The sequence below is a fragment of the Trachemys scripta genome, chromosome 2 (genome assembly GCF_013100865.1).
Source record: "Trachemys scripta elegans isolate TJP31775 chromosome 2, CAS_Tse_1.0, whole genome shotgun sequence".
NCBI classification, from domain to species: domain Eukaryota; kingdom Metazoa; phylum Chordata; order Testudines; family Emydidae; genus Trachemys; species Trachemys scripta.
The window spans coordinates 56,074,103-56,216,005 of NC_048299.1; the positions used below are offsets into that span (position 1 = coordinate 56,074,103).

Consider the following 141,903-nt stretch of genomic DNA (forward strand, 5'->3'; position numbering starts at 1 on the left):
CTCAGCACACACATGCTCAGTACATGTGCACAGAAGCAGTAGATTCACAGCCCCCCAGGGTCACGTAATCGCTCCTCCTTCACCTGGAGAACTCCCTTGCAAAACTCCCCTGTTAACCGCTCCTGTTCGCTAGCTCTGACTCTTTTTTCCTCCCATCCTCCCTATTGCAATCACTACTGCCCACCCAGCTCCTCCCCATCAGCCTTCCTCTCTGATCTTAACACCTGATGGCCTCTCTCCTCCTCCTCACAGTGTCCCATATTCAGTGTTGGTGACTTCAGCTTCCAGATTGATGACCCATCCAACCCTTAGCTGCACATTTCCTTGCTATCACCACTTTGTTCACCCTGCAGCCCTGGTTCAAATCGCCCATTCACTTGACTTGGTCTTCACCAAGTGCTTCGCTCTCTGATGTCTGTTGCGGAGCTCTCCCTCTCTGACCAAACACCTGATCTCTTTCAGTATCAATCATCTTCCCACCCCACACACACACACCATGCAACTCAGCCTTTCTGTGACTTTCATGTTGATGATTTCTCATCTGGTCCCAGTGCTCTCCTCCCTGCCCTCTCTTTCTTTGCTTATATTAATATGGTTGTTGACTCTTTCCATGCTTCATAAGAATGGCCATACTGGGTCAGACCAAAGGTCCATCTAGCCCAGTATCCTGTCTTCCGACAGTGGCCAATGCCAGGTGCCCCAGAGGGAAAGAACAGAACAGGTAATCATCAAGTGATCCATCCCCTGTTACCCATTCCCAGCTTCTGGCAAACAGAGGCTAGGGACACCATCCCTGCCCATCCTGGCTAATAGCCATTGATGGACCTATTCTCCATGAATTTATCTAGTTCTTTTTTGAACCCTGTTATGGTCTTGGCCTTCACAACATCCTCTGGCAAAGAGTTCCACTGTGCATTCTATGAAGAAATGCTTCTTTTTGTTTGTTTTACTTCGGTCTCCTCCATCCTTGACTCTTTTGCCCCTTTCTCCTACCACAAGGTCCACTCAGCTCATCCCCAGCATCTACTCCATCTCACCCTGCACTTGTGCTGTGGAGCACCTCTGGTGGAAATCCCATGACCAAGCTGACTTCCTTCATTACAGATTTGTCCTCTCTTCCTTCAGTTCTGCCATGTTCCTAGTCATATAACTCTACTTTTCCAACTTAACCACTTCCCATGTCTTCATTCCTAGCCACCTTTTCAACAACTTTTGACTCACTCCTCAAACCCTCCCTATGTCCTGTCACTTTGCTTTCCACATAGGACCTCACTGATTTCTTCTGCGAGCAAACTGATGTGACCTCCCTCCTACAACTCCCTCTTCCTTCTCCCTGTCACAGATGAAGACGTTTCTCAGCTACTCTGACCCCTTCACTTGCTCCAGTGACTCCACCCCATCTCCTGATCTCCCTCATCCCATCCCTTACTCTTCTCCTTAACCTTCCATTCTTCTCTGGCTCTTTCCCCTTCTGGCTGTGAAGCCTTCGTTCACCCCTTAGCCTTTTGTGCATATGCATTATGATCCAGTCCTTAGTTACACAATCACATACTGGTTTTTTTCCATGAGACCCCTACCTGATGCAATGCACAGGATTGACTTGCTCTGCGAATGGTTGTGTAGTGAAGGAGGCTGTGGTCTGTAGGACCTCTGGTTCATTTGTTGTCTAAGTTGGAGGGTGTGTGGTGTATGAGATATAGGATATGCAAGAAGAGAAAGGAAGGTCTCAAGGTACAGGCAGATGAATACTGCTCTGTAGAACTGGGTGGTTTCCCTGTCTCTTCCCTAGATTCCTGTGTGGTTAAGCAAGCCACTTATAACAAACCTTTTCACAGGTGATCATTAATTGTGTGTTCCTCATTTTCTGGGTGCCTGATTTGAGATAATGGGCTCTCATTTGATGAGCACTGTAACTGAATTCCATGGGAGCTGTGCTTTGAACATACATTATATAATGTTCAAGTACTCCAAAAATTAGGTCCTAGACATCTTAAATTGGGTGCCCCAAATTAGTGGATACTTCAAACTTAACCTCGCTATGCTTCAGATCCCCATCTGTAAAATGGGGATAATAATACCCCTTCAAGGTGTGTTGGGGAAATCAATGCTTGTGGAGCACCACTATAAGCGATAAGCACCATAGAAAAGCCCATGAAGAAATGAATAAGCAGGGTTTAATTAGTATGCAGTAAATGAGGCAGGGCACACACTGAATAACAAAGAGAAAACAAAATATTGAATAGCTGCTCGTTAATTGAGCACCATGCATCCTGAGCACTGAACGAGGTATGAGTTTTGTGAGGGGAAAAATAGTATGTGATCATGCAGTTAAGGACTGTACCATAATGCAGAGGCACATGGGGGCGAATTATGGTTGACTGCACCACTTTAATTCTGGCATTACCTAGCTTTTGAGTGTGTTGCAATCCTAATCATGTTCTTTAAGCATAGTTTTGTGTGTATAAATACATCAGATTCTACTTATTAACAACCTCCCACTTCTCAGCATAATGTTGCTGTTACCCAAGAGTTGCCAATAAGCAAAAGGCAGGTTTGCAGAACTGCAGCTGGGGAAGGAAGTGCTGGGACATGCCTTCCTTGGCTGCAGCCCTGCAAACCTATCTGTGGCTGGTGCTCAGTTCATCCAGCCATTCTTTCCTTGGCTGCAACCCCACAAACCTGCCTGCAGGACTGCAGCCAGGGAAGGAAGGACTGGGGCATGCTGAGTATGGGTCCTGGTGCCTGTGCAGGGTTTAGCCAGGACTGCACAGGGAGAGGTACTGTTCAGCTCTGCAGGCCCCTGGCACCCCAGTTCACGGTAGAAAGCCCAGGCATCCGGGCGGCAGCCTCTCCCACCTAGACACTCCTGCCCCACCTGCAGTCTACCATTCTAGCTCACAGCACCAGTACTCCGGCAGGGGATCCTCCATTAGGCAGGTCCCTGGCCACAGGCTGGTTTGCAGGGCTGCAGCCAGGGACTTTCTTCCAAAAAATGTTGTCAGTCAGTAGCATGTCTGTTGCCAATAGCCAACTCCCCATTAACATTAAAGTCAATGGGATGGGATTGGTGCCCAGAAAAATGTTGCTATTCAGCAAAAGTTGTTAATATTGGAATTGCTATTAAGAGGCATCTACTGTGTGTGTGTGTGTGTGTGTGTGTGTATTGTGACGTTGCACTCTATATGATTTTATGAAAATACGCTAATGAGTTTGAATATAATGTAACTGGAATGCAAAAGGTCTCTTGTAAGGTATCATTACAAAGCTTATAATCTACTGAATGTGTTCATCCTATTTGTATAAATGTATCACTTGTATCTGAAACTAGAAATATGAAATATAACTCTGAGGGCCTATTGTAATTATGCAAAGTGTGGGCCATTAATGGTGGTTTGGAATCTTGATGGCTCCCATCAACCAGGACAATTGACTGCAAATGACTGTTTTAATTGTAAGTCTTCCTGTATATGTATGTGCTGGCAAGTGGGTAATGAAGTCTTACAGTGACATGTGATCATGTCACCTGAACTGGAATCTATCTTTTACCTGGTGCTTTTCCATTGAGAAGGAGGGGATGAGAACCCAGAGAAGGACAAAGGAGTCCTGCCTTATGCAAAAGATATATAAGTGGGTGCCATCATGAGAAATCCCCTAGCTGCCACCTGAGCTGGAACAAGGGCTGTACCAGGGGAAAGGATTTTCTTTCATAGACTGGATCCTAGGAAGGCATCCAGTCTATGAAAGAAAATTATTGATACATCTCTGAGGGTGAGATTTTATCTGTATTCAGTTTTATTATTGTATTCGACTTAGATTTGCGTGTTTTATTTTATTTTACTTGGTAATTCACTTTTGTTCTGTCTGCTGTTACTTGGAACCACTTAAATCCTAGTTTCTGTATCTAATAAAATCACTTTTTACTTATTAATTAACCCAGAGTATATATTAATACCTTGGGGGGACAAACAGCTGTGCATATCTCTCTATCAGTGTTATAGAGGGTGAATAATTTATGAGTTTACCCTTTATAAGCTTTATACGGGGTAAAACTGATTTATTTGGGGTTTAGACCCTATTGGGAGTTGGGCATCTGAGTGTTAAAGACAGGAACACTTCTTAAGTTGCTGTCAGTTAAGTCTGCAGCTTTGGGGCATGTGGTTCATATCCTGGGTCTGTGTTGGAGCCGACAGGTGTGTCTGGCTCAGCAAGACAGAGTGCTGGAGTCCCGAACTGGCAGGGAAAGCAGGGGCAGAAGTACTCTTGGCACATCAGTTGGCAGTTCCCAAGGGGGTTTCTATGATCCAATCCATCACATATATATAAAAATCTATAGTGTGAATGTGGATGTATATATAAATTGCCCACTCATTGGTGGGTCTTCCTCAGCAGCTCTTGCTGATCTAATCCCCACCACACGATAATAGCATTTGCTGCAGTCATGTTGTCGACTCAGCTTCGTTATCTCTGTGACCAAAACCTTGTAATATAATCTGAGCAGAGGAAAAGTACGGTGCTACAAATCATTAGCATAATCCGATCAGAGACCTTCAAGTACATTAGACATGGAATCAGACTGAAAGGTACCCTGTAACTTGAGGTCTCTGGAGCATGACTTACCAGTCTTTAGGCTTCCGCAGTGCTCCCTGGTGGCACCGCTTTGGCAATAAGGCACTGTATCCGTACATTTGACTGAGTGCTCGAGCTTCTTCCTCTATCCCTACTGAGCTGCCTCTCAGGTCAGAGCTTTGGTTTTGTTCTCTTGGGACTATTCCCCCCGGGAATGTTCTCAATTACAGCCACCCTTAGCTTAAATAAAGCATTTGGAGGCAGGAAACAGAGAAAATCAAGTATTTCAAGTAGAAGTTAAGCAGCGTAAACATGGCTATGCAAAGCCAAGCTAGCCAAAATAAATCCTGTCATTAAAAGCTATTAATTAAACAGGATTAAAAATCTTGACTCTCACTCTGTGACTGAGTCAGAACCTCAGCTGGTGTAAATTGGTGTCACCTCACTGAGGTCAGTAGAACGACACTGATTTACACCAATTGAGAATCTGGCTTTTAGGCTATGTTTACACGTGAAGAGGGGTGTGTGATTCCTATCTTAAGTAGACATACTTGTGTTATCTCCTTGAGCCAGCATGCCTCAAATAACAGTGTAGCTGCGGTGGCATGGGCCGCATCGCTGCCCTGACTACAAACTCACTGAGGTCCCATATGTACAGAGTCTGGGGGGTAGCCTGTGCCACCACTCATTGCCACCTGTGCTACCACAGCTACCCTACTATTTTTAGCAAACTAGCTGGATGAGAGCTAGCGTAAATATGTCTGCCTGAGCTGGGAATCACACCCCCAGCTCCAAGTGTAGACCTAGCCATAGTCATTTAACAATGGCTGGGACAAAGTGCTGTGGGGGTAGGAGAAGGAACTGGATGGTCCTGTGATCTTTTCATCTCTAATTTCTGTTTTTCTTCTGATAGGAGATATTGATCCTGTAGCTTTACAATGTGACAAACTTTAATCATGATCAGGATAACATAAAACTCTAAAGGAGGACACTCGCTCAGTCATCATAAGCTTTTACTCATGAGGGAATTCTGCACCAAAAAAATAAATTCTGCACACAGTATTGTAAAATTCTGCATATTTTACTTGTCAATAAGTAAATGTGGAGGCTCCAGCATGGCAGCGGGAAGCACAGGCCACTGGCTTCATGGAGGTGGGAGATCACCCTGCAGCTCCCCTTTCCCGCCCCCAGAACAGGGACTTGGCAATGAGGCTGCACCCAATCCTGACACAGTGCAAGGGCTGGACCTGCCCCCCAAAACACCCTGGGGCCCTGCCCCTCTGCGCCAGGTGCACCAGGTGTGGGCAGAGAGGCTCAGCCCAGCAGGATCCAAGTGTAAAGGGGCTTAGTGTGGGGGGGATCCAGGTTTGGGGTAAGAGGGTTCTGTGTGGGTCAGTTTGGGTGTGGGCAGCTCAGTGGGGGATCTGGATGCACAGGGGCTCATTGGGGGTTTCTGGGTGCAGGGGCAATGGGACTCTGCAGGGATGGCCAGGTGAAGGTAGTTGGGGCTCAATGGGGGCGTCTGGGTGTGGAGGTTTCGGGGGGGCAGATGGGGCTCATTGGGGTGGGGGACCAGGTGCAGCTTGTTGTGGCTCAGTGGGGTGGGAATCTGGAGGTCTCATCAGGGTAGTCCAGGTTCAAGGGGGTGGGGCTTGTCTGGTTGGGGGTGGGGGTCAATGGCCCTGCTTAATGGGGTGGCCCCAGCTACTGCCAAGAGGATGTCGCATGCTGGGCTCCCCCCCCCCACGATTCCCCTATCCCCCCCAATTCCCCTATCCCCTTCTCTTCCACATCCCTTCTCCCTACCTCTCCTCTCCCCATCCCACCCCTTCTTTCCCCTTGCCCTGCCCCGCCGCAGGCACTCACAGTTGTACAGAAAACACAGAATGGAAGCACAACTGACACTAGGAGCAAGAAAGTGCTCAGCAGAGCTGAGCAACATCCTCTTTCATCCCAGCAGCTCTGTGCTCGCAGAAATGCAGGGAAAGGCAGGACCCCACATGCCCCCCGTGCCTCATCTCTGTTTAAGTAGCAATGACCCCCAAACTATGCCCATGGGTGTCCCCAGTCCCCCCTCCTCTCCCCAGCATGGCTTTCCTTTGCTTCCCTGTCACTTTCTGCAGGGAAGCAAAGAAATCTGTGGAAGGACATGTTTTCTGCGCATATGCAGTGGCGCAGAATTCCCCCAGGAGTTTGTTATATATATAGGCAACTACATATCATTTGCAATATGCACATTGATGAAGTAGTCAAAAAGGTTGTTATGGCACTCTCAGGATCTTCAAATCAGCTTGAATTTCCCTATGCATTCTTACTGCAGCCTGAGTATAGATGTTGGACCAGGTTCACTTCCACCAGGGCAGACTCTGGTGAGAATTGTTGCATGGCAGCAAGTCCATACAGGTGTCTATAACTTCTGCTCAGCCAGGACTGAGAGGAGGCCGTTCAAAGGCATGGTACTGGCCCTGGATGTGGGGCACAGACAGTGAGGCAGGACATGTGTTAATATGGAGCCACCTGGGGAGTGAATCCTTCCTCACCTATGGTGCAACAGGCCAGATTAGAGGTGGGAGATGTAGACTGGTTCAGGGCAGCATATCTAGAAACATCTTTACGTTGGCTAATGTACTATCAGAATTTCATACTCTGTGTAAATCTGGTGCTCCACCCTACGTTCACTTCATTCTGAGCTCCCTTCTTATCAGCCAAATCAGTGGCAATTAAACATTAATGACTACATTGTGAAGAATCCCAGCAAGAATGTAAAGCTGCTTTCTGATTTAGCTACCCTTAATACAGGATATTGAATGAACCTCTTACTCTCTTAATGCTGTAATACAGCAGTGATTCTGGGAAGGCTGCTATGAGGATAAATAACACACATGCACATGAGTGTGCAAATCAGGTGAGTCTCCTTTAATAATGAAGCCAACTAGCATACATAACAAAGACATTGCTTGACTATTACAATCCATATTTAACCAGAGGAGCTAAATCGTAGACTCACAAAGTAGTGATCAAGTTATGTATGTCATCCACCGATGGTATAAGTATTGCAGACAGAAACCGTTGGTACTGTTTATTGTAATTGAGGGATGTTGAAATGAATGAACAGCATGGTGCATGGAACTGTGGAAATATTTAAACATTATATAGCTTTACCGTTACTCAATCAGCATTTCTTTGCTGATTTTTGCACTTTACGCTTATGCAGAGATGTGCTCTGCTTTGCGCTTATACAGAGATTTCACCTGAGGATCTGAAAGCTCTTTACAAACCATGAACCATCACAGCACGTGAGCTAGGTGAGTTATCCTAATTTTATAATTAGGTAAACTGAGGCTCAGAAAGGTTGGATGAGCTGCCAAAGATTATGGAGCAAGTCAGTGGGAAACTAGGGAGTCAAATCCACCAGGCATCCTGATTGGATGTGGCTATTAGCACTAGCTAACCATTCTCCTCCAACTCTCAGAATTATTTTAAGGGGCTCATTACATTAAAGACTTTGCTTTTCTGATCCATCTATCTCTAAAGAACTTTTTGGCAAATAGTCTAGATAAGGTTGTAGAAGGAATGCTGCTGTTAAAAGGGAAGGCAGAACACAGAGTACTCTTAAAATTAGACTCTAGTCAGTCATCTTTGCAGCCACTCTGCTGTACCATGACCAGAGATGCAGGAGACAGACTCACAAGAATTCTAAAACTAGGACCTCATCCAGTGCCCACTGAAGTCAATGGAAAGAATTCCATTAACTTTAGTGGATGTTGGCTCAGGCTCCTAAAGAATCAGGCAATCTTCATAGTTAAGGATTTGCAATACTGCTCATTGCCTTGTCAAGAAATAATACTTCTCAAGTGTAAAAGCAGAAACTCCAACTCAGGTTAGCCTTAATATATGATAACATTATCCTTGTTTGTAGCACTAGGTTTTAACATTAGGTTTTCAGTTTGGTCAACTTTAAAAGCTTTAATCTCTCTTCATATAAATCACCCCTTAAAATATAAGGACAACAAAGCTACCCAAGGATAACACACTGAGGAATGCTGTGTATGTTACAAAGGAAGTGATGTCTGCCAACAGAATTAAGGCTGCACATGTAATATTAACCTATATACCACTATTTTATCTATCCTCTCCACAGTATTTAATGAGATATATTATTATAACAAAATGAAGGTTAGGGTTTATATTCAGCAAAGAACACCAATACAATATACTTACTTATGTACAACAAAATCTAGTTAATGTGGCCTCAGCAAATTTAATATTTGGATCATATTCTTTTAGGTTCCTCGACCACTCCCATAATAGTGATATCTGGAATGTCCTGGCTTCCGAGTGCTTGATTTCTCTGTATAAAGGCTGCATTAATGCTAGGCTGTCCTCTTTTTGAGAAGTGACCTTAGGTTTCATCCTTTAGTCCAAACACTCTACAATCACATGTTTATACAGAATTCAGCTGAGTGACTCCTGAAAACTGCCTCAGGCACCATGAGAAGAACTGCTACCTTAATTTATAAAGTATTTGTTTCTCTATTAAGCTCTTTGTTTGAGTTCCTCTTTCTTCTCCTTAACAGAGATGAACTTAAACTCCACAGTTTAGACCCAGATCCAAAGTTCAGGATGTTCAGATCTAGGTTTTGGTTTTGGCCTCTTTCTAGCTTTTAATACTACAAACCACAATGAGAGTCATTAAGGCCCACATTCTCAAAAGTGGTCTCTATGCTTGGGTGCCCTTGGTTTTGGGGTGTTCAACTTTATACACTCAGGGCCAGATCCTCAGCTGTGCAGAAGCGTGTCCAGAGCAGCTGAAGGTGAGAGAGGACACAAAGGTGGTTTTACACAAAATTTAAACATGCACTCCTGCGGCTGGCTGGGGGCTGCTCTGAGTTGCTCCTGCCTGTCTCTGGCCCCAAGGCACAGTTACAACACAGCCAGGGATTGCTGATCCATGTACTGGAGGGTCAGAACAGAGGTGACATACACTATGGGAATTCCCAGGTAGCTGGTTAAGCCAGCTCTGTGACTGATTTGATTTACCAGATGGATGGCACATAGCAGCCAAACTGTAGTGGAGGTATTGTCCTCTAGGATCTGATTTTCAGCTTTGTTAGACACCGTAACTCCAGCTGAAACTAATGAGAGCTGCATGTGCATAGGAGGCCTGAAAAGTAGACTCTGTGGGTGAAATCAGGGCTCCACTGAAGTCAATGGCAAAACTCCCATTGACTTCAGTGGGGCAAGAATTTCTACGTATCTAAAGTTGGACACCCAAAATTAGAAATCAGATTTGAAGACTTTTCCCTAATTCAGCTAAATCAGTCTTCCATTGGCTATGAAATGCGGCCTCTTTCTCATTCTTTCCTATTCATGCAGTTTTAGCAAGTTACTTTTAATCATTTAGCTCTTATGACTATATATAAAGGATTATTTTATAAAGAAAATGTTTCTCTAGGTATTATGTAATGAAAGGAAAGCAATACAATCAGAATGAATAAACTTTCAAGAAGTCCACTATTTCATTTGAACTAAATACTCCTGGGAAAATCAAGTGTACTGTTTTTATGGAACCATGTATATATAACCTTTGTTTTCACTCTAACTGGATATATGGCATGGAGCTAAATTGACTCCATCTTTCTGAAAATATTTTAAGAGAACATTTTACACTGTTTCATGAAGGAGCTAGACACAGGAGGAGCATTTCAAAGACCTTTTAGAACTCTTCCAGCCAAACACAAATTTGGGGGCGGCGGGCGGGGGTGAGGGATGGGGAATGGTCTAACTTACACAATTAACACATTTTTTTAATAAACTGAACAATAAAGCAGAGAGGCATTGCTATTTAATGGTCTGAGCACAGGGCTAAGAGGTCCTGAGTAGAGGTGGATGGAATTTTTTGGATGAATTGTTTATTTGCTGAATAATACAGTTTCAGGTTCACTGAAACCATTTGCTCATTCAAGTCAAATGCGGCAAATAGTTTTGGCCACTTTTTTTAAAAAAAAAAAGTCTAAATGTTTTATTTTGAGGTTTTTGAAAAAATGTGTTGCCTTTTTGTTTTGAAATGAATTTTTGTTTCAAAATTTAACAAGATTTTGAAAAACAAAAAAAGGTAAAACACCAAAAAATGAAATGTAACAAAACTACCCTCCCCCCCCCCAAATGTAAATGAAAACATTCATTTGACTCAAAATGAAATATTTGTGGTTTTTAATTGCAGTAAGGGGGAAAAATGAAAAAATTCTGTTTCAGATTGACCCAAAATAAATATTTGTGGATGTTTTGGTTCAGCCACCAAACCAAATAAAATCAATGATTCCTTTAGCTGTAGTCCTAAATTTTAATTCTGGCTCTCATAATGACTTGCTATGTAGCCTTGGACAAGTTTACTGTCTGGACCTGGTTCTCATTTACCCTGAGGCCGATTTACAGTTCTCTAGACATTTAAAGGAGTATTAAAGTAGGTAGAAATATAATATATTCCCACCTTAAGACACCCTTCACATTGTTAGAGTGATGTAAGGAGGCCTTAGTGTAGATGAGAATCGGGCCCTCTGTGCCTCACTTCCCAATCTGTATATTGGGTAACAGACTTTGTGTTTGGAAAGCCCTGTATCAGTACTAAGTATTACACAAGTTATATTTCCGAGCTGCTTCTTCAATCACTTGGTTTTATAGGCAATGCAGCCAGGAAGATGGCTTGGCTAGCACTGTAATTTTATTTCCAGAAACACAAACTTGGGTGTATGGGTATTTGCGGGGATGCGTATCAGTGGGCAACAGTGATTATTTTCTGGACAGTTTCTGGACAGTTCATTGGTGTACCGAAAAAGCCCTTTACCCTTTAACTCCTCCCAAGACATTGTCTTACCCACATTCTTTTGCTGGCTAATGAGTGGTCTGTCTGTTTGGCTGACTGAACTATTTGTTCTGATTTGCTGAGCCATTCACTCACTTCAGGCCAGACTGTTAATGCGTCATGTGTGGATGCACATGGAAGCGCAGGGATGGGAAGGAAGAGGGTATAAAGTGTGTTGTGCACACACTGCCTGAAAGTCATGGATAATCACAGTCCTGCCCTCAGAAGCAGAGAAACTGCTTGTGCACTCATGGGAGCAAAAATCACCCTCAGGGAGAGGTTTGAACTGATAGGGAGGTAGGGCTCTACCTTTGCACCAGACATCTGCCTTAACTTTGAAGTTTCTCAACTCTTGAGTGTGTAATGAGCAATCGTTACATTTGCTTAATGTAGATTATTTTAATGGTATAAATATTTTTCCACATTATTATTTTATCACACGTTTCCTGCACAGGTTCACATTAGTGCACCATAACTTTCAAGGACAGGAGCTATAAAGAGACGTGGTATCAGACATATCATCCATCAGCTAATGCCTATGGATTCACAGTATTGTTGTTAGAAGCATCTGTTTAGCATCTTTCATCTGTTTTGTACATCATATTTTAAATATAGACTGACGGAGTCTCGTATTTATAGCAGGATTTCACGTTCCTCATATTACTAAGACACACAATATCCCACCAGTTGTAATAGTTAGTTTTATTTGTATTAGATTGAATTGGATTACATATTAGGCTTGATCCTACTTCCATTGAATTTAAAGGAAAAATCCCCACTGACCTAATTTTTTTTTCCTTTTCCCATCAACATATTACAATCTAAATTCCACAAAGTAAATTGGGATTTCCAGCAACCCTAGCTGCATTGCAAAGGTTTGAGATTTATTATGTATCTTGAAAGTGAATTGGTGTTTACTTTAGATCATGCCTAAGCCTCCTGAAGTCAATGGGAGTCTTTCTGTTGATTCTAATGGGCGTTGGCTCAGGCCTTTAATTGTTAGATAATAAAGGGCTGACTCAACCTGGGGAAACACGTTAGTTGACTTTGCCAACCAGCCAATTGGGGTGCATGCATTTTGGTGAAATCAAGATAGGCTCCTATAGAAGTCACTGTTAAAAACATTGTTTACAAATGGTTACCACACTGTGGTATATGAGACATTGCCATTGTTTTCTATTCTAATTACATGGAAACTCTAATGGTATCTCAGAACAAAGGTGCAGTAATAGCTGGTAAATATTGAAGTTTTAAGGGTGAATACTATAACTTCATGAAAATCAATGATGCTTTTTGCCTGTACAAAGATTGATTCAACTGCTGTTTATAAAGTTAATCCCCAGTCCTAGATAATTTACATGTGCTAAACTTTACACATTTGAGTAGTCCCATTGAAATCAATGGAACTAGTCATGCCTAGTAAAATTAAGCAGGTGTGTAAGTCTCTGTAGAATTGGGGCCCTATTTTGAGGATATGTGAAAGCTGCTTTGATTCCTTTTTCTGATCGAATATCTATGCCTAAGGACAAATCTTTTATCCCAGTTTCTGATGCTCAAGATGGAAAATAGGACTTTGAAGTGCTTTGTAGGATTCCATACATACTTCCTCTGCCTGGGTTTCTCTGAAGCTAAACAAGTCACAGGTGCTTATGTGAGGCTAAAGTCATGCTCTTCTTTCTCTCTCTGACACACACTTAGATCTCATGCTCATGAATCAAAAGAAGGCAATTACCACCATTGAGTGAACATTACTGTAGTGTGATTTTGTTTTTTGGTGACCACGCAGTTTGATGGCACCATTTCTTTTTAATGCTGCTAAATGCCTAGCAGCAGTGGGCTCATGAAGTAAGAGGCTTGAATGCCAGAGTGAGACTCTCTGGTGACTCACTTGCTGCACGAACAGCTTCCTGAAAAGCCTGTTTTTAGACATTCATCTCATTTGCTGTAACTCATCCCACAAACAGCCCAGCTGTCCCTCTCCCACTCCCCTGATAACCACAAAACTTTAAAATGAACATCAAAGAAACACACAGAACAGAGAATATGGGCTGTGCATCACAAATTATGTTCTTTAAAATAAGCATTTAAAAGCCTAGGCACTGGGAAATGTATCATCCCTGAGCACGACTTTACACCACATTTAGAGAGAACTACATCTCTGGGATGGCTTATGTTTCATATATCACTGAATATTATTTATTTATTTATGGAGTGCCACAGAACAGCACATCACAAATATGGGGAAGATAGTCTAACATAAATACAGTGCATAAGATAATCATCCCAAAGCAAGAAAGCATAGAGGGTCACAGCCTGCTCCAAAGCCACATGAAGTCAGTGGAAAGACTCCCAATGAATTAAATGGACTTTGAATCAGGGCCATGGGAAAGGATAAGATCATGGTTACTAAGTGATGAGATCAAGATTGGAAGGCTATGAAAAAGCATTGGGTTTTAGAGTCCAGTGAGGGAGGTCATTTGGTGGACATTAAGAAGGAGGTTCTTCCATGCGTAGAAGGTGGCATGAAAATCAGAATGGAAGGAGAAGACAAAGGGAGTAGTCACAATGAAAGATAAGTTAGAGCACAGGGAGCAAGAAGGGGACTATTTTGTTTGAACTGGGGAACTGGTAAATAGAGTAAAGCTTTCATGAAAGTCATAAAATGACCAGAGCTAAAGCCGGTTGATTTTATTTGATGCAAGTAATACTCATTCAACTTTAATCCTGGTCTCAGTGGAAAACTCATTAGTGAAATGATCCAGAATTCTATGAATGTATTTATTTTAATCTATTCACCAAATAGTTTGGATGAACAATTTTCAGCCCATGGGTTATTCACTAACTGTTCACTTTTACTCTTTGCTGTTCATGGTATTGAATGGTCACCTGTGTTTCTGCTCCTGACTGGCTAACTGAAACTTTCTAACCTTCCTAAATTCTTTGCCAGAAGATATCATTGAGACCAAGAGATTAGCAGCATTCAAAAAGGAAGTGACATCTATATGGATAACAAGTTATCCAGAGTTATAATAGTAAACATGAATTTACATCCACTTGTCTTGAAGACCCGGTTATACTGCCAGAATGTTGTAAAGGGGCCTTAATGAAAATAAGGCCCCTTAAATACAATTGAAAGGTACAAATCCTCATGCTTTAAGGTTAGAGGGTAACTTTTGCTGAATCTTCTTCTGAAGTATCTGGTGCTTGTCATTGTCAATCACAGTCCTCTGAACTCGATGGTCCACTGGTCATATACTGCATGGCTTTTCCTTTGTTCCAGGTGTTAAAGATATGGATTTTTAGTCTAATACTCTTCTGTGCTAAAATCTGTGAAACTGGGCAACAACTTCAGAATATCTGAATATGCTTAAATACTGACAAATAACAAGTATTATAGGCTTATGTGTAAACAACAAATGCAACTTTGTCCTTGTCTTCATGAGAATGGTCACAAATCAGTATTTTTACTACCTAGTCAGCTAAATCCAGAGTATATATTCCATTTGCCTTTACAGGAAGAGAACATTTTTCACACAGACTCCTCAGACAAGATACTGTTTTTTCTACTTTGCGTTTTTACTTCTCTCTTCCATAATTCTCCTGCCTATACCCACACACACAGTCCCCAGTGATCTTCTCTATGAAAGTGAACATAAGAACGGCCATACTGGGTCAGACCAATGGTCCATTTAGCCCCATATCCTGCCTTCTGACAGTGGCTAATGCCAGGTGCTTCAGAGGAAATGTACAGAACAGGTAATCATTGAATGATCCATCCCCTGTCATCCGCTCCATGCTTCTGGCAGTCAGAGGTTAAGGACACCCAGACCATGGAGTTGCATCCTTGACCATCTTGGCTAATAGCCATCAATGGACCTTTCCTCCACGAAAGTGCATTGAAAAGCAACTTGGGGGTTAACAGTAAACAGTTAACAGTAAAGGAGCTAGTGTTGTGAGGACTGTTCCCCTGCCAATACAGGCCCTATGGCAGCAGGACTGTTCTGCTAGAAGAGGGGATAATGTTAAATTTTGGGAAGATCACATACGAGGGATACCTGGCTCAAGCTGCATGGCATGATGCTCAGCTGGTTCCTTGCACAATAGTGTGCAGGTTAGTTTGGGAGCAGGGTAGGGGTTGAGTGGTGCTGAAGTCCCACCAGTCCACAGATCTTCTTGTCTTTCCCCATTGTGGGGTGGTGTTTCTAGATCGATGGAGGACACTCCAGGGAGTTAGGCAGGAATAGTCTTTGCAAAGCAGCTCCCCTGGTGCTCTGCAACCAGGGAGCAAGGATTCCTACCTCTGCAGTACCCATGAAGGATACCTCAACTGGATGCTGGGGAGAGGATTTAGCTCTTAATGCTCAGTATAATTATATTTACCTTGGAAACAACTGTGAGCCAGTTGTGTTCTACCAATATTTTCCCTCTCCCCTCCCCCCAGTAATAGTTTTAATTTTCTTTGATGCTATATGGCCTTTTCTGAATCGACCCTCATTTACTCCATCATTCCACGCTCCATTGGGCCTGCATCTGTACAGAAAATGCAGGCTTTTTTTTTAATACTTTTAAAATTAAAACAAAAAAGTGAACAGTGTATGAGATAACTGGTATCCAAATAAGCCCAGCTTTTCTGCTCAGTCTTACTGTCTGCCATCCTTATACCTCTTATGTCTCTCCAGACAGACTCAAGATTCCAATTAAAACATTCCTTATGTCTGCATTAAAACTTTCTCCTTTCCTGATTCAGCTGAGTTTATGGAACCATCGATCAGTTTTCAAGCTAACCTATTGATTCTTGTAATGCTCTGTGCAGTTATTCTGGGCTTTTGGGGGCAATTTAGTCAAAGGAATGTATATAATACATTTTATTTTAGTATTTCTCTTACATTGTTTGTCATAATGTCGGTATACACGGGTATAGGGGATTAAAGGTGACACTAGAGCACATGTAGTGAAGTGCAAGTTATTTAAAAACTGTCCTTTTCCCCGCCATAAACGCTGTTTATACTGTGATTTATCATCTATTTGTGGCTATCCCTTATAAGGCACTAATGGTTTCCTGCAGAACGTGCAGAATGAACTGTTGTCTGATGCAAAATCAATTTAAAATAAATAGCAACGTGACAACAAAGAGGAGACACTTTATGCTGACAGGATGTAAATGATATGTATGTCTCGTTGATCAGCTCTTCTTGGCATGAGTTTTCTACTATTGAGAAATGGCCTTTAAAAGGCTCAGCAGAGCAGTTCAGTAGCTGAAAGTGTGGAGGCTGCTTTGAACTATCTGGTCTGCAAAACCATGCTAAAAAATATCACTGGAACAGATCCTCTCACCAGATTTCTGGTATTTCCTGCCTCTGGCTGTGACAGAAATACATCCAGCCTTTCTTATGGTATTTTGGCACTGTAGCCTCTGGCCCTGACTAGAACTTAAGCATATAGGCATATGCCAATTAGGAAGAGAGCTGAAGCAAACCTCCCAATAAAACTCCACTGAACTTCAGACCTTTGGATCTGGATCTGAACTACACATCTCAAGCTTTCTCCAACATATCTGGAAGGAAACAAAAAAGAACAGGTGAGCACACAAATTCCATTAGCCTTTGGATGGTGTAGCCCACGCTCCTTGGAGTGTCTGGCCAGCTCCTGAAGCTCATGCAGGAAGTGTAGCATGGCCCCACCCACCCCTTGTCTCGCCTTTGGGTTGGGTATCACCTTATGGGATACAAAGTGGGAGCAGCCCCCTGCATTCATGAGCATAGGGACTGTGATTGTCCCTAGCCTTTGAGCAGGCTGGGTGTGTGGAGAGCAGAAAGACTCCTTGCACCTTTCCCCACACCACACAGATGAAGACCTGGTGCAACCTGACCCTTAACATCCCCCACCATCCTCCTTGTTCCTTTATATCCAATTATTAAGAAATATCACAACCATATGGAATTATCTTTTAGTACCAGTAGCAAAGCTTTTGAACATGCCATCCCCCAGTAGGCCCAAAGAATTACCTTAGGGGAAGAAAACCCAGAAGATAGAACAGATATTTCTTTGTGCTTCATTTTACACTATTTTTACACTACACTATTTTTTGACTTGGTAGCAATGTTGTATATAGAGGCAGTGTACTTCTGTGTCAAGCTTCCTGGCATGTCACAAAAAGTCAATTTTGTCTGTTTTGTTCAATAGTATACCCCTTAAAATAGAAAGCAATAGCATATAAATTATATAGTAGAGAGAGAGACCACATATGCTGTTATATATTCATATTTAATGACTGTGAATGCTGGAAGTGAGTGCATGCAAGACAGATGGGAAAATTAGCATGCATGCAAATTAATAACCTAACATTAACCAATATTTTTATACCTCCTTTCCCTTTATGATTTCTGGTTGGAATTTTACAGGGGTTATATTTACTATTCGCTTTCCAGCATTTGGATTCTTATTTCAAATAACTCCTCTACCAAGTAAGCTACAATGACATTTTACACAGTGGATATTTGGGGCCAGATCCTCCTCTGGTGTAAATAGGCACAGCTCCATTGAAGTCCATTGAACTTGCACTCTACACCAGAGGAGGATCTGTCCCTTATAAAATGGCAGTTGTAATAGTCTTCACACTAGGAGTCAGCCCTGCAATCTCTGCATTATGTTAATAATCACCACTTATGCAAGCAGTTCCGTTGAAACCAGCAGGATGACTCGTGTGTGTACTTAGTACTCCAGGAAGGAAGGCTTTGCAGGATTGGCCCCAGACTTGCATCATCAAACTGTTTACATCAAGAGGTTGCTGAGCAACAGGCTGCAGCTTTGGGCAAGATTCTAAATGGCTGGGGAGGTAGGATTTGGAAAATGCCAGCTTGTGTAACATTTTATTCATCCTTTCAATAAGATGGTTTCTCATTATTAGTGGAAGGAAAAGAGGTGTAATACCCAGGGGGTTTGTCTTGCTAGTATTCCCTTGCAGAGCCAGATGAGGGCTCATCTAACTAGTCCCACTTCAAACAGTGACTTCAGGACAAAAGCTGCCCCCAGCATCTTCCAGTTGGAGCTCTTCCTGTTTTTGCTCCAGTGGTCGTGAAAGGAAGCCCAGTTGAGGTCATGACACTTTTTGAATCAATCAGAACCAGGGACTTCCCCAAAAGAGGAATAAAAGGCTGAGGAGCAGCAGTGCTGTGGTTTGGGAGAGTCAGATAAGGATGTCCTTGGGAACTGGAGGGCTCAGACAGAGCTCTCAGTTTATCCTCTGCAGATGCATGGAATCCACCAATCCAGGGAATCAGAGAGGTGAGATCCTTAACAAGACAGAGGGACTGCTTGATACTACCCCTTCTCAGAGGCACCTTCTCCCAGCCAGGGGGACAGAAAGGGTAGGTGGGGCTGAGTAACCACCTGCCATGATTCAGAGTAGACTCCACATCCTCAAGATCACAGAGATTCAATGAGATAACTCTACTGTAATACTGCTTTGTGTACCCTCTTGTCTAGCTGGAGTCCCTAATCTGTGGTAACGGCCCCCTCAGCTACAAGTTAGCCAATATCTGCTGGTATAAAAGGGCTGTAAAATGAAAGGAACAGAGGTCGGGGCATGTCTGAGGAACAGTGAGGGTGATAGGAGTGTGCTCCAGCTATTCTCAGCTGCAGTGATGGCCCCTGGGGCTCATTGCAGCTGAGTGTAAATTACAGCAGTTTTCAGGCTACTCAAGCAAAAAACAGATCAGTCCACCACTGACCCCAGAGAGCTGCAAAGATGTCAGACAAATCCTTAGGGCTTCCCCACACTGCTCCAAGCCTGAGAACTGGGGCCCAAGATGGGGCCTTACCACATAATGGGCTCATTCCTGAGCTCTGCTTTGGCCCCTTTGTCTGTTCTCCTATTGCAAACAAGGCTGACCATTGGTGTAGGGGAATTTCTGGCAGTTGGAGGGCTGACATAAAATTTCTTGCCATTGTGTTCCTTCACACCATCCTCCCCCATTCGCTGGATAGAGGCTGTGCTGAGGGATAGAGGAGTCACGGCTGGAGTTTAGTGCATTTTAGTGATATTCAGTTGGCAGAGCAGTCCTCTGGGGCCAAAACCAACCACAAACAGCTCCTTGGTGTTCTCTCCTCTGCCAGTGATCCTCCCCTCTCCCCCACCTGTGCCCAGTTTGAAGCCAGTATATTACTAGTTCACCTATGTGTAAGGGAAATCCATTCCATGGGAGTGATTTGGGAGAAAGGTTATATTTGTGGGGTTTACATTATTAGTCTATTTGCAACAGACTTTTGCATAGTTTTCTATTTTCAGTTTCTTACACCTATTTAGTTTTAAAAGACATTTGGGATGGACTGCTCATCTTCTGTGTGGTATATCTTTCACTGTTGTCTAAGCAAATAGTGTGTAACACACTCTGGAAGAGCTCCAATTGACGCACAGCATAGCAGTCTGTCAGTTTAACACATCAGCTCAGTGCTCCACTCTACACTGGTCCCCCACTGAATTTAGAGTGCAGTCCAGGGTCTCTGTCCTGGTAGTCAAAGCCCTCTATAATATTGACTCAAACTTACCTGAAAGATCACCTGTCTCTCCATGGTCATAGACTCCCATGACAGCTATGTTCTACTGAAACCATCAGTCAATGAGTACAGGTTCACGAATGCCTGAGCCAGAACTTCTGTCTGCAAGTGAGTGCCATTGTCTAGGAGAGACAAAAATGATCATAGATTTCACTGTGTTTAGAATGAAATGCAAAAATCATTTCTTCAGCTTAGCTTTCTTTCAGTAAGTTTTACACAATACACAGAAATCCAACTATTTCTCTTACAGGATGGGAAGGAAAAAAAAGTGTGTGTGAGGGGGTTGTTAGTTCTATTTTTGAATTTGAAGTGTTCAGATCCTGTAATGACATAGATAAGGTTACCCAGAAATCTTAGTATGTGGTATTAGCGTGCAAATCCTAAGAAGAGAAACTATTGTTCTTTCCTGGCATTATTGAGAGGGTCAGATTAGCTTTTGGGCATATTTACTATTTGTTGACCTGGGAATTGTAGCAGTTACATGGAACTTAGAGAGACAAGCATGGGTTGCAGGAGAGAAGAGTTTGGAGGAGGCACCAGGAAGTCAGTCTGTGTGCACATGGCTAGAATGCTAGCTAGAGTTGCATTATCTCTGTAAATAGTTCTCTTAATGAAGAGAAAGGTTACCGATCCCTGATCTACATAAAAAAAACCACCACTGATATTATCACCATTGTTGACTCTTTCAGTAGAGAGGCCAGACTCTGAATAGGACTAGAGCCTGAGTTACTCTTTCAGCTCCAGAGAGGACTCCTCCTGAACTGGCTTGAGCCACGTTAGGCACTTTTTAAAATTTTGTCCAAATGACTTTTGTCCCTAAGTCCCACTTTCAAAAGCGGCTTATGCTCCTTAGAGCCTAATTCTCATTCAAAGTTATGAGCTTTAGGCTCCTAATTGCCTAAGTTACTTCTGAAAATGGGATTTGGGTGCTTTTGAAAAAAATAACCATTATTATTATTTTGTTAGTTCAGTTCTGAAAAACAGGCTTGAAACTGTCCAAGGCAGAAGATAATAGACTGTCACTGCTTCAAATGGCATGTAATCTAACAGAAAGGCATAGATGACAAGAGTCATTAGGAAGTCCAGAAGAGAGAATAAGTTACTTTGAGGAGGCATCTTTCCCAGACTCCTCTAGAACAAAGTCTACATGCTATGTACAGTCAAAACTCGCTGCTTTCAAGGGTCTGGCTTTATTAACAGAGAATATAATAAGAAGATTTCAAACTTTAGTTCAAATCTTTTCCCCAATCCTGACCTTCTAGGATCCTACCCAGATCCATGCAGCTCATACCCTAGATCCTCTCTCTAGAGAGACATCCCATTTCCTCTATATACAGTTGGGATAATGAGCCATCTGCCTCAGTGAGTCAGCAGAACCCACGTTCCCTTTTCACAACAAGTCCAACAGAGTGAGGTGCTTCAGGCATGTATTTCCGGCCTGAAATAGTCACATTTTGGAAATGCACAGCCTGTGGGCATGATAAAGAGAAGTTAGGTTTTAGGAAAATTGAAATTAGGAGAGGATGATGGCCTGGGAAACAAAGTTTGGGAGGTCACTTCTTGCCTGGGGTAGCACAGAAAAGGACACAGAGACAGAAATAGGAGAAGGAAGTGAATGGGGCATCAAGAGAGGTCTCACTTGGAGATGTGATGAGATAAGGCCTACCATGTAATTTAGGACAGTAGGGCATTATGGGCAAACTTGCACTACCACTGCCCATGTAGTATCTGTTCTGTTGTCTCAAACAACTGTACATCTGCACTAGGTCTTCTGCATTCAGGGCCCTTTGGTTCCGGAGAGCGAGAGAGAGAGCAGGATCGTCAGAATTACCTTTGGACAAGAACTTCTTACAATAAAGGATGAAGCTAGAGTGGAGGTCTGTAAAATACTCACTGGCATCTATGCTTGTCAACAGAGATTGGAGAGGCAACATTTTCACACAAGGAAACAACACCACCATGGTCAACATCAGAAAAATAATCATTCCTTATTAGAGAATTTCAATTTGCTGTGTGAGGAAAAACTCATAAAAAGAGGCTCCTTGCTAATTGTGATTGGCTTCATTTCTAATATTGCTCTACAAAAGCACACTACACCATAGAGCCCAGATCGCTCTCCTTCTGGATACATTTTATAATGCTTTATAGACAAACTCACTCAATGTCCCACATCAACCCCATGATTCAGGGGACTGTGTCTACACTAGAGAATTTTACCAAAACATCACCTCCATGTCAGCACTGGTGGGAGCCCAAATAGCACCAGCACATTAATTGACAGAGCTGCATTGATGCCAACCCTACAGGTGCTCACGGGTGAGCCAGGGATTGTCTTGACTGAACTAAATCAAGCTTTATCCCTGGATTAGTTCCTCTGTTACATGCACTCACCCTTGTCTATGTTTAGGAGTCAGCATTTCTGCAGCTAGCTACACAGATTGATGAATTGGGGCCAGAGACGCTGACTCCAGGGGTGCTCCAGGGCTGGAGCATCCACTGAAAAAAATTAGTATGTGCTTAGTACCCATTGGCAGCCAAGCTCCTCCCCTCCCCCCAGTGCCTCCCGCCAGGCAGCAGCCCCGCTGATCAACTCCTCCCCCTCCTTCCCAGTGCCTTGTGCCCACCATGGAACAGCTGTACAGTGGCATGCAGGAGGTGCTGGGAGGGTGGGGGAGGAGTGGGAAGAGGCAGAAGAGGAGTGGGGCACACTGGGGGAGGGGCGGGGAAGAGGCAGAGTGGGGGTGGAGCGGGGGCGGGAAGAGGCGGGGTGGGGTGGGACCTTGCAGAAAGGAGTGGAGTGGGGGAGAGGCCAGGGGAGGAGCAGGGACGGGAAGAGGTGGGGCAGGTGTGGGGGCTTGGAGGAAGGGGTAGAGTTAGGGTGGGCTTGAAGCAGGGGGTCAAGCGCACACACACACACACACACACCGGGTAGAGTGGAAGTTGGTGCCTATGCATCAAAGTTCATTACAGAGCTTGTAGTGCATGGCAGCATGGTCCACAAACTAGCATGCTATAGATTTACACCCTGGCTTGCTGCATGCTAAGGCTCAGTATAGACAACCTCTTAGTCTCTTGCTTTCCTCGTACCTTTCAGAAACCCTAAATTCAATTCAGACCTTTAAAATATTTAAGAGACTTAGCAGAGATTTCAGAGACTCTTGATAAATTGAATTTCTGATCTACACGGATCCATTTAATCAAAATGGTGTATTGGGGAAGTATGTAGATCAGCCAGCAGGAAACATCCAAAAAAACTACATCTTCAATGCCCTGGGAAAACTTATCAGAGGGCGAGGGAATGCAAACAGTTAATCCAGTCCTCAAGGCAGTGACATATTTTTCAAGGCACCATAAAAATCTCCTAGACCAATATTTAAAGAAGTGATTAACAAGGCAAAAGTGTTTCTCAGTTTCTGTACCTACAAAGATAAGTAACAAGAATTTCTAATGGCAGAGTGAACGAGTGAAGAGTTCAGATATACACCTGCCTCCTGGAATAACTTCCACAGTCTGCTGAGTCAGCTGAAGTTCCTGTTGCCACAGTGAATTCTATTTTTAGAAATGTTCAGAACATTCTGCAAACCATTTTGTGAGTTCATTTCACCTATGATGCTAAAGCAACATCTGGCCTGACCCTGGGCAGTTCTGTATACCAGATTACTAATGTTTTAGCAATAGTTATATGGTGGAAGATGCTTTCTGTTTTTTAAAAATAGGAGCAAGTATACTGTAGTCAAGGAGACAGTAATCTCATATGATGCAAAAATGGAAGAGCATTTTTAAGTGTCTCCTTACAGGCAACACATAGGTTATGACACTGAATCTTTAATGATGATACTCTTTTCTCTTTTTAATTCTTGGTTTCGGTTCTATGGCATGCATTGGTGCTGATGTATTTATTCATTATGCTTAATTTTCTGTACAGAGCCTTCCTGAATTGCCTTGAGGGAGTGTGGGAAGAGGTGCTTTACAAATAATATTAGCATCAAATTAGTCATTAGTCAGCAACATCTCATAAACGTATCAACCCTTTTAGTAAATTAAACAGCTCTAATCCAAATGAGAAAATTTAAAGTGAATACGCAAATGCTGTAGAAATGAACTAGTAAAACAAGAATCAAGTATTTCAATGAATTACTTGAATCAGTGTCTCACTATTGGGAGTTATAATAATTCTTCTAAACAAAACCTCTTTGGACAGTGATTTTGGAAAACAATTGTAGAGAATTCATTGCATTGAATCTCTTGTGTGTGTGTTGTCCAAGGGCATTATTGGCTAGCTGAGGCCCTGATTTGATCAGTCAGATACATAAGCACATGCTTACCTGTAAGCATACAAGGATTCCCATCAGCTTTAAAGGTACTACTCATGTGCGTAAAGGTAGGCCCATGCTTAGGTGCCTTGCGGTACTGGGGTCTTTAGCCCAGATCCACAAAGATATTTAGCCATCTAACCCCTAGATTTAGGTGCCCAAATCCCTTTTTAGGCACCATTGTTATCCACAACACTCTTGCTCAGCTGCCACATAACCCTGTAGGTTCGTAAACATACTTTGTTCTAAGTTTTTGCAGTAAAAATTCCTTAGGCATCCATGTTTCTGCCCCTGGGCATATGCGCTGCTGCCTCACTCTAGGCTTTGGGACACCTATCTTGTGTCTAAGACCCAGCATATTCCACGAGCCAGGGAGATGGTTGCTTCTCCATCGAACTCACATGCAGGGCCTGATCCAACGGGCATGCTCAGAGGGCACCTAGATTTACAAAACTGATGTTGCGGGAGAATCCTCCCCTAACCTTTAGCGCTGTGGTTAGGGTACTCACTCAGGAGCTGGGAGGCCCCCACTTCAAGTTCCATCTCTGCCAGACGAGGGATTTGAAGGAGGATCTGCTACCTCTCAGATGGCTGCCATAACCACTAAGCTATGGGATATTTCTCAATCTCACCTATTGGATTTGTTCTACTTTAAATTAATTAAATATTAATAGGGCCAGAGACAGCATGAATGACTATAGGGAAGGCAATCACCTGAGAGATGGCAGCTCCCTGTTCAAATCCCTTCTCGTTAGGCAGAGGATGGACTCGAACCAGGAATCTCCCACATCAGTGAGCTAAAAGTTATAAAGTGGCATCTGAGCACACCTACAGGATCCGGCCTGGCTCATGAGAGCACCTATCTTCCCTCAGCTTGTGGATTACTAGCAGAAATAGGCTCCTCCCTGCAGCCTGGACTCCATGAAAGGGGGAAGATTTAGGACACACCCCTCTTGTCAGCATCTCCCATGGGCTAGTGTAGGCTGTTCTCCACCTCACTTACTGGCTTTTATGGATCACATTTTAAGGTGCTTCTCTCTCCCATTCATTATATAGGAGCTCTCACTGTTCATGATTTTTCTAGGTGCCTAATAAGTTAGTCATTGGAACACTTAGCTTTGTAACACCTAAATTCATCTATGATCTGGGTCTTTGTGCCTAATTCCTGAGATTAGTGTTTTTTCTCTCATGTTGTGTCTAATGAATTTTCAGGTTGTGAACCATACTGGATAGACTCTCTCAATACCTGTGCACAGGTAATGTACAGCACAGCAAACAACAGTACAGGCTTTCTTGTATCTCCATGCTATGCTTCTGACAGTAACTCACTCTCCAGTCCCATTTAAACCTTTGTTGCCACTGAGATTGCCAACAAGGGTCAATGGTGGTTATGGTTATTAATTTTACCCAAACGATAGAAAAAGTAAACACTGCCACCTTAAGAATTAGAGACTGATTCTCCTCTCACACTGGTGTAAATCCAGAGTAACTCCAACAGAGTTACACTGGTATAAAACCATTGCAAGTGAGAGGAGAATCAGGACCATAACTTTCTTGCAGAGGGTGTATAATTCTTGGAAGTAGATAACTATAGCTACAGTGGAACTATATAAGGTCCTCAATTTTATGTAGTAATTAAGTAACTAGTTCTGCTAGGGTCTGATCCAGCTCACAGATGAAATCAATGAGAATCTTATCAAGTTCAATAGGAGTTGGACTGGGCTGTTAGGGAATTTCTTTAGATAAAGGCAAATGAAAGTTTAAACCTTGCTTTGTTTACCAGTGGATTGAAGAAGCACCACATTACTAAGGAAAGAATTAAATTTCTTGTGCTTGTAGTTAAAGATTGAAACAACTCTAAATATAAGAACTAAATTTAAAACAGGAGCAAGATCATTGTAAGGAATAAGTGGAGATTGTTAAGAACACAGGGCAGATTTTGAGCAGTGATTATTTATAGCAGCTGAGAATATGGCTCATAAATATGTATTCTTAAGAGCTATGTTAAAGCTGAGTAATAACAGTCTACCTCCCTAGAACAGCTCTGTATAAACTTGTATGCTTACACTTTATTACTTCAATTTTTATTTAGGTTATGTGGCACAACTACCATATGAACAGACAAAAATGACATTGTTAGAATGCACACAGTGTTGCAGACAAGAGCACCGTAAATCCAGTCGGATCACATAGCATCTCTTGTGCATTTACTGAAAACCATTCCATTCCATCAGACCAGCATATTCACAATGCTAAATAAAATCATCCCTGGTCTGTAAACTACCAATGCATTTGGAGAGCAGCAAGTAAAATCAGTGCAACTCAATTGAGAGCGTCTGAGCCACAGTGTCCCCATTTTAAATCTAGAATGCGTCTGGCATATTTATTCCCAACAGTTTTATTTGCATATCTCCTCCTCTACAAAACCAACCTGCTGTTTTAATTAGGTGGTTCAAAAAACAAACAGAAACTTAACATGGGAGCATAATGAGCACAAATTAATAGCACCATAATAAAAAAAAAAAAAAAACCAAAGTGTTAGTTTCAACAGACAGCTGCAAGAGCAAATGAGTCCATTTGTTTTGAAATTCTTCCTGAACATTGTGACTCATCTCCCCGATCTATTTCGGGTACTATCATATGTGTGTGATTAGTAAAGAAACTTACCTTAGTGAAGTCAGAGAATGTAGAGATAGAGTGAGAAAGGCCAAAGGCCGTGTAGAGTTGGACCTAGCGAGGGGAATTAAAAGCAATAGTAAGAGGTTTTACAGCCACATAAATAGGAAGAAAGCAAAGAAAGAAGAAGTGGGACCGCTGAAGACTATTGCCGGAGAGGAGATTAAAGACAATCTAGGCATGGCGCAATATCTCAATGAATATTTTGCATCGGTGTTCAATGAGGCCAATGAAGGTATTAGGGATACTAGCACCACTACAGAGGGGCATTCAGGATGGGGGATTACCGTATCCGAGGTAGAAACAAAACTTGAATGCCTTAATGGGGCTAAGTCGGGAGGACCGGACGATCTTCATCCGAGAATATTGAAGGAATTGGCGCGGGAAATAGCAGGCCCATTAGCGATAATATTTAATGAATCTGTAAACTCGGGGGTGGTCCCGTTAGACTGGAGAATAGCTAATGTGGTTCCTATTTTCAAGAAAGGAAAAAAAAGTGATCCGGGTAACTACAGGCCTGTTAGTTTAACATCTGTAGTGTGCAAGGTGTTAGAGAAAATTCTGAAAGAGAAACTAGTTGAGGACCTGGAGGTTAGTGGCAATTGCGATAAATTACAACATGGTTTTACGAAGGGCAGATCGTGCCAAACGAATCTGATCTCCTTCTTTGAGAAAGTAACGGATTTATTAGATAAGGGAAATGCGGTGGACCTAATATACCTGGATTTCAGTAAAGCGTTTGATACTGTACCCCATGAGGAATTATTGGTTAAACTGAAAAACATGGGGATCGATATGAAAATCCAGAGGTGGATAAGGAATTGGTTAATGGGGAGAATGCAGCGGGTCGTATTAAAGGGTGAACTGTCAGGTTGGAGGGAGGTTACTAGTGGAGTGCCTCAAGGTTCGGTTTTGGGACCCATTTTATTTAATCTATTTATAACTGACCTCGGAACCGATTGCAGAAGTGGGCTGATAAAGTTTGCAGATGATACAAAGGTGGGAGGCGTTGTAAATTCGGAGGAGGATAGGGATATCCTGCAGGGAGACTTGAATGAGCTTGTGAATTGGAGTATCAGAAATAGGATGAAATTTAATAGTAAAAAGTGTAAGGTGATGCATTTGGGGATGACTAATAAAAATTTTAGTTACAAGATGGGGACACATTGGTTAGAAGTAACGGAAGAGGAGAAGGACCTAGGGGTCCTCGTAGACCGCAGGATGACTATGAGTCGACAATGCGACGTGGCGGTGAAAAAAGCCAATGCTGTCTTGGGATGCATTAGGCGAGGTATATCTAGTAGGGATAAGGAGGTCCTGCTTCCGTTGTACAAGGCGCTGGTGAGACCTCATTTGGAGTACTGTGTGCAGTTCTGGTCTCCCATGTTTAAAAAAGATGAACTCAAACTGGAACGGGTGCAGAGAAGGGCCACTAGGATGATCAGAGGAATGGAAAACCTGTTGTATGAAAAGAGACTAGAGGAGCTTGGGTTGTTTAGTCTGACAAAGCGAAGGCTGAGGGGGGATATGATTGCTATCTTTAAATATATTAGAGGGATTAATACGAGGGAGGGAGAAGAATTATTCCAGCTCAGTACTAATGTGGATACGAGAATGAATGGATATAAACTGGCCGTGGGGAAGTTCAGGCTTGAAATTAGACGAAGGTTTCTGACCGTCAGAGGGGTGAAATATTGGAACGGCCTTCCGAGGGAAACGGTGGGGGCGACGGACCTGTCTGGTTTTAAGATTAAGTTAGATAAATTTATGGAGGGAATGGTTTAATGGTAAAACATAGTAGTCAAGGAAAACCAAGCAATGGTAGGCAAATTGTATAATGGCTGACAGGGGTCAGGCTGGAGACTCTTGCCTATATGCTCGGGGTCTTACTGATCGCCATATTTGGGGTCGGGAAGGAATTTTCCTCCAGGGCAGATTGGCTGAGCCTCTGGAGGTTTTTCGCCTTCCTCCGCAGCATGGGGCAGGGATCTCTAGCAGGAGGGTTTCTGCCGATTGAAGTCACCTAAAACAGGATTGGGGACTTCAACAGCAGAGTCCAGGGAAGGGGTAGGGACGGTTTTATGGCCTGCAGCATGCAGGGGGTCAGACCAGATGATCATAATGGTCCCTTCTGACCTTAAAGTCTATGAGTCTATGAGTCTATGAGTGTTTGTGTCTGAGGTCAAGAGCCAGTGGCTAATCCATATGACTGAAACAGTGTGATGTGTCCAAAGGAATAGGTGATCATAGGGACTAGCCATGTGAAAGTGTCTTCCTCCCCCCCCCCCGGCCCCATAATGTGTCTCTTGTAAAAAGAGGCAGACAACAATCCTCTTTGACTACAATCTCTTGAATCTTCTTTCTTCTGGTGGAGGCCGCTTCAAATTCCTGATCCAGATATCAAATCTGACCTGCTGTCTTCATTCTGTGAAAAGAGCATGTAACAAAATACTGGGAGACAGCCAGCCTAGCACACCAGCTACCCTTTCTGACATGGAAAACAATACTACTGATTTACATACATGCCTTGCATGCTAAGGCTGCTATGTATCTCAAGGGATTTACACATTTGACTGTGCAGTAACTAACAATAAAGGCCCCGATTCAGGAAAATGCCCTTACTGAGGAAAACGCTTAAGCATTTGCTTAACTGTTTTCCTGAATAGGCATGGACTTAGTCCTCAGTCCTGCAGGCTGCTGAGTTCTCCTAAGAGAAATGCAGAGAGGCAAACAATTCAGCATCTAGGCAAAGAGGCTTCCATTTTGTGTGCACTCATTCACACAAGATGCTGACTCCCCTCTGAGAGGTGTTGAGCACACGGTTCAAGATATGTGAGCACACCTCTCTGAAATGAGTGCTGGTGACTAACAGGGAAGTGGACATTTTAGTGGGTGGAGAGCAGAGATAGCCAGGCTATAGTTGCAAAGCAAATTATGTGCATATCATGCATTTTTAGGATTTTCCTTCTGCCAAAAAAGAATGGTGGCTCACTTGAATGTGGGATGCATTTAGAAGAAACTGATGATCACAGAGGTAGCCATGACAGTCAGCCACTGATGCAGAAATTGACAAAACAGTATCTGGGCAGATGTGCACAGACCACCACACACCTGAACCCTTTCTGACTGCCTAGGTTCAGAGTTCGGGGAGTTTAACATAGCCCTAGTAACTCTGCTCATGTGAATGCAGGTATCATGATAGTTTGGTCTACACAATTCAATGAAACATTCTGAGACAGCCTTTAGTTTCAAAGCAATCTTATTTTGCAGTTCTTGGGTGTTGCTCGGTGGGGTAAAGTGCTATGGCTTTGTCACCCACTTGTGATGGGTGAACCTTAACAAACTGAGAGCTCAGGTTTAGTTTGGATAAACACCCAGAAGTTTTGGACACCAATTCAAAGCTTAGTCGAACAATCTTGGGTCCACTACGTTGGGCTGGAAACCTCACCTTTCCAGTTCTCTCCTCTTCCTTTCAGCTGTGAATATCACAAGATTTGCCTCTTCTTGTTCTATTTCAATGCAGGAGCTTCCACTTCCAGGCTAATCAAGAAAGATGCAAAAATGAAAAATGATGGTGTCAAGGTAAGTAATGTACCTGATTTTTTTTTTTTTTTTTAACAAAAGCTCATATTCAGGTTTAATTTGAGTTTGGGGACAAGAGTTTGAGACTGTTCTTGTTACTGTATCACCAAACTGTAGGATAACTGTGACTAGCTATGGCTGTTTATGAAAGGAAATATGTTCTAGTGGGTGAAGCTTATGACTGGACATTACAAGATGTAGGCTCTAGTCCCAGCTTTGCCACAGATTTCTGGGTGTGATATGGGAAAAACGATAACCTTTTTTTCTAATGTTAACCTACCAGTTTGTAAAATGAGAATACTAATACTTACTTGCTTCACAGATACTATAAGACCTGATCAAATGCCCCCTGAAGTCAATGGGAGTCTTTCCATTGACTTCATTGAGCTTTGACTCCAGCCCATAATGCTTACCTACCTCTCTGGAAAGGTGTATTTAATTCATTAGTATTTGGGAATATTCGTATTATAGATAATACGCCTTTCTGTAGCACCTTGTTATTTGTTGTTGGGAGCTACTGAAGTTCCCAAGTTTGTGCAGTAAGTAAGAATCTATTGAGTGCCACCAGAAGATTAAAAGGTATAGGTTCTCGCAGCACTACTGTCTGTCAGTTAATAAGGTCATTTTTCTTTCCAGGGAATATAGATTTTCATCCAGTAAAGATTTTTTTTTTTTTATTTCCTCACTATGTGCTGTAGTGTGAACAACTTGGAAGGGACAGAGCTGGAACTTACAAGTGTCTGTAGCCATTACTGTATTTTATACACTTCTTAAAAAACTAAAATGGCTGCTGTAACAGGAATAATGTATCATTCATTTTCCACAGACTTGATATGAGGAAATCTAACAACTGGTATGAACTTGTTATAGGACTGTGAATCATAACCAAATCCCTTTCCTTTCTTCTATTTTATGTGCAAATTGGCATTCATCCCCACTTTCCCAGGTCATCTTTTCATTCTGTGGCTTTCTATCTTCATTTCCCTTCCTTGTTTCTGCCGTTCTTAGAATCTCACCTCCAAAAGAGAGACCTTTGTACCCTCCCATTTTAGTCAGCTGCATGGGGCTGAAGAGGCCTGTGGTGTAACTTGAATTGGGGTGGGAAGGTGTCTGCCTATATTATGGTAGACTCCCCTGGCTGCCCTACGGACCACAGCACTGTCCAGAATCTCTGCAGCACTGTTGCTGTGACCCCACCCACACTGTTCCCTACACTAAGGCTATGTCTACACTAGCTCTTTTGTCAGCATAACTTATGTTGCTCAGGACTCAGACGCTCTCCCGCCAACAAAGCTACTGCTCATTGGGGGTGGTTTAATTATGTTGACGGGAGAGCTCTCTCCCATCAGCATAGAGCAGCTACACGGGAGATCTTATAGTGGTGCAGCTGTATCGTACAGCTGTGCCACTGTAAAGTCTCTAGTGTAGACCTAGCCTAAAACTTATGAGGGGTTCCTCAGAGCAGCATTTCAGATATCTACTACAGTGCCTGCACTACAGGAATCCTCTCCTGGCCTTTAGGGCCCCTTTATGATACTCTGGCCCTTCTACCTGGCAAAAAAGGACTGGAGCGGGAGTGTGGCTATTGCTATTTCTTGGAATAAGTGCAGGGTAAAGTATGGACCATTTGTTCACAATGTGCCTGTTTTCTACAGGCTCAGTTTACAGGACATGTTTCTCAGTGTTGCCAACTTCCACAATTGTATTGAAAGTCTCACAATATTTAGTGTTTAACTCCATGCCTCAGCTCTTGAATATGAGTGATGTGTGACTTGAGGATTTCATTTTGAAGTCTCTAGTGCTCAAGGCTACAAAGAAAAGCCTGAAAATCTGACCTAAGTCAGCATAGGGCATTCAAGGGACTCAGGCACCTAACCCCCAGACTTAGGTGCCTAAGTCTCAGGTTGAGCACCTAAGTTCCAGTTTTAGCTCCACTGCCATCCACAAAACTCCTGCTGGACCCTGTAGGTGCCTAAATTCACTTAGCGAGTAAGTTTTTAGGGTGAGAGTTGCCTCAGTACCTAAGTTTCTGCCTCTGGGCATATACTGTTGCCTCACTCTAGGCATGTGGATGCCAGAGCGATCCACAAACCAGGTGGAAGATAAGTGCTTCTCTACCTGAGTCATGTGTGGGGCCTGATTTGACAGGCGTGCTCAGAGACTGCCTGCCAAGATGCAGCCCCTATCACAGAAAAGCTGAGAGAGTATCAACTCAGATTGTGGGGTCATGTGAGATGAGATGCAGGTCAGAGAGTACAAGATCTAGTAGACATGGGACAAAGACTACCAGGAAGATCCAGGGGAAAAAAATGTGGTTTGAAATGCTGAAGGAGTCCATGAAGAAGGTTGGTGTCAGCTTAGAAAATGCACTTGACAAGAATGCTTGGATATGAAGAACAAGAGCTGGTGACCCCAACCAATGGGACAAGATGATGGTGCAGAAGAAGCTGGCCTTTGTATTGTGGAAAAGGAGAAATCCATGCCCGGAGGGGAACTCTTATTATACCCCAAGTCCACCCATAGAGTCCTATATAAACTAATTTTCTATTCACTGTATAAAAGGATGTGAGTGATGAAAAAAATCCTGATGTTCAGAAATCCCACAAACATAATACATCAAAACATTTGCTATACCTTAGTTTGGATTTGCTGCATAAACAGTCCTTTGTCTCGGGGCAACAAATAAGATTGACACCAAAAAAAACTAGTCAATCATTGAATGCCCGCTAGATGTTATACCATGCTAGCAACTCTCTACATCATATGAGAGACTGAAATAATCCAAAATAAATAAGGATTGCACTAGATATAAGTGTATTTTGGAATGTTGTTATGGTACATACTGCATATAGCACCTGTGATATAGGAAAGAAGCTGAAGGAAAGTGGAGGACTTAATTTGTTAACCTGCCCACAACAGTCTTATTTTAATATCTAAATCATTTAGTTACACTTAAGTGAGCACACAAAGGCAAAGAAAAACGGTAAGGAGAACAGATTTGTAGTTTCCCTCACCTGTATTGTTACTGAACTTGACAGAAGAAACAATGGTGCATTAAGGCCCATCTTCATTAGTGACTTACCATTTGCCTTAGATACTGTGGTATGTAATTGAATAACTTTATCTCCAGTATTTTAGGTACTCTATAATACTCTATAAAGTTTAGATAATATTGAGATAAACATATATTTATCTGAGGAAAAATAGAGAAAAATTGAGTGTCCAATGACGAGGTAACAGGTTACAGGTCCCCCACCTGGGGCTGAAGCTCTTGGACTTTGGCTTTGGCTCACAGTATAGAGATGGTCTAAAGCCACAAAAAGCAACTTAGAATCCAAACTTCATCAAAATTCAGTGGGATTCAGGTCCAGGATTCTGATCTGGATCTCTCACTACTTCATTATTCACAAATACAAATTGAATATCAGGATTTGATCCACAGCTCACTGAGCTAATAGAAGTCTTTGGGTCAGGTCCTTACACTAAATTGCATACCTTTTGTGGTAGCTCTACAAATTTATATTGTACTTAATTTTGTGAGGCTGGTGTTCAGAGCAATTGTTCAAGGCTAAGTGATGATTAATTGTGGCTTGGGTCATGATGGCAAACAGAGGAAGATATGGTAAGAGGTTAAAATACTGAAAGGTAAGACAGAATCCTGAACAAGGATTCTGATTTAGTCATCCCCTTCTCTCATGACTTCTTATCCCACCGAAAGATTGCACATGCTGAAGATTTCCCCACCTTCCCATTCTGTATTTACTCCTTGTAACAGGTTCCATTCACCTCTGGGGCACCGTCACCTGGCTGCTTTGGGGATTAACTCCTTGCAGGTTCACCACCCCTTTTGGCCACTCATTCACATGCCCTGCTGCACCTCTCTCTCTCTCTCTCTGCAACTCAGATGCGCTCTCTATGGATTGGCCCTCCAGCCAGGTCACTATAGTCCATCCCTTCCAGGGTATCAAAGTTCTATCAGATGACTATTCCACTGTCTAGTCTGCACTACTTCCCCCAGTGGCTAGTAGGGGAACCCAGGCCCACCCACTATTCCAGGTTCCAGTTCAGAGACGCTAGGTCTAACAATTGTGATCTGCTTTCTCCCAGACCCCATTGCTCTTTCCCTAGACTATTTCATACAACTTCTAGCTCCCCCCTCTCTGGATTTACAACCCCAAACTCCCTTCTCCCATGGAGTAACTGCAGGCTACTTAACTCCATAGCCCCAAACACATCTCTCTTTTCCCAGGGAGTGACTGTAGACTACTTCCCCTCAACCCCCTTCTTACTGCCAACTTTCTGGCTTTCTACCAGCCCCACCTGTTCCTTCTCTGCTAGGTTCTATCTTCAATCAGCCTTTCAATTCCTGGATCTCATTCAGGAGCAGCTGGAGGTGAACACTCCATCACACTCTTTTGTTGAATTCTACCTTTCCCAAGCACCTATTTGCTGTCTAACTTACTCTTTCTTCTCATGTTTCCTTCATTCTGTTCCTGATCAACTACTTCCCATCCCTCTGGTGAGCCAAGCTTTGATTGTCCAATAAGAATTATACTTGGAATAAGACACTATAGTGGAGATAAACTTGGGATTAAAGGGAAATGTGCTTACTCACCATTTAAGAAAAGAAAACAGCCAGGAACCAGACAGACCACCTGGGAGTTTGAAAATAATTAATGTGCTAATAGACATGACTGGTAGAAGTAATGTTTGTTCAAATAGCACCCAGAGGACGTATGCCTTTTGAGATGCTAGCACAAGGCAATAACAACACACCAATTCAAAAGAAGTCTCTGAAATAACCAGGTAAGCAGAAGGAAATTGAAATGTTCCATCTGAAGGGATACTGACCTTGGGAAAGGAAATACTTTTCAAAGGAGAAAGTACACTGGAAGACAATTTGTTGCTGGAAATGTAGTTAGGTGGGTAAAGATAAGCTCATGTCCCATGAAAACTTTAATACCCTGTCAGGAGACAGAGCAAAGGACTAGCCCCTACTGCCATTCATTCTCACTCATGCCAGCTGAAATAGTGCTCCTAATCAGGGCGGCAGGCAGTAAGCAAGATTCCCAGCTATTCTCAAGTCTTCTAGGCCTGGCAGCCAATACTCCCATACTGTCTCCCCTTTTCATTTTTCCCTCATTCTGATATGATGCTCAATGAAGCACAGTGGGAAAAATAGGAGGCAAGCACTACTGCTTCATAGCTCTGAATAGTAACACATTCTTCTCTTCTGGGAGGGAGCCATAGTATCTGGGAGACAGAACTAGAGGGGTTACAGAGAAAATGCTGAGTGTGGGCAGGAGAGAGAGAGAGATGCTCATGGCTGAGCAAAGAACGAAACAACGTTGAAGTGGGAATGAGAGAGGGAAAGGTAGAGGGGAAAATGCTGCAAGTACAAAAAAGAAGAGTGGTCTTATGCCTAATGCATGTGACTGAGCCCATGTCTACACTACAAAATTATGTCGACCTCACTTATGTTGGCATACTCAGCTCCTGGCGTCAGTGGTGCATGTTCTCACCAGAAGCACTTGTATCGATTGTACTGTCGGTATGGGGCATTGTGCGATGGCTTCTGAAAGTCAGTATCAGTCGACATAAGTAGATCCCTGCACGGATATAAAATTTATATCCACGGATATAAAGCAGATATTTGCGAAGTTGCAGGGCTCTAGTGACAACGAGTGAGACCACCAGTGCCATGGCCAGCGACCAGGCCAGGAACCACACGGCAAAAGCAGCAGCATGTTGGACCACTGCTCACAGGAGCCAGCGCCCAGCCCAGGCAGCTCCTCTAGCATGGCTGTACCACCGTCAGCTGTGCTCACTGGGGTGGGCACCAGGTTCATAAGGGACTCCTGTCCGGGATCGTGCAAGCTGATTACACAGACTGGCGTGACCAGGAACAGCTGCCAATGAGCCTGGTGCCCACCCCAGTGGGCAGGGCTGGGGGTGGTACAGCCACACCAGAGGAGCTGCCCAGACTAGGTGCTGGTTCTGTGGTTCCTGGCTCTGTCGCTGTTCATGGCACTGCTGGTTTTGCTCATTGTTGCTAGAGCCCTGCGACTCCATGGATATAAATTGTGTATCCACGCAGGACTCGAGACATAAGCAACACAGTGTCTACACTGACGTTGCCTCAACCTAATTACATCAACTGTGACTGTATGCTGCTCAGGCAGGTGGTGTCAGTAAATCAGTGTAAAGAGGCACTTATGTCGGTGGGAATCAAATTTAAGTGAAGACACTTCCACTGCTAAGTCGATGTAAGGCAACTTACATCAACCTAACTGTGTAGTGTTGACCAGGCCAGAGAATCAGGACTCCATCACAGCTCTGGCACTGACTTGCTGTGCAACAACAGATAAAGTAGCCATGACCTTCCCCATCTTTAAAATGGAGATAATATTGACCACAGGTAATTGAACATGCCTATTTCTTGGTTGGAAGTATTAGCATTAAATCATCAGTATTGAGTAGGGAGAGACTTGCTCCCTTCACATGTTCAGATACACCGCCGTCACTTGAGGGGCTAAAATTTGGCAACTATGCACATGTACCCACCCATCTGCCATTGAAAGCAAACTGCTAGCCTGGCTCACATTTTTAGCTGAGTCTCTCCCCATAGTTAGAAGTAAATTAGGGGTGGGTTTGGCAGCCTAGAAGATTTCCCTATTTCTGATGGAGTTCATCCCTATCTGTGCTAAAACCAAACCATCCACGACAGGGTTATTTTTATCATTGATAACTTTTATCCCAGGCTCACAAAGGTACTTCTGAAGAGCAATTATTTAGCAAAGACAGTTTTGCTATCTGATTAAACCAGCTGCAGACTGTTTATGGGGAAGGATACCTTTTCCACAAAGGCTTTATTCCCCTCCATCTATACTAACAAATTACCGCATTCATGCACTGCAGCCCAAATTCTGTTCTTCATTAAACCAGTGAAAATTCATAGTATTTCTAGTAATGTCAGTGGAGTTAGACCTGTGTAAACCTGGAGTATCGGAGATCAAAATCAGGCCTAGTGTGTTCTTTTAAATATTTGACTGTGGCTTTTTATTTCCAAAAAATACCTAACTATATCATGCATGCACACATTCTAAAAAATTAGTTATTTTGTTAAGTGTTTTCCTAGAAGTCAAATAGAATTGATACCAAAATGACGTTCAGCCACTAGTGTTAAATGTGTGCAAAAATACATTTATGCCTAAAGGACCTATTTCCTAGATCACTGTGGCAGGTGTGTATTTACACATCTTATGATAAGCCTATGTAAAGCTTCATTCTATAATAGTTAAGAACTCCAGGAAGACCCTAGACGGAAAGGTGACAAAAAGACATAAGTGTCTGTGAGAACAGGAAAAAAGAACAGCCCATGAAACACCCCAAGGCAACTGCACAACTGCTGAAAATGCTGCCCGGTAGAGACACTGTCACCTGGGTTCAGAGTAGCAGCCGTGTTAGTCTGTATCCGAAGAAGTGGGCTGTAGTCCACGAAAGCTTATGCTCTAATAAATTTGTTAGTCTCTAAGGTGCCACAAGTACTCCTGTTCTTGTCACCTGGGAGATCATTTGGCAGAGCTTGACATCCAGGAGCCTTAGATTACCATACAAAGAGAAATAGGGGCTAGGAGCTGAGAAATGAGTAGATCTCTACCACCTCAGCCTGGTGTGTTGTTTTAGAACTACAATCTCTCCTTCCCCTGCCTAAGCCCCTTAGAAATCAATTATGAAACTGTTTCAAATAGACAAAAAAAATTCAGTGACATGTCACTAGTAATTGGTACCAGGTCATGTATTTCAAATAGTCTTTCAGGAAAGTCATTATGAAAGTAAAAGTAATAATACAGGGAGGGCAGAGGGATGTTTAGCATAGTTGCCAAACAGGGTGTTCTAACTTTGTATGTATGAGACGGCTTCATGGAACCTTTGCATGGAATTTCAAAAGTTATAGTGATATTTATACCACCATTGTCTTTGAACATATACTTTTAATCCTCTGGTTTACAGATGACTTGACTCTGCTGCTGTTTAAACAACCACTGTAGAATAAAACTTGGCATACAGAGCACCAGGCCAACATTGATTTCTCTCTGGATTCCACAGAGCCTTATTTCATTGATGATAGCTTAAATTTCATTCTGTTTCTGTCCTCCTGCCTCATCCTTTCAATGACTGTAATAAAATTATGATCTAAACAAAGTTCCATCTTTGTGATGGAGGACAGAGCTGGGCACTAGATGCCTGATATAAATGACATGGAAGTAAGTCAGGAATCATTCCATGAAAATCAGTGGAATTACACTTGTTATAATCTGGGGTAAGAGAGAGCAGTCAGGCCTTAGGGACCAGGCGCTGGTCCCACTGATATGAAAAGGGAGTTTCATCATTGACTTCAATAAGACCAGGATTTGGCCTTTTGTAGAGTGCTATGTATGTTCTATGATTCTATGTAAGACCCTATATGAATGATATAATTACGTTGCACTTGTGTAGGGCCTTCCATGCAAGGATCACAGAGCTCCTTCTAATATCTCAGAATTTCTTCATTTCCTTCACTTAGCACTAGAAAACACAGAGTTACTTTGTGAAGAAAAGACTGAGGGAAGGTGAACAGGTAATGAAGCTTTCAGTTCTCTACCTCTGACTCATGAAGCACCTTTGCTTAGACTATGGGAAATTTAGAAACTGACTCAGCAATAAATGACATGGTATCTTACCATTTTATCTGAGTATTTTAAAATACATTTTCAGTCCTAGCATATCTCATGTGCAGGGTTGCACTCTGGAGCAGTTTGGGATAGGAAACTTGCACTATGAATGTAAAGTTCTGTTTGCCAAACCAGACATTAAAAAAGATGACTAACAGGAAGGATTTACTTCATCCTAATTAAATCTTTTTGTATGTCTTTTTATTCTGTGTATATGGTGATTTCCCTTTGCATGAGGTAGCCAATGTTAGGGTTAGCAGAGGGTCATTTTTCAGTTAGAAGAAAAATTTGACAGACTTCTAATGCAATTTACTTATTTATAAAATGTACACATGTCCTGTTCACTTTGACCAGAGGGGACCAAAACAGCACACAGGCAACCCCACTTACAGAAACCTCAGCTAAGATACTGCCTCCAGTCCTGTTGCTAAGAAACGGTTCCCTCCTTCCACACCAAACATCAGGTTGTACTGTGCCTTTTTGAGATTCTAAAAAGGGGATATTCACAATGCCTGTTTATTAAAATCGTTCACTTTAAAATATTTCTAAAAGCTCCATTAGTAAAGGTTGCTGACATTACTATTAATCAGCATAGTTTTAACTAGGTTTACAGAAATATCCAATAGTTAAATCAACAAACATGAAAATGTTTCATTTAAAATCACCGTATACAAGATTTTTGTTTTGTTTTATATTATATCTTACAGTATGGTTTAATACTAATTGGTAACATGGGTTGAGCAAGGTACTTACTATTTATGGGGTGGGATAATTTAACAGCCAAGATCGCATAGTGTCCAGTATCAGCACATTAAAGGATAACACCAAGCAGCTATTTCAGCAGTATCTCTGCTAGAACTGACAGTTTTATAGACTCCTAGAAAACACACCTTTACTTTTTTGCTCAGCAGCACTTCAGAGCCATCATAGATCAACAGCCTAGAAAGAAAATGTGAATGATGGTGTTTTGGCTAAACAAAAGAAATTGTGCAACCAAAACCAATAGGAATAAAACAGCACATCTTACTTTGACAACAATTTATTACTTAATATTACTCTGAGTTCAAACATACATAAAGTCCAGGAGTTTTTCCCTTTGTGCCTATGTACGTTAATAATCAACATTTATATTATGGTAATGCCCAACGGTCTCAAAGAAGATTGTACAGAGCCTAAAATAATGGAGCCCCAAACACAGATAAAGAGATCGAATATTACAGAAATGTGTATAATAGGTCATTATACAAATCTTTGAATGGAGTTTTTAAATCTTTTTACATTTAACGGAGTTACTGCATATTTTCACTGATCAGAATGTAGCCAAAGGTATGTGTTGTTTAGGAGGAAGGCATGCCAAGTCTTACTAACAAAGATTTATGGGATGGAAGAAGGGAAAGTGAGACACGTTCTGTTGTATTATACCAAAATGCTTTTAACAGCATTAGGGATAAAATTGTAATAACTTACAGTTGTCTATAGCACCTTTTAATCCAGGATCTCAGAGCACTTGAATTTATAGATGTTTTAGGAAGAAGGGACAAGTATAATATCCTGTTCTGATATCCTGCATAACACAGACCATAGAATTTCACCCAGTGATTCTTGCACTGAGCCCAGTAATGTGTGGCAGACATAATAGATCCTCACAAGACCCCTGTGAGACAAGTAATGTTATCCCCATGTTATAAATAGGGAAACTTAAATACAGAACATTGACTCATCTGCTCAAAGAACACTCTGCAAGCCAACTGAAGAGACAGAAAAAGAACCCAGAACTCTTGGATCCTAGTCCCATGCCTTAGCAACTAGACCCTGCAGGCCAACACCATTACATTTTCATGCTATACAACATAGTTTGATTTAGTCCCAGAAAATTGTTTCCTTGTTTTACCTGCTCAAATGTTAGAATTTATCATTTGTGGTGTTGTTAGAGTCATGTTGGTCCCATGATATTTCTCATTCACTTTTTTGGGACACAAGATGACCCGAGACACTGATGTGATGAGGAGAAATGCATTTCTCAAATGTGCTCATGTCCTGACATGTTTAAATGTGAGGGGTACATTGGAATGGGAGGCCCGGCCACCCTATTATGCGTGAACCTTTATTTTGATTTCTGTTTTGAATACTGCATAATCCTAGTCGTTCTCTGAATACAAAACCCTTGGACAGCTGAAATGTGCCGGAAAGAGATGGAAAGGAGGAGATTTTGCTATTCTTGCCCTTTGAGAAATGAGAATATTAAGGAATTGTGAGGGAGAAGAATCTTACTCTTGAGCTGTGAGAGCTGAAATATGTACTCAATGTTAAATGTTTGCAGTCACGCCTAGTCACTACCCACCATCTGCTTAGAAGGTTCTGTTGTTCATCTCCACAGACCACTAACAAGCCAGTGATGAAGAAGGTGAGCCCACAGGATGGCACAGGGGAGGGACAATTGTATGCTGAAAACATTCTTTCCTGGTCTTATGATTTAATAATGCTCTCTGCATCACCAGGCAAAAATAACAAGGCACAAATAAAGAGAAGGCAAGTCAAAGAGCAGCAACAATAAAGTGAGATAAAATGAGGATTCAAGGTCTTGCAAGTCTCATAATAATAATGGGACACTTTTCTTTTGAGCATCACTCCCCAGTTTATAGTACTGTTGGCAGAGAAACCTCAGGCAGGGAATGATTCATACAGAATGGCAGGCTCTAAGCGGTGTTCCCCAGAAACCATTTCAAAGGGGTGAAGATTAAACATAGGGTTTTCATTTCTTTTCACAGTGATTACCTGTCATTGTCGTGCAGCACATGTGCTGCTCACATCAGACTGCTTCCAGTACCAGTGAAACACCTTCATCACTTCCAGTGAGGGCTAAGCTGAATGTAGTTATTACATGTTAGTGCGGGTAACAACTAGCAATGGGGTGGGGGAGGGAATCATATTAAAATTTAATTCAAATTATTTATATTTTAGAATATGTTTTTGTGTCCATCACACAATAGCCCTATAAAATAAAGTTTCCTAATCTGCGTCGTATTCTTATAGCAAAGAGGTTCTTGTGGCATGCTTCTGGATGGTCCTCCTTGAAGATTTTTGTCTTGGAAATGTATATTTAATTAAGTTAATTTGCTGTTATCACTAGGTCAAAATGTCAACATGTTTAAAAAATCTGAATCTGGAGAAAAGTTGTGGGATTTTCAGAAGACTTTGCTCTTCTATAAAAGATTGTACAAAATTAGGAGAACTGTAAAATAAAATATCAAGGCCAAGTTGAATCACTTAGTTGAGCAGGGTAACAAAGAGAAGAAGTAATTTTGCCTTCTGAAGACATATAAGGTCCTTGTTCCTATAGAAGTCAGTGAAAAGACTCCCACTGAGTTCATTGGGATTTGAATCAGGCCCAGAGTGTATAGATATAATATCTGTGTCCCTGTAGTAGGTTTGGGCCGAGGTTCGGCCCTCAGCGGGCTGTGGGGTGTCCCACCGCCTCGCTCTGGTCCGGCAGTAGTCCGGGGCAACGGGCACACAGTTAGGGGCTCAGGCCCATAAGCAGGGGCTGAGTCCAGAGGTCCGAAACCCAGGCTCTTAAGCAAGAGCTGAGGCAAAGTCTATAGCGGCCTGGGCCCTAAGTGAGGGTGGGGCAGTAATCAAATAGTCAGTCTGAGGCCCAGGCCCTTAAGCAGGGGCTGGATCGGGGTTTGTAGCAGCCCAGGCCCTAGGACAGGGTGGGACAGCAAGCAAATAGACCATCAGGTACCCAGCCTCTCTAGGCCAGGGGAAACAGGGGGAGTCTGCCACCCAAGGAGTGGGTGAAAGGGAGGACGCAGGCCCTCCCACTCCACTGCGTCCCAGCCCAGGGCCCTAGCAGTGACGGAAACTCGCTGCTGTCAGTGGGGATCCTGGCCGCAACACACTGACATCGGCTCTGGCAGTGCTGCAGCCAGACTGGGGTCGGCTGCCCCCGGGCTACTTCCGCACTCCCCCTCGTATGGTACCTGGGCCGTCTTGCTGTCGTCGGTGCTCTCCACCAGCATTGGCTCCTCGGGGTAGGTGGCGAAGGGCAGGCTCGGCTCCTCCTCGGGGTAGCTGGCACGGGGCAGGCTTGGCCAGTCCTCCTCGGGGTACCTGGCACGGGGCAGGCTTGGCCAGTCCTCCTCGGGGTACCTGGCATGGGGCAGGCTCGACCGGACCGGTGAGTCAGCAGGCCGGTTGCGGCCTGCGGCTGTTTCCCAAGCGGGAGCTCGGCCACGGACGTCTGCTCTCTCCGCCGGCCTGCGCTCCACTGAGCTCTGCAGGCGAGCTTTTATACTTCCGGGTCGGGGCCGTGACCTCAGAGGGGCGGGTGCCTGACCCGGTGGCTCCACCCACGTTTGGACCAGGGGAGGTTCGGCCCTCAGCGGGGCTGTGGGGTGTCCCACCGCCTCGCTACAGTCCCATTCACACATTTCTTTATGTATAATGTTGAACAGCCGATGAACCATCAGAGCAATCCTTTAAATGTGTATTCATCCAGCCCCTCAAGTTCTGGAGAAACCCCTATTGTAAGAATGAGTGAAGACAGACTTGTGAAAATAGATCTGTGTTGAATTTCTCTGAAACCACCAAATGGGGGAAAAGAGGAAATAAGTCTATGGGTTTATTCATCACTTCACACATTTCTAGTCATTTGAGGTGAGACTGCTGAACTTTTTGGTATAATAATAAATAGCTAATGCATCCTTCACAATAATGACAATTCTTGGGATTTTTCACCACTACTGGCAGGAACAACTAATAATGTTTGTTTTATCATATAATAATGTGGTTATTTGTGAGAATTATTTCTATACTATTATTGTTCAATCTAGAATATAACTACATCATTGATTTTTAAATACAAAGACATCCCTAGAACAGATTGGTGTCAGAATACAACAGAAGAATGCAACTCATTTGGATGAATTTGTCAGAGGCTAGATGTTCAAATCTTGCTCACTTGTCAGCATATCAATCTCAGCAGCTAAGTGACCTGTGATTATGGACTCATCTTCTATTACTTGAAGGTGAGTGGGGGAGGGGACATGACCTACTGTGCACCGCTAATTCCTGTGATGACTAGGATACAATCTAAATGTGAGGGAAGTTGAATCACTATGGTTTTTAGATCCAGCGTGATGGCTTCAAAGCTATGGACCTATCTTCAGATACAAAAATTTATGCAGAAAACTCACCTCCAATTCCAGAAGAACTCCTGAGTTCCAATTCTAGAAACGTTTTGTATTAATATTAGTACTTCCATAGCAACCTAAGCACCTCTTGAAGTCAGTGGGTGCTTCATTTTCTCAGCACCTCTACAAACCAAGCCCTATGTGACTTGCTGTAGGTAGTACTGTGAATAATCAGAGCCAGGAACAGAAGGGGAAAAGTTGTATTATTAATTTTTTGCAGTTATATGGGATCGCATAATAGTCCAGAGCCTGGTCAGAATGACAGCGGGCAGCCTTTGTGTGGCTTTAGGGGATGGGATTGAAGGGAATGAAGGGAATTATCACAGGTGCAGCACTCCCCTGCAGGGTCAAGTGTGGTACTGCAGGTGCTACCTTCATCCACAAATTTTGGCTGTCTGCTTGGAGCAGGGTGGTCCCTACCATAAGCTTAGCATCCGTCTCCACACAGTTGAATAAAAACAACCTCAGAACTTGGCTATCCACACCTTTAAATAAACAAACAAAACCTCAGAGGCAAGTGCTTAGTTGCAGCTGCTCTGGCCCTGAGGCTCTGGGCTAGCACTGAGGACCTGCTATTCTGACTCTGAGATAGGGTTGCCAACTTTCTAATTGCACAGAACTGAACACCCTAGCCCTGCCCTTTCCCTGAGGCCCTGCCTCCTGCTCATTACATTCCGCCTCTCTTGGTGGCTCGCTCTCCCCCATCTTCACTCACTTTCACTTTGCTCGGGCAGGGGGTTGGGGTGTGGGAGGGGGTGAAGGCTCTAGCTGGGGATGTGGGCTCTTGGGTGGGGCCAGAAATGAGGGGTTCAGAGTGCAGGATGGGGCTCTGGGCTGGGGCAGGGAGTTGGGCTGCGGGAGGGCTGGGGGTGCGGGCTCTGGGCTGAGGATGAGGTGTTTGGGGTACAGGAGGGGGCTCCAGGCTGGGGGGGGATTAGGGCTGGGGCAGGGGGTTGGGGCTTGGGGTTGGGACGCAGGGTTACCTCAGGCAGTTCCCGGTCAGCGCTGCAGCTGGGCTAATGCAGGCTCCCCACCTGTCCTGGCTCCACGCTGCACCCCAGAAGCAGCCAGCAGGTCTGGCTCCTAGGCGGGAGGTGGGGGGGTCAAGAGGCTCCACACGCTGCTTTCACCTGCAGGCTCCGCACCCCATCTCCCATTTACAATAGTGATACACTGTTCACTCATATTTAGCTTGTGATCCACTCTGACCCCCAGATCCCTTTCCACAGTATTCCTTGCTAGGCAGTCTTTTCCCATTTTGCACGTGTGCAACTGATTATTCCTTCCTAACGTGGCATACTTTGCATTTGTCCTTATTGAATTTCATCCTATTTACTTCAGATCTTTTCTCCAGTTTGTCCAGATCATTTTGAATTTAATCCTATCCTCCAAAGCACTTGCAACCCCTTCCACAAACTTTATAAGTGTACTCTCTATGAGTGTACTCTCTGAATCATTGGTGAAGATATTGAACAGAGTCAGACCCAGAACTGATCCTTGCAGGGCCCCACTTGATCTGCCTGTGACATTGCACTCTACATGATTTTATGAAAATATGCTAATAAGTGTGAATATAATGTAACTGGAATATGCTTCATGCAAAAGGTCTCTTGTAAGGTATCATTTCAAAGCATATGATCTACTGAGTGTGGTCATCCTATTTGTATGTATCATTCTTGTATCTGAAACTAGAAATACGAAATATAACTCTGACGGCCTATTGTAATTATGCAAGGTGTGGGCCATTAATGGTGGTTTGGAATCTTGATGGCTCCCATCAACCAGGACAATGACTGAGGATGGCTCTGTTTGCTTGCAGGCCTTCCTGTGAACCAGGCTGGGAGGAATGAAGACTTGGAGTCTTACAGTGACATATGATCACTGAACTGGAATCCATCTTTAACCTGGTGCTTTTCCATTTAGAAAGAGAGGTGGGAACCCAGAGAGGAACAAAGGATTCTTGCCTTGTGCAAAGCTATATAAGGTAGTGGAACAGAACAAAGAGGGCTGCAATCATGAGAAATCCACCAGAGCTGGAACAAGGGATGTACGAGGGGAAAGGATTATGCCTAGACTAGGAAGGCGTCCAGTCTGTGATAGAAGCTTATTGAAACATCTGAGGGTGAGGTTTTATCTGTATTCAGTTTTCTTACTGTACTAGGCTTAGACTTGCATGTTTTATTTTATTTTGCTTGGTAATTCACTTTGTTCTGTCTGTTATTACTTGGAACCACTTAAATCCTACTTTTTGTATTTAATAAAATCACTTTTTACTTATTAATTAACCCAGAGTATGTATTAATACTGGGGAGGGGGGAGTCAAACAGCTGTGCATATCTCTCTTTCAGTGTTATAGAGGGTGAACAATTTATGAGTTTATCCTGTATAAGCCTTATACAGGGTAAAACGGATTTATTTGGGATTTGGATCCCATTGGGAGCTGGGTACCTGAGTGTTGGAGACAGGAACACTTCTTAAGCTGTTTTCAGTTAAGCCTGCAGCTTTTGGGGGACATTGTTCAGACCTGGGTCTGGGTTTGTAGCAGGCTAGCGTGTCTGGCTCAAACCAGGCAGGGCACTGAAGTCCCAAGCTGCCAGGGAAAACAGGCTCGGGGTAGTCTCAGCACACCAGATGGCAGTCCCAACGGGGTTTCTGTGATCTAACCCGTCACACTGCCCTTCCAGCTTGACTATGAACCACTGATAACTACTCTCTGGGAATGGTTTTGCAACCAGTTATGCACACCTTACAGTAGCTCCATCTAGGTTGTATTTCCCTAGTTTATTTATGAGAAGCTCATGTAAGACAGTATCAATAGCCTTACTAAAGTCAAAATATACCACATCTACAACTTCCGCCCATCCACAAGGCTCATTACCCTGTCAAAGAAAGATATTAGGTTGGTGTGATGTGATTTGTTCTTGACAAATCCATGCTGACTATTACTGATCACCTTATTATCTTCTAGGTGTTTTCAAATTTATTGCTTAATTATTTGCTCCACTATCTTTCTGGGTACTGAAGTTATGTTGACTGGTCTGTAATTCCCTAGTTTGTCCTTATTCCCCTTTTTATAGATTGGCACTATATTTCCCTTTTTCCAGTCCTCTGGAATCCCTCCTGTCTTCCATGACTTTTCAGAGATAATCACTACCATTAGTGACCACTCAGATAGCTCCTCAGTCAGTTCCTTGAATATTCTAGGGTGTATTTCATCAGACCCTGGTGACTAGAAGACATCTAACTTGTCAAAATAATTTTTAACTTGTTCTTTCCCTATTTTAACCTCAGATCCTACCTCATTTTCACTGGTGTTCACTATGTTAAGGAACCATTGCCTTCAGCAGGGGAGCAGAGAAGGCTTGATAGATCCTGTTGCAGGAAGATCTTTCTTAGTTCTTGTTAACATTCACCAGGACCCATGAAAATAGTATATCACTCTATATGGTACCCTTGTGGTGGTGGCATCAGATGTCAGCATGCAATCTGTGTGAAAATGGGAAAACGTAGTGTAGATATAAATGCTGACATTAGAGGGACTGGAGTGCAGCATCTGTAGAAAAAAGAGGACCAGAGCCATAGACCTATATTGCGTCCTTGATGCCCTCAGTTGTGGTGGAGGTGGTGCAGAGGGACCATGCTGCAGATAGAATCCCCAGAAAGAATTCTGGCTGATCTGGGCCAAGAAGTGAACTTTGCAGTTGGTGGAAAAGGAGGGGAGGTTTTGATGGTCCTTGGTTCCTAGGAGAAGTTTACTCCACAGCTTTGGGCCAGCCCCCAAGAAAACTGTCTTCTGCACAGACAAGCTTCGCCCTTATTGTAGAAAGTTCCAATGTGCCAGAGGAGCAAAGCTGGCAACTCATTCTTCATCCCAGAGTTTTACGCAGTCTTTTAGACATTCTGGGCCCAGACCACTGAATTCTTTGAAGATAAGGACCAAGACCTTGAACTTGACTCAATATTCTATGGGTAGCTAATAGCAGAGAACAGATTTGATGTGCTCACAGTAGCCAGTGGAGCTGAGGAGATGCACCACAGCATTCAATACTAATTGGAGTTTCCTGTGTGCTGAAGCCTTCATGCCTAGATATATCACATTGCTGTTGTTCAGTGGGGAGGTGACAAGGGTGTGCATAACATCCAGCAGGATGGGATGGAGACTTGAAGCCAACCACAGTGGTAGAATGTGTAACTTGTGGATGCTGCTATATGATTGCTGAGCAACTGTGAGAATCCAAAATCACCCCAAAGTTTCCTGGCATCCTCTTTCCTTGCATATCCACCCCAGTCCTAACAACAATTTGTCCCATGTGCTATGACCGGTAAAGGAGTCACTCTGTGTAAAATGATCATTGAAAAACCTGGATGATTTATTCCTAGCAAGATGGGGGAGAATGTGTAACAATGGAACTAAAAAAAAGAGATTGATGTGAAAACTGAGGTAGATAATTAAACTACCTTAAAAATACATAAATCTTGCTTAATTACCACGTGCATCACTAAGGAACTGGGAACAGATCCTCAAAGGTATTTAGGTGCCTAGCTCCCATTGATTTTTATGAGTTAGGTGCTGAAATACCTGTGACAATCTGGGCCCTAGTCCACTTTTATCTGCTGTGTCTGCCTGCACTGAGATGAAACGAAATATTCCAGCAGAGGGAATGTGGTATGAAGCAATTTACTAGAAGAGCAAACTCTTTCAAATTACAACATTGATTGAAAGTGACATTTACAAAAACAATGTTTATGCATTTATTTTTTAAAATCTATTACTTACTGTTTGGATTAGTTGGGAAAGTGTTGTTGCTTTCATAAAGTTTGGTCACAGTTTAAACTTTTTAACCACAAGCTGTGAGAAGAGCCAAAAACATTTTCCAAACCACTCTAATTATGTAATGAAAGTTGATGTGATGACTTTGGAAAACTGAACGTGGTTCTATGTAAGAGTCAGGTGGATGCTCATTCCAAGCCAGATTCTTGAATCAGCTGGATTTAAAATCTAAGCTGTAGCACATGCCCTTCCTAAGCTTCAAGTTCCAGCGAATAACCCACTGTATGCTGTGAGCAGTACTACTATTCACCAAATAGATTCATGTCTACTGGAGAGACACTGCTGCTGATGTCAACATTCAAACCTGAGCACTCTGGCCTTATCCCACCATGGTAAAGCACTCAAACATACTCATTAATATAATACTGAGCACTTATCTATACATGCTACATTAACATTAATTTTCGATTTTCCTAAAAAGCAGTTGAATATTATCCCCAGAGGATAGGGAAGCTGAAACAAAGAGATTAAGGGTCCCAAGGCCACTGAAAAAAATTGGTGTCAAAGACACTATTACAAGTCAGATGTCCTGGGCCCCTGTTGGACCATTACTACCACCCTTCTCTATACCTACCATCAGGAGTGCATGAGAAAACTTGAGTTTTCAGTTATTAGCGGACAATCTTTCTGCAGCTGGGATGGGTTTCTTTTAGTTCCATTACATCTTAGTAACTGGAGAAGGATTCTGCAGCTGCAAGGGTAAAGCTAGGAAAACTCACTCTTTCCATTGTTAAAGAAAACTATCATGTTATAAAAACCATGGGCCAGGGTATTAGCTGTTCCCAGTATCCCCTGGGTGGAGCTAAGGGAGCATAGCGCACAAAGCCAGTTGCAGATCCCTGATTCTGGAGCTATTTCCATGCTAGCCGCTGAATAGTTTAGAGCAGACTTGGGATTGTTCAGACTATGCTGCCTGTGTATGGCTTCTGAAGCCAAGAATAGTCAAAGCCAATTAGTACTCGGGACATGCCACCTCATACCTTGGCACACCTCCTACCAGAGGAGCTGCATGAAATGGAGATGTGTAGAAGCTGGATTGAGGAGATCTGTCAGTTTTCCAGCTCCTTTGCCAATGTGAATAGAGGGAAGCAAAATCTGGCAGAAATCTGGGGGTGAAGAGGAGGAATGGCAGGGAGCCATAGCATGCTTCTTTCTCCCCAGCCCTCACACCATGGGGCCAAGGCTTTGAGGGCTTGGGCATGGGTATATCAGGATGGGAGAGGATAAAGCCAAAGTGATGGCCAATCTCTGTGACATTGTCCTCTCTGACAAACTCACTTATAGACCTGCACAATATTTTACACAGAAGATTTTCTCATCAGAATTTTTTTTTTTTCATTTAAATCAATTTTCCCCAGGAAAGTGCTGCTTTTGATTAATGTTGTCAATTTTCTAATTGGGAGAATCAAAATAAAAAAAATCTCAGGGCAAGTCAACATTTCGACATTTTTCCTTTCAACATGTTGAAATGGTTTTGTCCTGATCAAAAATGCCAAACAAAAAATTGTTGACATTTCCAATGAGAAATGCTTTGGTAATTTTTGCACTGAAACTTTTCAATATTTCAGCTTTCTGTGCTAATTCAGAACAGTAACTAATTACATTTTTTTCCATGGACCCAATTCTGGTCCCCAACCAACTCTGCTCACTAGTATATCCCATAAGTTCTGCCATTACACTATAAACTGCCTACGCCTCAAGGGACAGGACAGCTTCTTGGGTGAGGCATGGAAGGATGACTCCAGAAGATTCCTGGTGCCGCTGGGGCAGGCATAGGAAGCACAGCAGAAGAACTAAGCATATAGACAACTGCACCACCCTCCACAAGAATTCCAAGACCTGCAGGATTTCCCTATGAATATCAGAGCCTCTGCACGTTTCAGCCTCACCCCAACCCTGCTTCACTTGGGGAAAACCCACATTAATCTAATAGAGCAATAGAAGGGAAATTTCACAAGCTGAAACCTGCTGAGTTTTTGTCTCTTAATGTGGGTTTTTTCCTGCATAATTAATTATTTGGTTCATTGAAAACATTTTATTTTTAAACCCAATTTTTGTATCGATTATCTGACTGTGCCTCTTGTAAATTAACTTCTCTGTGAATCGCTGGTTAGTGCAGATTTGTAAAACAGAGAAAGCAAAATGAGAATAGTGTGTTTTAAGCCTTCTGCTGCTGTTATGAGGCATAGTATCGGCACAACCAGTATTAATAGTCTCTATAAATTTGCAAATATAAATAAAGTTTTAAAAAATAATCATAGTTTGTTCACCACCCATATATTTTTCTAAGCACAATATGCCTTTAATAAACATTTCTCCCTCAATTATAACCATCTCAAACCAACAGGATGTTACTTGTTAATTGTTTTTCATAAGTTTTGGTGCTGATTCCACCTTTTGACATCCACTCACAAAATGTAAAGAATGAAAGCTTGATGGAACATACTAGTTTGACAGCAGATGATTTTTATCAGCCAAAATAGGATTTATGTAATATCATGTATTTTAGTTTTCATAGTTTTTTTCTGATCCAAAAACAAAGCTTCCACAAGAATCTATTATTGACAGCCTTCAGATAATTTTTTAGAGATATAAATTGATTTAATATGAAATAAAACAGTTCTAAATATCATGATGAGGCCTATGTCAGGTTACTTATGTTTATATAATACCACTATACATGATCAGTGCACAATTTAAATTTAAAATTAGGTCCCAACTTGGCAAAGCATTTAAGCATGCACTTAAGTTAAATAGCTTTCATTGAAGCACATACTTAAGTGCATTGCTGAATTGTAGTCTAAGTTTTCAGAATTTTCTTGTGAGTTAGCTACAGATTATACCCATTTCACAGATGGCAAAATGTCTCCCACATGCAGTCCATGCTACCTCTCTAGAATGACAGATGAGAAAGATTGATAGAACAACTGCAGGAGAAAAATCAGTAAATTATGTTTAAAAATGAAAAGCTTATATCAAAAATGGCAAAAGCAGGTATCTGGTCTGTCTGATGACAATTGCTAGAATAGTGGGACAGGAAATGCTAATCCATTACCAACAATATGATATAAGGGGAAGTGGTATATAGAGAAGAAGGGTGGTCCAGTGGTTAATCTACAAGCCTGGGATTTGGGAGAGCTAGATTAACTTCTTTTCTCTATCACAGATTTCCTGTGTCATAGTGCACAAGTCACTTAAGCTCTCTGTGCCTCATGTCTCTGCCTGTAAAATGGGGATATAATTACTTCCTTACCTCACGGGGAGGTGTGAGATGCTCAGATACTAAGTGGCCAATACTAGCAATGGAGGTATTATGGATAAACGAGTCTGTATTGTTTTCCTGGTTAAGCCATATCCATGCATAAGTTTTTCCAGGTACCACCTAACTCAGTAAATCATCCTCATTGAATAGTTCTTATTCAAACTGCTGGATAATATAGAGAGCATAAGAGACTTCTATATATCTCACATACTGGGGGCAGATTTCAGTTCAGAGGAAACTTTTATTACAGTTGTAAGGTCCTGAAAAATGAATTTCCTATAGAAAGGTTGGCTCTGTGTTAACTTTGTGCTATGAAATCAGTACTGTAATATAGCGCCAATGATGGAGACAACATCACCTTTCCCAACCATCTCTCACTACCACAGAATATAATGCACAGTATAAATGTATCATTTATCTTTATAAGAAAGATAGTGTTGGAAAAAAAATAATTAGCTGGAATAGCTAGTTTGAATGTGTTTTTTTGTGACAAGGAAGCAGAGGCACCCTCCATTTGAGGATGGTCTGATCCTCTTCTTCCAACTTAATGGGCCAATGGACTGCTATTCTAGTGATACAAGCCATCTTCTCACCCTGTGTTATTGAAGTCATCACTTGTGCAATGTTCTGCCAGTCTAGAAGGCAAAGAACCAAGATCAGAATTTTAACTTGGAACTCCATGTACTTCTCAGTGGATTGCCTCCAGTCCACTGGGCCAGCCAATTGAGTCCCAGCACTTCAGTAGCCTATTTAAAATGATTTGGTGGGTTCTCAGTCCAGTCCCTACCAGATAACTGAGCCCCATTTTTGACATTCTTGTTGGAGAGCCTAAAGACTATGGAAGACTGAGCTCTCTTCTTTCCCCTGGAGTTGGGTCCTCCAGGTCAAGGGTGAGGCACCTGGCCGAGGGAGTAGGAGGAAAGCTTGCTGTCTTATCACGTGCTTTACATCTACTGTGGATAAAAAAGAAAGTCTCTAGGGCTGTCCCACAAATTAATTCAAAATGGTTCTTGAAAATAAGTGTCATGGACCTCAGTGAAAAGAGACCATGCTGACTGGATGACTCAGTGGGTCAGAAGGAGAGCCCTTCATGGTGTGATTGCAGCATGAGTGTCCAAACTCTGCCCAGACAAGGATCATATTGCCAACTTTCCAGGAGCCTTGTAGGAATCTAGTGTGGTCAAGCATAGCAACCAAGAAATAAAGCTCAACCTGTATCAGCTTGGACTAATTATTTCCCTTCAGCTCAGAAGGGTTTGTTTGGGGAGCTGTAAGTGGTTGGATGCCTGTAACCTAAAGGGATTTTTCATACTGAAATGGGACTAGTGTCTCTGGACACGTACAGAGTACCAGGGGAATTACATTTTCACTAAAAGAAAGTGATTACAAAACAGTGGATGAGTGGCAGGTGAATTAACATGAGAAGTCATTAAATAAACCTGCACAACCTCCGGGGCAAAATGACTAGTCCATTTCAAACAACTTCTCCAATACCGTCACTCAATACAGCGTAGGGATACTAAGCACAATTAGAGAGTGCTGCCGAGGGCTAAACAATGCTTAACCCTTTAGTGCTGAAAGCCAGGCTTTCCTCTTGCAACTTGTATTAGTATTGCTCGTGCAAGGTCAAGACTCACTAACATTGAGGTGATTTATGATGCATTCTTTCCACTGTCAAACCCATTACTTGACAGAAATAGTGAAAATGAATGGCAACACTGGCAGTATACAGGAAATTCACTGGCAATAAAGATGTCATATTATTAATAAGGAGAGTGGTGCCTCTTTGTTAGACAGGAGGATGTGTTATATTAGCTATAGGAATATTCAAAATTTGCATGACTAATTAAATATACTTCAGTCAGAAAGGCAACTATCTTTCTAAAAAGTCGCCATGAACAAATTTTGAATTTCTTCCAATAACTGTATTTCCAAACATTTATATTTCAGCAGATGCACTTTTTTTTTGATAGAGCTATTTAAGAAAAGGGAAAAAGGAGTATTCAATGGTTTTATTCACATCATTTCATCAACAAGTTTTTCTGTATTACTTTTCCCTAAAATTGCAATTTAACTTCTCATCTCTGATATTTATTTGTTAACATTTATTGTTAATGTTAAGCTACACCGTGGTTTAATGTCATTTCAAGATCAGATAAGTAAATATGAATAGCATTCATTTGACAAATGTCAGTTAAAGAATTTTACAGTTCTATATGAAATTCATTATGACATACTTAAGGGAAAAAAACATTAATCTCATTGGGAATTGTTTTCCTATGTCACTGAGCTGCTTTCAAAAATCCCACCCTTAGACACCTAAATACAGATTTAAGAGAATAAAGACATATTTGGAGCCTAAAAATAGGTTCCTATTTTTGGCCTAGATGTATCATTAACGGTTTAGTAACCATTCTCTTTGCAGTCTCTAATCTTATTAATGAAAACAGTGACATTTTCACTGAGATTAGTTTATTAAAACTCTTAATCTTTCTGCTTCAATTTTCTCTTCTGCTTCCTAAACTGATATGCTCCAGTAATTTAGTACCTAGGTCTAACCCATATTTCTGTATAGCTGACAGAGTGGGTGTTTTATTAGACGTAAACCTCTACTTTCTCACTTATCTTCTGATTCATCAGACAACATCCTTGCATCATCCAATGTATTTTTACATTTTTTTGTGGTGGTGAATAATATTTTCTTCCTCACAGAGACGTCTTTCTATATTCTCCATGCAAATATTGTCTACGCTTCTTTACTGATTTCTAAGAAAGTTTATAAAATCTTGTCTGAATTTTTTGAACATGCAACTGTGCAGTTTCTTAAACGATTTTCATGATAGAGCATAAGCGCAGGATATTTGGGAAAGCATATTTCTGACAGACCTCAATGACCTCAATGATTTAAATTATATTCTAAGTTTTGAACAAGCAATGATTAATACAAATTATCCATTATCATTCTTATTAATCTCAGAGGATTTGGAAACATTCGCTCTGCTGCACAACCCTGCTAGGTTTTAATATTACCTGGATTAGGTATTGCCAACCCCAAGTTCAAAAGCCATGAGTTAGGCCTCAGAAAATCATTAGATTGGTTTAAAAATTGGATTGATTTATATTTACCTTCTGGTTTTTGAGCCAACAAAGCGAATGCTTCCAAACCCTCTGAGATTAATAAGAATGATCATGGATAATTTGTATTAATTAAATTATATAACATACAATGAAATTTATCATAAGGTTTTGGTAGTTACTTTGTGGAACATCATAAAAACAAAACAGAAATATGCTTTCCCAAATATCACCACTGGCTCTCAGCATTTATGGCTGTCCTTGGGAAGAGGGAGCTCTCACGCATTCTCCATTACTAATAGCAGTGGGTAGTCTGGAATAGTCTCAAATAGTGCCAGCAGCAGACTAGTAGTTACACGGCAGTAAAGGCACCAATGCCTCTTTTCTTAAAAGTTAATAGTGAGGGACCCTCATCTTGCACTCAGGTCTGGGAAATTTCAACCAACTGACAGTTACTCCTGCATCCCATGGAATCCTAACCCACTTATTTTTTTTTAATGGAGATATATGATCTCCTAGAACTAGAAGGGACCTTGAAAGGTCATTGAGTCCAGCCCCCTGCCTTCACTAGCAGGACCAAGTGCTGATTCTGCCCCAGATCCCTAAGTAGCCCCCTCAAGGACTGAACTCACAACCCTGGGTTTAGTAGCCAATGCTCAAACCACTGAGCTATCCTTCCCCCCGTTCTCCTAAGCATGATTGCTCTAGCATGAGATGACCATGCGTCTGCCAGGTCCCTTCCCCTGCAGCTCGGTGGAGGGGTAGGAGTTACAGATGCATAAGGTACTACACTAAAGATAACAGAATTAAAAACTTTCATGCAATACTATCGTCTTCTAACTGATCAGATCAAACCAATGTGATAGTTTGGGCGAAACCTTATTTGTAAGTCTGGCCTAATCGTTGCTTTACATTCAGGATAAATGGAAAGACTGTCATTGTCATCAAGTGGGTGAAACAGTTTAGCCGCCTCCATTCCATGCATTAGTCCATGTCTCTGGACAAAACAAAGGCATGTCCACGGTCACTCAGGAATTTGAACTATGTGGGCAGAGCGCTGCTTGTCTGGGTAAGCATGTGTGAGAGTGAGTGAGTAAAAAGCAGGATGGACAGACAGACAGAAGTAGCTAGAAGGCCAAGCAGACATGATCAGATATGTTGGTAGTGTGGCCCTGAGACAGAGCTAAGGGACAAATCTTTTGGGCAGAGTGCAGACTGGAAAGGACTTTTCTCCCACTGTTTGATTCCTACTGTGTTCAGGGAAACAGGACTTTATGCATAGTCTTTGTAACCAAACAAGATTGTGTCCAAGAAAATACCTCACTCCATTAACAATTTCTCCTCCTAACTGGAATGCCCTGCAACATCCCAGATTTGGCGAAGCACAGGATGCCCTGCTGCAGCAATCAGACACAACTGCCTCTATCAAAGGGTCACAAAAGTGGTTCAGAGGCACATTGCCCAACCTATATGCTTGGACTGAGTCTTTCTTTGCTGCACCTCATGGAGGCACAGCACAGAACCTCAGCCATGATGTATTACGTAGATACCATTTTTGTTACCTCTTTCGACCCGTGTGCTTAGCCACGAGTCCTGTTAAGTGATGCATAGGCATTGTGCTGGCTATTTGCACAGGGTGAATTTCATCCCATATACATTTCCCTTTTGCTTTTCTAGCATACTGGATATCCTTTGACATGTTTTAGACAGCTTTGTATTATCAAATGAAACAAATGAAGTAATCTCACAACATGAGTGTTTCCTAGATTGAGTTACTAAATGTATGAGCTACACATATGAAGCTGCTCCCATTAACGTGAATTGATTTGTAAAGTTGAATATCCAAAAATCTCCAGTGCAGCTTGGATATATGCACTAAAATCTCTATATTCAAAGTTACTGTACATCAAAATATGCCTTCACTCTTCAGGCCAGACTCTGATTCTTGGGGATCACTGTGTATCTGGTTAAGATGGATTTCAGAGTAGCAGCTGTGTTAGGCTGTATCCGCAAAAAGAACAGGAGTACTTGTGGCCCCTTAGAGACTAACAAATTTATTTGAGCATAAGCTTTCGTGGGCTACAGCCCACTTCATCGGATCCATAGAATGGAACACACAGAAAGAAGGTATTTATACATACAGAGAACATGAAAAGGTGGAAGTAGCCATACCAACTGTAAAAGGCAAATCAATTGAGATGAGCTATCATCAGCAGGAGAAAAGAAAAAAAAAACTTTGAAGTGATAATTGAGATGACCCATAGAAGGTGTGAGGATACTTAACATGGGGAAATAGATTCAATTAGTGTAATGACCCAACCATTCCCAGTCTCTGTTTAAACCTAAATTAATTGTATATAATTTGCATATTAATTCAAGTTCGGCAGTCTATTTCCCCATGTTAAGTATCCTCACACCTTCTATAGCTCATCTGAATTGATTGGCCTCTTACAGTTGGTATGGCTACTTCCACCTTTCCATGTTCTCTGTATGTATAAATATCTTCTTTCTGTGTGTTCCATTTTATGCATCCAAAGAAGTGGGCTGTAGCCCACGAAAGCTTATGCTCAAATAAATTTGTTAGTCTCTAAGGTGCCACAAGTACTCCTGTTCTTTTTTTTTTGGTTAAGATGAAGTTACACAAAACAATCTTAATTGGCACCAAGATCTGACATTATGTCCAGTGATGGAGGAAATGCTTGCTTTCATTTTAACATGGCTAGATAAAAGATCATCTCCGCTATCTATTTCTGAAAAAGGCTCATAAAACATTTATGGTCCAGAGCATTTATCAGTGCATTACTTTATTTTGAATTTATCAGAAAAGAAATGCCAGTTGAGCATGCAGTAAGGGCAATGTTTTGCTCTCTGAAACAGAGAAAAATCATTGCTTGTTCAAAACTTAGAATATAACTTAAATCACCATTGAGGTCTGTCAGTTCAGCAAGTCTGGCAATGAGCCACAAAACTGGATTGCAAATCTGGGTAATGGGGGAAATATGGTTTATATTCTGGATTGTGAGATTGCCTGGCAGCAAAACAAAAATTCAGTGACACCACCATGCAAAACCATGAAAAGATAGGAGAGTCACTGAATAAAGTACCAATAAACTTAAAGTTCATCAATTCTGAAATGCAACGCAATGCACTTGAAACAGCACTGCTGCTCTCACTTCATCTCTGCTGGGATTTTTGGCCATATCACAAAACTGTCACACACATTTTCATTCAATCTTGTATACTTGGCAGCCTCTGCTGAGACAAGATTTGGTTAATGCTGAAATTAGCTTTATAATACATCTCACCTTTGGAGAGAGTGCTCCTTTTCAAACCAGAAATTGACAAAAGGTTCTTACATTTATGTCCATGATTAGTGACTGGAAAGTGAGTTTAAAGATACTTGTCTAAAATAATGAAAATGAATCAAGTACCAAATTCATCCTTTGACTTCAGTCACTCATTAACTTCAATGATTTTTACTTTACATTATGGCATTGACATCAGTGAAATTACACCACCAATGAATTTGACTCAACATGTCTAATTTACTCAGCTCTTGAAAAATAATCAGATATATGAGCTTGCTGCTAAATATGCATCTGAGCATGTGATTAAACTAGGCTATGGGTGTCTATAATGAAACCACATATTTCCATCAATACTTATGTTTCAAAAGGAGAGAGTTAATTATGTTCAAGTTAGATTTCAAAAACATTAAATGATGTATAAGGTGTCATTCAAATGCATCAATTTTTACTTTTTATAAATAATGCATGATTAATTTATGAAGTTTGCCTACTCAAAAATCACCTAATCCAAAATATCACTTACACTAAACCGTGCAAACAAAAAGATGTTTGTTGTTTGTGACTAAAAGCAATGACATAAAGGATTTTTACTGCATTGTATAGATATTATAATGAACATCTCTGCTAAAATTATGGAAGATTGTCTGACATTTAAAAAGTTCTGCTGAGTGGGTACTTCCCAGCTGGAACAATCATAGTCAGAAAGGCACTAACACCATCACAGAATATTATGGCAAGCATGTCAATTCTAGAACTGTATCATGACTCACTCAAATTTGATCTCTCCATCAGACAGAGGGGGTGTCAGGCCAAACCTGAATGGCACCAGGGCCGGCTTTAGGACCTGCGGGGCCCGATTTCAATACCCAGTGGTGGTCCGGGTCTTCAGCGGCACTTCGGCGGTGAGGGGTCTGCTCCGCGTCTTCCGCGACACTGAAGAACCCCCCCGCCGCCGAAATGCCACCAAAGATCCCGGAGCGAACCCCTCCCCCCCCGCCGCCGAAATGCCGCCGAGCACCCCAGAGCGGACCCCCCCCCCCGCTTCTGAAATGCTGGCGGAGCAGATCGCCACCAGGTGAACCTAAGGCGCGGGGCCCTCTTAGGCATGGGCGCAGGGACCTCTTGCCCGCAGGGCCCGATTCCGGGAATCAGGGGAATCCACCTAAAGCCGGCCCTGAATGGCACTGTGACCCTAGTGTGCCAGGTCACAATGCCACTCATCAGTCGAATTTGGCCCATGTTGTGTGAGTGCAAGGAAGGTGATGGGAGCAAGTGGAGCGACTGGGCCACCAGGATTGGGAGGAGCTGCCCTTGCCAAGGACAGCAGCAGAACACTGAGCCGGGGGTATGTGTGTGTGCCAGTGAGTGGTCAGGCTGGTCATGGGGCAAGAGGTGAGGGGCTGGGGTAGAATTGTTTGTGGGCTGTAGGGCCAAAGGTTGGGTGTCCCTAACCTGTTCTTTCACCCAGGCCCTCTAGCCCTTTTTACACCAGTGGAGAGTCAAATGGGTATGTCTACAGTTGGAGCTGGGCGTGTGATTCCCAGCTCACGTAAACACGCTTGCATTAGCTCTCAACAAGCCAGCATGCTAAAAATAGTAGTGTTGCCAGGGGAGCATGGGTAGTGGCTAACCACAGCATGGACTATGTGTGCTGATTACAAACCCACCTGCTGCTGCTCACCACTACCTGTGCTATTCTGGCTACAGTACTATTTTTAGCACACTAGCTGGATAACAGCTAGTGTGAGTATATCTATGCAAGCTGAGAATCACATGCCCAGCTCCAAGCCTTGACATAGCCACTGTGCCAGCCCAGGAGCTGACTTTCTTCGGTCCGGATGAGTGCTCCACCCTGCCTCCACCCCAAGACCCCACCCCCACTCCGTCCCTTGCCCCATGGTCCCATCCTCACCCCACCTCTTCCCACCCCTGCTCTGCTTCTCCCCAGAGTGCACCCCACCTTTGTTCTGCCTCTTCCCACCCCCATTTCCTTCCCCCCAGAACCTCATGCCCACTGCCAAACAGTTGATTAGCGGGGCCCACCAAACAGCTGATTAGCGGGTGTTGAGCACCCACTAATTTTTTCTGTAGGTGCTCCAGCCTTCGGCGCACCCACCACAGAGTCAGCGCCTATGGTGCCAGCTGTACGCTACCAATGGATTTTCCTTGCACAAGGGAAATTGACAGGTAGCCACTATACTGGTTTTCTGGCTGCTTTGCATTGCTGGAGCCAGGACTAGAATCTGGCCCAAGGTAAGGAATCCTCAAGCCTCCCCAGGTGGTTCCTGTATAATTATAAATTTCAGTTTCAGAAAGAAGTGAGCTAAACTAGGTCAGAGAACTTTGGGTCCTTTTTTGGAGAGGTGTTTTTGAGATACACCTGACTGTTCCGATTCTCTCTCTTAATCCTGACTCATTGCTCTGATTAAAGATAGCCAATTCCGAGTCTGGTTTTTATGAAACTCAGCTCATTATTTTGGTCCCATTAGGAAGCTTATGGCATTTAGTGGAAAATGTCAGTGATAATTTTGAAAAACTGAAATTCCTGCAGTACTGCCAATAGAAGGAATACATCATCTAAAGTGTTCCACTCTAGTTAAAATATGACTACATCTGTTATATGAGATTATATATGGCTCTGCTCATAGTTTAAAGATATTTATAAGTAGAAAAAGCAATCTTTATTACACTAGATGCTCTGACAGTCAGTTTTACCATCTGATATGAATTGTTCTTGCTGCATAAATCACTGGGATTTTCATAATGTGTTCTCTTTGGGCTGTGTAATTTATACTGGGGATCAGATAAAGCCCCAGTTTTCCTGGCATTGGAAGGCTGCAAAGGTGTCTGAAGATTCTTCTTCTCCACCTCCCCCTGCCTCCCCCGACTTTCAGCCTTGGACTGAGTATAGCTCAGCTGGGCCAGAGGATCTCACCAAAGGGAAACACAGGATTGGATTCACTTTAGCTTGTTGGGACTGAGGGTATACAATTAGGGCTGATCGCAAAACGGATTTTCTGTCTTGCCAAAAATGACAAGTTTTCAAACATATCTCTGCCCCACAACATGACAAAAAGCCAAAATTTGAAATTGTTCATTAAATGAAATCCTCCCCCCACCCCCAAAAATTCATTTGGGGTCAATCAGAATGTTTCAGTTTGACAAATTCAAAATTTATTGTTTTGATTTTTAACTCTTTTTTCGTTTTTAAACCTTATTTATTTCAAAAAACAGATTTTGAAACAAAACCGTCATTTCAAAATGAAAAGTCAAAACTTCTCATTTTGAAAATATTGAAAAGGGACATTGTGGAACTATGTTGGAGGTTTTTTTTCAATTTTTTTCTAAACAAAAGTTCATCAAAATCAAAACCATTTTGCACAAAAAAAAATTCAGTTTAATTAAAACAGCATTTTCTGATGGAAAACTGGTTTGATTTTTTTTTTTTTTTTGTCCTGACCAGCTCTCAATACCACTGTCTTTGCCAGGATATGTTGCAGACTTTACTGAGACATGAAGCACACATTTCTGCGAAGGAGAGGCAAATCTTGGTCACATTTCAGACAATGGGAGCTGTCTGGAAAGAAACCCAAGCAGGGAGTTAAGTGGGCCGGCTTCCCCCGGGGGCCTCAGCTGCAGCCTCCCTTCTGTCCAGCAGGGGTCAGAGCAGCCTTGTTGGTAGAACCAGTCAGCCCTTTGGAAGCTGACAGGTGGAAGGTTTGCTGAGACTGTTGCACTTGGCAGCAGCAGACACCACTCTATGTTCCATCCCTGTCAAGCAGCTGAAAGCTGGGGGGATTGGAGAGAAGACACTGGTATCCCCTCTAGGCTGAAAGCTGATGGGGGGCCATGCCCCCCAGTCTCCCTCCGGTGGGTGTGACTATGGTTGTTAGTATGGAGACAGAGTTCACAGCTGTAGGCTGTAAGGCTTAGTTACATGCCTTCTCCATGCCTTGTAGTTCTGAAGTTTTCTTGAATCCAACTTTTCCCAAGTAATTTAATTCTTTAGTGATGCATCTTTTCACTGCTATTCTTGGCAATCTTTAACAGGCAGTTTCACACCTCGTGTTTCAAAAAGGCATGTAAAGATCCTTGTGCTAGTGAGAGATTTTGTGACCTCCATATGTCGAGAGAGCCTAACGTTGCTTGTAGGGAGAAGTGGAACTATACTAGAGACAAACTGGCGATGGTGACATCTTAAACATGCGGGGTTTAAGTTCTGTTCATAGAGTCATATAGTTTAAGGCCAGAAGGGATCACCAGGTCATCTGATCTGGCCTCCTGTATATCACAGGCCACAAACACCGCCCAGCCCTGCGCAACTAAACCCAGTAACTGAAATTAGACCACAGATAGCCATATAATAGTTTAGATGCTTAACTAAAACTTGTCTGAATTATTCAAAGGTGGAAAGTGCCAACCAAGCCCACGGATCTTCTGTCCACACATAGTCCCCTCCTACAACAAGCCCTACATTCCCCCATTCTTGTAGTGTTGTCATCTTGTTAGGAGTGCCTACTCTGCTAGCAACAACAGGGATCAGCCTGCTTGATCTATCTCTACCATTCCGATTCGCTCTGGTGGCATCTTCTGGGGAAACCAAGGCTGCTCCTTCCTCCTTTGGAGCCCAGGAACTCAGTAACTGTTCTGCTGAGCTCTGATGATCTACCTAGTTAGCATTTAAAAGACTCTACAGTGCACCAGGTGATCTCCCCATATAACTCCTTCCAGTCCCCTGACACTAGCAGATAAAAGCAGGAGGATGAGTGGGAATTCTACTCCCAGCTCTGCCAATACAGTGCTGTGAGACCTTGGGAGATCATGTAGCCCTTTGAAACACTGGGATGAAAGATGCAATATTACTGCAAAATGGTAGCTGACAGAAAGGAATGAATATGAAATAAATAAGTATTATCACATTCTTTCAGAGTAGCAGCCGTGTTAGTCTGTATCCGCAAAAAGAAGAACAGGAGTACTTGTGGCACCTTAGAGACGTTAGTCTCTAAGGTGCCACAAGTACTCCTGTTCTTCTTATCACATTCTTTGACATACAACTTTTAGTGATGTAGCCAATGTACATGAAGGGCCTGATTCTCTTCTTGCTTGCATCAGTTTGAGACTGAAATAATTTGCTTGGCCTTGAACCTTGTATAGTCATTTACAAAATGGGTGTAAAATGTGACTATTCTGCGCTGGTGGCATTTGGGATCCACTTTGCAGAGGTACAGATAGTTACACAAGATTTGAAACCATGTAGAATCTGGCTCATTGACTTCAGCTGACTTACTCCTGATTTTCACAGGCGTGAGGCGATAATTGACATAGAGGGCCAAATTCTCTGCTGGTGTAAATGGGCAAAACTCCACTGAAATTATTTATACCAGCAAAGAATTTGGCCCACCGTGTTGAGAAAATGTCTACTCATTATCCACACAGGTAAAATCCCTGTCATATATGCCATTTACAAAAGATATCCTGAACTAGGCATTCAATTTTAATTCTGCTGGAACTTCTTACCCACAGCCATATGGCTGCATGCACAATTTAACATCCCTCAGTTGCCTTTAGACTGAACAACTGCTACCATTGTGGTGTGAAACTAAACTATAATTAAATGATCTTAAAGGTTACGCTACACCCCCTCCAAATTCAGCACACTGAAAGTATTCTGAATGTGCGTCTTTTATCATTGTCCTTTATTTCCCTGTAAAGCAATGCTGGGGATTTCTGCATAAGTCCTATGAGTAATTCTAACTTTTGTCTAATGACAAGCAAGTCATTGATGCACAAAGGAAAGTGAGACCACAAGGATACAACCTAAAATTAGTACTAAAGTAAAAGCTAAGGAAGATGTACACCTAGGGTAAAAATCACCCCTGTACAGGAAGTGGAGCACAAGGCTAGGCACCAACCAAACCCTCAAGATAGGCCTTAAGTAATGCCTATGTTTTGTGCTTGCCCTCGGCCTGCAGTGAATTTCACCCTTGGTGAGAAGAAGTGGGCAGTAGCCCACGAAAGCTTATGCTCTAATAAATTTGTTAGTCTCTAAGGTGCCACAAGTACTCCTGTTCTTTTTTCTTGGTGAGAATAAATAGTCTCCATCCTTCACATAAGGAGAGTAAGTAAATGCCAACATTTTTCATATTAGTCCTTGTCACAGGGTAGCTGGTCCCTGGGCCTAGTCCAAGCCCAGCTCTCCTGGTCCAGGGCAGGTGAGCTCAATCCAGCTAATTAAAAGGGCTGGGCTATACCTGGATCTATAAACGGGATGCTAGTAGGCAGCTGGAGAAGAAAGAATTGAGACAGGCTGAGCCCTGGGGAGAGAAAGCCATGCTGGGGTGGACCTAACTCCTGTACTCGGTCCCTGGGGCAAGGAGCCAGGGGCTTAGGGAAGCTGCCTTGCAGCTACTGCTCCAGGAAGGGAACTGACCCAACTGAGGCGAGGGGGCTGCCAAGAGCTGGGGTGCCAGAGACCCCTGGCAGGGGTGGCTCTGTGACCAAGGACGAAGTTAAGGCTGTTTTCCATTGGCTTGATAACTTCTGTTAAAGAAATAAACCTCCTTGACTGAGACTGGGCATGGCAGTGCATACTTTGGAGCTGGGGAGAAGCACCCCTCGGTGACTGTCCTAAACGTGCTTCAAGCAAATTTTACTAAGCACATCTATGAAAGGAAATTTTAATAGAAAGACAAGTAAGATGCAACACGGGGAAAAACCAGGGGCGGCTCTATGGTTTTTGCCGCCCCAAGCACGGCAATCAGGCAGCCTTCGGCAGCATGCCTGCGGGCGGTCCGCCGGTCCCGCGGCTTCGGCGTACCAGCTTGCCACCCCAGGCACGCGCTTGCTGCATTGGTGCCTGGAGCCGCCCCTGGGAAAAACAGTCCCCTTGTTTAGGGCTTGAGATCAGAGAATATTTTGGAAAGGAAGGAGTTAACAGCAAAGGAAACCGAATGTCACTGAAAAATGATTAGTGAAGATAGTGTGAGCTCTGCTCTAAGGTGCATTATTTCAAATTGCATCTAAGTGCATTGAGCTCTTGGCCTTCTGCAGCTGACATCAGATGGACATTTTGCAGTTTGTTACCTAGTCTATGTCATAGATGTATGTGTCCTAAAGGAGTCTAACCATATCAGTTCAACTTACCAAAACCAACAAACCAATAATAATGCGGCTCTGAGTACCCGCAGGGGTTTGCAATAAAATTCCAGTGACAATCTCCACAGCTTTAACAATGCTGCAGAGTACAGGTCTGCTCTAGGAAGTGCAGTCGGCTGATCATTCTGTTCGTGCGCTGCTTATAATAGAAGCATGGCTGCAGCCAGCATCTTCAAACCACAAAAAAGTAAGCCGTAAGTCAGCTTAGCTCCATTGAGATCAATGGAGATAGGCTGATTTACATCAGCTATGGATCTGGCCAACTATTTACTCTTCTGAATAGCCATGTGAGGTTGCTGTATAAACTTTATTATTTCTATTTTAAAGCCATACAGTTTAATATTCTCAAAAGTGTCCTCTAACACAGGGGTGCATCCATTTGTGGGTGCCCAACTTTAGACACCTAGGCTAACACTTTCCATTTGGATGCCTAGAGTTAGTTATCTGAATACATACGCTGACACCTAAAGAAGTGGCATTTTTATAGGTACCGAGCACCCGGAGCTCCTGTTGTTCACAGGGAGAGCTGTGGGAGCTCAACCCCTCTGAAAATCAAGCAATGGGTTAAAAAAAATCAAGCAGAAGGTTAAAAAAAGTCCACTAATTTTAGGTGCCTGGTTTGAGATAGCTGAGTCAAGCTGGGCACCCAAAATTAGTGGACACTTTTGGGAAATATTGTCCTAGGTGTCATGTGCAAAGCCACAGAGGGAATCCGTGTAGAGCTGGGAATAGGACTCATGAATCCCTGTCCCAAGCCCAATCCACTAGATGTCTCTCTGTACCATATACATACATATACGTATATAATATGTGCGCACACATCCCACTAATCTAAATTAGATTAGAATAAAATCTACAGTGCTCAAATCACTGTTGCAGAATCACATGGCTAATGGCAAGGAAATAATAGAGTGATGATTTAAAGAAATATGACAGCTGTAAATTAATGGACATCTGTGACCTTTCTGCATAGGCAGGGGGAGAGACACTACTATAATTTATAGGACACTTTACAGTTGGATTCCATATTTGCTTCATGGGCTCTTGTCAACTGTACTTCACCCTCAATTTGTACAGTGCCTAGCATGATGGGACTCTGACTGAGGATTCTAACACAAATAACACTGAAGTCCTTTTAAATTAATGGAGATATCCCATCTCCTAGAACTGGAAGGGACCTAGGAAGGTAATTGAGTCCAGCCCCCTGCCTTCACTAGCAGGACCAAGTACTGATTTTTGCCCCAGATCCCTAAATGGCCCCCTTAAGGATTGAACTCACAACCCTGGGTTTAGCAGGCCAATGCTCAAACCACCAAGCTATCCCTCCCCCCTAATATTGGTCTACGTTACCTTTTGACCTTGCACCAGCTTTGTTTTTTCAGCAGCTGACTACAAAGCTCAAGAACTAGTTCCCATTGTACTTTCCTATTGTTCAATCAAAGCTGAAGAGGTACTTATTTTTCCTTTGTTTTCAATTAGTTTGGCATCCCAGCCTGTATTATTCCACCGCCTCGAGACATCTTGGGATAAAGTGGCATTACGTAATAATGCCTAAATAATAATACCTAAGGGCCAGATCCTTTGCTATTATAAATAAGCATAGATCTATTGATTTCAGTAGAGTTGCACTAATTTTAACCAGCAGAAAATCTGGCCTTAAGTATTTGGGGCACGTCTATTTAAGAAATCTATATTCCCTTGTAAGAACTTTAGGGGTGTCATATTTTATATTTTATTTTCAATATTGTATTGGCCTTTCTCACAATCAGCTGCATACAAACAAACACAGCCACTGCATCTATCTACAGTGGTATTAGACAAGGCACTTACTTATTTAGTTAGTTTGCAGTAGCCCCTAAATATTTTCTAGATACTTTCCAAATACAGAGCAACCTATTGCCCCCAAGGAGAATATAATCTGAAAAGACCAAGATGAAAAAGGATATGACATATAGGCAACATGATCACAATGCTTGTTGCTAGTTTCACATTTGTTTACTTGTAATTTAAAAACTCAATTCCCCTCCCCTGCTGGTAACAGAGTCCTTCATCTTCCCTTGTACAACAATCCGCAACTTCAGTTCCCATGTCCTGCCATACCTTCCTCCCAACTTTCTATCTCCTCCCTCTGTGTGGATGAGTAGTTCACACATATGAAAGTAATAAGTAACTGATTTAGTTTTTTATAAATATCATGGTAAATGTGGGTCTTCAAGATGGAGTTGGATGAGATCCAGAGGGGTGACCCATGTGTCTGGGGTGGTGTGGGTGAAAGTGTGGGGATGGCCATGGGAGAGTAGGGCTAAGAAGGCAATGAGACAGCATCATGCATGATGCGAAGGGGGCTGGAGGGTGTAAAGTGAGGGAGATAGAGGGCAGTGATTAAATAAAAAGATGGATAAGAGGGAGTGGTAGGTTTATGTATGCCATTTATGGTAATAATACAAATCTTGAACTTAATGTTATGGAGAAGGGGGAGCCATAAAGAGGGGAGGGACATGACAAGGTCAGAATGATAGACCAGGAAGGAAGTTTGAGATTCTTCATGCTGTCTTTTTAGTGGCTATTGGCTACTGCTCTGTTGGTACTTGCAAAACATGAATAAGACATAAAATCACAAGCAGGATTATGCAAGCTAAAGTCTAAGGTTCCTGCTGGGTTACTGTAACATCTTATACCAAAGTTCAGAGCTAATTGACTTGATTGAAGGGAGTACAAGCCACAGATTAATATTTTACAGGATTATGTGGCAGCCACACAAGGTTAGAAAAAAGTACCTATATTTTTTCATTACTGCAAGTATGTGTAAAATCCATAGGGTGTCTTCCATTAAGTGGCACACAGAAGGAAGAAAATGTCTCCAGTATGATGAAGAGTCAGTCTGGTTCTCCTCGTTAATTGGTGATTTCCTAGACAGAATAAATATGTCGATGATAATTTCCTACAAAATCTGGTTGTTTCACAAGTTTCTGGTAAACCATAATAAATCTTTGTCATCTGGGAGTCCTGTTACTACCACCACCATTTCATTTCACTGCCTACTGCCATGTATTAAGAAAAGTGGACTACGCTTGCTTCTTTTAAGCATTGGTGTAGATACTTTTCTTATTATTATAAATCTCAGGGATGTGCAGCCAATATTTTAACCAAGCACTCCCACAAAAATACTCTCCCTTACTCTGTAATAAATCCTGTATCCCAATGGTGCACAGAAAGGAGGAGGAAAGGAACTAGGGAATACTAAATTCCTTTTAAAAAGAAAGGGAAAATGAATGTTTTGAATGTAAGGTTTTTAACCTAGGGGATTTATATGTGCATGTGTAGGGGTTTGTTTTTTTTTTTTTTTGGTAAGGAATTTAATATTTTGTTAAGAGGCAGAGGATATTGTTCTTAAAGTGCAACCACATACTGTTTTTCCTAAACTGAATGCTTGAGTTTAAATTACATGGTAACAGAAAGGCAGCAGAATACAGGACAATATAACTGCAGTATGCTTAGGATTTTAATAGATGCAGTGAAGTCTCTCATTATATCATTGCCTGAGATAATGCAGGGACAGGTCAGCCTTGGCTTATACACGTTTCTTCTAATGAGTCCAGTCTACATTTGATGGGAGAGAGCCAGAAGCAATATTCCAAGTTAATGGACAACCCTGAGGCCAGAAATAATTGGAGTTGAGAAAAACCTATTTGAAATGCAGCTACCATGGTTGGAGGCCCACATGTGGGCCCAATGCAGTGTGAGTGCTGTGCTTCGGAAAATGAGATAATGAGGAACCATATTTAGCATGTCGCTTTGGGGTGTCACTTCCAAAAGGGTCAATCTGTGGGAGACAGTATCTCTGAAAACAATGTTAAAGCATGGAGGCGCTCCAGTGTGGGAATGACCCTCATATAACTTGAACCAGGCCATAATAGTTAAAACTCTGCTTATTGTATATGCTAGTGATTCTCCTGACATTATTTCCAAGAGACATGCTGGTTAAGTTGCTATTTTCTTCCCTAAAGACAGACCTGCTGATTGGCTAATTGAGTCTTGGGGAAGGATCCTTCTTCTATATTCATTCCATTTTCTATTAAAGATACTCCCCGACATTTTTTTTAAAGGAAAACTAATTTAGTTACGCAACTACAACTATGTGAATAACGTAGCTGAAGTCAATGTACTTAAATCTACTTATCGCGGGATTCACACTACGCAATGTCGACTGGTGACGCGCTCCCGTTGACTCCCCTTATGCTTCTTGTTCAGGTGGAGTGCAAGAGGTGAGGGGAGAGCAAGTGTTGAGGTCAATTCAGCAGGACTTCACTAGACCCATTAAATCGACCGCTGATGCATCGATCGCTGTGCATTGATCCCCCAGTAAGTGTGGACAAGCCTTTAGATCTCTTCTGCTTTGTGACATCTCCCTTTTGGAACTGCAGGTTTTTTCATATTTGATAATCCTATTTAGCCATGCTGCAAATGTGATCCGAGGGAGATCTTTCCAGTTACACACAATAAATTTTATAGGCAGTATTATTAAACCATCAGTTAGAAGGGCGTTCTATAACTTCTATAGTAACAGCCTGAGAGGCTTTTATAGGAATAATAGAGCATGGTACTATATAAGATGGTTTTATACTCTAATAACACTTCGCACTTATAGACAGTGGTGCAAGTGGAATCCATTTCTTACCGGTACGGGGGAGGAGGGGGAGGCAGCAGCTAATGGGAGGCGTTTGACCTCCTCACATAAACCTCCATGTGACTCCACCCTGCCCCGCCCCCAGCCCAGGGCCACCATGCTCTCCCCCTCCCCACGATCCACCCCCAGTGCAGCTGTACTGCTCCCAGCCCTTCCACACAGGGTCTCCTCCATCTGTACAGCAGCTGTGCCAGAGGACGGGGCTGAGGGAGGGGCAAGGGCTGGTACAGCCACGCCGGAGGAGCTGCCGGCGTGGGGTCACCTGATAGCCCCATGTTCTGCTCCTTTCTACACTGCAGTTCAGGGGTCTCCTGGGAAACGCAGTGGGGAAAGGAGCAGAACCCCCAGCCCCACCCCCTGCCCTTCCACAGAGCTGTGTTTCCTCCGGCTCCATCTGTACAGCAGCTGCCCCGCCGGAGGACAGGGCTCTGGGGGCAGGGTTGGGGGTGGTACAGCCACCGGAGAAGCTCCTGATGTTCTGCTCCTATCTCCGCTGTGGTTCCCAGGACAGCCCTGAGGCTCAGGGTTCTCCCGGAAACTGCAGCGGGGATAGGAGCAGAACATGAGGCCATTGGGCGGCCCCCGCCGGCAGCTCCTCCGGTGTAGCTGTACTGCCCCCAGCCCTGTCCTCCGGCGGGGCTGCTGTACTGAGGGAGGAGACCCTGCATGGAAGGGCTGGGGGTGGTACAGCTGCGCCAGAGGAGCTTCCGGCACGGCCTCACATTCTGCTCCTCCTCTGTCTTTCCAGTACACCGTACTAGCTATAAATATCTTGCTGGTACGGCGGATCGGACCGGACCGCCCTACTTGCACTGCTGTTTATAGAGTCATCGAGTTTAAGGCCAGAGGGGGACCACCAGATCATCTACTCTGAACTCCTGTATATCAAGGCCACCAACACCACCCAACACCCACACACTAAACCCAACAACCACAGTGAGACCAAAGCATCACAACCCATTATCAGAACTGTTCAAGAACTAGGCTTTCCGATGTGAGATTTCCTTCCAGATTTGTCTCGCTGGCTTAGATCTCCCCCGGGGAGAACAGCAAATTATGGGGACCCCATAAATAATGTTCAAAACGATGTGATGCAACTGAATGTATTTCATATTTCATCTTTGCCTTTTATCCTAAGTTCACCAGACCTCCACCCTGTGTAGAAATGGGCTTGTGCCATACCACTTAGTTTGTTTAAAATTTAAAAATACAGGTTTTTAATTATTCATATATATATGCATAGTACAGTAGTCCCTGTGTGATTTGTTAAATTAAATACTTCTCCTCCATTTAGGACAGAGGTAGACAAACTTGCTGTATATGTCTGCTTAAATGAACAACAACAAACTGGTCAAGTAATGACATTTTAAATTGTCATCATTAGGTTTCAGGGTTGCATGGGGCAGTTCACAGCACACAGAACTATTGTTTCATGCACCTTGCAGAGTCAGAAAGACAACACATCTTTAGTTTACACTTGGTTCACATTTGCAGTTATCTTCAAAACCATAGAGACTAGCAACATATATTTGTTAACAAAATCTGAGATGTTAGGGCACAATTGTGTGGTAAAGGTGGATTCCACAGTAAATTCCATGGTATACACGGAGTCCTGCCTACAATACTACATTTATTCTATTGTTTCAGGAAGCAGTATTTTTGCTTATGGTCAGAGGTACAAATTATAGTGGTTAACCTTGTAGCAAAAACATTAGTAAGTTTCACCAACAGAGGTGAAGATGCAGAGTATTTCCTTTTTTAAAGGATGAAATATTACTATCATTCCCCTATTACTAAAAGAGTCTGTAGTCTCTCACCCTGTCACCTTTTTTTTTAACATCCTGTAGATTCAATGCAAAGATTCCAGTGTACGCAGTCATTTTCCCTTGTTTATTAGGTTTAAAAATACATACTCTAATTTTTTTTTTAAAAAAAAGCTCAGATAACAAATTAATGGTTAACAAATACAAAATCACAATTTTTCTGTACTCAGAATAATACCAGAAGGCCTTTATTCCTACAATTGGTGCCTATTTTCAGACCTGTAATGACAGCAAGTAAACTACAGGGAAAAAATGGTTATTATTACTCACATCTGATTAGCACTGGCTTTACGGATCTAAAATTATTGTGAAACTTCTTCAAAGACTCAGATAGCTTGATTCTCCCCTCACACTAGTGAAAATCCTGAGTAGCTGCGTTGAAGTTAATGGGAATTAAACTAGTGTGGAAGGAGGAAAACAGGCTCAGAATGTGCATCTGGTACATGTTGTTCGCAGTGTTGTTGTAGCTGTGTTGGTCCCATGACATTAGAGGAAAAATGTGGGCGAGGTACATTTCCCGGATCGGAAGAAGAGCTCTATGTAAGCTCAAAAGCTTGTCTCTTTCACCAATGGAAGCTAGTCCAATAAATTATATTTACTCACCCACCTTGTCTCCCTCGCACATGTTCTATTTTTTAAATTCTAGGGGCCTGATTCTCAATTCACTTGCCCCTTGTGCTGAAATTTATACTGGAGCCAAGTGGATGTAACATTTTACTGTAGTGTTTTATTGTCATTTAGCATAAATGTCAACGACGACACAAGGTGCAAGGCAGCAGAGAACTGGGCTCAGTGGGATTCAGTTTAGAATAGAATACAATTAAATGTTTATAGTATGGAAGATCTCAGCTGACCTGGCAACTTACTAAGAGGAAGCTCAGAAATATGTAATAATCAAGTAAACCTTATCTGGGTGGAGAGAAGCTTGTGGAGTTTGAATTTCTATAATCCTCCGGCTTTACTATTCAAACTGTTTAGGTTTTACAACAGGAATTTGCATTATGTGAAACCCAATCCTTCTGGAAAAAACACTCATGCCAAATCCCACTCACTTGCCTGTCCTCATCAGAAAGGAGGGTGGGAGGTCCCTGTACTTTTCTCTTGTCCCCAGAGAGAAGGGATGAAGATGGCTGGGCCCTTAATACCCATCCCCATCACACACCTTGCTACTATTCTATTATCTGTGATGTCTTCTGTGGAGTGGTTTGTGGCCTAGTCCCATCACTTATGTTCTCTTCAGGGGGCAATCTGATTTCTCCTCCTAATCTTCTGCTTTCAGAGAAATCATCAAGGAGGCCTCCCCACCCAACTCAAGGAGAACACCTTCTGAGGGTGAATAACTTGTCTTCTGACCCCTTACCTTGTAGCTGTTGGATTGTGAAACACTTCTTCCTGTCCTGCTGCATAGGCCTGTTAAATACTGTGGGGCAGAAATACCTCAGCACTGGACTTAGGGAATTGACTCCCAGGTTCAGGAGGAAACCTGCTCCTGTGTGAGTCATCTGGGAAGAGTCTCCCTTTGTTCATTGCATTGTGGGACATGTCTGCCCTACGAAGGGCCACTTCAGTAGGACTGATCCCCATTCTCACCACCAGATAGGGCAGGGGCAGGCCCCCATCTCAATAAGACCCTCTCCTTGAAAAAGGGTGTGGAATATTGAACTCTTTTGCCCAGTAATGAGGGAGGCTAAGTTAAAGCTTCTTTTCCACCAAAGACTATAGAGCTGAAAGGAGTTGGCTAACATCTCCAGACTTCCCATCCCTCAAAGACAGTAATGACAACAAAAAAATGGGGAAAGCTGGGGTCTTTGAAGGATGGTAACTAGGGAGGGGATTTCTTCTCCTCGCCCAGGAGCAGGGAGAGGTTGTTGTTTTCATCCCTCCCCACAGAGACCTAAGAAGGTATGTGTGCTGGCTCATGGGAAAGCACTTCTCCTCTCCTCTCCCCTCCACTCCCTTCAAGAGAAATCAAGACCAAAGCTATGTGCTCCTAACTGCATGCTGCTGCTGAAAGCAGCTGTTTCCACTCTCAGCAGTAACCTAGAACTGGCATTTTGTGGTTTAAAATATTTGAGCAATAAAATGTGGAGTTTATTACATATTATTTTACATTCAGCGTAGGCTGCTAAAGTAAACAGAAGTATTGCACAAGTGCACATTTCATTCATATGAGGAGAAGTACAAAGCAAAAATGAAAGTGGAATTAGCAAATAAAGACCACAGCTGCAGGCCCCAGAGCACAACCTAATTGGACAGGATATAAACAAACTTCCAGGACCAATCACATAATATCACAAACTGAGGAGCTGACTTACTCAATAAGTCAATATTTTGCTAAATAATTTGGGCCAAATTCAACTCGACTTTGAGAGTGTCACACTTCATTGCTGGTGCAGGGCTAAAATCAGAGGAGATGGTATAGTAGAAATGCAATAGTAGAAATAACATCAAAACAAGCCATGCTCCTTAGTGATTTCCTGGTCACTGTGATTTCTCTGTAGTGTATGGTTGCCCTATCACAGTATCTTTTTTCCCAGCATGCCTCTTTTCAGGGTTGGTCCTTTAAATTTGACAGAACCAAGAAGTTGGAACCCTGAAGTGCCCATTTGGTAACTGGTGGCTCCTGGCTGCATTTTTATCTCTTCTAGCTGGGAAGCAACACTTATGTTTTCCTTTTTCATTATTATTATTGCTGAGGAAAAAGCAATAGCATTGGCATTAGTGATAAGAAGAAATGCAAAAAAATGGCATTGAAATTGGAGATATGTGCAGTGCAGCAGAAGTAAATGTAAGAGGACTTACGTGGTATTTGCTGCCAGGGGAATAGCAGAGAAGTTGAACAGAGTTTGACATCAAAGAAGGGGTTATGGCCAGGTGGCATATTCATCTCTAGGTGTAAGAAGGCACTGTGAAGTTCAAGGAATGGTGTAGTTGAGTCAAGTCAGTCTGCTTTTAGGGAGTGTAAGTAGTAGCGAAGTACTTATTCACCCCAGTCAGTAGCAAAGACATTGAGCATGGCTCAGTCAACCACTGCACCATAATGAAATCTGCCCTGTAGCAGGATTGGCAGTACAGGCAAGCCATGCTGAAGTAGGAACCCCCAGAGGCATTCTGGGAGATGTAACCAGAATCCTTCCCAGAAGTCCACAGTGTAGCAGCCCCTCTATTACTCTTTAAGACGGTACTGTGTGCATTTTCACACACCTCAGCAGTGCAAGAGGACATGGGCCATACATATCTATCTCATGGAGCTGGAAGGGACCTTGAAAGGTCATCAAGTCCAGCCCCCTGCCTTCACTAGCAGGACTAAGTACTGATTTTGCCCCAGATCCCTAAGTGACCCCCTCAAGAATTGAACTCAGAACTCTGGGTTTAGCAGGCCAATGCCCAAACCACTGAGCTATCCCTCCCACCATGGCCCTGTCCCTTCCTCCCCTCTGCTTAAGGGGTTCATTGCCACCTGTGGCACTAACAGGGAACAATAGCTGGCCCCTCCATAGATGTGCAAGGCAATGGGGAAGCTCTGTGGTACCTTCTATCCCCAATTCCTTGTGCAACTGCACAGAGCCAGCACAGTGTGGGTGTAAACACCTCTCAGGAACATAGAAGGCTACACTACGTAGTCCATGTATTCAAATTCTATTTTCATTCCCTTGATCACCACAGAAGATGCTTTTTGCATTAATACTCAGTGGACCCAAATCTTTGCTCACCCTAGTGCAAAGCAGGAGTAACTCTGCTGAAGCCAACTGCATTACATGAGTGTAAAATGGGTGTAAGTAAGGGAATCAGGCCTTCAATATTTAGCAAAGGTCTTCTGGGCTTGTGCCCTATCCTCCCATCCAAAGCTCTTCACACCTAGAGGCTGTGCAATGGAACTTGTTAAAGAAAGGCCTAGGGAGAAAAAATGTAAATGTGCTATTTTGTTCTAGATTCATCATGTTCTTCCTCCTCCTGAAAGGACGTTATCTCAAATGAAGCAATTAAAGAACCAGCTGTGCCCTGAGATGTTCATGCACAGCTCTCAGAGTAGAACTTGGCTTTGTCTCTCCAACTGCCAGCTCTCAGGCTTGCTTTTCAACCAGACCACTGCCGGCAAACAGTGAGTTTGCCAGTAGTGAGTTTGCCAGTTTATCCAAATGAGCCTTTGGGTGCTCCTTCACCAGAGCTGCTCTTTGAGTTATTTGCAGGTTGCTTCCATTTTTACCACTACCTTCTAGCTAACAAAAGTTTGTTTTCTTGTTTGTTTTAAATGCCATCCATTTACCGGGAATTATTTGGTTGGACTGGGGTTGTTCCACAACTCAGTGTTATCCATAAGGCGGTGCCACGTTTACTGCAGCTTGGTTCTGGCCAATGGTAAGACTTCATTTGAGAGTATCTATTCCGGATTATTTCAGAGCATGTAATCAGTGGAAATCAGGCAAGTATGAATTGCTGCATAAATAAATCATAAATGAACCTAATTTAAACCCTTTTTGTTAACAATAGGACCAGCACATACCTTTCTTGACAAAATACTAGTTGCCCCTCTCTCCCATTTTCCCTCAGGAATGGCACAGATGAGAATTATGCACAATAATGGCATATACATTCTGTCTCTACCCACCAACCCCCATTTTCCATTCAAAATAGCTATATAAGAGGCAGTGGCTTATGTACAGGATCATATGACGTGGCCACCATTCTGATAACTGCTTGGTATGGATCAGCCTTTTTTATCCGATTCCACTCCTTTTGGGGAGCATGTAAAAGAAAGATTAGTAAAATTCCACTGTGCATCATGTATACAGACTTGGTGATAGAAAAAATAGTGAGCTATTTCCAGCTGTGGCCACTAATTTAGGTGCCCCTCTCTCTGAATGCCGAATTTAAGACACCTATGGCCTTTACAGAAGTACTGAGCTCCTGTTTAGAGTTGGTTAGAAAAAATATTTTTGGCAGAATTTGTCTATTCATAAAAATTGCAGTGTTTTGTGGAAAAGGTTCAATTTCAAGAAACTCCTGATGGAATCCAGGCATCCTGATTTGGGGTGAAAAAAATCCAAAAAGAAAAAAATTCATGGAACTGATATTTGGTTTCCCAGCCAGCTTTACTGCCATTGACTTCCATTGGAGTTACAAGAGCTCACCACACCTGAAAATCAGAGTAAAGGTGTCTTTTTCTGGACACCCAAAACCCAAGGAACTTGCAGTGAGGCCCCCAATACTGCAACTGATTATGAAAAGGCACACCAGTGTAAATGTAACATAAGAATGGCCATACTGGCACAGACCAAAGGTCCAGCTAGCCCAGTATCATCTCTTCTGACAGTGGCCAATGCTAGGTGCCCCAGAGGGAATGAACAGAACAGGTAATCACCAAGTGATCCATCCCCTGACTCCCATTCCCAGCTTCTGTCAAACAGAGGCTAGGGACACCATCCCTGCCCATCCTGGCTAATAGCCATTGATGGACCTGTCCTCCATGAATTTATCTAATTCCATTTTGAACCCTGTTGTAAGTTTGGCCTTCACAACATCCTCTGTGCTTGCTTGGAACCTCATTGACTCCAATATGTCTTCCACATGAGCTCAGCGGCTGATCCTTGTGTTGTAATTTGCAGGATTGGAGCCCAAATTGTCACTTTTGAAAATTTTGGGCACACTGAGTGAATACTATCAGAGCAGCCCAGAACATGTGGGGCTTAATAGACATCAGAATAAAAAGTTGGCTTTATTATAAGCTATAGTTGTAGTCTTGTGAATTTTTCATTTCGGAATTGGTCCATGGAATTAAAATCTTTTCAAGGACCTAATTCACCTTCCAACTCCAATTTCACCCCAGCATGGTCCTCAAAATATTATTCTGCAGGCCCTGAGGGTCCTTCAGTTAAATTGTGTTCCACATGGTCTGTGCTGTATGTAACACATATAAGTGCAGAAAAAATAATAAGCTAAAATGAAAGGATCTGTTCTCTTTCGGAAAATCAGGGTCATAAAAATAATTGACGAGTATAAAAATCAACACCATAGTTTTCCAATAGATAGTCCATAAAAGAATTTGGGATTCTAGTCTTCCTCCTTCTTGGTGAAAGCATTTGCCCTTAAGATCTCCATGCAGTTCACTAGAATCAAAGCTCCAGTTAACTCTCGCCACTGTTTGGTCAAAGGGTTTTTCATTTTGTCCAAAGCCAACTGCAAGTCTTGTAACACGTCTCTATAGCTGTCTCCATAGTGAGCGCCCCATGTGTACAGAAAATCGTATGCAGGTTTCCACATCATCTGCAAAGAATTTTTTTTTTTAATATTAGGAGAAAACAAAGCAATGTACAATGACTTTCTAGATCTACTATAAGGGCATAGTAATTAAAAAGTTATAGAAAAGGAAACAAATTAACTTTTGCTCTTTGAGCACATTGAAGTACTTTCTCATGTAAAGTATGTTCAAATAAAAACTGCAATGTCCCATTTATGCTGTCAACTTTTCTATAGATATGGACGTTTTAGTGAAATAAGTAGCAATAAAAAGATAGTGTCCCTTTAAATGAAGAATCTATCAAATTGACAACCATATTTCTATCTGAACAATTTGTACCTAGTATAGTTACAAGAAACATCAAAATTCATTAAAATGGAAAAAGATGGGGGGGGGGGGATATTTTCTTGTTTCACTTTAATGTGTGCATTCAACAGCAGTTTGCAGATGGTGAACTTCATTATTCTGTTGACGGTCAGTTGCACTTCTTGTCTTGGGAATCAGAATTGTGGTGTCTTCCTCGTGCACTGCTCAGATTGGAGCTTATATACCTGCTTTGCCAGAGGGTGAGAGCAGCAGAAAGGTTGAAACTGAAGAGGCAGTAGGCAGGTGAGGGTCCAGAAAAGAAGAAAGAAGGGGTAGGCCTCAGCATATTTGAAATTTGATCTGTGGCTTTGATCCTTGAAACACTGAAGTCACTCATGCATAGAGGTTTGCCTATAAGATGCTTATAAATATCAGCAAGAGAGTAGAAAAAACTTTATAAAAACTTAAAACCAAAAATCAGGACATACAATCTATCATCTGCTTCTATTAATGTAAAAAAATTCAAGTCAATAGTGCCCCTTCTAAAGTATTCCTTCACATTTCCTTCATGACAAGACGAGTTTATGGGGCAGCTGTTGTAAATGGTCAGAGGTCCATTGAAGTCATTGGGCCTATGATAATTTTCACCAGCTGAAGATCTGCCCCTGTGTCTTTTAAAGTGCTGATAGACACTGCATTCCGCAACTGGAACTTAGCTAGCAATTGTGTAGCTGGTGCATAAGGCAGGATGGAATTCAACTCTCTTTCCCAATTCTTTCCCTGCCATGTTAATGGGAATATAAGTGAGAAAGGCTATGCAGAAATGGTACTTTCTGATTATTCCTGCACTTTAGTAGGCTTCTATTGTAGGATATTGTTACTCCTTTTTGACCTAACCAGCTAGCCAATTTTGAGGGTCCTGAGACTTGTTCTCCTGAGGAGGAGAAATTGAAGATTGATGCAATCCTATTTATTTACAAAGGCTGTACAAAGTCCTGATTCCCTGAACACAGAAGGAATCAAACCACAGCGGACAGTTTCTTTGGTCACAGCTCCTGCCAGCACTTAACCCAAAAGTTCTCGCTCAACCTTTTCTCAAGATCATCCGTGCTTCTGTGGCAGTAGCTTTCTGCTTCTTCTCTCACAGAGACACACACACCTCCATCAAATAATCCCCAGAGAACCCCTGCCACCCACATAGCTCTATTTCTGACAAGCCTCGGGTGTCCTTGTGTTTTGGGCGAAGGCTCCTATTGCTTCAGTGATCCAGTTCCATAATAATGATAGCAGTACCTAGCTCTTAGAGAGAGCTCATCAGTAGATCTCAAAGTGCTTTTTAAATAATCGCCATTTTACAAAAGGGGATACTGAGGCACAGAAAGGCGCCATGACTTGCCCAAGATTATCCTGCAGGCCGGTGGCAAGGCTGGGAATTGAATCCAGGTCTCCTGAGTCCATAAAGGAACTTAATTGTTTCTTACATTTATCCCATATGAAGGACGGTTGTAAACGCCTTCCCTCCAACCACCCAGTTTCAATGAGGTTTAATCCAACCTAAAAAGAAGAACAGGAGTACTTGTGGCACCTTAGAGACTAACAAATTTATTAGAGCATAAGCTTTCGTGGACTACAGCCCACTTCTATGCATCCGAAGAAGTGGGCTGTAGTCCACGAAAGCTTATGCTCTAATAAATTTGTTAGTCTCTAAGGTGCCACAAGTACTCCTGTTCTTCTTTTTGCGGATACAGACTAACACAGCTGTTACTCTGAAATCCAACCTAACACAATGTTATCAGGTAAAAATTTCAGGTAACACATAAAATCTTAATTGGGTTTTGATTTTTTTCCTCTGACCATATGTTCTAACATGCTGAAACAAAATGTATTAACAGCATCATGAAAATAATTTGTTTTATTTATAGCTATCCCAAGAGGCTCATCTCTGTAGAATCTTATACATGCCAGACAGTTGCTGCGTTCCTGATGCTTAGGTAGCAAAAGCAGCCAGAAAGCTACTGCAGTGGGCAGCTGGGGATTCCCATGATGTAAGGGAATTGCTGGTATTGTGCAGTTAGCTATGTTGGCTCTACACCAGCCTCTCTGGACTAGGTGGAGGGCCAGAGTGTGGGAAAGGTTAAAAAGATGGTGCTGCAACATGCTGTACCCAGTAATCCTCATTAGCTTTGGGGAGGGCAGAGATGGGCAGCGTTGCAAGCAATGATAGAGCAGCCCTTAAGGTGCCCTGACTTGTGCCAGAGGCTAGTTTGGCCCTGGGCAGCCAGAGGATTGTTAGAAAGGTGGGTAGGAGAACAGTTTGCCTTTTCCTTCCCTTCAGCTGTGCTGAGCTCTCCTCCAACATAGCTGAAGATTTATCCCATGCACATCAGTATATCAAACGCTGTGGCAAAAGTTCAAAATGGTTGTGCAAATTAACTCTGTAATGAATTTGTGGAGGTTACTAACTCAGCTGCTGTCTGCATGCAAAAATCCTTACTATTACTACTAAGTACTAATGCTTAATGTTTTCCAGTTCAGCCCCATTTCCACTACTAGCTGAATATGTTAATTGGAGGGTTAAAATGATTTGAGAGTTAGATTATACTTTTCACATCAAATTGGAAAGCTGAAGATCCCAAGCAATACTTTTAAAAGTTCTAGGGATCTAAAAACCAAAGCGATCCAATCCAGCCACTCAATCCAGCCAATCCAATCCATATAAGATCATTAATAAGATTCAGTCCTATAAAGCTTTAAAGAAAGAGTCTTTCAATTTCACATATTAAACTGTAATCATGATGAGAGAAGACCAACTCATTGTGTATGTGCCCAAGAATTCACTGAGGGGAGGAAAACAAATAGCTAATCTTTCACTCTGAAAAGTTAAATTGAACAAATGTGGTGCACACAGCATCTGCTTTATAACAAAATGTGTTTTTTGCCCAAGCCCTTGGATAGGGTCCATTACAAGGAGATATTAAGGAAACTACAATAAGGTCTTGTCTATGCACAAGCTTGCACTGGTTCAGCTACGCCAATGCAAATCCCTGTGTGGACATACATTGCTTTAAAAATGCCTATGTTAACTAAACTGATATAAACCAGGTTTTTAATCAGCTGAGGAACGTCCACACACAGTGTTGCACTTGTTTGAACTAAACCAGTTTTAAAATAACACTTTTAGTTAGTGCAGTTTTGTCAGCTGACCTAGGGAAGTCTCTTCACTGCTTGGTGCCTCAGTTTCCCCATCCGTAAGATGGGAATAATGATACTAACCTCCTTTATGTTGTCCTGATGACAAGCGCTGTAAGAAGTATCATTATTATTATTTACTTGTGTGTCAATCAGGCCTAAGTGGTCATATAGTGAGAGGTGATCTTTCATGGACTGAAGTGCCCTGAATGATTATTCATTACTAATATTAGTTTTGAATTTAAATACACTGATGCTTTTTTCATTGTCTAGCCAATGTTACAGGTGGCTAAATAGTATTCAGCAAATAATTGATTCAATTAATGTTTCCTGTTCATTGTCCGATTATTATTCACAAATCATTCCCCACCCCAGGTCCAGTTATTGGGCCAGCTACAGTCATGAATTAGAAACTAGTTATGAGTGAGGACTCTGGGTTGTAATTCAGTGTTTTGTATCAGGAGTCTCTGCTATCTGTTAAGTATATTAAGAAATGAGTATTAGCAATCATTTTAAAATAATTTGTCAGATGTGTGATAATATCATGAAGATACTTAGGGTGAAATCCTGCGCCTACTGATGTTAATGACAGTACATTTTCATGCTGACCTCTGATTTTTGTATGTATAATTTCATGTATGCATGTGGCATTTTGTGAGCACAAAATTAGAGGCCAGTGTTTTAAATGTTTTTCACCACGTGAGGTGTTGGACATACCCTAAGTTTGTTAACTTTTAGAGAAGGAATCTTTAGCAATCCCCCTCTCATTCCATAGGATTTTTATGAGGAGTTGATTATAGAAGAATAAGGGTGTTAAGAAGAATTGGATTTAGTCCTACATTCTGGTGGGCTGTAAGTCTTTTTTGGATTGACACTGTTTCCAGTTAGATATCTTTGCATTTGTACCTTTAAAATATTGTATGCTGGCTTTTTTAGTACACAGTCATCTAGGAGGGCTCCATAATCATCCCAATAAATAAATGATTAAACAAACTGATAGACTGGCATAGCTTTTCCTACAATGTTCTTTTTTTTAAATATATGTTGCTATTTTTACATTGCAAGTAGCTACACTATGTTTGCAGCAGCCAGCATTGCTGCACATCAGAGAATTTTGTATGTAGTTTAACATCAAGAATATACAAATCTCTTGAAAATAAGAGACGTGGGTGTTGAGCCAACACAATCTGTGTTTGTGTTGTTGCACCGCTCCCATCCCCGCTAAACAAGGACAGCTATTTGTTTGCAGCAAATATTTCATTTGATGTTTCATAGCGACAGTTTATTACTACCAGGATCGGCATCAAACTTTGACTAATGTCTCTACATGATGTCACTATAGGCAGAGAAGGAATAAGACTGTTGTACAATTTAGTTCCTTTTTGTGTCAAATAATATTCTCTGTATAGTGCAGGCTGCAAACTAAATGTAATTTTCCTTCTAAGATTTGAAATTTATCTTATCAAAGTCACAGTCTGCCAGTGTTGAAGCATAGGCCTAGCCATACAGATGAGAGCAGCAGCATACATTTGAAAACCCAAAGGGCATTCTTCTTAAACTTTTGATGGGAACAAGATAACTATTACATTTTCCCTAAGTGTACGTTCAGTTGTTGACAGTGAATCTGGTGAGAAATGTTTATTACACTTCCCAACGCTACTTGCATTGTGTCAGATTTGCTTGGATGCAAGAAGAACAACATAATCAGTTAAAATGAAATAACATAGTTTTTGAATTCTGCTTTGGGAAATCATTTAATATAAAAATGACAATATGAAGATGTCTCTCAAAGATGTACTGATTCTTTGGTAGTGCAAGTGGAAAAGAAAAATAATATAATTGAATAGGCCATAAATTACCAGTGTGTCTTGTATCTGAAAAGGAGACCTCAGACCTAAATAGTCTTAAGGCAGCATCTAAGTTTTGGCAGCTTTCAGGCTCCAAAAAGTAATTCTACCCAGGAACTGAGTGAGCATGAAGACTGAGCTACTTTCTCAATGCAAGAATTAGTCCCTCTGGAAAAGGGACTTTCAACCTCACTCACAGTGTAGATCTCATCTTCGTAGAGACTGCAATGTGGACCATCTCATTTGCAATCATGAAAGTCGTTGCCCCACATAACTGAAATTGTAGTACGTCCCAGTAGCAAGTACACACACACAAAATACAATATTGGTATATTATTAGCTATTGAGCATCTGGATACAAGGAAAGAAGGTAGCAGCGTGTGCCAAGCTGACTCTTTCTGAGGACAACCAGCATGTGCTCTATAGACCATAAGTGGTCCGTGGACCACACTTTGAGAACAGCTGCTCTAGAAAAAGAATTGAGGTACATTGATTACCAGAAGGGGACATCTGACAGTGCTTCTACACATAGTACACCTAAGGATTTCATTTTTCACGGCTGCCAGTGTGGCAACTGCCACAAACAATGCATGTGCTGTTTTTAAAGTTTAGACCAAAGAAAAGATGTTTTGGTCACCTAGTTAATCTTTAATTTTAGTACCATGCACAGCCATATGGGCTTTATGAAAATGGGCACCTACTTCTCTTTAAATGGTTTATTTTCTATCATTTTATTTAGTATTTATATAGCACCATAAGTCTGCATGGCACTGGAGAGAAATTAAAAAGTTCTGCTTCTGCTCTGAGTTACACAGGGGAAAATCTGAAGGAACACCATAGAAATCAGTGGATTTACATCTGTGGAGGCAAAAATAGAATCCGACCTATTGTCCCTACCTCAGAGAGCTGACAGTCTGTTAGACATACGCAGAAGGGTTGTTGTCAGCAGATGAAGGCAGGGCAGGAAAGAGAGGAATAAGCATTATAGAAAGTCAGATGCTGAAATATGATGGACATTTAAGTTGCCTGTGTAGTCGTTAGTGATTATTTTCTGTTTGGTTTTGGAATTTTAGAAGGAGGTAAGGCAAAAGTGGAACAGACAGTGCTGGGGCTGTTCAGTGGAAAGTTAGTGGGGGACTAGGCACTAGCAGTGGAAAGCTAACTAAAAGAAGTGGGTTTGAAGAAGGATTTTGCAGGACAGAGAGGATGCATTCAAGCACATACAGGGCAGGGAGAGCACAGCTATAAAGACATGAGGAAGAAGAGGAGGCAAAGGGAGCAGTGAGGCAAGAGGAGTGGGAAGAGCATGGGATGCAACTTGGGAAATAGGTAAAAAACAAGGGCTGAGATTCAGACAGCAGTAGAATCGTGCAGAACCTTGAAAGTGAGGACAAGGAGTTTCAATTTGACATTGATAGAAACTGAGCCACTCAAATGATTTAAAGGGTTGGGGTTACAAGATCAGCATGGCAGGAAAGGATGATCATTCTAGCCAACATGTTACAGATAAAACAGAGAAAAAGGGGAAGAGTCAGGGATTCCAAAAGGCAGGTGGTGTACTCCAGGGGTGAGGGAGAAGGAATGAGATTGCTGTCAACCACATGCAAGGAGAGAAAGAAAGAGAGGAGCAAAAAATTACTATGAATTGTGAGCTTGAAGGATTGAGAAACGAGCAGAGATTTCAATGATGGTGAGGAAAAGAGGCATTGCAGGAGAAGTGATGAGTTCAGATTTTGCTATGTACAGTTTGTTGGAAGTACCAAGATATCAAGACAGGAGAGATGCCAGAAAGATGGGAAGAGATGGGAGCCTAGACAGAGAGAAAGAGATCAGAATGGAGAGATGGATTTGAGTATCTCTAGAAGTGCTAGAGGAGTGCATGAGGCTGTTCGGGAGAAAAACTTGGCTGAGAATAGAATCCTGGAAATCATCAACTAATAAGGGCAAGTAGGAGAAAGAGGATCCATTGAATGAATACACATCCATGAAGCCAGAAAACCAAGAAGTTATGGAAAGTGAAGAAAGGTGGAGGGTCTTAAGTAGATGTGGGTGTTAAAAAACTGGTGTTAAAGACACCTGAGAAATGAAGAATACTTCACTCTTAGCACTTTTCATTTACATAGCTCACAAGCTTTATTGAGGAGAATAAGTATCATTAGGCCCATTGCAGAGAGTAAGACTAAGGCACAGAGACTTGTCCAAGGTCACAGAACGGGACAGGAGAGTCACAGAGTTAGGAATAGAACCAGGCCTTCTGACTCCCAGTCCAGTTCCCCATCCACTAAACCATCCCTCCACCCTTAGACCAGTGGTTCTCAACCTTTTTCTTTCTGAGGCCCCCACAACATGCTATAAAAACTCCACGGGCCACCTATGCCACAACAACTGTTTCTCTGCATATCCAGTAGATTAAAAACCCGGCCCAGCATTGGGGGTAGCAGGCAGGGCAATTGCCCCGTGCTCGGGCTTTGACTTCAGGCCTAGGCAGTGGTGCTCAGGCTTCAGCTTTCTGTCCTGGGTCCCACCAAGGCTAATGCCAGCCCTGCTCTCTGGTTTATTTTGGCAGAACCTCTGAAACCTGCTCACGGCCCCAGAGGGGCCCTGGTTGAGAACCACTGGTCTAAGGGAGGAGGGGCCCGGACCCCTGGTTGAGAACCACTGCCTTAGACTCAGAAAGTAAGTGGCTTTTGTTAAGGCCCTTTACTGTGGAGAGAGCAGGAATCTGACTAGGGGGAGGAGAGATCAAGAAAACACTTGAATGAAAGGCAGAAGTTCTCTGGGAATAGATAATGCATCTCAGTAGCTTTGAAATGAAGCAAACCCCAAGGAAGATGAAGGAGAGTGAAATGAGGGCTAACTTGTACAAGGAAACAACATGATGAAGACAAAGGAAAGGAGCAAGAGATGACTGAGGGAGGGAAGGAAAAAGGCTGATTATGAGGGAGGAAGAGTGGGCTATGGGGTGGAGGAAATAAGCTGAAGTTTAAGGTGGACAGAAGCAAAGATTTCAGAGTAAATTCTTATTTATTATTTGATTACAGTAGTTCCAAAGGCCTATGTTGAGATAGTCCCTGCCCTGAGGAGCTTACAGTTTAAATAGGGATACAAGCAAAGGAGGACGGGGTGGGCTGCACAAGGGGGGGAAGAAAGGCTCACACAGTATTTGCACATAGAAAAATGTGCTGTAAACATTTTAGGAAGGCTGTGCAAGTAAAGAGCAGGAAGCCTTACCTCCAGGGCAACTTCTCCACTTCTGTCTCGGTGAGGTACTTCATAAGCCTCAATTTGTTGTTTTGTGAGTCGAGCTAATCTTTCTGCCAGCTCTCTCCAGCATCTGCCAAGCTTGACAGCCGAAGTCAAAAGGACAGTGTCCTGGGTAAGACGTGCTACTAATCCTTGGCAATCTAACTTCAGAAGTGCCTGCAATCACAATTTTTAGAATCAAGCAACTTGGTCAGTATTTGAGAGCAAATAATTATTATTTGTTCCTGTAACTATCCAGTAGATCTTTTCAAACATTAAGGAAGGCTAAGCCTTTTTAGGTTCATTATAAAAAAGTAACTGTGTTTACACCTTTGGTCCAAAAAGGGATTGCCAATATTTTTTATAGGAAAGGTGCCCATAAGCTCAAGAAAAAAATTAAATTGGCATCCCATTGCTTCTGCATTCCAGTGTCAGTTGAATTCTGCCAAGTTTGAGGATCCTGAAGGGAAAATAGCGTTCTCCAACATAAATATTTGGGACCTAAAATTTAGCTTCATGAACCTTAAAAATGAAATCAGAGCATGGCTATAATAAGGTGCGGTCCTTGTTCCATTTCTTTTCCAGAAAATCACTGATTACATTGGCCAGAGCATTTTAATTTCATCCGTCCGAATACCTGATAATTTGCTGACTATGATTCAAACTTACAAGGACACAAAAAGGGAAAACAAAATGTGTTATTTGGAACAAAGCAAATTAAAATGGCTTCAGTAGAAAAGTCCTGAAATGAATGCAGGTTATATTTCTACTTTCTTATTGGCTTAGATTAGAGCTGGGTGGAAAATAATGTTTTTTTCTGCTGAAAATTTTCTATGGAAAATATCAACTGTTCAGTGAAATACCAACAACCAAAATATTGCAGCCAAAAATTTAAGTTTTTGGTTTTCAGATGTTCAGTTTTTTGACAAAGTATCAACATGTTCTGCAGAAAGCAGATACTTTTCAGGAAATTTTGTTTAGCTAAAACCCCAATTTTCTGTTAAAAAACAGTTTTGAGGGAAAATTTTCGACGGCATGCAGCTCGTGGGGCTGAATGAACCCCCTGATCTGTGCTGCCAGACCTCTTATGGGCAGGAGTAATTTGACACAAATAGTAATAGTGTTCATTGCTCGTTGCAAATTTCATACAGAATGATTATAGCTCTGGTTCTGAAGTCCTTACTCAGGCAAAACTCCAACTAAAAGCACTGGGAGTTTTGCCTATGTATGGATTTCAGGACTAACACTCAGATTACTAAATAAAGCACCATTATGAATTTGGCACTTTACTGCTTTAATGTTCCTGCCTCTATAAATAACTTTGTATGTTCCTTGTTGCATTGAATGGCGTAGGGAAGGGGGAATCTCACAAGTTACATATAAAGGACCAAGTTCTGAATCCCCAGACCAAAGTACAAAAACATGAGGGGCTGGGGGCATGGAAACCTACTTTTTCCTCCCACCTCAGAAAGCATCGACATAGCTGACCCAAAACTGCCACCTCACTCTCAGGCTTCGAGTAGCATTCAGCCCTTCTTCTCACAGGGTTTTCTGGACAGCTTATCAGCATATTAACAAAATAACTTGCCATATTGCTGTACCTCCTGCTCACCTTGCCTATTAAAAGCTCCTGTGCATTGCTGTGGAGACAGCTACAGCAGAACATTGTTCCATAGGGAGCTAGTGGTTGGTCCATCCCTCTTTCCCCTGACTGCTGCTCAGACTTCTCTCTTCCCCACATAGCCGAACTGACAGTGTTACCACAGTTTTGTGCCCTCTTTGCCAGATGGGTGTCATAGGTTTTGTCCAGAGTTCATAAATCCATCACATTAGATTTAGGAGATTCTAAGTTGGGCTACGCTGGTGCATACCCAGAGTAAACTCCCCTGAAGTCAGTACAATGGAAAGCAGAGTTTGGCCCAGTATGCCTAATCTGCATACTAGCTGGATAGGTCTAACATATTGCTCAAAATACAAATGCAATTTTTACATATGCTCCATTGAACAGCAGTGGACCTGGTCTGTTGAAGAACTGGGATTCATCTCATTTTAAACGTTAAAAAATGGGTGATTTTATATCTGTAACTGTAGCTTTTATAAAGGCAGCAAGCCAAATTGGCATTTCAGAGCTGGAAATTGTACACCATTCATAGATAGGATATCTCCTTAGTCCTTTGATGTTTTTTCCTGGCACCTGTATACATTCCCTGTTTTATAATGAGGTCTTCACACAGCTCTGTCTCCATTTGCTAGGCTGGCTAGTTTCCCCTTTAACTCTTCTTGAATAAAGAGAAACATAAATGAACCCAATTCATTTTTATATCACCTCCTGGGACGTTAAGAACTTTACTCAGTTTGCAAGTGGCCGCTGCTGCCATCGCCTTTGGGCGGTGTATTTATTGAGGTCCTTTGGAATGCTGACTTTTCAAAGGGAATGGATTAGTTATGTCACATAGCACTCAGTGTGTCTGCAGTACAGGAGTGGCTAAGGGTATGTCTAGATTGCAATTAAACACCCCGGCTGGCCCATGTTAGCTGACTCAGACTTGCAGGGTTCAGGCTATGGAGCTGTTTAATTGCAGGGTAGACATTCAGGCTCAAGCTGAAGCTGGGACCCTGCAAACGGGGGAGGCTTAATAGAAAAGCCTCAGCTGTGAATTCATCACAGAGTCATTATTATAACAAATATAAAACTTGGCTCTCTGCCATTCCTAAATAAGCCTTGTCTGCTTATCAGTCTAAGGGCCCCAGGCAGTACCCTCAACTCCACCTTTTCTTGACTTAACGGAAACATTGTTGTATATGTGCACATTTTCAGATGTGGGTTACATGAGGATTTTAAGGTTTGTAATTCAACCATTCACCTGCAAGGTTGAAGTACAGCAGTTCTTGAAGAAAAATATCACTGAATCCAGTAAGACTTGTTCAGCAAATTGCAAGTCTTCCTCATGAAAATCTGAACTTCTAAAAATAATTGTAATGACTCAATTGCCTTTCTTTAAGCAGCAACAACATGGATTATCAAGATGCAAAACATGGGTAGCTTTATACAGAAAATCAAATCTTCTGTAAATATACCATGCTTTCCTTGTCTTAAAAATATAAAAGGATTCTAAGCAGCTAGTTTATGATAGATTTAGGTTTGTAAAGAGATATAGCGCTTTCACTTGTAGGTCACTGGTTCAAATCCAGACTGGACTGATAGTTTAAAAAGTTCCAATATAGCAGTGTTTATAAAACACTTTTGTGATGGAAAGTGTAGGTTTTAAGGGTATTTTTTTTTCATAAAAAGTCATGGTTTTTCTCATCCCAGCCAGCTCGCTACTGAGCATTACTCTAATTTTTACAAATTTGACCATATATGGGCTGGATCAATTAACATAAATTTATGTTGTTTGTATTGAATATTGTATTAATTTATGTCGAGTATCTGCTCAAATTTTTTAACTTTGGTGCTTACAGTTTTCAGTTACTGTATTCATATTTGCAAAGATTCACAATACAGTACTAATGTAGTATCATATTTCATTACTTAAAATCATTACTGGTAAACAGTACTCATTTACTATCCATACAAAACAGATGAGTCCACTTGAGCAGTACTTACAACAATGAGCTCATAAAGAAACTGCCTTCTGGGTCTGTTAGCATGGCAATCTTCCTTCAGTTTCTTCACCACATACGCGACTCTTTCTGATTCTTTATCTGCTGGTACCTCACTGAAATCATCCAATGACATATGTGAATATCCTAGCACATCAGCCAAAGCTTTCCAGTTGTAAACTCTCTCCGATACTGTGGATAGGACTAAGGAATAGATATATGTCAATTTCTTAAAAGGCAGTGCAATTTGTTCCAGAAGATTCCTGGTTGGCAGCACGCTATCAGTGATATCTATAGCTTGTTCTTTTAAAATCACTTTTACGTTTTTACAGTGCACTAGACCAATCTTTCTTCGAAGAACTCCCACATACCATTCTTTAACTTTAGTTTGTCCAATGGCTTTCACTTTATCTTCACCAAGAAATGCTATTGTGTCCCCTTTAAAATATTCTAGTAAATAGTCAATCTTATTTTGACGAAACACAGTTTTCAAGGCCACTCCATAGCTGGTAATATTTAAAGTCTTATCTTGAAATTTGGGGTATTTAACTGTTGGCGTCAATAAAAAAGGAGCAGATTTGATCTCTTTGCGTTTCTGTAAACGGTTTGGCTTACTAGTCATCCCAGTTAATTTTGGAGCTGGATCAGGAGTTGTAATAGGGAACTGGGTCACTAGATTATTGTTTGGGACTTTAATCTGAACTAGGAACGTGAACAAATGCATTTCCCCAGTTCCCAGTACAGAAAATGGAAACTGCTGGTAGACAACTTCACCTGCTTTCAACTGCCCTTCTTTAATTTCTTTGCTTTGATCTTCCACCTTCACTTCAAAATCAGGATCACAGGATATCAAAGAAACACTTAGATCTTGTGGCTTATCAAGTAAAAATGTATGCTTTCCCCACAGATTAAACACCACTGGTGGCATGCTCTTTCCACCTTTTTTAATGTCACAAACTGTGAGTTTTTCTGGAATGTAGTTATGACCAAAGACTGTAAAAACAGCAGTGAAAGAAGGATGAATATGTTTGGGCCCATAAATTCCAATGGCGAGGTTTCTGTGGATGTATTCCCAAACAGATGTAGCCAGAGACTGAATTGGGTTCGCTTGTACTGCAACCACTATGTACATCACATGACTTAGGTCTGTCAACTTCACTTGTATGGTATCTTTGTAAATGTAGCAGTTGTGTAGCTTTTCAAAAGGACCTTCTTTGTTGAGACTATAAAAACCCATAATTTCAGTCATAACTTGACTGAAAGGATCCTTCTTCACTTCAGCTGCAATTTTCATTTCTAGTAAAATGGCTTCCATTGTGTTGAGGTTACTTAAAGTAAGTTCTAGCAATGGACTCACAGTGCTTGAAAGATCATGATTAAGTGATGGGGGAGGGTTCAAAATAGCCCTTAAACCAACCTCTTGGAATTCTCCAGGTGATACATGACCCTCAGGGATGTGAACAGTGATATCCGAGTCAGGTAGCTGCACTGAACCCCCTTCATGATTCAGTTTACAAACTATATGAGTGTCTGTAGGTTGTGTTTGAGCCCATCCTGGACTATGACTCATCACATCCAAATCTAGACAAGATCGGGCCAGCTGTCGATGACTCAACCAAGCCATCTTGTAGGCTTCACGGTCATTTTGAAGCCATTCCATGTCTGCAGCTAAAATCTGGTCAGAGGGTGCTGTGTTGTCAGGATCAAATCTTTTGGCATCTACAATGTCCAAAAGCTCAGAGGCACTCTTAGATCTCCCAGATTTCCCTGCTGAAGCCTTTCTTAGAAGATGATCAATATCTAGCTCATCACCTGATGAAGCAAAAGAATCCCTGATGCTTGAATCTCTGGAGAACAGATAGGGGTCTTCTTTTAAGATAGAAATGTGTTTATTGTTCTTGTCACTGTTACTTAACTGAGCTACATCATATACAAACGGGTTGGATGCTGACAGTTCATTCCAGAAAGGATTAGTCTTGGAAACAGTCTGAGCATGTTGTTTGAACACCTCAGGCCAGTCAATGATTGAATCCAATTTATTCTCTTCAGCATCTGTTTAAAAAAAAGTGAGATAATTATTCCTATCCATACCCAAACCCTATTTATTGGACAAAATGGGTCAAATTCATCTCTGCAGTAAACCTATTGATGTAGTTACAGTACACTAGGGCTAAATTTATCCCAAGTTAAAATGTGTATAGCTTGTAAGTCATGTAGGGTCAGTTTATACCTTCATATTGCTTTTAAGGTTTTAAACATAACCAACAGAGTGTCAATAACATGTTAGTATTTAAATTAGGATTCAAGAAGCAATATTAACCAAAAAGCACCAATAAATTAGTCCTTATAATAGGGCCTGATATTGCAAGGTGTGGAGTATCTGCAGCTCTCTGCTGAGCACCTGCAATTCCCAGTAGTATTAATGGGAGTTGAGGACGCTGAGCTCCATCAAGAGCAGATCCTTAGACTGTGTATTCTAATGAATGTCGTCCACTAGGAAAGACCATTGGCATTTTTTGCCTAGTGGCTTGGTGTGTGCAGAAATACAGTGGCTGACGCTTACATTTTGGAAACTACCATATTCACATGGTAGAAAAGAGCATACAACATTCAGGATTCCCTCTCTTCCTACACCTTAGAATATACCTTAAACATGCTATTGTTAATTTCATTTGGTTTCAGTCTCAGAAGAATTTGTTGGTGTTTTCACTGTAACAATTCATAACTCTCACCAGTATAGATTCAACTACTCATTTTAAATTTGGAATCAACTAAAGAGTGAATTTTTCATTTGATTATTTGTATAGTGAAAAGGAGTAAAAAGTAGAAAAACTTTGTTTCCTATATAGACAATATTTAAATAGCTTTTTAGATTGAAATATGTATTGCTAGCAATCAAATCTATTTTACTATATCAATTTGTTATGGATGTGGGGGAACCCTTTTGTGTAGAGCTCATATAAAACCAAAATCCAAATGAATAAATGTGCATGATGACAGCATATGCTGATTAAAGACTCCATTGACGAGATGCTAATCACTCCCTGCAAGGAACTGGCTGAGTGATTTCAACTCCCATTGCCTTATACAGGTTTTCTGCATGCAGAGAATAATATAAATAACAGCAGTGAAAGGGATTCTTCCTCCTTCCCATACACAGCCTGCCAGTAAAGCTCCTTTATCTTTATTTCAAAGCCAATGAAAGCAGCAGTTCAGACTGGTTTTATTTGTCTCTTTCAGCACACCCATGCCCCTCCCTTAACGTTGTCCCTCCCTATAGGTTACTGTTCCATCCCTAAGGTTACTGTAATTCTTGCAAATTGAGCAGTCATTATGCCAGCGTCACTCAGCATAGGAGAGGAGTGGGGTAGGGTGAGATGGAGCTGATTACAGCTTCCTGATTCCCAGGATGAGCTCTGGCCCTAGTAGTACTTACAGCTGCTTCTGGACAAATATCAAAGTGGTACCACCGATGTAAGATCCTGAATAGATCCTATACTCCCTTTCTCTCTCCCCTGACATGCCCCCTATAATGATGGCAGAAACGCAGACCTAGATCTGGTACAATAATACCCAGCAGAGTTCCCCTATACCAAGGGAGTATTCTGATAGGCATTGGGATTAGAATATGGCCCATTACGCTGCCTGAGTAGTGCAAAGGAAACATAATACAAATGAGAAACTGTCCTCTTGTATTTAAGGCAACATACTTATGAGCAGAGTAGTGCTTGCTTGGATATTGATGCCAATGGGAGTTTTGCCTGAGTAGAGACTTGCAGGTGTGTTGGCCCGTTGTAATGAATATTAACAGACCTGGCAACTCACAGCTTGCTGAAGGTTTTCTCTCGTCCAAGTCAATCACAGTTCCTTCAGATCTACTCCGTGCTATCTCTCTAGTGTGAGAGGAAGCTGTTCTGCTAGCAGACATTTTTTTCCTCCTAGGAAATAATAGGGTATGTTAGTGAGTGTACAATTTGACAAAGGGGAAGCTACTGAAGAATACTTGAGCACCAATCCTACAATGTGACACATGTGGGCAGACCCCGAGTTTTCCTCTTGGGTGCAGGGGTCTTCCCATGTGCGTCACATTGCAGGATTGGAGCCTCAATATGTAAATTAAAAGTAAAAACACTATATTAAGGCCCCAATGCAGTAAAGCAGTTATGTCCCATAGGTCATGTGTGTGCTTTGCTGAATTGGGGCTGATTGCCACACACAAAAAATCCAATAACTTCAACTTACTGTCTCTCTAAGGAAACATATTTTAAAAATAAGCCTTTTATTGTTTGCATAACCATCCCAATCCCTGTTTGGAGATAGGATTGAATAGAAAAATATTAAAAATGAAAATCCACATCTGTCCATTCCCCTACCAGTTTTAGATAACCAACTTCTGCCTGCTTGTGCTCAGCTGTTCCTTTTATGCATTTCTTTGGAGTGGACATCAGATCAGATTCTCCTCTTAATCAACACAAATGTAAATCAGGCGCAAACTCCTGTCACTGGGTGTCTGGCCCCTGTAAATGAAGCAGGTCCAGCTCCCCTCTGCCAGAACAGGTGCTCCCAGTCTGGCCAGTTAAGAGGCAGGCAGCACTTGGGACTATAAAGAATCAGGGAGAAGCTGAGAGGAGGGAGACCCAATGAGTCAGAATTACCTGAGTCAGTCAGGAAAAGGGACAGGTGAGTGTTGCTTGGTTCAGTCAGGAAAAGGCAGGAGAAAGCTGTCTGTGAGTAAGAGATCAGCAAGGGAAAGGCCGGGGTGGTTGTCCTGGCAGAAGAACAGCAGAGGACTATCCAACTGCCAGGTGTGGTAGAAGATACCAGAGTCCCGCATATGGGGCACTGAGGGAACTAGATGTCCTAAGATTTTGAGGACAATATGCACAGTGGGTGATAAATGGACTATACTTTGGGGACATGTGTTGTGGAATATTTGTAATAAGCCAGACCAGGAGAAGTATTAGTGAGGCAAGAGAACCTGGCATAGAATTACTGGGAATTCAGAAGGAGGGAAGCTGAGGCAGACATGCCTGTTCTGCCACAGGAAGGTGCTCTGGGTAGGGCCACTCTGACAACTCCGTTATAGTCAATGGACATATCCTGACCTAATACCAGTATAAATGAGACAAAATACAGATTGCTTCATCACAAGCTCCTCTTCTTTACACTGGCTGTGATAGCTCTGCTCCTTCTCTGATGCCATCTGAGTGCTCAGTATTAGCAATCTGCTGTGGCAGGTCAAAGTAACCAGATAAACTTTAACTGGGTGAATAAGGCAAGCAAGATATGCATTAAAGAGCTAATCCCACCCCTCTTCTACAGCCAGGGGATTCTGCTTTCTGAGGAGTCAGTCCCCTGGTGCATTGTGTGTGTGCACATGGGCTTATTTATTTATTATTAATTAATGGAGATATCCCATCTCCTAGAACTGGAAGGAACCTTGAAAGGTCATTGAGTCCAGCCCCCTGCCTTCACTAGCAGGACCAAGTACTGATTTTGCCCCAGATCCCCAAGTGGCCCCCTCAAGGATTGAACTTACAACCCTGGGTTTAGCAGGCTAATGCTCAAACCGCTGAGCTTATTGTGGTTTTGAGATGGGGGGGGGGGAGGAGGAGGAGGGAGGGGATATGTAGTACCTGCAGTGCCCCAAGGACTAGAGAGGAGAGCTGTAAGATGTAGTGTTTCCTGAGTGCTGGGGGTTGCAGGGTAGACTGGGGTATCTTGTTACATCTTTAAAAGGAACAGCAAATGCAGTCCTGTCGATATTTACCATGAGGTGGGGGAGCTAGAAATATGAAGGGGAATCTCAGCTTTCAGTTAAATCAGCATAAGTTCTATCCCTTTTCCTTCTGGAGAGAAGCCTGGAGACATAAACACAGTGCTACAGCTGAAAAAAAATAGCAGCTGGGCTCCACAGCAGCAAGGGAGGCTGGGGGGAAATTAACAATTCCCCTCCCCCCGCCCCCCGCACAGATACACCACATACACTAGAGACTCATTTACATAGAAAGTCTGTATCTCCAAGGCTCACCTTGCTAACCCTCCCCAAATCCTCAGGCTGGTTCTGTGTGTAATGGGATAATGATGATGGTGATCAACATGAGCCAGTTAAGTTTAAGGCAGTGGCAAGAATTGTTCTCCGGGCCTATCTCAAAATATTAAAGCCAGCTCTGCTTCGGGGGCTGATGAACTACAGGCTCTTTCTCCCCCCTCCCCCCACCCATGCAGGAGCAAGAGTGACAACTAAACAGCTCTTCTTCCACCACTCCCCCACATCTGCACAGACAAGATGTGTTGTGTTTGCTTTTTTGCTGTAGCTACTAGAAAGTGGGAGCCTTGCATGTCTGGGTGTTTGGCTATGAAACTGCAAATAACACATTAATTGAAAGCAATGCTAGGGGAGATATTGGCATGGCCTTGACTCAGTTTACACTTCATTTTGTGATGCAACATACTATGGTAAAATACAGATTGCTTCATCACAAGCTCAGAGCATTATTTTTGTTTTTAACCAGCAGTTACCACAAGCTGTAGGTGACAATCTGTTCCCATGCTGACGTCTGCAGAGGCAATGAAGCATTGCTGATGTTCAGGTTTGCCTGTCATCTGAACAGCAGCCCCACAGTCAATGGGCTGGATAGACTTTCAGATTCCCCTGCCTTATCTGAAATCAAAACTACAAGATACATTTGGGGTCTGACTCACCTCCATTTTAACTTGTCATCCACTGATGTATCTCCATTGACTTCAATAGATCTATTCCTGATTTACACTGCTATGTGATGAGAATCAGGCTCTTAGTCTATAAAAGGAGTTAGATCTGCTTGTCTGTTGTTAGCTCCATAATATCTATTTGAGATTAGGGCACTGGCTACATTAACATAAGAATCTGTAATAACTGTGCTGCCTGACTACATTTGATATGAATATTCAGTGGTGTTAAGAAAGGACGGGGGGGAGGGGATTAAACTAGTCTGAGGTTTGCCAAAAACTCTGTTCTAGACTTAGGGACTATTGACAGTGTTAAATCTCTTTCTCAAATCATCAGGGTTATGAACAAGTGCTTTATAACCCAGGAGTCTTAGCTTTCCAAAGTTATAAAGCATTTATTTCTAGTCCTGAGAGGCTGTTGAAATACTGAACCTTAAACTCAGTTCTCAATACCCTCATGCATTTTTGTTTTTTTTCCCCTTTCTCCTCCACCTGAATTCCAACATGAGTTTCGTTAGTGTCTTCTATATCAAGAATTGCTAAGACCAGAAATCTTAAACGTTGAGCTTGGAATCTCAGTTTTCAGAAGGTATAAAATGTTAATCTCCAACTCTAGCAGTTAATGAGAGCTGCTATTAAAATCTTGCCAGAATTGAAGTGCAAACTAAAAGCCATCTTCTAATCTGAATGCTGTGATTTCAAGGTCTGATATACCATGACCCACCAATGCTAGAAACACTTTGGACAATAGAAAAGCTTCCAGAGGTAAGAGGGTGTATAGATTTGTCAATGTGTATTAATTTTTGTTGGACAATATCTGTGCCCCAAAATGTTCTAACAACGTAAAATACTTTAAATTCATAATTTTGTTAGCTCCAGGGCTTATTCACTAAGGGGCCAGACTGTCAATATCTTACACGGGCGAGTAACTATTCATGAGCACTTCTTGAATAAGGGTTTCACAAGCTAACCCAAAAGAAGCAGCACAGAAAAACTACAAGCAACTACAGACAGTGTGATGTTTAGGAGTATTAGCATATTTATGCATTCATTTATGTATGCAAATATAAATTGGTCTAAAAGTACTTGGTCTATCGTACAGAAATAAAAATCAGTATTAAACATTTCAGCCTTAGCTGTGAGTTACTTAGCTCTAAGTTAACAGAATCGCCAAAGTCCAAATACAAGTTTAAGAGCCAAATAAATGAAGAGCAAGACACAACATCACAAATCAGACAGATGCACAGTGGCTAATTGCTGTAAATTCCACACATCCTAAAACAAAAGCTTGGGGAGATGATGCACAGTGGGAGTATGTTTACATCGTGGATCTGACAATAGTATCACATACAGACTGTTTATAACGCTAGTAAAAACTGCAAATGGAACAAACCATTCCCTAAAGCTTCCCTTTAGGATCTTCTTAAAATAGCCATGTGATGTCTTCATTACTCATGACTAGACTAGTATGAAGACTGTAAAAACAGACATTCAGAAGGAAAAAGACTCTTTTCAAAAGTAAGGCGCTATATTGAGCTCTCTATAAAGAGCTCACTGTGATAACGCACTGAGACAGTCCTGTGGTTTAAGCATGTTATTGGTCATCAGCAGGGTGGTGAGGAGAGAGAGATGAGACTGTGCAGGAATGGATGCTGAGTGAGGGAGCCAGAGGAGAGAGAAACATAGCGGGCTGGAGTAGAGGGAGCAGGAGGGGAAGGGCTGACATCCCGCTGGATAGAATAGGTCATGTGTAGCAAGCAATCGGAGCTAAGCATTTCACTGTAGATACAAAGTGAAACATAAAGTGACAAACATTTAATGGTGCAGAGAACTATTTGTGTCGGCACATGGTGTGTACTGAGTAGGAACTGAAATGTGGAGGTTGGGGTGAGATTAACCATGCAAGTGATTGGTGAGAGAACCTGAGAGATAGCCAGGGGAAATGGTTCTGTACTGTATTAAGGCAAAAGACACATTGGTAGGTGATACCTTACTGTTAGAGCTAAAAGTGTATCACCTGACTCATAAGAGACTTGAATCAGGAGCTGGCAGAGCTTCCAAAAGTCTTGCCATAGTAACAGCTGAGAGAAGGAAAAAATGCATTAAAGGAAGAGAGAATATTCCTAAAGTAAAAAGTTCATGAAATTCTGAAGAACTCCGAAAGAGGTAGCTTGTTCAGCACATGGTGTTTTGCAAGATGTTCTGCTTCTACAAATCTTTGAATCCTTTTAAACTAAATGGTGAGTTCTTCAGAATTATTGCTACCAAAGACATATCCTGCCAGGGTTAAAATACTGGTGATAAAGGAAAAATAGCTCCCCTCATCCCTGACTCTGCATATAAAACTACACAGAGTACGTTCACTTGAGAGGCCCCATAGTGTATTTGAGAGTCACAATCAATATCTTAAAAATCGACATTATAGAACAGCAAGATATTGGAATCGTGCCATTTATTCAAACTCAACTCTGTTTGGCCTTCTTTCAACAGCAGATTGGGTTACAGCAACACTTTCCTGTAGTAACTCTTTTCAGAACATTACACCATGTATCAGCATGTTGCTCTATCTCGCCACCATTCTAAAAGATCCATGACTTTTTTAATAGGGGGAGGGTCTAGGCATGTGCAGAGACATGACAAGCAATCAAAGATTACAGAGACGGGGCTGACTCACTTCAGTCATCATCTAGTGGTGAATGAAGGCCTGGCTAGCAAACCTCCTTGATAAGCTTCTAATAACTTCTGGGAATGACGGTGCTCCTGGGCAGCCCCAGGCATGAGGTCTATCCACCGAGGTGTAAATGTAATGGCTTCAGACTGGCTATATATGTTGTGTATTGATTTCTCTTAATGCTTAACTTGTATGATATATAGAAGAGAAGAAATCCAAAGAGTACTCTACTGGTCTTGGAAGTCAACATGCTTCTTCAGCAGCTATGGGATTGCTTGACAGCACAGCTCTGTCTTCACAAATCAAGCACAGGTCCAAACTAAACATTGGTTGCAATAATGTGTCACTTCTATTGTTCCAGGACAGAGATACCAGGGAACACAGTAACTCACATGGAATCCAGCTAATTGCTGTGCACATACTGTAAGATTTTAAGTATCAGAGGGGTAGCTATGTTAGTCTGGATCTTGTAGTAAAGCAGTTTCTCCTCCCTTGGTGTTCACACCTAAACTGCTAGAAGAGGGTCTCATCCTCCCTGATTGAACTAACCTCATTATCTCTAGACTGATTCTTGCCTGCATATTTATACCTGCCTCTGGAAATTTCCACTACATGTGTCTGCCGAAGTTGGCATTCACCCACGAAAGCTTATGCTCCAATACGTCTGTTAGTCTATAAAGTGCCACAAAATCTTTGTAAGATTTTAATGTATTAACCCTTTCACTACTTAACTAAATCATAACGCTATATCTAACACCATGGACATAACGTCACAGACAAACAGCAAACAAAACTGTTCAGTTAGAGAGGTGAAGATTATATCATCTACTTCCCCAGCCTGGTGCACAGGACAAAGTTTAGGCTTTTGGTATTAGAGAGATACTGCCTCTTTACTTTTCCTCTTCATTTTGAGCAGAGGAAGAGGTAGCTTTGAATGTGAGGGTATAGTGATTTGAATTCCACATTTCCCCATCCCATCAATCCTACACAGCACCTACAGCTACTGCTCCCTACCTCAATAGCTACCACCAGATCCAACACTGGAAAAACATATTAGCTTGGTGTTCCTACATTAACTGTTTCACAGACGGCTATCTGAAGTTGAGATTTCTGATGGTAATGTATTGCCTCATTGGGAATAATGGGGCAATTCACACTTCTATGAAAGCTAGCATTTTAGGCTTTCGGCAGACGCAGGCAAATACCTCTGCATCAGTTCCACTGCTTAGCATTTAGGGGCTAGAGACTTAATTTATATTAAATGAAAGCTTAGATTCTGGAACACAGCTATGCAGCAACCTAAAAAAGTGTGGTTAATTGTCAATATTGCTTGGGGGGGGAAGGGCTTGGATAAAATGTTGAGGTGCACTTTTTTCTCAATGTAAAATAACCTAAATTGACATTCACATTGAATAGCAGTGTGAGTGAAGAACTGTATCCCTGCTATTTAGAGCCAATTAACAGGTAAATTAAAGTGGCTGGAATAGTCGTGTTTGCTTTTTTTTAATTAGCAGAATAGCAAACACCACAAGTTTATCACTGATGCTCCCAGAAAGCCATTTATTAAACATCACCAAAACAGCCTGAAATCATTGAAAATAGACACGAACCAAGGTGTGACTCTCCTTGGCTTGTATGTGAGCCTTCCTCATAAGTTTCAACAGGAGGCATAACAAGCCTCGCTGTGTTTTAGATGGGTAGATGAGTCTTCTTCTCTTAGTGAGAATTGCCTCCCTTCCCCATAACCAAACCAAGCAAACTTCTACCCACCAAGATCCCATTCCTATAAGGAAAGTTAGCCTTCGGATTCGGGGAAAGTTCAGAGACATGATTCTGTGGGTCACCCCCTCACATTTAAGATTCATTTTCGTAAGAGGGGGTGCTGCAATGCTGTAGTGAAGTGCTCAGATACTGTTGTGATGTGCTGTAGACAAATGTAAAGAAACAGACCTCTGCTGCTTTGTGCAAGAGAAGTGGAATCCTGGTGCTTGTCCTAAGGTCCCTGAACATGAAAAACAAACGTATCCACAGGATAATTCTCCAGACAAGCTGGAGGAATGGAGGCTGCGAGGATCTCCGCCAATGGAGGGTTTCGTGTGAATTCTAGTCAATGTTAGCAATTGTGTGGAAGTGTTAACTGCTTGGCACAGTACCCCTGAGAGGCAGGTAAGTATTGTTCCCATTTTAAAGATGGGGAAACATAGGTAGAAAGGTTAAATAAATAGACTAAAGCCACAAAGGGAGTCAGGATTAGAGTGCGGGAGTCCATTCCTATGTTACTCACTTAGTCCACTAGCCCACACTGATTCTCACAACTGTAAGCTGTACCCTGAGGCCATATTAGCTGTTCAGGAGAGAGGCTAGTTCACCTGCAAGCAACCAGTGGATAGGGAGCCTGAGGCAGCCCTAGTGCCATCAGCTCAGCTTGGACAGTACCACCCTTCCCAACTGTGATCCGCACTCTTCCCAGAAAGAGACTCATGCTGGTGCCAAAGGCTAGCCCTGGATGGCTCTCAATGGGTCTGTGGTCTTAAAACAAAAAATAGTGACACAATATCAGCAGTAGTGACTGATGCCCTCAAGGCTGACGTTTCAAAGAAAAGAGCTAGAGGCTTTTTTTAAAAAAACTGAAAGATGCGATTATCCTCTATATTTATAGGTCCCCAAAATCAAGAGGGAAGCTATGACGATAGGCTTCCTGTATCGCACAGGCTGGATTTTGGCAGGAGAAACTATACAATTCCCTATCACTCATCAATTCGCCTGGTGTGATTTACAAAAGCCCCCAAAGGGTAAGACGATAATGTTTTCCAAAGACAAACTGGGGTTGAGCAGTAAACTAATCCTTCACAGGGGATTGACATTTATGCACGCCACTGAGCTGCATGATCATAAACATAATTACCTTTGTAATTTAACTGCTCATATCAGACCAAAAAATCGTGACTATTTCAACATTAAAACATTCCTGCCAGCCCAGCGCTGCACGAATAGCAATCATCTTAAAGAATTACACTTCCCGTGTGTCATTGCCAGGACAGCACTTGGAGTGGTGGAGAAGGTGACACAGAATTCATTTCTATACACAGGGCACTGTTTCAGTCACTCACTGCCCATTTCAGGCAATTTTAATTTAAAACACTAAAGATAATGCAACTTAGTGCACTTTTAGAGCTGGGTTTTAACCCTTGCATTACTACTATGATTTGTATACATCTTTATTAAAGTTGGATGCATTGCACACTTGTGCAGCATGCCGTGCTACCATACAGCTGCCACAGCCAAGGATTGGGCCTAAAGTGCAATAGTTTTCATGATGGGACATAGCCTTGAGCTTTCAGCATGGTGGATACCAGACATGCCACAGAACTGACATGTCAGCTGTCAAGTAGAGAGATGGTAGCCTGATGTAGGAAGATATTGCAGCTATGCACACCTGACACACATAGACATATAATGCAGTGTAAATCCTGGCACAAATCCACCCCTGGTGTAATGCCATGTGCTTAGGAATGTGATAGGTCTCAACCATGCTTTTTTCACCTGATTGTGCACTGGTGGCATCTCAGGCTTGCTAAACGGAGGGACAGGACAAGCAGTCAGGGTAATTGACTGCTCCTCCGGTGTGATTGCTCAGGAAAGAACAGCAGGACTCACATTTAGGTGACTGTGAATTCCTTCTGTCCCTTGTGCCTCTATACCAGATGAGGAATATTTCCCAGGAAGAAAGAGGACCAGTGAACTCTGAGGATGTGTAGTGCCCTGTACCTCAGTCTGGTGTTGGTCTTCTACTCAAATGTGGAGTTAAATCACTGGCTGGATTAGGTCTGGCAGCTCTGAAGATGTGTCAGTCAGGCTCCCAAGAGGCTGACACTGAATAAACAAGCCAAGACAAAATCACAGTTGAATGTGGGGAGGAAGAAAAATGTGCCCCAGGCAAGCACTCCTTCAATCTCTTCTGGAAAATCTGATGGACTGTGGGGAGGTGATACTTGAGAAGGCACATTTGTGGGAAGGAAGAACACCCAACATGCAATCACATGTCATCAGTCAAAAAATCATCTTTGATAGGAGTGTAGTCCCCTTAAATATGGGAGGGGAATTCAAGCTTTTGGCACATAAAATCCTCTGGCCCACACCTGATGTCAGTTTAAAGAGGTGATGCCCCTAATTGTAGAAGAAAACAATGTGGTATAATTCCCCAATGCACCATGTGATGTGTGTCACTATAATAGTACACTGAGTACTTGATGGACTCAGGGGAGAAGTCACAGTGCACATTATTGTATGTGACTGATAGTGATAGTATTTTCCAGGAAAGAATAATGGCTGTTTGTGTGTGTAGATCTGTTTCAGCTGAAGACCTTGTTTAATAGTCCTTTTCTCACTGATATTTTGGAAGTACAGACTCTGCACAGTATCAAAATGAGAACTCTTATCCCTGTGACACTTTCGGGGGTAAAACTGTACAAATCAAGCATTTTGTTTATTCCCCTAAATGTCAATTATACTGATGCCTGATGCTTGGTTGTGTCTTTTCTCTGATAATGAGACTTGGCTTCCTTTGGAAGATCTGCCTACATGTTGTTAATAAAAGGTTATCCATTTGTTTTGATCGGTTATCCATTTGTTTTGCTATTAGAAAAATTAAACTTCACAAGTTAAAAGTCATTATTTTTGACACACTTTGCTGAAAATGCAGTTGAGGAGGAGGGAAATAAAAAATGGAATTCTTAGTGGCAAAGCTAGGCGAGGAGAGAAAGCAAATGCAATATCCATGTTATTTTTCTATAAACCAAAACCAGAGCCGTCATTATATAGCAGTAAAAAGCAACAGAGGGTCCTGTGGCACCTTTAAGACTAATAGAAGTATTGGGAGCATAAGCTTTCGTGGGTAAGAACCTCACTTCTTCAGATGCATTATATAGCAGTGTTTTCTTCATGTAGCAATTATACAAGCTTTAGACAAGCGAAGATCTGCTTCTCTCTGTCATACAGGATTCATGTTAAATGGCCAATTTCTCTCTTAATGAAGAGCATGTGAAATCTCTGAATCCTGCTTTTAACTACTTACTACCAGAAGCACTGCTCACAACTTTGGTCTGTTCCTACTAAATTAAGGTGACGACTGGCTCTCTGCTTCTCATTAAAACCCTGCTTTTTTAGCGCTTATTCACAGGAATAGGAATTACATTAGATCAGACCAGCAAGCCACCCAGTCACAGTGTTCTATCTCTCATCACAGCCAGTACCGAATATTTCAGCGGAAAGGCAAAAAATCCTGCTGTGCCAATTAGGGACACACCTGCCCAAATGGGAAGTTTCTCCTTAAGCCTGTCTTTTAGTGGTAGTTTTATATCCTGAGATACGAAGGGCTCATAGCCCTTATTATATTTTAAAAATATCTTCCCTAATCTAATTGTGGATGTTCTCATTCTCCGTATGAGAACCTCCAGTCCTGTTTTGAATCTAAGACCTTGGCCTTAATGGTATCTAGCAGTAAGGAGTTCCATGGGGGTGAATTGTTTTGGTTTTCAAAAAATATATAGTGCATTTTTTAGTGTTGTTGCCTTCCTGTTTCATTGACTCTTGTTCTAGCATGATGAAGAGAGAGAATTGGCAGCACCTGACTTATCTTCTCCATACCATTCATCATTCTGTACAGCTCTTCATATCCCACCTTATCTAATTTTATGCAGCAGTTATGAAGGGGCTATAATGGGGGAGCATTAAATGGGGACAGCAATGGAGGGATATTCCTGGCACTACATCCCCAATTTTCCCCTTCCCTCGCATCCCTGTGCTCTACCTACCCTCATACCCCCAATATTCCTGCACCCCAATGTCCTCATGAAGTGGGGAGGAGGGTTATCTGTGCCCTCCAGTGAAACCACTTAGCACTGGGACCCAGTAACACCCCTTCCTCTGGATGATGTCTCACATCAAAGCTAGCAGTGCTGGTATGACAAGCCTCCTGTGGCTCATATGATGAGGTGCTTGGGGAAGCTTGTCATGCTTGCATGACAGGTCTGGCTGTGTAGCGCCAGAAACAGCATGAGTGACGTGCCTTCCCCCTCTTCAAGCTGTTGTTATGCCCCTGACTTTACCCATGATTGGCCCAGTCCACTCACCTTCCTGAGCGCCCCCACTCCCACGCCATGCAGAGATCACTCTATTCCTAACAACCCTAGCCCCCCACATGCTGCTACACATCCCTACTGATGTCCTAACCCCATTCTTCCCCTGCTTCCCTGCTGCCAAATCTTCCTCCCTGGGCTCTATTGAGCCCCTCTAGTGAGTTCAGGAGGCTATGGGAGAACAGAAGTAGCTGACAGAGCAGCAGTTGTTCAGCTGTGACACCTGCTGGCAACCATTGCATGCAGCAGCAGATCCCTGCCTGAGCAAGGAAGCTCCACCTCCCTCCTCCTTCCCAGCTTCTTTCGGTGTCACCAACCTGGGAGGAAGTTCTGGTTCTCTTTTTCCCCAGCCAATTCGTGTGCAGCCGGCTTTGGAGAAGTAAGGAGAGGCAGGGCCTCCAGGGTCCTTGTAACCCCCTTTCTTTCTTCCTTTTTTCACACACAGTGAAAGTAAGAGAGCAGTTGCATGCTGGAGAGGAGGCAATACCGTGAGGGAGGAAGCAGACGGAACCAGTGAAGTGGTAGAGTGAGATGGATTTCACTCATTCATTTCACCCACACAGTAAAAAAAAAAAATAATAATAATAATAATAATAATAAAAGGAATATTATGGTGGCAGCAAAATAGCCTCCTTTTGTGTATAAAATGAGTCAGTTCAATTGGGAGGAAGCGAATTCCCAATGAATCATCTGGCTGACCATCCCCACACTCCTAAAACTGACATAGTGCATAGTGATGTGACTTCACTGAACAGGAGTCTGAGAAGTTTGGGGTGGGCCAAAAATGTTAGTAAGCTCCCCCCAAACTGGTGTGTGAATCAGCATTTCAAATAACAGGAGGTCAGACTAGATGATCCCTTCTGGCCTTAGACTCTCTGAATAACCATGCAGTGAATTCTCAGGAGCCAGGTTCAGCATGTATGGCTTATAACCCTTGATTCAAAATATGTGCCCGGTTTTCCACTTCATTCATTCTGTGTCAGAAAGCTTTACTATTTTTCATCATGACTGAAATTACTGCCTCCCAAGCAGAAGATGAGGGCTGCAGATCAGTAACTCTTAAGCGTAGTCACTGGATTTTTAGTATCTGTTCTCCAGCTTTTTATCAACTGTAGACAGTCCTGCACTATATCAAGACATTTACACAGTAAATCCATCTTCACAGATATAGCAGTCTCCTGAAAACCAGGAACCAAAATTGCTGGTGCCTCATCCTTCAAGAAATTCGGTGCCTCTTGCAAGAAGTAGGCATTGAAGGTGCTCAGTACCCTGCAGGATTAGGTCTTTGAAGAGGATGCAGCACCTTGGCTGGACTAGTTTATTGTTACACCATAAGTACCAGTGTAGCACATCCTGAAGTATCCCAAAACACTCTGCAGGTAGGTAACCCAGCACAGAGACACAGCCACCTCTAGGGTGAAATGCAGCAGCTACTTAAGCTCAGTATGATGGTTAATCCCCACCCCCATCCAAAAAAACAATGTTGGGAAGAGCTGGTTGGGAACTCAAAATTCTGTTCTGTGGGAGATTCCAACAGTTGAGGTGGGAGAGTGAGGGCAATTGTTCCAAGTCAGAATGAAAAGCTAAAATTTTGAAATATCCCAAGAAACAAACCTTCTGAACATTTTGTTATTTGGAACCATTGAAATGCTTCATTTCAGTTTGTTTAAACCTTTATATTAAATATTAATTATATAGATATTAAATATAATATATACAAATAATAAAAATTAATATTTTGATATAAAATGAATCTAAACAACATCCAAACAAAACAGTTGTTTTCAACCAAAAACTGTTCCACTGAAAATGTTTCTGACCAACGTTAGTGTCAGGAGTCCTCTGTTGTATCCCTGACTTTGCCACAGACTATGTGTGTGTAAAAGGGTTGGCTACCTCTCATATACACCCCCTCTTGTGGCCAGTGGTGGTTCTGCAGCACATTGCCTCAGTTTCCTCTCTTGGTTTATTAAAAAAAGAGCACACAAAAAGCTTTCACAACTCCCATAACAGCCCTTCTTGGGGTCTGATTTTATTAAAACAAAGAGAGAGTCTTCCATATATAGACATAAATTGGAAGCCACTCCTTCCTTAGGTACTGTCTCCTCCTGTTCTCTGAGCAGCTGGAGAAGATGCAAGGCCTGCTCTGCCTTCTTCCCAAAAGGAAAACAACAAACGTTCAGCTGCATCTTCCCCGCCACAATTCCCTTTCTTGGGGACCTCTGCAGGAGACTCTCCCTGCAGCTTCATTCAGCAGTTCCACCCCTTTTGACTATCTACTGGCATCTGCTTTTGTATCCCCTCAGGGGCCTGGTTTAGTCACATGACTTCCTATCACATGACTTGCTTCTTTCTCTCCAGTCCACCTGGGGAGGTAAATCAGCTGCATCACAGGTGGGCTGACTTATCTCCCTTTGGAAGGGCCAGACACCCTGTAACAGTTCCTTATCATGGATAAGTTACTTACAATGGGCATGTCTTTACTACCTTGCAGGGGAGTTATGAAGCTAAACTGATGGATATTTGTAAATCATAAGATCCTTCTGTAGATGGAGAATAGACGAGCTATTACTATATAACAGTACACACAAACATTACACAACTCTTTAAGATGAGTAGTGAAGAAGAATACTGTCACAATGAAATTTCAGGCAGAATGTAGTTACTCCAGCTGAAGGCTAGGCAGGACTCTTACTCTGGAAGCATCATGGGTTTTCCTTGGAGGTCTCTCATCCAAGTATTGACCAGGCTTCAACTAGCTTAAAGTGTTAAAGCTATTAAGATCACATGTCTATAGGCCATATAGATGCTTCAATTCAGTGAAAGAAACTTAGCTCTGCCCATAAAAGGTTGAGGATGTAATGTTCTGAGTTATAACTTGATTTAATATTTTATGTCACCATGTTATAACTAGGCCACTGACTTCAGAAGCATGGAGCATTACTAAGCAAGCCATCAGTGACACCATGTAAAAATATCTTTGTCCTTATTTAGTGGAAACACAAAAGCTAACTAATAATGCTTTCAGCTAATCTAGACTAGAAATATCTTTGCAAAGCTATTTTACATTGCAGTTATTCCCACTTATATACACAGTATCTTGCCAAAAAGATTAACTGTTGAATTTGTTTTAACATGAAAATGCAGAATTAGATACGAGGTCAGATTCTGTTCTGTCACAGTGGTGCAAATTCACATTAACTCCATTGCCGTTAGCGGAGACTCACCTGTGGTAAATGAGAGCAGAACTTGTCTCTGTTTCTTTCAGTATTCGGTACACTGAATCAACCCTGTCCATGCAGACAGATTACCTTTTTATCTCAATGGTATTTAGAGATCAGTACAAAATCTCTAAGGCTTACATTCTACCCTATGCCTGAATTACCTGCAAATGGGGAAAGTGAGAGTTTTCATGGATTCTGAGGCCAGAAGGCATTGCTGTGATCATCTAGTCTGACCTCCTGTAGAACACAGGCCATAGAACTTCCCCTAAATAATTCCTAGAGCAGATCTTCCAGATAAAACATCCAATCTTGATTTTAAAATTGTCAGCGATGGAGAATCCACCACGACCTTTCATAAATTGTTCCAGTGGTTAATTACTCTGACTGTTAAAAATGTACACCCATTTCCAGTCTGAATTTTTCTAGATTCAAATTCCAGGTATTGGAATGTGTTATACCTTTCTCTACTAGAATGAAGAGGCTGTTATTAAATATTTGTTCCCCATCTGGATACTTATAGACTGTAATAAAGTCAGCCGTTAACCTTTTCTTTGTTAAACCTAATAGATTGAGATATTTGAGTCTATCACTAGAAGGCATATTTTCTAATCCTTTAATCATTCTCATGACTCATCCCTGAACTCTCTCCAATTTATCCACCTACTCTGTTTTCTCCAAATCATGGGAGGGATATGATTGCCAAATGAATCGGCAAAAGGTTCAGTCTTCTAAGCCTGCTGATGTCCTAAGATCTGCATGAATCTTGAGAAACTGAGGAACTCCAGAGCCTTCGGCATGGATCCTCACCACTCTGCACTGCTTCCCAGCTGCCTTACTTGCCTGGCTCATTCAGGAGCTGTGCTTCCATGAAGGCCCAACCAGCAGTTGCCTCTGACACATTCCTTCATGATGAGGGTTCACACATTAGAGGAGACACCACATTGTGGAGGGTATAGAGTTGGCCTGTAATGGGGGACAATGCTGTACAGAATAATATCCCTGCAGTCCAGACCTCTCCACCCTTGGTTCACCCCACTCTCAACCACAAATCCTTAACTCCATAGATGGGGATTTGCAAAGGTATTCTCATGGGCTGAGGGAAAACATTGAGCATAATATGAAGGTGGGCATTTCCTCCTCCCACTTTCACCCTGCTCCCTCTGATCCACCCAGTTTTGTCCCTTCCACTCTTGAAAATGAAGAGGCTCATTGGGCCCTAAAGCAGAAACCTGGATAAAGTGACATTTTCTTTGTTTTCCTATCCAACCAACAAAATACCAGCTTCAGTCTGGATTCAGATTTGTTTAAAGGCCTTCAAAGCTTGGATTGAGATCCCTTCCCCAAAGCTCCATGGGTTTCAGACCTAGGATTCCAATTCAGGTGTGTCTCCAATATCATCTAGTGTAATATTCCTTCTACTAATTTCTTAATTCACACTAATGCACCAAAATTCACATTACTGGGATTTGAGAGAAAAATCAAAGGACAATTGCCTATATAATAATGGGATCAAATACTAAACCATATTGACTCCTATTCCATCAGCAGGACTGAATTCAACACTAAATATGATTTTATTGATAGATTTTTAAATCTAAACAAAACTCTAATAATCTTCATCTTTCCTCCAGTAGAACTCAGGCCCTAGAATTTCACCCACTAATTCCTCAATCAAAGTTGAACTAAAGCATACCTTGTAGAAAGACATCCATTCTTGATCTGTAGACATTAAGCAATGTTATTTTTTATTTGTAATGAGGTATTGTCCACAAAAACCAATCAGGATTAATTTTTTGTTATGTATTTGTATTGCAAGTGTCCCAAATGAAAGAGGAACCCCACCGTGTTTGGTGCTGTACAGTCCAGGACCCAAAGAGCTAACAATCTAAATAGATAAAGAGTGGGAGAAGGGATTATTATCCCTATTTTACAGATGAGAAACTGAAGCACAGATTAATAGCCTCATTTCAAAAGGGCTCTGCTCCCATTTAGACACCTGTCACAGGTTGGCTGGCCCTTAAAGGGCCCATCCCCACACACTCCCAAAGCTAATCCTGACTGGCAGGAGATCAGGTGGCTGAACTTAATTATTAGATGCAGCTGGGGAAAAGAAGGGGCTTGTCTCATAAAGAGCTGGGTGAGCTCAGTGGGAGAGAGGAGATGAGGTGGGATGTGGTCTCTCTTTGGAAGCAGGCTGAGATGAGGCAAGGAGAGAATAGGTTACTTCCAGGATGAGCTGGGAGCCTGAATGGAAGCAGGAAGCCTGAGGAGTAGCTTTGTGGCTGAAGCCCTGAGTGAGCAGAGAAGTGTGCTAGGCCCTGGACAATGGGGTTGTTTGAGGCTCAGGATCCTGGGAGTAGGCATGGAGATGAACTCTAGCAGTCAAGGCATGCTTGTGAGGAAGACGCAGCCTGCTTAGCCCAGCTGGGCTGAAGATTCAGTTGTTTTGAGTATTTCTGTTGGACTTTGATAAAGGACTCCATGGCTCTGGAAGGGGCAGGACTTTATAATGTGGTCTATCTGGAGGGCCAGAACACTCCTATGTCTAGAGTGGGCTGAAGGACAATGGTGGGGGAATCAGAGGCAAAAGTTGCTGCAGTGCCCCAGCCAGCCAGTAGGGAGTGTGTTGGGGTAGCCATTCTGCTACAGCCACTAAACTGAGAAGAAGGGAAGTAAGTGGATGCTGAGCATTATAAAAATCTGACCCCAAATGATGTGTTCAAGACCACTCAAGAAATCTGTGGCTGAGTTAAGAATTGAGCGCAGCTCTCTTGAGTCCAAGCCCAGTACTTTAACCTCAAAAACAACATTCCTACCAGGATTAGGGCCTCATTGGGTCCTGTACAAACACAAACAAAAGGTACATCTACACAGCACTGAGCTACTAAGAGTTAATTGAGGGGGTACACGCAGCTGATCTTGACAGATGTTTCCTGTCTAGAGAGAAAGGCAAGACCCTATTCTGCACCTTCTCCCAACCCGTCACCCCCAAGTCCTACCAATGTGCTGTGGAAGAAAATTCCTTTTCATCCATGCAGATTGCAGACTCACTGGGGCAAGGACTGTGTCTTAGGGTGTACCTACATGGAAACGGAGAGATGTAATTCCCAGCTCTGGGAGATGTACATGCCCCAACTCTACTTGAGCTAGCATGCTAATAATAGCACTGTGCCTACTGCAGTCTGGGAGGTGTCTTGGACTAGCTGTCCCACTACAATCCCGCCTCACACCCAGGGTACGTACTCAGATGGCTAGCTTAAGCCACCACCTTCACTGCCATGGGCACAATGCTACATTTAGCATGCTAGCTTGAGCAAAGCTAGCATGTACGTCTACCAGAGCAGGCAATTACCTGCAGGCTAAACTTAAGTCTACTGCATCAGTTGGAAACTCAAAACAATATTGTTTTGTAATAGAACCAGCCTTTTGCTACATCAACAACTCCCCCTGCCTTAGCACAGGCTTTGCCAAAAAATAAATAGAAGCAAACACACGTGCACTTGACTAATGGATCAACGAAAATGCTACTTCCCAGGTGGTTATCATTGGGAAACTTTTTTTTTAAATGACTTCTTTTTTTTAAACCTGGAAGTGCCTTTCAAATTCTCATATGATTCATGTCTAGGTGAGCTGTTACATATTACATCCAATGGAGAATATAATCCAGCGTATTTGTACTATCACTCATAATACTGCTAATCAATCTTTTAAAAATTCAAAATATTTTCAGTGCAAGTTAGCAAACAAAATCCAGTTTGTAAAACACTTTGAGTATTAATGATTAAAAATAAAATAAGATGGACAGTTTTTTAAAAGCAAACCTACAATCATGTTGCTTTGTATCATGCATATCAATTGTATGGCACCTAAATTCTGCAGTGACCGGCATTCTGTAAGAAGATAGCCAATGCTACTTGAATAGAGCAGGACTCAATAGATACAATATGTGCTTGAAAACATTAGCAGGAGCTTAGGGAAGGGATTTGGAGTGACAAATCAATCAAGATGGTGGATCTGTGCATTTATGCATTGTCTTGGATAAAGAATTCAGCTTAAACCTGCTGATTATTTGTTTGCTTCAGGCAAAACGCAGCATACAGAAAAGAAACCTGTACTAAAGAGAATTTCTTGTGGCTTGTAAACAGCGTATTTGATAACAGGATATAGAACTTCCCTATCAAAGAGGTTGGTTCAGCCATAAATCGGTTGTCATTATGTGGGTCTCCTTTGCTTTGTAGTTATGTGCTGCTATTAATTCATGTGCAAAACTCCCTTTGAAATGAATGATTGATTTTAAGGTGTGGCCAATGGAATCTAAATCTGATTCAAAAGTTTACTCTTTAAGAAAAGAGTGCCTCCCGTTGGCATGAATGCTGAGTTTAGCATTCCCTACTACCCTGTCTCAATCACAGGACCTGTGGCTTCATTGGGAATCATAGATAGTAACTACTACTCTTCGTCAGGCTCTTCTGCCTGAATTTAGCCAGCAGCCATACCAGAGCTCATTTAAAGGTGCAGGCAACCCTCAACTGCCCAAAAGAACCTGGAAACACCCTCAACGAAAGCATAATTGTCCCACTGCAGGAGGCTAGGTGGTATTTTTTTAAATAGATTAAAATCTGAGCTTGTTTCCTATTATGTGGCTGTAAAGCTCTTCTATTAGAATAACTGTGTGAGTGGACTGGACATCTTGGGAAATTGGAAATGAGGTTTTCACATCTGTCTGGCTGCCTTGACTTCAGTTTCAATGTGATGGCTATTTGAGACCGCTAACTCATTTCTAACAGGTCACCAATCCAGGTCAGGAGTCTACATTAAAAAAACAGACTCAATAATCTCAGTAGGGAGGAGGAGGATTGACTGAGCATAGAGACTAAACCTGTTCTCCTTCAGATCACTGAACTTTCATCCCTGGATGACGTAGGGCAGCTTGTGCCATCTGAACTGTACCAGTTCTGTGAATAAAATAGAGGATTCTAGACTCCAAGCCTTGTCCAACAACTGCCTTTAGAGAAAAACTATTAAATTGGGACTAATGGATCTTTGGGTATAGGTGCACGTATTGTGATGAGTTCATCCACCCTGCTCCTCTCTCGTGCTCAGATGTTTAGTGTTGGAGGAGATCATGTTTAAAAAAAAAAGCGCTCCTTGACAATTTTTCTCTAAATTATTAGTCCATGGGTGAAACTGTTTCCCCTTAATTATATAATCTTGTGCATACTTCAGTGCTGCGGATGCTGGAATGTTTATATAAATGTATTGCCCTTGAAAAATATCCAAAGGTTTGGTATTGGGAGAGTCAGGGGGGTTGTCACTAGGACATAGAGCTTGTCACTGGTAGAAAGAGGGTTGATTCTAGCCCATATCAATAGTGACCCAAAGTTGTATTAATAATATGGTAATGCTAATAATTTGCATGTGTATATAGTGCTTTTCCAAGTGTTAAATGATAAAGCTGTTGTGAGAGCTGTTCTCTGGTCTATGAAATAAGTTGGTTGCCTCAACACAGTTCCTAGTGGACAGGCACTGTTGTTTACAGTGTGAGCTAACAGGTAATAGACAAATTTAACTAAAAATGGTCTGCTCTTATTCGGAGTTTTAGGCAAACCAAGGCAGCATAGATAATGTATCTTTGTAAGTACTTACTAGACTTCTATCACTGAAGTACCTGAGTCCCTCACAAACATTAATGAATTCACCATCGTCTTCCCTTTGAGGCAGGGAAGTGTTATATGCCCATGTACTCCCCAGGTCTGAGGCATGCAGAGATTAAATACCTTGCCCAGAGTCACGCAGGAAGTTTGTGGCAGAGCCAGGGATTGACCCAAAATCTCCTAAGTCCATCTCCAATTTACCCCTGCTCTGAGGATAAAATGGGGATGATAGCATTTCCCTCCCTCACAGTGCTGTTGTGAGGATAAATACATTAAAGCTTGTGAGGTGTTTGGATACCTCAATAGCGAGGGGCACATAAGAACTAAAAAAAGGTTCAATATTTTAAAACCTGTAAAATGAAACTGAAGAACACACAAATGAAGTAGCAGGTCACTGTAAAATGAATATTAAGAAGGCAAGAGGAATTCTCAATTATGGATAGGCAAAAACTCAGTTTTTTAAGTACAACAAGCTTTAAGCACCTCTTAGACCACCAGAGAGTAGGGAACAATCAGTGAAGATATGGAGGCTACAGAGGATGTGAATTATTTCTTTTCATCAATCTTCACTATACAGGATGGCTGAGAAATCCTCGGTGGTGCAAGGAGTAGTTGAACAGTGGTGTAACTACAATGGTGTAAGTAGTGCAGTCATGCCAGAGACCATGAGGTTATTGGGGGTCCTACCAGAGGGGCTGCCAGGAAGTGCGTGGCTCACTGGTCTGCGAGGGCAGGGGGAGGCTGGGAATGGGGCCCCCCCTCCAGCCAGGGCCACTCTGCTGGCAAGGATGCACAGAGACTGCATGTGGGGGATCACAGCAATGGGGGATGAGCAGGGATGGGAGGCAACCTGGACACGGGGGCATCCATAGAGATGGAGCACAAGGTAAAAGTATCAGCTGCTTTGCATGAGGAGGGGGAGGGTTGGCAGAGGGGGAATTTGAGGGGGCTAAATTAGAGCTGGGTGATTGCAGGGGTTGGAGCAGAACTGGGTAGAGTTGGGGATCTGGATCGGAGCTGTTGAGGGTGGGGGAAGGGAGTTGGAGTGGAGCTTGGTGGAGGTTTGGTCCAGAGCTGTGGGAATAGGGATGGAAGCAGAGCTGGAGGGGATCGACAGGGAACTGGGGGAGGGTTTGCGGGGGGCCTGAAACAGGGCTGAGTGGGGTGGATCAGGGCAATAATGGAGCAGGAGGGGAGTTAAAAGAGCCTGGAGAGGTGATTAGACTGGGGCTGGAGAAGATGAAGGTTGGACAGAAGGGACTAGAGAGGGGGTTAAGGAGAGCTGGGGCAGCTAGAGCAGAGGACGAAGGGAGGAGCAGGGGGAGCTGGTGGGAAGCTATGTGGGAGCAGGTGAATGGGAGGGCTGGATTGGGACTATGTGGTAGCTAGGCATGACCTGGGGTCAGGAGGAGCAGAGAGAGGGTTTGATTAGGGCTAGAGAAGAGCTAGGCAGAAACTAGGGGGTTGGCGGTTGGATTGGGGCTATGTGGAAGCTAGAGGGTGGTAGATTTTAGAATCAGGAAGAGGGCCTGTTCTTGGCCCTGTTTATGCCACTGGAGTTAAAGCTGCCCTAAATGGGGTAGCTGAAAATGTCTCACCCTAAGATTCCCCAATAATAGGCCTATGTCTACACTGTAATTAACCCTGGGACCCTGCGAGGTGGGAGGGTCCTATAGCTCAGGCTGCAGCCAGAGCCTGAATGCCTACACCCCAATTAGCCCCACAACCTGAGCCCGAGCCAGCTGGCATGGACCCACTGCGGGTGTCTAATTGCAGTGTAGACATACCCTTAGGCTAGCATAGAGCCAGCACAGTCAACTATGTCATCCATCCCAATATACAGGGAAAGAGAGGCTGAGGCTGAACATGCTATGTTCAGGCAGTCCCAGCCAGCAAAACAGATCCTTTGGAGACATTGCATGCTGGTGCAGCTTGGAGCAGCCCCAAGTCTGCTCCCACTTGTGCCAGGGGCTGGTCCAGACCTCAGTTCCTCCTAGAATCTTGGATGTCAGAGGTGGTGGACCTGTTCCAGTTCACCTGAGAATTCAGCCCCTTTTGTTTTAAGGGGATCTTATAGTGGAGTGATATTTTGGGGGAAACTCCTGACATTTAATGATTCTGGGCCCTGTTTTATCTTAAGAAATTCTATTTACAGTAGAGTACCCCAGCAACTGGGCTTCTTACTCAATTTATCTACATCTATTCATAATGTACATATACTTGTAAACTCTGAAAGAGGAGGAGAGAAGTGAGATGTATATCTTGTATAAAGGGGGTCAAATGGGGTGTCTAGGACAAGGTTATGGTTTACTGGTTATGATTATGCTGTCTATATGTATGTATCAGTTTTGTAGTTGAAGTTATGAATATTGGCTCTATACTGTCTGTATGGCAAACTTATGCTATGCTTCTGGGTGACATCCCAGACAAGCTGAGATTAGCTCTGCCTAGCCTGCTTGATGGCCCATTAAGGACCATCAGCTATACAATGGACCCATTGAGAGAAGGCAGATACGCCTTGTACCTCAGCAAAGTATGCAGGGACTGGCCCATGTGACTCCAGACTCCATTTTGCTGTAATTTTCCACAGTAAGAACAAAGAGGTAATCTTACACCTGGAAAAGACTATATAAGGCTGATGCCTGATCTCCATCTTGTCTTCAATCCTGCTTCTTACCTCTGGAGGAACTTTGCTACAAACTGAAGCTCTGAACAAAGGACTGAATGACCCATCTCAGCTGGGGATGTATTCCAAAGACTTAATTTGAACCTGCAGTTTATTCCATCGTTGCTGCAAGCCTGAACCAAGAACTTTGCCATCACTGTATGTAATTGATTCCATTTAACCAATTCTAACTCTCATCTCTATCTTTTTCCTTTTATGAATAAACCTTTAGATTTTAGATTCTAAAGGATTGGCAGTAGCGTGATTTGTGGGTAAGGTCTGACTTGTACATTGACCTGGGTCTGGGGCTTGGTCCTTTGGGATCAGGAGAACCTTNGTCTGACTTGTACATTGACCTGGGTCTGGGGCTTGGTCCTTTGGGATCAGGAGAACCTTTTTCTTTTACTGGGGTATTGGTTTTTATAACCATTTGTCCCCATAACGTGTGGCACTGGTGGTAATACTGGAAAACTGAAGTGTCTAAGGAAATTGCTTGTGAGACTTGCGGTTAGCCAGTGGGGTGAGACCAAAGTCTTAGTCTGGCTGGTTTGGTTTGCCTTAGAGGTGGAAAAACCCCAGCCTTGGGCTGTAACTGCCGTATTTGAGCAATTTGTCCTGAGTTGGCACTCTCAGTTGGGTTCCGCCAGAACCGCATTGTCACAGGGGGTTTCCATATCAGGAGATATTTTAAAGAGACATTGCACACAGTTCCTCATGACTAAGGCTACAATTTTGTCATGGATGTTTTTAATAAAAGTCATGGACAGATCCCGGGCAATAAACAAAAATTAACAGAAGCCATGACCTGTCCTGACTTTTACTAAAAACATCCATGACAAAATGGGGAGGAAGGAGGGTCCAGCACCCTGCCCCCCAGCATGCAAAGGCAGGGAGCTGCAGCCCCCTGCTCCTACCCAGTGGCTGGGAGGGACACCTGACCACAGGGCTAGGAGCTGGGGTGGATCTCCGGCTGCTCTGCAGGGCTGGGAGCTCAGGGGTCCCCCACTGGAGCTGGGATCTGCGGGGTCTCCCACTGGGAGCTCCGGGGATCCCCCCAGCCCTGCAGAGTGGGAGCTGTCAAGCTGGGAGAGGGTATCCCCCATGCCCTGCAGGACTAGGAGCTGGGGGGGGAGGAGGTCCATGACTTCCGTGATCTCCATGATATACTTGTAGCCTTACTCATGACAGTAAGAGCTCCATGCATCTCAAGGGAAATATGCTCTGGGAGTGTGTGTGTGTGTGTGTGTGTGGGGAGGTTGTCTTTTTCCCTCCTCCCTCCATGTTTTCCATTATAGGAAATAGCTTGAATTCCTACTGGTGCTCCACAAGAACTCTGCTGATGGAAAATTCTCTGGAGAGCTGCTGACTAGGTGGACTGGCTGACTGCTCAGGCCTGATCAAGCGTCTTTTCAGTTAGTGACATCCATTTTTTGTTACTGGGTGAGCTCCTTATGTTTCCCCACCCTGTGGACCCTTGAAGTTCAAGGGTGGAGATTTGACCACAGAGATCAATGCAAGAATTTATACCAGGATGAGTCAATGTAGTACTTCTGGGAATTTGAACTACTACTTGGTGTGGAAAAAGAAGAGGAGATATGACAGAGAATTATACACAAGTGTGAATGGCAGAGGAAAAGTCAAACGCTCCCATTTATCTTTCCATTAATAAAGGACAATGGAACATTAAACTTTAAAAGACAACACATTTAAGTAGATAATAGGACTTTGAATCCAATATATAATTAGCCTCGTTAACACAGTGCCACAGCATATCATTGTGGTAAATAACCACAATGCCAGTGCCAGTCCATTTTTTTTAATGTTGCTCAGGGAAATAGTATTTTATACCCTAAAGCAAAATGATTACCAGCTCTTATCATCCCCATTAACTCCCCCCAATGCTTCCCCCCTGGTGTAGTGCTATGCAATTAGGTAGAGCATGAGAGTTTTACACCTTCCACAGGAGTATCTGGCACTGGCTGTTGTGAAGGACAAGATATCAGATCAGAATCAGACTATCTTCCTAAAATCCACTAAAGATAGGGTATTTAGTTCTAGAAATATTTGGGAGGCAAAGTGCATATTGCTGTTCAATATTTCATAATGAAAGCTGGTCAAAACAAAAACACAAATATTTCATATTTGATTTAGTATTTTTACCAAAATTCAAACTTTCAGATTTTGTTATTAATTTCCCCTCCCCCCCCCCAGTTTTTTGTTGAAATCAGAAACTTTGACCAGCTCTACTCATAATGTTTTAGTTATGCAAATATCCCTTCATTTTCTGTCAGTGTTTTCCTTTTTTACTCTTGAGGATATTTAGCTTTTAGATGTTTTTCCTTTCTTTAATGTTCATATCTATACATTTTCTTTACTGCCATCTTTTTGGCCTCTGAGATTATTATTTTTTTGTTTGTTTCTAATCAGTATGATTCTGGGATTCTTCAAACGTAATTGACTTGGATTTGTAACTAGGGGCTCTAAAACGGGGGAGGGGGTGGTTACGTGGGGGATTGCAAACTGTCAGCTCTGTGGGGCTGACAGCCCCGAGTCCCCTCCCCACCCCGTTTTTAATTTATGTGGGGGTTTACACTTAGAGGCTTGCTGTGTGAAAGCGGTCACCAGTACAAAAAGTTTGAAAACCACTTCTAATCCAAAGCCTGTTGAAGCCAACAGGAGTCTTTCCATTGACCATTAAAAGGCTAACAAATGAGTAATGACTTTACTCCATCGGATTCATGAAGGCCGAACAGCCTCCTATAACACATTGGTTTATGAAATTGCACCATCTTCCCCCAATATTTTCTAGGTTCTCAGTCTCTTCCCACCCTAATATCCAAGCACCTCACAACATTTAAAATAGAAATAACAATAACAAAGTTAATTTAAAAAAAAAAGCAAAACACTTACTGTTATAGAAACAAGCAGCAACTGCTTTCGTTCAGGTCCAAATTATGACATTGTTTGGGAGGTTTGCAATGTATAAAGTGTGTCCATTTCCGTGCTGGCTTTGAAGAATGTCACTACAACAGGGTTAGGTTAGCTGAACCGCACACACCTTGTGTCTCTCAGGGCTTGTGAGCAATGCCCTCTGGGACTTGCAGTCCTTCTTCTGCTGCTTAGCACCACCTGTTTAAACAGATTATGGGGACAGCAGAAACTACATTACCCATAATTGCTTTCAGTTTATTTCTGATTATACCTGAAACCAGGAGAGCAGGTCTGGCTGCTGGAGTTTCGCCTTAGGGAGGGAGAGAAAGAAGCAAGTGGGAAAGGGAAAGTAACATATGCTCAGTTTGTGCATTTGGAAGATGTTCTGTGCCATGCTGAAGATATATAGAGCTCTCTGGAAGGGGCAGATAAGGGGAGTGTTGGGATAAAGCTCTAGTGTTGAATTTAGAAACAATTAACTTCAAAGTAAATAATACAACATCCAAAATAGCACAAACCTGCATAACTGCTTCTGCCTCTATCTGTGCGAGAGACACACGCTCAGCTACTGAATGAGCTCAGCTAGGGGTGGCTCCAAAACCTTTAGTCATCAACTGAGGCGGAAATACAGAAATATATTCCAGGAAAGAGAACAGAGCCTTTCTGACCCCATGTTTCTTGACAAAACAGATGAAAAGATTCCAAGATTAAAAGTTCATGGAGTTTTCTTAATCATCGCAACAAATTAGTATATGAAGACTTTATTAGACGTGGAGATGAGGGAAATTTTTAAGTTGAAACTTTTTTTTGATAAAAATGCATATTTGGCAGTACTGCAACATTTAACGCGTTCATGTGAATGTCAGAATAAAATGTTTTGATGTTTCGATTTGCAATGACTTTTTATTTCAAAATTTCCTTAAGCCTTACAGTTAAAAAAATGTTAATGTTAGAAAAGCTTGAAACCGAAACACATTTTGTTTAATCAAAAACAATCTGTTTGATTTGCCAAAAATTTCAAAAACAAATTCTTTGTTGGGTTTTCCCAAAATTAATTTACATTTTTTAATTGATACCAAACTGAAAAATCAGTTCTTCACACACTCTGGTTGGAAGAACTTGGGGTGATGGGGTTCAGAAAAGAGGTTGTGCCACTGGAAGTCAGAGCAGTCACACGCTTATGTGGTTTTCTTTCATTAGTCCTTCACACCCAGCTCTCACCTGTGGCTCCAATTAGCCGCTATTATGTGGCAGTGGCCACACTCCAGGACATCATGTTTATTGGGGGGCTAAACCAGGTTGAGGGTAGCCATTGTGAAACACCCGTAGTGAGGGGAAATGTCTATCCCCAGTGCACTTAGTGTGCTTTGGCAGGCCAGGCAGAGGAGACCTGTTAGTCCAACAGATGGAAAAGCACTGCAGCCATGTTATGTGGCATACACAAAGTTTGGCAAGGCACAAAGATGTCAATGGATATCCATTGCACCTAAGGATGTTTCCAGTCATTGCAACCTTTGGTGCCACTGGTTTTTGACTTCAGCAACTGAAAGAGTGAGATTGCCTCTGTGTGCAACGGTATTCTAACTTAAAACTTCATGCACAGGCATTCATGTATCAACCTGTGTTGCCGCAAAGCCATCGTCGGATACAACAGACAACCATACAGTTTGAAGAATGTACCTACCATATTTCAGTGCACTGAGGTCCAAATCCTGCACCTGGCCAGAGCCCAAGTAAATAGTCTTTGAACAGGGGGTTCTTGGCATGAGTCAGAGAGGAGGTAAATCTCCCATCCTGATTTATTATTTGTGTTCCAGCAGCACCTATTGCAATCACAGCCCCACGTACTAGGCACAGCAGTCCCTGCCGCAAAGATCTACAATCTAAATAGACCTGACACAAAGGGGAGAGAGAGAGGCAGCATTCTGACTGTTTTACAGATGGGGAATGGAGACACAAAGGGATAGTTTCTCACTGATGTCGCACAGGAATGCTTGACAGAACCAGAAATTGAACCCAGATCTTCTGTGTCCCAGGCCACTGCCTTGACCACAAAATCATTCTTCCTCTAACGAGTCTGCACCAGCAGCTGAGGAGAGGGATTTAGCTAGTGAAATTGTACCTAGATCCCCTGACCATGCTGCCTCCCACAAGTTCTCCTCCACTGGTCTGTGATAGCTGCACAGTGCACAGTTTGCACTAGTGTCCTGTCCCTCCCCACTCCGCAGAGCTGCACCAATTCCACTGCATTCATGGGCTACTTACATGGATCAGACTGGGCCCTGGGGGAGGGTAACTCCCTCATTTAGGGTTCTCTTTAATTTATTTTTAAAGTGTCTCCCTCCAGCAAAGAAGAAAATGTTCCTATTTTTCAGTGAGACATTTAAAATCTCACTCATTTCTTTTTCAATCCCATTCACTCAAAATGTCACACTGAGATAGAGCCCTAGAAGGAAATGAATCTGCCAAAACCATATTCATCATGGTGGCATCTAAATACCTTATGGAACTACATAAGCTCAGCCATGTAGTTTATTATTGTTTTCCATGGATTTTATGGCCAGGAGAGACCATTAGGCCATTCAATTTGACTTCCTCTATATCACAGACCAAAGAATTTCTCACAGTACTGAGCCTAATAACTTGCATTTGATTAATTAATGGTGGGTCTCATCTTAAAACCCACTATCTAGAAAATAAGAACCTCTAGTTTACAGCCATAGTTTGATTTAAGTTGGAGTTAGTTCTGAATTCCTGTTTAATAAATCCCACTTGCCAGATGATACAGGCCTTGGGAGGGTGGTCAGAACAATGCCCACAAACAGCCAGGCAGGGCCTAGCCTTCTCCTGAGACTCTGCCTATGGAAATAGAATGGGTTTTCTACCTCCACATCCCCTCTAAAGTTCCAACCTTGGAGATTAAGGGCCTTCTGAGAGAATTTGTAGTTGGGGATGGGCACTGCCAGTGGGACGAGAGGGGAGATAATGCCAGCCAGTTCTGCTGGTTTATTCAGAGCCATTGGAGAAGCAGGGACTGTTTGTCTTTTCTGTTCAGACTGTAAGCTCATTGAGGCAAGAATTGTTTTTTGCAGTGTGTGCCCAGAATCTAGCACAATGAGGCCCGAACCTCAGCAAAGGCCTAGTGATGCCATAATAATAATTAAGAACAATAAAGGAGACTTTGTTCTCCTGAGTATTAAGCTCCATTCCTTTTTATTGTCCTCCAGAATGATTTCCGAAGCTACTATTTACTGACAGCCTTCACATGGCAGGCAGTTACCATCTCACCTACCACTCCTGGTTTCCCTGCAGGGTCACTGGCCCAGAGCAGAAATGTTGCATTCCCTAGAGAGGCATTTTTAGACATTTTGTCAGTCCTTCCTCACATTTTAAAAAACAAAGCTATTGAAATCAATGATGGTTTTACCTAGTAAGAAGGACCTTTGGATTGGCCTCTCAATTCATATTAAACAGCCTCCTTACCCGGAAATGAATCAAAATATTTAACCAATCTGGTGTATGTGTTTTTTCAGTGTATTAATAAATATATTAAAATACATCTCTGGTGTAAATATCTGTCGAGCATATTTCCCCCTGCATGTGCTGGTGCTTTTCTATTATTACACAATGGAAGCTTACATGGCAGGCATCTGCAGTATGTGTTTCAAAAGAATCCACATTCTTGATTATCTCTATAAAAATAGATTTGACCAGTCAAGCTTCTCTTTCCAGACACCATTGAAATCTATTCACCCCAAGACCATTTTTCTTTTGAAAACCAGTGATGAGACACTACTGCCTTTCACAAAGTTTGACTCATTTTCTAAGCAAAAATCTTCCATAAAGCAGATTTAGATCATTATCTCTTAGGAATGCTAAGTATTGTGTGGATAGTTAATAAGTGATTTCATGTGTTTGTTTAATTAACTGCAGCGTTTGTATACAGGGAAAACCCGCATGCAGACAAAGCAATAGCAGATGTTCACTGATCCATCTGGTAACATATTTCCACATTTTTGTTTGCTAGACTGTGGCTCTATTCAGATCTCAGATATGGTTTTGGGTATTGATGTCAATGGGAGATGTGAGTGAGGATTTCAGGGCCAAATGGGATCTGTGGGCTCAATTCTGGCTCTTACAGCCTGAATTTTCAGAACAAGTATGTGAAGCACCTGAGTGACAAGAGCTGCACACTATGGACTTGTCTACACGGGTAAATGCCCGGCGTAACAATGGCTATTTTGCAATAGCTCCCCACATAGACACTCTATCGTGGTGTAAACGGGACTTTATTCTAGAATAATTATTCCACATTGGAAGTGAATCGATGGCACTAAGTCACAGCCTCTGGCTTGTGCAGCCCTGCCATCAGTGGTGGCCAACCCCTTGAAACTTGGAGAGTGCAAGCAGCCACATTATGGCTGCTCATGTGGAGAAGGAAAAGGATCCAGATGTCCTGTGCCCAGCCAGGTGCACACACGCAGCGGCAGCCATTCTTTGACTCTATATTGGCTTATGATATATGCTACTTCTGTATTTACCAACTGTGCTTTTCTTTGACTAATTGTACCCCCAATCAGCTTTATGAACTTGTTAAGAAAAAACTAAGAATACAGAGTCAAAAGTGATTGCCTGGTTACATCCATGAAATTACCTGTGACAGTGCTGGGCAACAATTCAATTCATAAGGAGTCTTGGAGGATGGGAAAGCGAGACAAAAATTGATTTTTTCAATGGATTCCATGACATTAGTATATATAAAAGTGATATAGCTGATGACCTGGCCAAAACTGGAAGATCAGAAACTTAGATTGAAATGACAATGGTTGAGGATATTGATTCCCTATCAAGGGAAATATTAGCTGAAATAAATGGTCAAAAGATGAAAGATCCTCTGATTGATATCAAAGCATCTTGGAAAATAATATTCACCATTGTGAGATTGCAGACAGGGCACGGTGCAGGAATGAAAATCCACAGAGATGGGGCCAAGATATATCCACTCTGCAAGATGCTTTAACGCTTTCCCATGTTTTTGAATATAATATTGTAAGAAAAGTGAAGCTTTTTAGATGGGGCATCTTGGATGAAGCCCTGACAAAGGACCCTGGTATGAGTTGCCAAATTCATTCTCAAACTTCATGGACTGACATGATAGTCACAGGACAAGACAACAAGAACAGTAACCAAGAGAAGTGAGGAGGTCAGAACCAGCTTTACCAGCAAATGTTTTCTAGTGTAGATGCAGTTTATACCAGCAAGAGAGTCCTTATACGTCATATCAGTCACCAAGTGAAATAAGCTATACTGGCAAAAACACTTTTTATATCTGTGTCTAGGCTATGGCTTTTGCTGGTATAAAAATGTTGCCAAAAAATCACACTCCTAAATAGCATTACTAAACCAGGAAAAGATTCTCATGTACACCTGGCCTTAGAAAAACTCCACCCATCCCAGCTGAAACTACCTTGCTCAACTGTCCCCCCCAAAGGGAGAAGGGATAGGTCAGGGGTTTGAGCACTGGCCTGCTAAATCCAGGGTTGTGAGCTCAATCCTTGAGGGGGTCATTTAGGGATCTGGGGCAAAAATTTGTCTGGGGATTAGTCCTGCTTTGAGTAGGGAGTTGGACTAGATGACCTCCTGAGGTCCCTTCCAACCAACCCTGATATTAAAAAAAATAAAAAAAAATTTAAAAAAAATGCATTTGACCTATCACCGGGGTAAAGGTAATTTAAAGGCCTTACCCCTACTCCAGAGTCCTGAGCTGGGGGGCGGGGCCTCAATTGGAAGGGGTGGGGCCTTTGAATCCTCGGGCCCTTTAAATCAAGATTTAAAGGGCCCAGGGCTCTGGCTGTGGTAGCAGCGTCTGGGAGCCCCTGGCCCTTTAAATCACTGCTGGAGCTACCAGCTCCAGAGGCAGCTGGGAGCCCCGGGATTCAGGGCCATCGCTACCACAGCAGAGTCCCAGGCCCTTTAAATTGCCGCCTGAGCCCTGGGGCTCCCGGCCGCCTCCGCTACCCGGGGGAGAGGCTCCAGCAGCAGGGTCTCTGGTGATACTGCCAGGGGCCCCAGGCCCTTTAAATCACTGGCCTGGGGAAGCTCTTGCCGGTACACTGTACCGGACCATACCAGCATACTTTCACCTCTCGCCTATCAGAAACCCTTTATTTGATGTTCAGACCAGGCTCTGAAATGCAGTTTCTAAGATGGCTGGGTCAACAGCTTTAGGTTGTTGTATCCTCCATGGGCTATCTCTTAGTCCTTCGTTTGACAATACGTTACCTAACATGAAACTAATGTAACTAATGTGAGGTAAAATCCTAGTGAAGACAAGTCAGTTGTAGTTTTAACATGTTATCAGGTCAAAGTAAACTTAGGTTCCCTCTAGTATTTACCTTGATCTGCTAACATGTGAAAACTACAACTACCTTGTCTTCATTAGAGAGACAAGGTGAGTAAGGTAACATCTTTTATTGGACCAACTTCTTTTGGTGAAAGAGACAAGATTTCATGTTACACAGAGCTCTTCTTCATGTCTGGGGCCCGGTCTATACTTCAGAGTTAGGTCGACACAAGGCAGCTTATGTCAACTATGTAAGTGTCTACATTAAAATTTCACTCCCAGCAATGTAACTGCCCCGCTATGCTGACTTAATAACTCCACCTCTATGAGAGGTATAAAGTCACTGTCAATGTAGTTAAGTCAATGCAGTGTCAGTGTAGACATTGCTTACGTCGACTGTTCCTGGCTTTCATAAGCTGTCCCACATTTCCAATATAGTGAGTACAAGAACTTCTGGTGAGGCCATGCACCACCGACACAAGGAGCATAGTGTGGATACAAACAAGCGATTTACATATGTGGCAGCCATATGCTGACGTAACTTAGGTCAACATAATTTTGTAGTGTAGACATGCACTGGAAAAGTACACTGAGTGTCACAGCTAAATACAAGGTGGAACAGATTGTTTAGCATAAGTAGTTAACACATATTCTAAGTTTTGAGATGGTGGGTCCTCGTCTATAAGGAGTTTGTTTCTGATGATGTCAGGGGGTTGTTTGAAGGCCAGAAGAGGGGGTTCAGGAAAGATTTTTTTCAGGATATGGTCCCTGTTGAGCATGGGTTATCATTGTTTGATGATAACCCATATGGGTTCCAGAGTGGGGTGGTAGATGACAATAAGAGGGTAGGGGTTTCTTTCCCGTATTGAAGTAGCTTCTCTCAGGATATTTTGGTAGTCCCTTCCATGATGCAATCTGCTTCTCTGGTAGAGTGTCCTTGTTTGGTGAAGGTGGTTTTGAGTGTGTTAAGGTGTATATCCCAGACTTTCTTCTCAGAGCATATTCTATGGTATCTGAGGGCCCAGCTGTAGATAACAGATTTTTTGTTGTGTTTAGGGTGTTTACTGGATCTGTAAAAGTAAATGTGGTGATCCATCAGTTTCTTGTATATAATAGTCTGTAGGGTTCCATTATTGAAGCTGATCATGGTGTCAAGGAAGTTAATGCTGGTGTAGGAGTGTTCCAGACAAAGTTTGATGGATGGGTGGCGTTGAAGTTATGGTGGAAATCTATGAGGGAGTTTAGGTCATCTGTCCAGAGGATGAAAATATCATTGATGTATCTCAGATATATCATTGGTTTTGTGATCCATTTGTCTTCATTGGGATTCTTACCATGTCAGTTACATGTTAGCTTACTCAAGGCAAGAACACACCTTTTTTCCGGTGAAGACAAGGCCTTTGAGAGGAGCAGCAAGTTTAACACTTTTATAGGGGTAGGTAACTGGAAAACTGGTTTGAAGAATAAATAGGGGGTATGTTTCTTAAATCATAGGAGGCGTGGACCCAGAGTGAGGAGAAGGGGGAAAATGAGATCTCTGAACACTGAAGAAAATTCTTTCTTTCTTGGGTCAGTGAGGGGGTTGGAACTGTGACCCTGGGGTGAGAGCCAGAGAACGCTTTTTGAAATATGTAAGTATTTTTGTTTCCTTTCTTGAACTGAAGCTGAGAACACCTTGCCAATTTAGTTTATACATATTATAAATCCAAGTATGTTAAGCACACTGCTTCTTTTTGTGTTTACTCCATATTCTCTGTTTCTTTAAAAAAAAAAAAAAGCGTTCAAAAGAGGTTCTGGAGTCTAAACCCCTTATAGTCATGTCAGTCAATAAAGCCCAAGCAAAGTTGTCCACCCCCCATAAAGGCTGTGGTGAGCAAAGGCTCAGGGAGATGCCAACGGAATCAAGGAAGAGTTGACAGTGGAGTCCCAATTCTTAGTGTTAGATTGGCCCCAAGTGTAACCCACACACCATCTGGGTGTGGTGTTCTGTCCCATCTAGTGGCACGAGACCACTTAAAGAGAGAGAGTTAAATGAGTCTGCTCTACAGCCTTAGCTAACAGGCAGTTGGCTTTTAGTTCATGTGGTAGAGGCTCATGCACTAAGCTCCAGACGTCCCCGGTTCAATCCTGCCTGCCGATGACCAGTGTCTGTCGGTGTTACACAAGTATAGCCGCTCTTGTGGTAGATAGACTCTGTTTTTCACCTACTTTCTCACTAAATCCCTTATCTTAATTTAAAGAAAGTGATTCATTTTATTACATATCACCATCACAAGTGCTCTTTTGTGTGACAATAAAAACATTCAGCTGGCAAGAATGTTGAGCCAAAGAATGGGACTCGAGCCAGGAATTTCTCCTCTTAAAATAGCAGTTGTCCAATGAAGCAAAAGGTGCTGTGCTGTTTTCAGCCCTGTTGTCTCTTGGATTATCTTTTGATACTATACTTCTAGGTATAATTAGTGCGTTGTTCCCTAATGCATACTGCTAGAAAAGGACAGATGATTAGAAAGCTGTTTGGAGGGGAAATTCCATTTCAATTTCTTTACCAAAAAAAAATCAGGAAAAAGTCTATTTTTCCTTTTCAAACAAACTATCTGGGCACAGCAAGGGCAGTTTTTAGTAGAAATTAAGAACCAGAATCTGATCTCATTGTAAATCCAGATTAACTCCACTGAAGTAAATGGAATTGCTCCAGATTAAAGCCTTGATTCAGCAAAGTATGTAAACTCATGCTTAACTTTCATCATATGAATAGTTAAATTGGGCCAGATTTTCAACAACTACAGCGCTGAGCTCTTTTGAAAATCTGGCCATAAGTGTCACAAGGGGACACTTGTTTAAGTAGCTAAATGAGAGCTGAGTCCTTGAAAATCTGCCCCTGAGTTGTTTAGAAAACCTGGGTCATTGACATCAGTAGGTGTGTTTACAGGATATAAAAGACCCAGGTCAGCTGACTCGGGCTTGCAGGGCTCAGGCTGGGGCTCGGGCTACGGGGCTGTAACATTACGGTGTAGACATTCGGGCTCAGGCTTGAGCTCAAGCTCTGGGACCCTGCAAGGATGAAGGGCCCTAGAGCTCATGGTTCCAGTCCACGCCTGAAAACTCCACCACAATTTTATAGCACACAGCCTGAGCCCTGCAAGCCCAAGTCAGCTGACCTGGGCCAGCCACAGGTGTTTAATTGCCGTGTTCATGTCTATTAAAAATTGCCCTTGCTGTGTAAATGACTAATTGCTTCCCTTGTTCAAAATAATAGAAAGCAAATGATATGTATTTATCAGCTAGAGTTTTATTTCTTTCTTTTTGAGCAATAAAAGTAAAATTCTGAAAAAACACAGTACTTTCATATTATAACTTTCTACCAGGTTCTACAATCTTTTCCTAAATTTACATGAATCACAGCACAATTATAATATCTAGAGCTATGAAAAAATAACTTATACTTTGATATAGGGTGTTTATTCTGAGGCTCTCAAAGCTTATTACGAACAATGAATCACAACACGCCAATAAAATAGGTAAGCATAACTGCTCATTTTACAGCTGGGTAAAACAACGCATGCGAAAAGCTAAGGCTGTGTTCAGCCAAGCATTTAAGCTTCTACTTCATGTTAACTCCACTTACACGCTCAAGTTTAATTGCTTTGCTTAACTGGGGCCTAAGTAACCTGCCCTACAACAAGTCAGTGGTGAAGCTGAGGATGGAATTTGAATGCTGACTTCCAGTCTCTTCTTGTCATCACTTGGCCAGATTTTGCTGTCAGTTACACTAATGTGTGTTTACTCAACAGAGGTAAATGGAATTATACCAGAGTTCTACCTGTGTAACTGAGAGAATAATCTGTCCATTACTTTTTTTTTCCTGCACAGGTACGTGCCTACCACCTTAACTATTCATTAGTCATATTTACCATGTAGGTGCTTAAGATAAGGAACTATAAGGAGTTGCCTTTCAAATGTCAGCTTCAACTGAAAATAGAACGAAAGGTTTAAATAATGTATCACTGGCTCCGGGTGTGGTCTTTTGAGGGGTCTCTGCTGCTCCTGATTGGCCCTCCTTAGTTTACCTTGGGTCAAGGCAGTTCTTGGACCCTCATCTCTAATTAAGTCTAGCAGTCTGCTTCAGTCTCTTGGCTGTGTTCGTGGAGGCAGTCTGGAGCAAGGATGTCGCTCTTTGCTGTCCAAGACCTTTCTGCCTTCCTTTCCTTCTCTGTACTGTCCCCTTTATAGCAGGCCTTGTTTCCTCTATTGGCTGCAGCTATGGGTGCCTGCCTCTATGATTGGCAGCTCTGGCAGCTGCACGGGGGTGGGGTCAAGCTGCTTGCTTGTAAACATGTAAGGCTCTCCTCCCTCTTCTGTCTACGCTCAGTGTGGGGTTTGTAGATCCCATTACAAATGTCTATGGCATGAAAAAGATGTATTCCGTTCTGTGCAAAGCTAGCATGAATCTGTAGAACAGAGCTGATATAAATTTGTTTTGATAATATAGACATCAGTTTCATAGATGAAATGCTCAAAGAGTTCAGTTACACTTCTTGTTTACTTTCCTAGATCATTAAATCATATTTATATCAATAAAGTAATTAATTCAATTATTCTGTGCCTTTAACAGAGGTCTTAAGTTCAGAATTTTGAATCTGATCCTCTTTTTCTTATCTTGCTCTTTTTACAATTGTACTAGTTACATAAAACACATTATTTACCTTGAATGAGTATACCTATGGGTGCAGTAACAGTGTAAAGAAAAGAAGAAAAAGAGTTCCTTTGATAAGAACACATTTAAACTATGTAAGAATTTAGATGTTGAAATTAAGACCCTGAATCAGAGAAGCACTTAAGTGCATGCTTCAATCCCTTTGAAGTCAATGCAATTTAATCACGTGTTTAAAGCTAATCATGTGCTTACATGCTTTGCTGTATTAGGCTGAAAACATCTGACTTAATTTTTTAACTATATGCTTAAGTGTTTTTCTGAACACAGATTTAAACAACAAAGTCTATGTCTCAGTTCTATCAACTGCTTGTCCTAAGTAGAAAATGTTGCAATCCTGAAAATAATAGCAATCCGCCTGTTAAAAGTTAAACTTCCAAAAGGATTCACAAAGGAGACTCATTAATCTGTAATATACTAAATCGGAAACTGAAATATTGTTTGTGTCATTTAACTCCAGTGGGTATTGCTGATCCTTTGCGTATTCTAAATCTGGTGTAATTGCTGAAAATGGACACAGTTGCTGGCAGTACTGCTCTGTGCAGGAAAGAAGGACGTGATATAACTCTCCATTTGCACATCTGGCTGTGGAAGAGCTAGGCAGGAGGAGATGTGCACGCTTTCTGCATGGGACCACTTTGTTCCACATCTGGGTCTAGTAAGAAGAAAGTAATGTGTGCTCGTCAGGTTTTCTGTCAATTTTGTGCTTGCCTGTGGTTTGAGTTTTACCTGTTACATTTGAGGGAGGAGGGATGGACTTTTTGTATTTCTTAAAACACGATTTCCCAAACACTGGAAGAAAACCTGCAGCAAGCATATAACAAATAAGACTATATAAGGACAGAGTATGCAAATCCCTATGTGACCGAGCTGGTGGGACAGGTAGCTAAGTCCACATTATTACTACTTTTGAAGTCAGTGAAAGTAATTAAGGTATCTGAGAGGACAAATTCTGGCCCATACAGTTCAGACATACTGCATTATGTGAAGTTACTGGGCAACAGTTGTTTCTCCTGGCCTCAGGATGAAGTAATTCTGGTATGCAGCTATTTGCATGTATAGAATGTAGTGAGGTTGATCTCTGACAATCCCCATATGGTTCTTTTCCTGCCCCATATGCAGGAGGAGACAGGTGGTACATTGATATTGGCAGGTAAAAAAAGGTGAACAAGCCTCAACCAACCCACTGCAGCATGTGGAAAAGTCACTGCTTGTCTAGGTAGTTTGTTTGCACATGGAGTGATGGAAAAGTGGCCTGTGGTAGGAGAAATTGAACCATTGCAGCAAGTTTAAAACAAACAAAAGGAAGTATTTTTTCACACAATGCACAGTCAACCTGTGGTGTCAAGTATCAGGGGGTAGCCGTGTTAGTCTGTATCTACAAAAACAACAAGGAGTCTGGTGGCACCTTAAAGACTAACAGATTTATTTGGGCATAAGCTTTCGTGAGTAAAAACCTCACTTCTTCGGATGCATAGAGTGAAAGCTACAGATGCATGCCAGAAGATGTTGTGAAGTCCAAGATTATAACTGGGTTCAAAAAAGAAGTAGATAAGTTCATGGAGGATAGGTCCATCAATGGCTATTAGCCAGGATGGACAGGGATGGTGTCCCTAGCCTCTGTTTGCCAGAAGCTGGGAATGCGCGACTGGGGATGGATCATTTGATGATTCCCTGTTCTGTTCATTCCCTCTGGGGCACCTGGCATTGACCACTGTCAGAAGACAGGATACTGGTCTAGTTGGACCTTTGGTCTGACCCAATATGGACATTGTTATGTTCTTATGCCAGTACAGTCCCCATATGTATACAGGATATCTGGAATGGCTCTGGGGTGGGTTATTAGGCCAGCTTTTTTGCTTCTAGAATTGAAGAAGGAAGAGAAAGAGAAGGAGAATCATGAGTTTAAGAATTTAAAGGGACTATGAGGGAGATTCTGGGAAAGAAAATATAAATATATAGTGAAACCTTTTTTATGCAACTACTCAAGACTACAAAGGGCAATTGTTATTGTACAGTGTGCCAAAGGCCAAACAAAATTATGCTGGAAATATTATCTGAAATCCTTAAAGTGGTTCCCTAGGATAGTATAGGGGTGTCTATTGGAGGGGGGTTCTTTATTTCATTGTACTTTTAAATGTATGACATCTACCAAAATGAACATATGTACGTATTGGTCCTTATTAATTGGGACTGTCATGTTTTGGAGGACCTATTTAAGGAAGTTGTGGGAATAATTCTGTGAACTGCTGAGCACTTCCTGCCAGGTGCTCAGTGCTTTCAATTCCCATTGCCTTTAGTGAGAAGTGACACTTGTTAGTGTGTTGTCTTCATTTTGAGATTGATTTATTTCTGTAGACACCCACAGGAGAGGGATAAGAAGAAATAATTAGGTACATTGCATTTTGTTTATTAAATGACAGGGGTGGTTTCAGGGAACATTTTACAACAAAACAATGTAATCTGTGATCTCTGAAGCTAATGTCTTGAAGTGTAGAATACAATTATCTTGCCATTTTTTAAATGACTTTTCAAAAGAACAGCATAAGCCCTGCAGAGAGAAAGATGTTATTACTCAGGGCTGATGGAATTGAGACTGAGCCAGATTCAGCCTTGATGCTACTCATTACACTGACTTCAGATGTTTTACACCAGCGGTAATTTTGCGCAGGCGAGTTGGATTTCTGGTGACAACAACAAATAAAAAGGGTTGTAAGTTTTTCTTAAAACATTGCAAATAAACCACCCACTTCCAGAAAACACACACACAAAAATCAATCAAGGCTGCGTAACATGGCGTCAGACTACATTTTGGATGATAGAGGATGTTTTTCATTAAAATCTTCTTTTTGTAGACATTTCTTGCTATAGGACTGTGATGGGGCACTATAAGCAGTAGTAGCCTGGTCACTGCAGTTCAATGTGTAATAACCCTAGACCTAGTGTAACAAGCCTGGAGAAAACTGACATACTGGAGGACTTGTGGTGAAGAGAACAATTCAAGTAGAGGGCAGTGAAGCAGGCAGTGCTAGACCAGGGACACCTAGAGGAGAAGGAGGGCAGAAGATTGGCTGACTCCGAGGAGGAGTAAGCTATGGACAAGGCACAGGTGCACAACAAACTGAAGAGAGAGAGAGGGGAAGCCTTGGTGGGTGAACATACCCCAAGAGTCCTGGACAAGGGGCAAGGCAAGCAAGGAGAAGAGAGGGATTCTGAGATTGTGGCTCTAGGGGGACAATTCATGGGGGTTGATACGAGCCAGAAGCAAAGTAAACTGGAAGAAAGACCTATGAGATATGATTGGTGTAATGATCAATGGGCCAAGAAGGAGGTGTGGGGGAAACCTCTGTGTACCTTGTGGAGGTGGAAAGCAGGAGTCCCTCACTGGTGGTCTATGGAAGGCCAGTCTTAAAGGCTGCAGGAACCCCCAGTAGAAACTAGGGCTGTCAAGTGATTAAAAACAATAATGGTGATTAATTGTGCTGTTAAACAATAATAGAATACCATTTATTTAAACATTTTGGATGTTTCCTAAATTTTCAAATATATTGATTTCAATTACAACACAGAATACAAAGTGTACAGTGCTCACTTTATATTTATTTTTATTACAAATATTTGTACTGTAAAAAACAAAAGAATTAGTATTTTTCAATGCACCTAATACAAGTACTGTAGTGCAATCTCTTTATTATGAAAGTTGAACTTAAAAATGTAGAATTATGTAAAAAAAATGCATTCCAAAATAAAACAATGTAAAACTTTAGAACCTACAAGTTCACAAGTGGGCAGCAATGATGACAATCAATTTTTATTCACAAACATTTTTATTTAAGCACTTTTTAAAAAAAAGTTTTGATGGAATTGTTTTGACCAGCTCTATGATTTAAAGTGACTTACTCAAGGTCAAACAGAAAGTTAGTAGCAGAACTGAGGAATTGAATCCAGATTTTCTAAATCCCAGTCTAATATCTTCTACACAAGATCAACCTTCCTCTCAGTTCTGTATTTCCAAATTTTATACTCCCAAGCATTCACTGAAGTGTCAGCTTCCTCTAATTGTATTCATTTTTATTGTTCCTGAAAATCGTGAAACTAGGAAAAGAGTGAGGTCTGAAGAAAACAAACTCTTTTTGGTAATGCACAGCTGAATGTCTTAGGTTCATCTTCATCAGAAAGGGCAATACAGCCAGAAGGGAAATGTGCATTTATAGCACTGAACATCAGCAGAAATACTGATGAATCTGGGATACACAAGCACATTGACACATTATTTTATCTAATTAGAAAAGTAAAAAACAAAAGAGTAGCATTTATTTTTTTTCTGACTAAAACATAATTTGCCCTTACCTCTTCTCTTCTTCTTTCATTTCACTAAAAAATGGTCCCTAGGTCATAGAGCAGAAGTTCAGAGGCCCATGCATAATACAGTGGAAAGGAAAGAATAATGTTCTATAAGTTAAAAATCACAATAAAAGTCTAACCACGTATAGTTAGATTTTTCAACTTTCTACTGTTAATTTACTTTATAGCATGAGCAGGCATGTCAATGTCTTTAATATTTTACATGCACACCTTAATGATTTTATCAATATGGGATAGCATAAATATGCTTTTATGCATTTTTTCAGTACCCAATTCCATTAGCAATTACTTTAATTCACCTGTGCACTATATGGTTAATTTCCTTTTCCTTTAGGCCCGGATTCAGGAAAGTACTTAAGTGTTTCTTTAATTTTAAACGTAAGTATGTGATTAAAGTTAAGTATGTGCTTTCCAGAATTGGGGTATTCAAACAGAATTAAAGGGCTGAGATTCAGTATTGCTGGAAAATTGTCAGTATTTTAATACACTGTAATAGATGCCATGTGGAATGTTGCACAGAAGACGTGAAGTGATATTTATCTTTCATGAGTTATATACAGAATTATTTGAATCTTGAGATTATTGAATGTGATCTGCCTATAAATAGTGGAAATTGGGGTTAACAGACCCACTTTTAAAAGAGAGCTACAACATCTTTTACACTCATTTACATTGACAAAACACTAGTGATTTGTATTTTAAAAGCTTTGGAATAAAAAAAGCTGCTATAAAAGGGCTTTATTATACACATACAAAAATGTTGGAACCTCACATTAGTTTTATAGTAGAATAAATTCTGCTCCAGAGGTTACTACTTTGCCAACTTTTTCCTATGGAGACTGCAAATCTTTCTCTATGAAATACAAGGGTTGGAACACACTATACTCGATCAGCTGAAAAGAATGTGGATTTCTGCAGATCCAAGTAAGTGAAGTACAGTTTTTTAAAAAAGGAAACCATATTAAAATGTAGTTTATATTTTAGTCAACAAATTAATATATATTATAAATGTAGGATTCATACTGGTAACTAGATGTAGAATTAAATAACATGAATGAAAAGTTGATGTAACACTTTCTAAAACATTTTAGAATTTTCCAACTATAAAAGGGTTTTATTTTGATTTTTTTATTATTTCAAAGTGTACAATATGGATGATAAATTTACCTTCTAATCGCTAAATCATTGAATTTAAGTCATCTGTTTACAAAATTAGGGCCAAATCCTCACTAGTTCAAATAATCCTATTGACATTACTGAGATCTGTCATATGAATAGGGTGACCAGGCAGGTTTTGGCCATTTAACACAAAGCAGTGCAAGTATCACAGAACTATATCCTGCCATCATTTCAGATACAGAACTTTCTTTGAAGTCAGAGAAAATAATGCAATGCATAAAACCTGATTGTAGCTTATGGCTCTTAGAGAAAATCAGTGATAGACTGGCATAGTGAGAGCATTTAACTTTGGTAAATAATGGAATTTAGTTATCTAGCCTCCTGCCAGTAGAAGGTCTGTTAGAAGCAGCTCCCAGAGGCACCAGCTCAGAACCAATGGCTGGGGTAAAAATGACAAAGTGAAATGTTTGTTTGGAGACACTGGGAGCTTATCCAGAGCCTTCAGAAAGGAACGAGGCTGCACGGACTCCAAAGGTCTCTCTAACCTGTATGCTTGATACATGGACAGCCTGTGAGGACTAGGCCAGGGAAAAGGAGGCAGAGTTACCAGGCCAAGAACCTGACTGACATACAGTGACACCTAACTGTAGGCCCAGAATAGCCTGCATAAAGCCTGGGTCCAGACAGCCACAGTGTTTGGGAGAAAGGACCTGGCTGCAAGGGATCAGGCTCTAGCAGCAGGAGAAGACAACTGCTCAGTGGTAAGAAAAAAGACATGAAACAGATGTTACTACCAGGGCTGATTAAATGAAGTTGCCTGTGTTGTGTACCTTCAGGAAAGCCAGTAATTAGGGGGGAGATTTTCAAAGGCACGTACAGGAGTGGGCATCTATCTCCTATTGACCTTCAAGGGGTGCTGGGAACATAACTCCTACTGTAAAAATCACCGACTAGAATTGTTTTTACATATCAGTCTTGAAATGTTTGAAGTTTATGCTTTAAGGAAAAGTTTCTAGGAAGTTATGTGACTTAATCTTTTCAGAGTTCCACCTCTGCACCCACCGCTCAGCAAGTGAAAGAACACCAGACTTCAGCAGCACTTAATCAGAATAATGCAACTGTAAAACTCTTCTGTGATTTTCATGTTAAGGAAATCTATGACAGGGTGCACTCGCTCCACACTGGACTGGGAGGGGAACCCTATATTGTGGGCTAAGGAAGCCATGCCCCCTCAATTCTACTGGGCATGCTCCAAATGCACCAGTATAAAAGGGAGCAGCTCCACTCAGTTGAGGCTGACTGCCGGAGAGTAAGGGAGCTGCAAGCTCCCGCCACGGATCAGCCAAACCAGAGGCCATGGGAGTTGGAGATGCTGCAACCCAGGCAGATGCCAGGCTACCCACAGAGGCCCTGAAAAGTACAGAGTTGCCTGGGACAGCCCAGCCCAGGGAACCCAGAGACAGCCAAGACGTCCAGACCGAAGTGGCAAGAAACATGGTAGGAAGCAGCCCAGGGGAAATAAATAGTGGCCCGGTGGCTAGTGAACTGGAGTATGGAGTCAGTGTGTTTTGGTTGGACTCTCCCATGCTGACTTAGTGGCACGTGCTCCTGCCACTACCAGGACCCTGGGCTGAGGCCCAGTGGAGAGGGAGGGCCTGGATCCCCCTACCTGGCCAGCCACTACCCCCGTTTCTGGGCATGGTAGCCCGCTACCCCGACTGAGGCCACTTGGCCACTAGGCCTTATTGTCCTGTGAATGGGGGTGAATCCATTGACTGTGGCCACTGGGCCATACTGCCCTGCAAACGGGGGCGAATCCTTTGACTTTGATCACTAGCCCTTACTGCTTTGTGAAGTGGGGCAATTCTAATTGACTTCAGCCATGAGGTCCTACTGCCCTGCTAATAGGGGCAAACCTATTGACTCTGCCCCCTGTGCCACCCTGCCCTGCTAACAGGGGCAGATACAGTGACACTGGTCCCCAGGCCTTGCAGCCAAGCAAATTGGGCTGAATCCATTGACCCTGGCCACTGGGCCTTACTGCCCTGCCAAGAGGGAAGATCTATTGACTCTGGCCATTGGGCCATACTGCCCCACTGAGCAGAGCTAATACATTGACTTCAGCCATTCGACTTCATTGCCCCGCTAATAGAGGCGAGTATATTGACTCTGGTTACGGAGACATAGACGCAGGTGACATACACCCTGCTTGCTTACACCTAAGGGAGACAAGGCACACTCACCCCACCCTAGATGGGGTCCCCCCAACCTCTTGTTATTTAAGGCTAGTCTGCACTACCGCACTACTCCACTGATGCAGCTGTGTCATCGTAGCCCATCTGGTGAAGACACGCTATGCCAAGAGAAGAGCGCTCTTCCATCAGCATAATTATGCCACCTCAGCGAGAGGCAGAAGTTATGTTGGCAGGAGAGTGTCTTCCATCGATTGAGCGCTGGTGTGGACATCGACTTAAGCGGAAGTGTAGACAAGCCCTTAGTAATTTCCCAATTTGACCGGCAAATATGTGATGACATTGGACCCAGGGGGCGCACTGATCCAAAGGTAGACAAAGAGCCCCTTAGGAGGGAGGAATAAATGGGGTTTTACTAATCCTGGGAGGCAAGGGGGAGCTAAAGTTATTATAAATAATCATAAGACCCTATGATAACATTAGCTCCACATGATGTATTGGTAAAATGTCGTGGTAAGGAGCCCATTCTTGACTGCATGCTGTCTGCCACACAAAATAATATATCCTCCGAAATGTTGCTCTTAAAAAAAATGTGGGGCCTGATCCAAAGCCCAGGGAAATCCAAAACTGAATAATGTATAGCTCTTACAAATGTGCATGGACAAGCAAAGAGGCCAGCTGCGGGAAGCACTGGGTATGATCCCCAGATAAAGTCACTGAATGCTATTATCACCTTCCTAAAAAGATCAGACTGAAAAATATGGAACACAAGTTACAGCGGTTAGAAGCAATAAAGTCATCCGCCCTTGCACTGCTGACAGCAGAAGTTCACTAGTCAGTTCTGTCTGAGCAGCACATTCCACAGGTTCGGTTTGGTCTAACTGCAGATATTTAAATCATGCCCATAGTGGGGTTGGGGATGAGGAAACCACATATATCTTTTCTCTGGTATCTGTCATGGAATGACTTGGTGGCTGTTATACACACTGGACTTAATGCTCACCTAGCTTACACTAGCTAGTATAAATGAGATGGGGCTCCACTGGAGCAATGGAGTTACCTGGTTGTAAAATTGGTGAGAGAGGAGAATCAGACCCATTGTTTAAACTATGCCCCCATCAGCCATTGCTGTTCTATGGTCCAGTTTTACACACTGTTACTCCCACGAGCAGCCCTTACATGTGCAAGTAGTCCCATTGACTTCAATAGTCAATGCTTACAAAACCCTAAATAGCAGCACTTAGATACTATGATAACATTAGATAGAAATAGCCCTTAGATTTTACAAATGACGTAGCCAAATTCTCAAAACTGAAATATTATCAGATCTAAACATCCCACAGCTAATAGAAATTCTGTCTCATTCTTTTTTGTTACCTTCTCTTTTGATATTCAGACACCACGTGTCTTCTCAGGGGACAGGAGCAGTGGTTTTCTTTCATCTTCTGAAATTACTCAAAGCAGCATTTCTGTGCATTCTTTTTTCAATACTGAGCAATTTAAGTGAGGTAAAATCCACGGGTTTTTCCCTTGCTCAGTTCATGTAATAGTTGTCACAAATGAATGTAAAAGATTCTAATACTGTTCTACAAGATCAAAGGATAGTTTGGAGGTATCTGCTTCTCATTTGTTTTAACTGAATTGTCCAAAAAATAGAGACACTGGACCACATTGCCCCCTTCTGTGAAGAAACCCATTGAAGGGAGGCAGAGAATCAGGAAACCTCGAGGAGTTGCTGGCATATCATGTCCTTAGAGGAGTAAAAGCAGCAAAGAGTCCTGTGGCACCTAGTAGTTTGGGACACTCGGAATTAGAGGAGTTTGAGGCCTCCCCAGGATCTGCAAAGAAAGGGCCTCCTGGAGTGGGGAAAAAAGCATGTGATCATATAATTCAATGGGGGTAAATTAAGCTTGCATGGGCAACCTTAATTCTGACATTTAATTTCGGAATGCTTGACTTTGTAACCTCAGTAGCATTTTTTAAAGAAATAATAATAAAGGGAGAGGGACTGGCCATATTAAGTAACTCCCATCCTTCATTGGATGGAGGGGGACAACATTAGGGTTACCATACGTCCAGATTTTCCCAGACACGTCCGGCTTTTTGGGCTCCAAATCCCCGTCCGGGGGGAAATCCCAAAAAGCCGGAC

The 141,903-nt window shown here is 42.3% G+C and overlaps 1 protein-coding gene across 1 annotated transcript; it reads right to left on the reverse strand.

Moving 5' to 3' along the window:
- Nucleotides 1-78,113: 78,113 nt before the first annotated feature.
- Nucleotides 78,114-121,117, reverse strand: MACC1 (MET transcriptional regulator MACC1). The gene is made up of 5 exons (XM_034759375.1): nucleotides 121,004-121,117; nucleotides 94,845-94,969; nucleotides 91,036-93,083; nucleotides 87,417-87,605; nucleotides 78,114-78,869 (listed from the first exon to the last, which is right to left on the reverse strand). Exons 2-5 carry the CDS (start codon nucleotides 94,957-94,959, stop codon nucleotides 78,657-78,659), a joined length of 2,565 nt encoding a protein of 854 aa, XP_034615266.1. The 5' UTR covers nucleotides 94,960-94,969; nucleotides 121,004-121,117; the 3' UTR covers nucleotides 78,114-78,656.
- Between the last annotated feature and the right edge of the window lie 20,786 nt (nucleotides 121,118-141,903).

Excerpts from the sequence above, each read along its gene's own strand:
- MACC1 (XM_034759375.1), bottom strand. The coding sequence starts at position 94,959 with ATGTCTGCTAGCAGAACAGCTTCCTCTCACACTAGAGAGATAGCACGG. Across the intron at positions 93,084-94,844 it reads AGCAAGCTGTGAGTTGCCAG|ATGCTGAAGAGAATAAATTG; the intron begins GTCTGTTAATAT and ends TTTTTTAAACAG. Across the intron at positions 87,606-91,035 it reads TTCTTTATGAGCTCATTGTT|GCACTTCTGAAGTTAGATTG; the intron begins GTAAGTACTGCT and ends TTGTGATTGCAG.